At 43.3% G+C, this 121,381-nt stretch overlaps 2 protein-coding genes across 3 annotated transcripts; both read left to right on the top strand.

Moving 5' to 3' along the window:
* The first annotated feature begins 27,183 nt into the window (after nt 1-27,183).
* Kctd14 (potassium channel tetramerization domain containing 14) lies at nt 27,184-31,313 on the top strand. Its single transcript, XM_028877425.2, has 2 exons — nt 27,184-27,394; nt 30,274-31,313. The coding sequence occupies exons 1-2, from the start codon at nt 27,284-27,286 to the stop codon at nt 30,922-30,924; spliced, it is 762 nt and encodes a 253-aa protein (XP_028733258.1). The 5' UTR covers nt 27,184-27,283; the 3' UTR covers nt 30,925-31,313.
* Nucleotides 31,314-41,881: 10,568 nt separating this feature from the next.
* Ints4 (integrator complex subunit 4) lies at nt 41,882-119,975 on the top strand. 2 transcript variants are annotated; one of them, XM_028877447.2, is made up of 23 exons: nt 41,882-42,068; nt 46,474-46,668; nt 49,387-49,504; nt 58,796-58,902; nt 65,535-65,726; nt 67,151-67,201; nt 68,412-68,500; nt 69,556-69,676; nt 74,305-74,376; nt 76,421-76,595; nt 78,257-78,462; nt 85,217-85,359; nt 93,664-93,779; nt 96,297-96,430; nt 97,563-97,720; nt 104,166-104,259; nt 108,219-108,299; nt 109,189-109,319; nt 109,696-109,755; nt 112,566-112,725; nt 113,197-113,340; nt 115,168-115,288; nt 119,599-119,975. In XM_028877447.2, the coding sequence occupies exons 1-23, from the start codon at nt 42,015-42,017 to the stop codon at nt 119,778-119,780; spliced, it is 2,904 nt and encodes a 967-aa protein (XP_028733280.1). In that variant the 5' UTR covers nt 41,882-42,014; the 3' UTR covers nt 119,781-119,975. The 2 variants fall into 2 exon arrangements, with proteins under 2 accessions (XP_028733280.1, XP_028733281.1); XM_028877448.2 differs by having other exon boundaries at nt 41,928-42,068; nt 46,477-46,668.
* Nucleotides 119,976-121,381: the final 1,406 nt, after the last annotated feature.

The following is a 121,381-nucleotide window of genomic DNA, read 5'->3' as shown; positions in this document are numbered from 1 at the left end:
TCCCTTTCTCAGTGAGTTGCACGTATTTAGAACAGTTGATCTTACCCTCCAGGGCCAGCCCCCAAGCTAGGATCTAGCCAGTGTCCGGGAAGTGATTGGGGACCTCTTGCCCGCTCTGGGCAAGTGCTGGCAGGAGTCGCTGCTGGAGATGGAAGAGACCATGATCAAGATCCATAAACTTGCTGGGGGTGGCAGCACACACCTCCCAACACATGAGAGTCAGAGGCAGGAGGATCTGGAGGTCAAAGCCAGCCTGGGCTGCACAAACTATTCTGTCTCAAAATAAAAGTGAAGGGTCCAGGAGCTCCAGAACAAAGCTCGGCCAATAGATGCCATTCTTCCGAACCTTCTCAGACTTCTGGCTCTTGAGCATCTGTAGCAAGAATCTTAAAAGTTCTTATTAATAAAATCAAACCTGAAGCCAAGTATTGGGGTGAACACTGGAAGATCAGAGAGACAGAACAAGCCACAGCTAACCTCACCTGGCCAACTTCTCAGCTGATCTTGTTTCCTCAGACTGGAAGCCTCTGTGTCCTCATATCCGAATGGCTCTCAGCTGAACTGTGCTGCTCAAAACCTGAAAGCTTAACCAGCCAAAAGGTTCTAGTTTCTGGTCCTCACGCCTTATATACCTTTCTGCTTTCTACCACCACTGTCTGGGATTAAAGGCTCGCTTTCTGGGATTAAAGGCGTGAGTCACCACGCTTGGCTGTATCCTTGAACAGATGGATTTCTGACTCTGGAATGCTAGGATTAAAGGCGTGTGCTACCACTGCCCATCCTAAGTATCTAGTGGCTGTTCTGTTCTCTGACCCCAGATAAGTTTATTAGGGTACACAATATTTTGGGGAACACAATACCACCACAAGCATCCTTACCTATCCTTAAAGAGCCTTCTTCCTTTTGGGCCAGAGCTTCGCAGGGCCAGACTCCTGTTGGGGCTTCTGCATGATTCTGTCCCTCACAGTCAGTCTTGCAGCGCAGGAACCCATTCTTCCCTTTGGAACATATTTCCCATGGCCGCTTCTGTTTGTATCTCTGCTGTCACACCTCACCATAAATCTAGTGTCTCCAAGGGACACAGATCTGTTTATGATATTACAGTTTTGGAGGTCTAAGTTCAAGAATGGATCTCACTGACCTAAAATCAAGACGTCAGCAGAGTGCAGACCTCTCTGGTGCTGGGGGAGGGGATTCACTCTTGTGGTCCTTCCCAGCTTCGAGAATCTGTTGTGTTCCTTCGTCGGGCATGCCTTCCTCTTCCTCTCCCATCAAGGCCTCTCTCTCAGCTCCATTGCCTCCTTTCCCTTTCCCCCTTCTGCCCTGCCCTTCTTTCCTACTTACACTAAGCACATGGATAGTCCCAGATGACCCCCAGTCTCAGTGTTTGCTGATTCGTGATCTTAATTCTTCTGCAGCCTTATTCCCTTTTAGCGTGTAAGCCGTCATAGCCACAGGTCCCAGGGGACAAGGGACGGATACCTTTAGGGTCATTATTATGCCTGCCATACTTCTCATCTCTTTGATTTCACAGCCTATGATATTTATTTAAGTGAAATTTTGTGTTGAAGCCCAGCATATAAGAGAGAGAGGAAGCGGGCGGGGTGCACGAGGTGAGGGAGGCTGTGGCTGTAATCCTCTGACGTTAGCTCTTGGGTCACCTGGGAGAACGAACGAGGAGCCGCCACAAAGTCCATCTAGAGACCCACCTGCCTGCCGATTAAAGTTCAAAGCCTAATCCTGGTCTCACTGGCCTTCCTGGCCTTATTCCCTGCCAGCAGTGAACTAACCTGACCTCACCTCCATGCCAAGTTCCAGTCTGAGCACGCACACACACACACACACACACACACACACACACACACACCCCATGTGTTTCCAGACTCAGAAGCATCTGCTTGTTCACCGGTGGCAGGTGGCAGGAGAAAAATCCTCCCATCTTTCCAAGACACTCCCAGCCGGACCCCAGGAAGCTCAGGGTCTGAGGCTGTCAGGGAAGGACAGACAAGCACCAAATGTGCTGGTTCAGCAGAAACGGATGAGCACAAAAGCACAAGCAGATGGAGATAAGAAGTGTTTGGCTTAGCCTGGGAGTCTGGAGAAGTTTCCAGAAGAATTAATCACTTTGTGGGTTTAGCAATGAAGAAAAAGTTGGGAATAATCTCAAATGCAGAATGTTAACTCTTTCTCCCTCCCCCTCTTCCTCCATCCTTCCTTTCTTTTCTCCCGTCCTTCTCTCCATATAAGATACATATCCACACATACACATGCACAGGCAGATACACACTACTGTACTACATGTAGCATATATACATATATTGCATGCCATGAGCTATATATGTGGCATAGTATATAATAAAGGATGCATCATAATTTTTCTGGTTTCATGCATCTTTACATTATGAGTATATAAATATGCAGTAAATGGAAACTTACATAAGGCTACTTCTGGTGTCACAAACTAATCTCAGCACTTGAGAGGCTGAGGCAGGAGGATTGCCTATTGGAGGTCAGCCTGGGCCATGTGGTGAGACCCTATGGCAAAAAAAAGTGTGGGGGAGGGGGCTGGAGAGACAGCTCAGTGGTCAGGAGTATTAACTAGTCTTGTGGAGGACCCAGGTTCAGTTCCCGTCCCCACATGGAGGCTCCCTTCCAGTCATCTGTAACTCCAGTTCCAGGGGATCTGATGTCTTCCTCTGGACTCCGTGCCTGCGAGCACATGGCTCACCCACATACACACAGGCAAAACACCCATACACATAAGAAAAAATAAATAAACTATTTTAATAAAGGGGCAGGGTATAATTCAGTGGTATAGCTCTTGCTTAGTATTAGCATAGGGCTGTGATTCTGTTTCCAGCATTTCAAATGAGAAAAACTTACCACACAATGAAAACCACAAATTTAACAGCCATCACTTGACGGGGGTGGTGGTGGTGGTGGTGGTGGTATAGTTACTTTACATTTGCTGAGTCTTGTTATCAAGCCTAGAAATGAGCATGTTGATATTTATAAATATCTGATATTTTTAACACTACTTAGAAAAAAGCCAGACACAGTGGTGCACATTGCAGTCCCAGCACTCCAGCACTCTGGAGACTGAGGGAAGAAAGTAGTGAGTTCAAGGACAGCCTCGGGTGTTAATGAGACCCTGTTACAGAGTTAGGGAGGGAGCTATATACAGGATTTGGCAAGGCTGTAGCTCTCTCCCAAACTCCAGGTAGCTTTCCTAATCTTTCTTCTTTTTATCTTAACTCCTCAAGTCCAGCCTCACTCCCAGTAGCTGGGTTTCCTGGCAAGATCTCCCCTCTCCCATTGTGGAACTGGCTCTCATGCCGGCTTAAGTAAGAGTCCATCCAGGCTGTCTCTTGTCTAACCACCGGACTGGTCCAAACCCAGGCACAAGGGCGAGAGCCTGCCGCTCTGGTTCCCGCCGACAGAGGGCGCTGCCAGGCAGTCCAGTGGGCTTCCAGACACACGGCTCGTAAAACAGGAGGGAAAACGGCTAAAATCTACCACCACCACCACCACCACCCCCGACCTCAGAGAGCAAATGGAACTCCCTCAGGAACTTGGAGGGGATATTTCCTTGGAGAACCGCCAAAGCTCTCCTGGCTTGTCCCCACAACCTCTATCCAACCAGGAAATAGAAGGAGCTGTCTGTCCCCTTCACCTAACACCAGAAGACAGGCTAGCGGAACCGCCTTCCCATATTCCATGGGGTCTGGAATCCGGCTGGCAGCTAAAAAGGCTGGTCTCATTCTGGAGCTCTGCCTCTCCCGTTGGTGACCACCTTTTGGCATTTGAAGCCAAAATGTCACCTCTTGCAGAGAGTCCCTGCCTGACGTCTTCTAGCTGGTCCAAGTTTTCCCCCTGGCTTCTACACTAAGTATTCTGATATGCTGCCCCAATATAACTGCTCACTTGATTCTGAGATCTATGAAGACAAGGATGGTGGTCTTGTTTAATCTTTTTCAGAGGAAAACACACACATATACACACCACTAAGTGAATAAATTTTTAAAAAATGGGAATCAGCGGGGCGTTGGTGGCACATGCCTTTAATCCCAGCACTCAGGAGGCAGAGTAGGGCAGATCCCTGTGAGTTTGAGGCCAGCCTGGTCTACAGAGTGAGATCCAGGACAGGCACCAAAACTACACAGAGAAACCCTGTCTTAAAAAAACAAAAAACAAACAACAAAAATTCTGATTCACCCATAATCCAGTACTTTTTTTGTTACCATAAAAGACCAAGAATTTCCCCCTTCCTTGCCTGCCTAGCCAATCCCACCTTCATCAACAATTGCTAAGAAAGTGATGTGGTTCCTTTCTGTGAGCACACACAAACACACACTTTACAATTTATACCGTAAAGTCCCAGTTTCCATTTTCATTTCATCTTGAACATCTTCCATGTTAGTGTACATACGAATCTGTAATTTGGTGACAGTGTGTGTGTGTGTGTTTAAGTGTGTGTGTGAGTGTGTGTGTGTGTGTGTGTGTGTGTGTGTATGTGTGTGTGTGTTGGCTACATCAAAATATCAATCAGTGATCCCCAAACAGAAACTCTGCACCAAGCTGGGCCTGGGAATACATGTAATCACATCAAGAAGGAGGCAGAGGCAGGACCAGGACCTCCAGGCCAACTTGGGCTCCATGGAGAACTATCTCAACAAAACACCCTTCTGCATGGATTAAGCAATAATCTCCCATTCTTCTCTCTCACAAGTCTTGGTTATCAATAATCTATGCTTCTATGGATACCTCATTCTCTTTAGAGGATGAGTATTATTCATAATAATTATCCATAATTTGTTTAGCTGTTTTCTGATAACAGGTATTGTATTAAGGTGTGTGCATGCATGCAATCACACACACTCACATGAGCACATATAAAACACAAATAAAAACTTTCCTTAAAGAGGAAATGAAAAACTCTCTTAAAGAGGAAATAAAAACTTCCTTAAAGAGGAAATGAAAAACTCCATTAGAGAGGAAATTAAAAACTCCCTTAAAGAAATGGAAGAAAAAACGAACAAAAAATGGGAAGAAATCAAATCAAGCCAAGAAAAAGCAATTAAACAGATGAAAGAAACATTCCAAGATCTGAAAAATGAATTTGAGACAATAAAGAAAACACATGCTGAGGGAATGCTGGAAATAGAAATCCTGACAAAACGAACAGGAACTACAGAAACGAGCATAACCAACCGATTGCAAGAGATGGAACAGAGAATCTCTGACACTGAAGACACGATAGAGAAAATAGATTCGTCAGTCAAAGAAAACACTAAAGACAAAAAAAGTCATAACACAAAACGTCCAGGAAATCTGGGACACCATGAAAAGACCAAACCTAAGAATAATAGGGATAGAAGAAGGAGAAGAATACCAACTCAAAGGCACAGAAAATATATTCAACAAAATCATAGAAGAAAAACTTTCCTAACTTAAAGAAAGAAATACCTATGAAGATACAAGAAGCTTACAGAACACCGAATAGGCTGGATCCAAAAAAAAAGTCCCCTCGCCACATAATAATCAAAACACTAAACACACAGAACAAAGAAAAAATATTAAGAGCCCAAAGGAAAAGACCAAGTAACATATAAAGGTAAACCCATCAGAATAACACCAGACTACTCAATAGAGACTATGAAAGCTAGAAGATCATGGACAAATCTCATGCAGACACTAAGAGACCACGGATGTAAACCCAAACTATTATACCCAGCAAAACTCTTAATCACCATAGGCGGAGTAAACAAAATATTCCAGGATAAAACCAGATTTAATCAATACCTGTCTACAAACCCAGCCCTACAGAAAGCACTAGAAGGAAAATTCAACCCAAAGAAGCTAAACACATCCATGAAAAATCAAGCAATAGATAATCCCACACCAACATACACCACAGAAGAAACAAGCTGTGTAGCTATCCTAATATCTAGAGAAAAAGGATGTTTCAAAAGAGAAGAAGTCTTGTGGCAATGCCTCAGTGGTCCAGGTAACTACCAGAACTCGGAAAAGTTGGTTGAATTTGGGATTGACTGGGAGGCCAAAGATTTAAAAAGCAGAAGATTCTCTCAAGACACAAGTTGTGTGATAATAGTGTGTTTTGTGTGTGTGAATGAGAATTTGTAAATGTTGAATTCTAGGCTTCAACAATCATTGTCAGTGCAGATTAAGCTGCAAGTATTTATGCTTTAAAACTTAAATTATAAAGCTAGTTACGTCTTTCTAAAAAAAAAAATATCAATCAGTGATCCCCAAACAGAAACTCTGCACCCAAGCTGGGCCTGGGAATACATGTAATCACATCAAGAAGGAGGCAGAGGCAGGACCAGGACCTCCAGGCCAACTTGGGCTCCATGGAGAACTATCTCAATAAAACACCCTTCTGCATGGATTAAGCAATAATCTCCCATTCTTCTCTCTCACAAGTCTTGGTTATCAATAATCTATGCTTCTATGGATACCTCATTCTCTTTAGAGGATGAGTATTATTCATAATAATTATCCATAATTTGTTTAGCTGTTTTCTGATAACAGGTATTGTATTAAGGTGTGTGCATGCATGCAATCACACACACTCACATGAGCACATACACACGCACACGCACAGGCTGGAGAGCACCTTTGGGTGAAAAAAACCGTGCTGTAACACCTATCTGCCCACACAGGACTCCTGGAGATGGTTTGAAAGGAGAACGTCTTGGAAATGGGCCACAGAGACAGAAAAGTGAGCATTTAACAGGAAGAGGACTGACCCCATCTCAGATCCTCTGGTTTTACAGGGATGTCTGGGAGGGTAGGAGTTTGGTTCCTAAAACACACTCATTTTGGCATTGGGATGTGAGGCCACACAGTGGGAAGCATGGTTATGGTGACCTGCTGTGCTGCTGGGCTCCCTGCTTGGAATCCAGCATGTCTGGAGAACATCAAAGTCTGCTCCTCACTGCCTCAGATGAATCATCAGCACAGTGTGATAAAGCCTGGGACGGCAAAGCCTTGGAGGCACGCTCCATGGAATGTGTGACACCCAATCCTGGAAGCTTCAGACGGCTGACACTCGCTGGGTTATCTCCCAGTTCTGTGATCTGTCAGCCTTGCCTTGGGAGAGGCAAGCTCACCTTTGTTCAAATGCAGACCCAGGGCGGAAAAGCCTGGGAGGCTGGTCTCTCTGGGAAATAGTGACTCACACCAAAGTGGTAGGTGGAGGACAGAGAACCACTGGAAAGGGGAAAAAGACGGTGGACTCAGGGAGAAAACCCTGAAATGAGAAGGAAACAAAGAAAGAAGGAAAAGGCAGAAACACAGAGAAAAGAGCCTGACAAAGACCAGAGTTAGAGTAGGAGGAGGAGAAGCCAGTCCTGGTGACATACATTTTTAATGCCACATTTGAGAGGCAGAGGCAGGTGGATCTCTGCAAATTCCAGGCCAGCCAGGGCTACACAGTGAGACCCTGTCTCTCTCTGTCTCTGTCTCTGTCACTCACACTCTCACTCACACACTCTCACACACACACACACACACACCACTCACAAAAACAAAACCACTAAAACAAAAAATCAGAGGGAGAAAGCGGAAAGAGAGAAAAGGGACAGAAAAAGAAAGGAAGTGTGGGGACTGGGGAGGGGGTGGGGCTGGCCTTTGGCATCCTCCAGAAGAATGCTCCTGCATCAGATTCGGCAGGACACAAGACACAGCTGGGGGAAGCCTTGGCTTGCCTGTAGGTCTGGCTGTCAGCCAGCCTGGCTTGCAGTGCGTGCCCTGTGAGAGGGCAGTTTGTAGGGATCAGTTCTTCTGGGTCCTGACCTCACCTGGGCGGACTTGAGGCAAGCATCCTTATCCGCTGAGCCATCCCTTCTGGCCCAGACAAAGGGATTTGAAAACAATTGTCACGCAGCTGGAGGTACCAGACTTGAACATGAGGCAAACACAGAAACAGGGATGCCCACACGCTGGCATCCAGAGGGTGGCATAGTAGCCCTAGTGATTTAGCAACAGGCTAAGGCCCTCCAAAAGGTGCATACTCTTGGCACAAGCGCTTAGACATAAAGAATGCTCATTGCGTTGCTATTTACGATACAGAGAAGGAGAGGGAGAACGGAGGAAGAGATGAAATGTAGCTTCACACACTTAAGACAAACAATATGAATTTGTAGCTACAGTGTGGGCACAGGGCTGGGGATGCGGCTCACGGTAGGTCTCACACTTAGAACAAATGGCTAACTGAGGTGTCCACTAACGTACCAAAGCGGATGCTCACCGCCAGGTCCTCCCTGCATCCCTCACTCCCTACCTATTACAGGGTATGGCTGGCATACACTGCCCCTACCCTAAACTTCTCCAGCCCAAGCACCAGGCTACCCTCCCCCCAGCTGCCCTTCCCTATGTAACCCAACCATTTTTTCATCTGGTCTTTTTCATCTACCCTTGACCCTCCTGGCCTCTTGGTCTGGCTCTCCACTCTTCACCATCCCCTCTCCTCACATGGTTCAGGGGCACAGCCACTCTGAGCTCTCCCAGATGTTCCTGCCTCTGGCTATGCTCTCCCTTTTACCTACAATAAACCTTCTCCCCTACCGTACTTAGGAGCAGTCATGTCCTTCCTTTTTATTTTTTATTTTATTTTTTTCCATTCAGCTCAGTTGGTAGAATGCTTGCCTAGCATGCCTGAAAATCTGGGTTCAATCCCTGGCACCCAGTGGCACATGTCTGCAATGTTGGACTTTGGAAGTGGAGGCAAAAGAATCAGGAGTTCAAGGTCATCCTCAGCTCTGTAATGAATTTAAGGCCAGCCTGAGCTACATGAGACCCTGTCTCAAAACCTAAAAATAAAGGTGGAGAATGATTAGAGGAGGAAACTGACACCCTGCCCTGGCTTCCACCACGTACATGCTCACATAAGTACCATGTGGGCGCGTGCACACACACATCACATACATGTACAGAAATACAAAATTTCTAATTTAAAATGTTTTACTTATTTTTATTATTTAATTTTTTGGAGCTGGGGAGATGGCTCAGTGATAAAGAGCACTGGCTGCTCTTCCAGAGGACCTGGGTTCAATTCCCAGCACCTACATGGCAGCTCACGACTGTCTGTTAACTCAAGTTCCAGTGTATCCAACACCCTCACGAGCACATACATGCAGGCAAAAATAGGAATGCACATGAAATAAAAATAAATAATTAAAAAAGTGTGTGTGTGTGTGGGGGGGGTTATTTACCTGTGAGTACAGTGCCCTAGGAGACCAGAGGTCTCAGCTCCCCTGGAATTGGAGTTATATGTTGTTGTGAATCTCTGATCAAGGTGCTGGGAATCAAACCCAGGTCCGCTGGAAGAACAGTACATGCTCTTAACCAATGATATATTTCTCTAGCCCCAAATAAATATTTTTTAAAATAAAAATAAGGAGGTCAGGCATGGTGGTACACATCTTTAACCCCAGAACTCAGGAGGCAGAAGCAGGTGAATCTCTGAGTCTACAGAGAGTTCCAGGACAGCCAGGGCAATCCTGTCTCAAAAAAAAAAAAAAAAAAAAAGTAAATGAATAAAACCAAAGGTCTGGGGAAATGACTTAGTGGTCAGGAGTTTGCACTGCTCTTACAGAGGACTGGAGTTCAGTTCCCAGCACCCACATCCAGCAGCTCACACCGGTCTGTAACCCCAGCTCCTCAGAGTGCTGACACCTCCGTGGGCGTCTGAAGACACCCACAGACACATGCACATAACTAAAAACAATAAAAATAAAAATGCTGCCGGGTAGTAGTGGCGCACGCCGTGGTGCACGCCTTTAATCCCCGCACTCAGGCGGTAATGGCAGGCAGATCTCTGTGAGTTTGAGGCCAGCCTGGTCTACAGAGCGAGTTCCAGGACAGTCAAGGCTACAGAGAGAAACTCTGTCTCGAAAAAAAGAAAAAAAAAACAAACAAACAAAAATGTTGATACAAGTTTGGCAGGTACTGCACTCAGTACTTAGAGGAAAAGAATAGCCCAGTGCCAGGTGCGGTGGCCCACACCTATAGTCCCAGTACTTGGAAGGCTGGGACAGATGGGTGGGAGTTTGAAGTCAGCCCAGGCTACATAGTAAGGCCCTTTCATAAATATGTAAACAAATGCATAAACAGAAATAAAGAAAAATAAAAGAGAAAGGTCCTTCATAATACGAGAAAATCCCCCATGATACTAGACGGGGGAATAAATGCATGTATGTATGTATGTGTGTGTGGACATGAATATTTAAAACAGTACAATTCAAATTTTCAAAAGGATAAACATGTGACAGAGTGTCACTAACCTCTGTCACCCCACCCTGTTCAGAGTCATCTTGAATTTCAGTTCGGTTCCACCCTTGGTAAACTGTTTTAATCATCTAACATTGGTCCCTCCCTACAAGCCTTGCGCTTTCCCTGGGGAGTGAATCTTCTCAAAGTCTCTGGCGGGAGGCCAATTCCTGCTCTCTGCTCTCACTGTGGAAGCCCAGTAATTGAATTCACCAGAAAACTGCCTGTCGCCATAGCAGCAGGGGTCATCAGCTATGAACCAGGTCAGGGTTCTGCCCCTGGGGCACCCTGGGTTACCATCCTCCATGAAAACAGACAGCTTAAAAATGTCTTTATGACAGTTCCATCCAAGCTTCCAAGGGAGGGAAGCAAGGGCCCTGCCCAGCTGTGGTGTCTAGGCCTTACAAGCAGTGTGGCACAGTATTCCCCAGGGCACAGGAGTGCATCTGTACGTCAGCAGCCGTAGCCAACGGCTCTCTAATTGGGCTGAAGGCCACACAATAAGAGAGAAACCATGTCTGCTACTAGAAACCTAGTTAACCACCCTAGACTAGCCAATCATGGCTCTTGAAGGAGAACCTGCACCTAACCCTTTACTAAACCAGTACAGGCCAGCTGCATACTAAATATTTGTGCTTATAACCCCCAGATAAGTATAGATCTCACCCCCATCAAAGAAACGTCTCCTTGCAGCAGATAGAGACCATTACAAAAAACCCGCACGTGGTCTAAGTGCAGAAAACAAGGGACGGATACAACTGCACTGAAGATGCGGGGATCGGAACAAAGGGGTGACAGAGATTGTAAGAGCCAGAGAAGCAGAAAGCTGGCTGTGAAACTTGGCCTCCTAGAAACGTCAGAGAAGCACACCCATGAAGTCTCATCGACATGACTGTCTAAACATGACCTGAACAAGGACGACACCAATGGCCTTGTGAGTATGCAAGGAAGGGGGTATCTTCTGGGGCAGTGTTCTCAGTCTGTGGGTCATGACCCTTGGGTCATAGGAGCTGCATATCAGATGCCCTGTATGTCAGATATTTACATTACAATTCATAACAGTAACAAAATTACAGTTACGAAGTAGCAATGAAGATAATTGTATGGTTGAGGGTCACCACAGCACGCGCTGTATTAAAGGGACCCAGCATCAGGAAGGTTGAGAACCACTGTCATGGGCCTCAATCATAGACAGAGAACTCCAAAATACTGAGCCATGCTGAGAGCAGGAGAATTGGTTTTCCTCAGGGAACAGCCTCCAAATTGGTTAACCAAGCCAAATGGTCATCCCTGAAAGCATACACATCCAAGTAACTTTATATAGACCAAGCAGACTATATTCATATGTTTAGGAATATATACACACATATATTCATATATGTACAAATAAATTCACATATATATGTATAGTATATGTGTGTGCGTGTGTGCCAATGATTGAAGACAGAGGTCATGAAAACCAGGAGAGCAAGGAGAGTTTGTGGGAGGCTTGGAGGGAGGAAAGGGAAGGGGAAACGATGTAATTATCTTAATTTCAAAAGTACTTTTAAAATCGTATTCCTGGCATGGTGGTAAATGCCTTTAATCTCAACATTCAAGAGGCAGAGGCAGACAGATCTCTGTGAGTTCAAGGCCAGCCTGGTCTACATAACAAGTTCCAGGCTAGCCAGAACTACATAGTAAGACTCTGTCTCAAAAAGCAAAATAAAAAATATATATAGCTATTTGTATTTTATGTTTATGAGTGTTTTGTCTGTCTGTCTGTCTGTGCACCACATCCATGCCTGGTGCCAGGGAGGTTAGAAAAAGTCCCTGGACCTGGAGTTACAGAAAGTTTTAAGTGAAATGATCAAGGAAGGGTCATCTTCTTCTGAGATTCAAAGGCCACAGGAATCCAGGTAGCCATGGCAGCCATTGAGCCCAGGGCCCCACTGAAGTATTTATGTAATCCCAGCACTTGGGAGGCAGAGGCAGGTGGATCTCTGTGAGTTCAAGACCAGCCTGGTCTACAAAGCAAGTTCCAGGACAGGCTCTAAAGCTACACAAAGAAACCCTGTGCTGAAAACCAAAAAAAAAAAAAAAAAAAAAAAAAAAACACCACCAAACCAAATCAAAACAAAACAAAACAAACCTCGGGCATCAGAACCTGGTTGATCAGAGAGATGGCCTCACTGTTCCTAGGACCCCCTTACCCTGTGCCATGGTCTGCCTTTTCTATTCTGCTCCACCAAGCCTGAACACTCTTGCTTTGGTTTCCATTTTTCAGATTTCGGGAAACAAATGCCTTATGGATATAATATTCAATATTCAAAATATATTGTCATGCTGTTTTAGCTCTCTGAAAAGCTCTGGAGATGGGAGCTGGACTTCCTATTTCAGACCCAAGCACGTTTGTCTCAGGGTTTTCTTCAAAGCCCTGTGCTGGCTCAGGCTGGCCCCCTGACTCTGTGGCAGGGAAAAGAAAAACAGCAAATTGCCCTGAAAGAAAGATGTCTCTGTAATTACACGTTTTAGCTCTGACTACTTCTCCCTTTCTTGGTTCTTATTTTTAAAAAATTACTTCCACATACCAGGTCATCCATATCTCTGAAGCTCTTGCTGAAATGTAAACTTTCTCTCTCTCGGGGCCTGTAAGACCATGATGGGGGAGGTTAAAAAGCTCTAAAATTCCAAGCAGAGAAAAAGTTTTCTTAAAACTTGCAATAAAAAAGCCTGGCAAATGTATGTATACAAGTAATCTTAATTTGTTGCATGACATGTGTGTAATTTGGCTTCAATTCTTGTTTAGGGAAATGAAATAAAACGAAACAGTAGGTATGAGAAAAATGTTAAAAATGGTTGTAATGTATGCGGTTCTATTTTTCAGTAAAAGAGGTTGAAGTCTTTTGAATAAGGATGAATTTTGTATGATGGAATGAAATCTTTGTCCTAAGAATGAGAAACAACAGATGGGAACAAAACATGAAAGTTTAAAGCCAAGTCCCCAAGGTCTGAGTACATCAGCAAAGGTTTGAGGAGGACTTATGGATGCGGTGTGTTTGATGAGTGGCATCTGTACATTCCGAAGGTCAGAATGGTCTACTGGCGGTACCAAAACTGACTTGAAAATGTATTCTCATCACTGATGCCCTTGCTAACTCTGTTCAGCTTAACCATTTGGAGAAACTAAGTCATAAGGAAAGCTATGGTAAATTCTTCTAGAAGTCTCCTTACGGGAACCAGGCTTAAGCTGTTCTCTCTGCAACTGTATTCTTTGTGGTAAATTAAGCTTCTTAATAGGAAAAGTCTATTAAGTTAATTAGAGCTTGTGAGAGTACACTCTAAAAAGGATCAAGAGAATAAGTTTCCCAATTTCTCCATGGACTGTATTTGTGATCTAAAGTTTATTTTGATACTTAAAGAGCTTCAATTTCAAAAAAAATTGTAAATTTAGCTGGGTGGTGGTGGCACACGCCTTTCATCCCAGCACTTGGGAGGCAGAGGCAGACGGATCTCTGTGAGTTCAAGGCCAGCCTGGCCTACAGAGCAAGTTCCAGGACAGCTAGGGCTGTTACACAGAGAAACCTTGTCTCGAAAAACCAACTAAAAAGAAAAGAATTTGTGTCATGCTATGTAGAAATGTAATTCATTTCCACAGGGCAAGAGGAATTTATGTTTCCCATTGTATAGTTAAATACATACATATATATATATATATATATTATATTATATATATATATACTGTCAAAGTTAAACCTAAAGCAAGTAACCCAAAGTAAATTTCTAATAAACTTAAATTTTAATGTAAAATAATATTTAAAATTAATTTTTCTTTGCTTCCTGTTTTGGTTTTTTGAAACAGGGTTTCTCTGTGTAGCTTTGGAGCCTTTCCTAGAACTCACTCTGTAGCCCAGGCTGGCCTCGAAATCACAGAGATCTGCCTGCCTCCGCCTCACGAGTGCTGGGATTAAATGCTCTAAAATTAATTTTTAAAACTGTGGAAAATTAAATCCTTAATGATAGGATAAATTCATTCTTGCATAGAACATACCTATGCTCAAGTATTACCCTTTCTTTTGGAAGGGACACAGACCCATCAGAGTAAACTGGGTGCTAGCCTCATTACAGGATAAAGATGCATGGGGGAATAAGACCTGCCAGTCTGCGGCAGCTGCCTCTGGCTGTGCAAGCCAGGTCAGGAAAAACCCTCATTGTCTATAGGGAAGATAAATTGCTCATGTTTTGAGTGACATGCATGTGTGTGTGCGTGCATGTGTGCATGCGTACGTGTGTGTGTGTGTGTGTGTGTGTGTGTGTGTGTGTGTGTGTGTGGCGGGGGAGGGGCATCTTAGAGTCTGGACCCACATCCTAAATGTCCCAAAAAAACACAGAGGCAAATAGCAATTACTCTGCACTCAGCGTCTGAGATGACATATGAGGATACTGTGAACAGGGGACCCTCATACATAAGCCTGCCACCGGATCAGTCTGGGAACTACATGCAATTGGCCACGTCCTATACCTGGCCTCTGAGTCTCCGACCATTAGCAAAATCTAATTCCAGGGCTGAGAGGTCAATACCTGATTCGGTAAAGAGTCCCCCAAAGAGTTTTAAATAATATAAGCATAGGCTCTGCACAAGGCCGGTCGGCATAGCAGGCTAAACTATGGACACTCATTTGATCGCAAAGTGGAAGAGCGTCATCCTGTGGATCCACCACGCCCAGGTAAAGAAAATGATCCTGCCCAAGGAGGGAGGAACTGGACCATGAAAGTCCACCCACACCAGCTTCTCTCAGTCACCTTGCAGAGACAGACATCAGGGACCAGCTCTCCGGCCCTGTTTCGGTCACAAACCTTGAAACCAGGAGGTCTTGCTCAGCCAAAGCTTAAGAGATTCAACAGGGGACATTTGAAGACGGGCATCACCGTGTCCCTTCCCTTTGGACTCCTGGTAATATTAGTCATAATGCTTCCTATAGGGCTAACCCTAATGGCTCCCCCAGGACCGGACCGTGACACAACACACACACACACACACACACACACACACACAAAAAAAAAAAAAAAAAAAAAAAAAAAAAAAAAAAAAAAACAGATTTCTTTAATAAGTTATGCCTGGTTATACATCCAAATAACAAGTAGTCCTTATAAATAATAAAGAAGGTCAAGAACCTCTGTTTCCATAGCTGGTTTGGTGGAGTCATGGCTGACCACCTTACTCACAGCCCCCAAAGGGCCTCTCGTCCTTTCCCTCCTAGGTCTAATGAGTCCTGCATAAGTAACTGATTGTTAGATGTAAAGCAACAGATGGCCACTGTTAAATTAATGACCTTAAGGGTCCAGGGCCTGCCCTGTCATAAAATCAAAGATCTGAAAGTGACTAAAGAAGGGAGGGAGGAAATGGGCAAGAAACACTGTCATGTCCTGACTTCACCCTGACTCCATCTTGTGTCTGCTCAGGAGTTCTCCAGCCCTGGCCCCTCTGAAAAGTCACATTGGCCTTGGCAACACATTGAGACTTTCCACGAACTTGGCCATGCTCAGATGCATAACCAAATATCTGCTGAATATATTACCAGAACACATGTCACCAGGTTCTATTTAACAGTAAGCTGCCATGTAGGTGCTGGGAATCGAACCTGGGTCCTCTGGAAGAGTAACCAATGCTCTTAACCGATGAGCCATCTCCAGCCCCCATAGACAGGTTTCTATGGCAAGGCTTCTTAAATTTAATTCACTTGTGACCCCTTTGTGCCCAAGAAATTTTTACAGGACCCTAGTGTACAAGGATATAAAATAGGCATACAAACGAAACATTTATTACTAACAAACATAAAGAATTATTTTTTAAATGTATTTATTTTGTGTGTTTATGGATATGTGTGTCATAATATGCATGTGGAGGTCAGGACAACTTTTAGGAGTCACTTCTGGAGGTCAAACTCAGGTTATCAGTTTGAAGATAAACACCTTTCTCTACTGAGCCATCTTGCCTGCTCCAAGAAACTTATTTTAAAGCAATTATTTGTCATGCATATAATTTTATTGTTCATTAAAGATAAAAACAGATTTTCAGCCGGGTGGTGGTACTGGTGCATGCCTTTAATCCCAGCACTCAGGAGGCAGAAGCAGACAGATCTCTGTGAGTTCAAGGCCAGCCTGGTCTACAGAGCAAATTTCAGGACAGGCAATAAAGCTACACAAAGAAACCCTGTCAAAACCAAACCAAACCAAACCAAAACAAAACAAAAACAGATTTTCATATCAACGAGATAGATTTCATTGCTTATTTTTTTTTTTTTTTTTTTTTTTTTGTTATTTCGAGACAGGTTCTATGTGTAGCTTGCGGCCTGAAGAGCGCAATCTCATTAGCAGGCTGGCTCGAACTCACAGAGATCCGCCTGGCTCTGCCTCCCGAGTGCTGGGATTAAAGGCGTGTGCCACTACCGCCCGGCTTCATTGCTTATTTTTAATGCCAAGAATTAAATTCTGGTTAAAATTTGATATTGTATGATACAGAACACTGTCAACAGTTTCCAGTTGATTGATATATTGATTTTGCAATTGTTGATGCTGAGATGCCACTCTGCATAAATATATATGTAAAAGTATGTTTAGGGCCATTTCTGAAATTGTTGGAAATCCTTTCTTAATCCTAGAGTTTAAGAGGAGGATTTGAACTTTCTAGCCAGGAGGATTTCAAATTGGAGATTGACCTTGACCACACAGTAAGACCCTGTCTTGAAAACAAACAACCCAGCATTGCTTAACACCCCAGAAACTCACTTGAGAGGCAAAGTTTATTTGTTTGTTTGTTTGTTTGTTTGTTTGTTTGTTTTGAGACCGGATTTCTCTGTGTAGCCCTGGCTGTCCTGGAATTCACTCTGTAGACCAGCTGGTCTTGATCTCACAGAGAGAGATCCACCTGCCTCTGCTTCCCGAGTGCTGGGATTAAAGGTGTGCGCCACCACCACCTGGCCTTCTTAGGCTTTTTAAAGAGGACAGTGCAGGGTCTGAGAAAGAAAAGACCCCCAAGCACCAGCCTGGGCTGATGAACACATCTGGGCACTTAGCAGGAATCCCCCCCACACCCTTATTTTTAAATCATCAGAACTTGGTAAGCTGGCCTGCATGTTGGACTTAGGGTCCCAGGAGCACCATGCACAGTACCTGGGGTTTAGGTCCAGCCTTGGGAACTTGATGAGTAGGTTGCTCATAAATAGCACTGAAAAGAGAGCTGAGAATCCCTACAGGCCACACACCAGTGGACTTGGACCTATAGCCTGAGACCAAACAGGGAAGGGCATGGATCCCTGGCTGGGCTGGAAAGTGTGTGCTTGAGATGCTCTGGGAGTGGCTGGCTACAGAAGAATGTCCACAGGAGACACTATTTGCTCTCCAAGTTTCTATTTGTCCAAGAATGATTCACATGACTTCCATTGGCCAGCCCTTCCTCCTGTATTGTGGTCAACCCTTGTGAGGGACAGAACAATGAAAATGTTTGTGACAATAGATGGGCCAGTATTTGAAATCCAGCTCATAGCTGTGTGACTTTGGGAAACTCACATTCCCTCTCTGGTCTGCTTTTTAGTTAATAAAATGGGATAATGACTATCTTAGTCATTGTTCTATTGCTGTGAAGAGACACCATAACCAAGTCAAGTCTCATAAAAGAAAGCATTTAATGGGGGATTGTTTATAGTTTTAGAGGATTAGTTATCTATTTATCTATTTAATGGGGCATTGTTTATAGTATTTAGAGGGTTAGTCCATTATTATCATGGTGGGGAGCAGACAGACATGGGCTTTTGAAACCTCAAAGCCCACTCCCAGTGACACATCTCCTCCAACAAGGCCACACCCACTCCATCAAGGCCACACCTCCTGATCCTCCCCAAACAATTGCTCCAACTAGAAACAGAGTACTCAAATCTATGAGCCTAGGAGGGACATTCTCATTCAAACCACCACAGTGACATACCATACAGGATAACAACAAGGGGCAAATAGAACAAACTCTGTGAAATGCTTGACATGGACAAGCACTCAATATTTCTTCCCCTTTTTTGCACCTAATAAATATTTCTTCCTTTCCCTTGCCATTTTTAACTTACTGTGGTGGTTTGAATGAGAGTGGACTCCGTAGGCTCACATTTGAATGCCTGGTTCCCAGGTGGTGGAACTGTTTGGAAAGGATTGGAAAGGTGTGACCTTGTTGGAGGAGGTTGGGGGCAGGCTTTGAGGGTTAAAAGACTCACACAGCCAAGGTTACATAGAGAGACCCTGTCTCAGAAAAAAAAAAAATTCCCTAGTACTAAGCCAGGCGTGGTGGCACACTCTTGGGAGGTAAAGGTGGGCAAATCTCTGTGAATTTAAGGCCAGCCTGGTCTACATAGAAAGTTCCAGATGAGAATTACATGGTGAGACTGTGTCTCAAACAGCCATCCCTAGTACCAGAGGCTGGGCAGCTGAGCGGTACACTATCCATCTCCTACCAGCTTTGCTACAGGTAATCCAATGAGTGGTCCTGATGGTTGCCCAGGTAACTCTTCAGGGACTAGAAAGGTGCTTTTTTAAAACATTGACTCTTAACCTGTGATGGGAAACCTTTTGATATCAGGAAGCTGAATCTCAACCTCAGATCACACCAGTTGCTACCCTACCACATCTGAACCTGTATCCTGTGATCAGGAGTGAAAACTGACCACAAATATACAGGTCTCCGACCGCTTCACCCCCAAATCTCACCCTTCCCCACACCTTAATTCACCTATTTGTCTATTCCACAAATATCCCCAAATCATACCCAGAATGTCTCCCTCAGGGAGACAGGTGTGAGTCCTGGTCTCCCGCCCCCATGTCCCCTCATACTGTCTTGCTTACAAATAAACTGTCTTCCAAAGCTCATTCCGGCGACTGCTTGCTTCGTGATGCATAAAATCAGCTAGGATTGTTAACAGGGATGCTTTTCTCTTTAGGCTCTTTTATGGATTTGCTACAAAGGCTAAATCCATGTAAGCAGATAAAACAAAAGATAATGCCTGAGAAACAAAGGGTCTCTTGTCAACACTCAACACTCTGGGCATCTTGAGTCTCCTTGCAAGGGGTGTTCTTGAGGGTAAGGGTCCCTGAGCTGGAGACGGAGGATTGCCCCTGACCTCCCAGCCACATTCTCTGTTTTTCTAGTCAAGGCTAAATTGACCAAGCTATCAATTGCCTTTGACTGAACCCAGGTCTTAGCACATGCTAAATAGGTGCTCTATCACTGAGTTACATCCCTTGCCCAAAGACTCTAGTACCTGCTTCTCCAGAAGGGACCTAGCTAGATCTGCCTATGTGGGTGCCTGCATTGACAGTACATGGTCCCCCAGATTCCTCCCAGAAATTCTATAGGGGTATCACCAAAGAACGTGAGGCTCTCAGAGGTAGGGGTATGTGTGATGTGCTGTGCGTGTGTGTGCGTGCGTGTCGTGCTGTGTGTGTGTGTGTGTGTGTGTGTGTGATTTGTGGGTTGGTGAGTGAACAATGGCTGTTCAGAGGTGAGAGGACAATGTTGGCTCTCTCCTTCCACCCTTATTGGCTTCAGGGCTCGAACTCAGTTCACCAGGCTTGTTAGCAAGTGCCTTTTCCCTCTGAGCCATCTTACCAGCTCAGAGGTGCCCAGAGCTAAAAGGATACGATAAGATAAAGAATTCCCAGGAGGGGTGGTGGGCTTTCCTGGGAGAACAGAGCACACTCTGATGTGGTGACGATTCACAAGGACACTCCATGGTGTGGGTTCACAGATGGTCTTTCCTGATAGAGGACGTCTCAGCCAAAGGCTGACGATCGAAAGAGGGAGCCCGCGTTTCTTCGCCTTCCACCACAGACTTGGTCTTCCTATTCCTTCTGATTTAGCACCTCCCTCCTGCCTTGGGGCTCAGAGCCTTGTGCACCCCCACCCCACTTTTCCGCTTAGGTCCTCTTCCTTTCGGAGACCTCACTTCCCAGAAATCCTCACTGACCTGCCTCGCCCCTAGTCCACCTTTAAAAGAAATCATAGCTTGTGTTCTGAGCTGACTGACAGATTTACAACTCTTAAGGTAAAGCCACAGGCCACAAGGGTTGCACAGGGAAGCTAAAACATGATTGTAAACTGTAGTCTTGTTTGTAAGAGTCTCAGAAAACTGCATTTGGATTTGTATCTGGAAAAGGAGCAGGGCCATGATGGAAGGTCATGTACACAGGCACGGTTCATTGTGGTCTTCACACTATATGATTTGAAATGTCTCCATATAAAAGCAACATTGGCTCTATGTAGGCAAGTTTCACACCGTTTTATTAATTGCGCTTGAATTCTTGATTCCCTGCTGATGTGAGACTTCAACCAGACTCCAGGGTGGGGCCACCTCTCTCTTCCCATGTCTCCTTTGTTTTCCCTGTCCTTCAATTCTGCCTCAGCAGACACTCAGGCATTCTTTTAAAACAGATATACACCTGTAATCTCAGCACTTGGGAGATGAAGGCAGGAGACACAATAGTTCAAGGCCAGCCTGGGCTATATGAAACCCTGTCTCAAAAAAAAAAAAAAAAAAAAAAAAGAAAGAAAGAAAAGAAAAAGAAAAAGTATTCCAACACCCAGAACCCAGGAGACAGAAGCAGGCGGGTGAATCTCTGAGTTTAAGGACAACCTGGTCTACATAGAATGTTCCAGAACACAAGGCTACATTGACTCTGTCTAAAAAGGGGGCATGCAGCCGGGCGGTGGTGGCACACACCTTTAATCCCAGCACTTGGGAGGCAGAGCCAGGAGGATCTCTGTGAGTTCGAGGCCAGCCTGGGCTACCAAGTGAGTCCCAGGAAAGGCACAAAGCTACACAGAGAAACCCTGTCTCGAAAAAACCAAAAAAAAAAAGGGGGGGGGCATGCACTTGCTTAGCTTGTAAGAAGCCTGAGCGTGAGCTCCAGTACCTCATAAGCCGGATGTGGGGGCATATGCCTGTAACCCAAGAGGCAGGAGGATCGGAGGTTCAAGATCATCCTTAGCTATATTGGAAATTCAAGGCCAGCCTGGGCTAAAGACCTTATCACAAAAAGAAAGGGGAAAAAAGAGGAGGAGGAATAACAAGAGGAGGGGAAAGAGGTGGGTGAGGAGGATGGGGGGGGCACAGGAGGGAGAGAGAGAGAGAAAGAGAGAGGGGAGAGGGAGGGAAGAGAGAGATGGCGGCCAGATGTGTGGTACACAGTTTAATCCAAGCACTCAGAAGGTCGAGGAAGGAGACTTGCAAATTTAAGACTAGCCGGGTTACATAACAAGTGAGACCCTGTCTAAAAAAGAAGAAGAAGAAAAAGACAATTCTTGCTCCCAGGGCAGTTCTGAAGATTAAATGGGATAAAACGTTCCAAACTCCCTGGCACAAAGGCAGGACAGCGCGGTCTAAGCCCGAAGCGCTCCCTACGGCCTAGTTCTCCAACTATTATCGCGCAGAGGAAAGGGAAGGGGGTAGCCGTGGGTTGGCAGGGATGCGTCCCTCTGTGGGGCTCACAAAGAGAGCCTTGTGTGGGAACGGTGGACAGGATGCCTCACGGGACATGTGGGCTCAAAGCTGCCAGGCCTGGGCTGGGCATTTTGCCACAGGTAGCTTTCTGAGGGCCCTTTCATCTGAGTCCCAGCTGCCACTTGACTGGCTGGCATGAAGCCCAGCTGCTCGCGGAGTACAGGGGCTGGCAGCTTCTTCTCGGGAGGAAGAACAAAGGGCTGGGGTCGGTGGGAGGAGGGCAGAAGGGAGCAGCAGAACTAGGCCAGAGGGAAAGAAGATCCAGTCACAGGCGGGCGCAAGCAGCATTCTGAATTCTTTTGTGGCCATAGCAGGAACCCAGAGGAGAGTACAAGGACCCTTTTAGATAACGCCTCAGCCTCTACCATGTTACAGGCAGAGAACGAAACCCAGAGACGGACAGGGACTGCCCGAGGAAATACTGGGACCCAGTAGCAGAACCAGAACTAACACTCTGGCCTCTTGTTTGCTTCAGACTCTGAAAGAGGCTCTTAATTCTCTGGGAGCCTAGGGGGTCAATGCAAAGGAGATGCCCTTCCCTTATCAGAACTGTGAGGGTCAAATGTGTTAATGAATAGAGAAGTGTGTGTGTGTGTGTGTGTGTGTGTGTGTTGTGTGTGTGTAGTGTGTGTATGTGTGTGTGTATGTGTGTGTATGTGTGTGTGTGTGTGTGTGTGTGCGCGCGTGTGTATGTGTGTGTGTGTATGTGTGTATGTGTGTGTATGTGTATATGTGTTTGTGTATGTGTGTGTGTATGTGTGTGTGTGTGTATATGTGTGTGTGTGTGTGCATGTGTGTGTGTGTGTATGTGTGTGTATGTGTGTGTATGTGTGTGTGTATGTATGTGTGTGTATGTGTGTGTATGTGTATGTGTGTGTATGTGTGTGTGTGTATGTGTGTGTATGTGTGTGTGTATGTGTATGTGTGTGTATGTGTGTGTGTGTGTATGTGTGTGTGTGTGTGTGTGTGTGTTGGCGGGCGGTGGGATGGGGGAATGGGGTGGGGGCAACTCAATTCATCTTCAAAGCTCAGTCCGAGTTTTCTAGGCAAACTAGGGCAAAGGGCATTCAAAGCAGAGGGGACAGTGCAAACAAAGGCAGGAGTGCAGCCTGTCTCAGGACAGCTGGCCTGGGGGAGACAGGAAGTGGAGCTAAGAGCTGTTCCTCAGAGTGCTGAGCCCTCCGCTCCAGGTTGAAGACCCTTGAGAACTCTGCCTCGCCATGGAGTCTTCCGAGTCTATGCCATATAATATCCCTCTGGGGGTCAAGCTGCTTAAAGCCAAGTGCTTTGTGGAGTGTAAAGCAGGGAAGCATGACTCTGGGAGGTCATAGGCCCCTCTACATGGCTTGGACACTTCTGCAGAATGATGGTGTTCGAGGCACAGACCTTGCCTGTGGCTGTGGTTTGGATATGGTATGAGAATATGCCATTTCATGTGTTGGAAACTTTGTCCTCAGCGTGGTGGTGTTAACAGGTGGCTGAACCTTTAAAAGGTAGGGCCTCCTTGTAGGAGGTTGTTGTTGACCCTTGCCTGGTCTCTCTCTGGGATTTGATTTGAAATGTGTTCTCTCCCTCTCTCCCATGTTTCCTTGATGCCATGCACCATAATGTGATCCAGTCAGGGGAGTTCTCATCAGAGACTGAATCGAAAGGGACTTCTGATCCTTCATCCTCCAAAAACTGTGAGCTGAATAAATCTCTTTCCTTTATAAAACATCTTGCTTCAGAAATTTGGCTGTAGTGACAGAAAATGGACCAATACACTCTGAAACAAAGCAATTAATTCTGCATGGTCAAGAGAGAGGACTGTTGAGAGAGAAAAGTCCTTGTCATAGTAACTTTTCTATTGCTTTAATAAAATTCTCTGGCAAAGGCAAGTTAAAAGAGGAAGTGTTTATTTGGAACACAGTTCAGGTCACAGTCCATAATAGTGGGGAAAGGCACAATGACAGGACACATTTGGGCTAGTGACCAGCTGATTTCTCAATCTTATACAGTTGAAGAACCCTTGCCTAGGGGATGGTGCCACCCATAGTGGGTGGATCTTCTTACTTCAATGTAATCAAAATACTCATCCACAGACATGTCCAGAGGCCCAGTTCCAAGGTCCTCCTAAGGTCTGTCTAGCTGACTATCACAGTCACAGAGTTCAAACTTGGCTCTGAAAATCCAAATGATCTTCATTTAATTTCTTCAAGCTTCAGTTTCCTCGCCTGCAGAATATTTATAGATATTTGTAGGTGTTAAATAAGAGACAGCGTTCAAACTGGGCATGGTAGCACACACCTTTGATCCCAGCACTCGGAAGGCAGAGGCAGGCGGATCTCTGTGAGTTCGAGGCCAGCCTGGTCTACATAGTGAGTTCCAGGACAGCCAGGACTATATAGACATTGTCTAAAAAAAACAACCAAACAAACAAAAACAAAACAAAACTTTCTCTCCTTCGCCACCACAGGAACTCAAGGCAGAAAACTGGAGATAGGAACTGAAACGGAAGCCCTGGAGGAATACTGCTTACGTTCATTTAGTTTAATTGGCTTGCTTTGCTGGGCTTGCCCAATTTGCTTTCTTATACACCCCAGGACCACCTGCCCAGGGATGGCATCACCCATAGTGGGCTAGGTTCTTCCACATCAACCGTCAAGAAAGAAAATCCCTCTCTAGCTTACCCACAGGCCAATCTGACAGTGGCATTTTCTCAGTTAAGTTCCCTCTTCCCATGATGACAAAAATCTAACCAGCATTTGGTGCTTCATATAATGCACCGATACACATAGATACAAACTTACACATGAGATGGTGTGTATGCTTGTTATGGTTTTCACCACAGATTCCCACCACACCACTGCTACAATACTTACTAGTTTATTTTTCATTTGATTTATTTCTTTTTTGTTTGTTTGTTTTTTGAGACAGGGTTTCTCTGTGTAATCCTGGCTGTCCTGTCTCTGTAGACCAGGCTGGCCTCAAATTCACAGAGATCCGCCTGCCTCTGCCTCCTGAGTGCTGGGATTAAAGGCGTGCGCCACCACCGCCCAGCCATTTTATTATTTTCAATTCTGTGTGCATGTTTGTGGAACTGCGTGTATAGGCACATGTGTGGAGGCCAGGGGACAACCTCAGGGGTCACCCTCAGGAACACTGTCTACCTTTACACAGTGTCTCTTTGTTTTGGCAAGCCAGTGAGCCCAGGAATTCTCCTGGATCTGTTTTCCCAGATCTGGGATGACAAACTTGTACCACTGTACTGAGTTGTTGATGTTTGGTTCTTGTTGTTTTGTTTTGTCTTGTGATTTTGCTTTGGAGACAGGGTCTCACTGTAGAGCTTTGCCTGGCCTGGAACTCATTATGCAGACAAGGCTGGCCTCAGTCTCATAGAGATCCCCAGCCTCTGCCTTCTCTGTGCTGGGATTAAAGGCGTGCGCCACCATGTCAAGTCATATTGAATATTTTTAATGGCTTCTAGGGGTGGAAGTAGGGTCTTCGTGTTTGTAAAGCAAGCACTCTATCAACCAAGACATCTCTCCAGGCCTGTTTGGTTTTTCTTGTCTTTTTTCTTTGTTTATTTGTTTGTTTGTTTCAAGACAGGGTTCCATGTACCGCAAACTGGCCTAAAATTTGCTATGTAACTGAGGGCAAGGATGACCTTGAACTTCTGACCATCTATTTGTCCTCTCTCTATCTACCTCCCAAGTACTAGAATCACACACAGGTGCATGCGTGTGTGTGTGTGTGTGTGTGTGTGTGTGTGTGTGTGTGTGTGTGTGTAGACTAGAAGAGGGCATCAGATTTCCTGAAGCTGAAGATAACAGGTAGTTGTGAGCATCCTGATATGGGTGTTGGGAACCAAACACTAGTCCTCCAAAAGAACAGTAAGCAACTCTTAACTGCTGAGCTCATCTCCCGGCCCCTATCCTTTCTTTTTAACAGACACATCTAACACTGCATGGCAAAGACAGACAGTGATTTAGTCAACTATTTATTAACTATGTCTAATTTTGCTAACGCAAACAGATCAGTGGTAAATATATTCATTCACATATCCCTTCAGAATGGTGCTTTTTAAAATTCTGTTAGGTAGATTCCCAAGAGTGGGGTTCTTTTTCTTTTCTTTTGTAGAGACGGCCATATTAATGTCTAAAGATCACACCAGTTCACATTCCAACCAGGAAGAGCACCCCTTTCCTGTCTTCCTACCATCTCAGGCATTTACTCTTCTATTTCCCATATTTATGGGTTAAAAAGAGTACATATCATTGCTCCTTCAACTGTTTGTTTAATTCTTTCTAAACTGCAGTAACGATTTAGTTCAGCTACTTAAGTTTTCACTTTTAGAGGTTCTATTGGGCTAATAAAAAATCTCCCCAGTCTTTAAAAAAAAATATATCTTCTTGTTCTTTACTCATGTTTAGGTTTCTGTTGGGTTTTGGTTTTGTAGATGTGTGGCTAGGACGCAGGTCCTGGTGTGTGCTAGGCAAGGACGCTACCACTTAGCCACGCCCGCAGCCCATGTTTTGATGTCCCCTTTGATTTATTTCATGACAGTCAATACGCTCACACCATATGCCTAGCAATCTCAGGGTCTGAGGGGCTCATGCTCGGCTCTGTTTGACTTTTCCTTGTGATTCTTTGTTTCCTTTCGTGGTTTGTGGTTCGGGACTGTGACCTCTTGCTATCTGTGTACATTCTTTGAAACTTGGTTTGATTATACTTTCACTCCGGGAGGGTTTCACTTTCTCCTTCCTTCCCTCCTTCCTCTCTTCTTTCCTCATGGTGTGTGTGTGTGTGTGTGTGTGTGTGTGTGTGTGTGTGTGTGTGTGTTTCTGGAGGGTCAAACCCAGACTTTATACATGCTAAGCAAATGTGTTACCACTGAGTTACACCCCAGTCTCTCAGGTTTTATTTTCTTTGCTGAGTGTGTGATTGCACTATCTTATCAGTTTCGTTTGAATTAAGTTTATGGTTGTTGTCTCTGTTGATGACCATACTGGGCTCCTGTAGTGTACATATTGGGCTCTTGTAGTGTAAATATGTTTTAGAGAAGACTTTTCTCACTCAGAACTAAGGAACGAAACAGGTAAGTTTCACAGCACTTGCCTTTGAGTGCAGCTTTTTTTTTCTTCTAATTTACCATTTTGTAGTCTCTGGTCTGACACTCTACCCTCTGAGAGCCGGGAGAAGTTACAGGTTACTCGAAGTTGATGACAGCCCACAGAACCCATGGAGTCCACGCTCCACATCTCAGAGCGCTTTTAACCCAGCTAAATAAGCACTACGGGTGTTTTACAAAAGACGGGGGGGGGGGGGGGGGGGGGGGGGCGTAATAGCTGTAGAGTTTCTCAGGGGCGGGGAGTCACGAGCCTCTCCGGCTGGGAAGTTATCGACACGTGGCAGGACCGTGTTTCCCGCCCATAAGTTATCTACCCAAGGCTGTGCTGGGTAGTCAGTGCGAGCTGTCCTTTCCCACCAGGATGAGCCTGCCGGCAAACCAAGCTAAGGAGGCCAGCCAGGAGTCTCTGCCCGCAAACCAACTCAAGGAGCACAGCCCGGAGCCCCGGATCGTGTGCTCCGACCCGGACATTGTAAGTGCGCCCCTGAGCAGTGGCTACTCGGGTGTCCTGGACGCCCCACCCCCAACCCCGGCTGCACGCTTTCCTAACTCCGGTCCATTTTCGTTCGCCCACCCTCCAATAGTCCCTACCTCCGCCCCCGGGGAGCATTTTTTTTTTCCACCTGTCAGTAAACTCCTTTGATACCTGTGCGTCCCCGCCTCCTCTCCACCAAGCTCTGGGCAGTCTTTCATTTGCTTTTTTCTTCCCTGGCTCTCACTTCACTTAGTCTGCTTTAGTTCCTGTGTGTGTCCCCTCTGAGATCCCCCCTCCCCGCTTGGCTTGGCGTTGTCCGGGGGTGGGGTTGGCGTGGGGAGGATACTTCGGTAAGTCCCTTTACTCTGCCACCTGAGAGGAGTAGCCTGACCAGCTCCAGCACGCTGTCTCTGCCCCAAAGAGTGCCCAGCTTGCCTTCTGTTGTGGACTGAGTGAGAGGATTTGCGAGCACAACCCGGGTTTGCTGCGCTGCGCAAAGCCAGGAGGAAAAGAAAGATTAACTGAAGTGAATGAGGCTAACACGGGAGCTATTCTCACAGCTGTAGTAGACCCCAAAAAGGAAGAAGGGTGGGCATTTTATTGAAGACGTCTATATATGTCCATACAGGAAAGCACATACTCAGTTTTAGTTCGTAGATCACATGCTCAACTGTTACAGAGGCCAGTTAGGCCCAGGATGTGGCTCAGTGGTAGAGACAGCTTACTAGGAAGACCAGGACTCAACCCCAGCACTGCCAACAAAACAGCAACAACAAATAATAATAATCATTCTTTAACTGAATTCCACAGCACACACCTACAATCTTTCTGGGGCATCTGGAGACTCTCTTTTAAAAAAGAATGGCCAACATGAACTCTTTTAGGACATGCTCACTCGGTGTCATAGAAGTTGCCTATCAGAAAACCCAATGCATCTCTCCAGAGTTTTAGTTGAAATAAAAGAAAGGACAACTTTGAGGGTGTGTTAAGTAGGGGGTACTCCCGCCCCCCCTCCACCTCCACCCCCTACTCCCCTACCCCCATTTAGTGTAGAAGTTAGCCCCTAAAGGTGCCCACCTCACTTAGCACCTAACAGTAGTAAGTCTGGGTACACGCTAAGAGAATAAAATTCTCATTCTCATCAGGATTGAGTAAGGAGAGAGAGCAGGCCCAGCAGCAGGCAAAGTGGCTCGTTCCAATAGTGTTAGGAGGATGTCATTGTTGGCTGTTTTCAAAGCTACCTGCCTGGTGTCAAGGTGTTCAACATTCAGGGTGTTTCATCTTCCCTGCTCAAGAAGGGCTTGAATGAGTTCCTGGGCGAAGGTCATGCATAGAGCCAGCACTGAACCTGATACCAGGTAGAGCAAGACCTGGGTTTATCAGAATAGCAGGTTCTGCTGTGGATCGGGACATGGTGAACTTCATTCAATATAACAGGCATTCTTGAGTGCCTCTGGTGTGCTGAGGCCTGCTAGTGGGTACTAGTGATGTATATGGAGTAGGAATGTGTCCCCTTTTAAACCTCATGGTCTAATGGAGGATGGACAAACAGGGGATCCCAAGGGAGCAGCTACTGTAACAGTAGCTCTACAAGTCACAATAGGTCATGAGACCACCCTTCCGGAAGGCGCCTGGGGAACTAACTTGAGAGATGGTAGACTTGCCAGGCATGGTGACACATGCGTTTAATCCAGGCACTTGGGAGACAGAGGCACGTGGATCGCTAAGTTCAAGGCCAGCCTGGTCTAACAGCAAGTTGCAGAACAGCCAGGACTACACAGAAACCCTGTCTCAAAAAACCAGAAGGATTAGAAGAAAGGAAGGAAGGAAGGAAGGAAGGAAGGAAGGAAGGAAGGAAGAATAGATGGATAGATGGGTAGACTCGGTGATAGGAAGGTAAGCTGTAAGAGATTGAAGTCCTGCAGCCCTGGGACCCTGCCTGCCGTGGATAAAGGGAGGGAGCAGTGCAGTGGGTGATTTTGTTCTACACTTGCTAGAGGCCGAAGCTTAAGGTAGAGAAAGACAGTGAACTTCCGGGCATGGAGCTAATATTGGCTGCAGTGAGGCAGGAGTTGGGGTGGGCTGGACACCCACCCTAACGTGAGTTAGAGCAACTGATGGGCATGTGATCCTAGCTGCACTCATTGCTTCCCCGTCCTGTGAGTCTTTTTCTCTGGGTTTTCTTCATCTGTAATAGGAGGGCCTGGAGGGGACCCAGGAGCTGAGCTCCTGCGGAACGGATATGCCAACACACTGATTTATTCAAGGTCAGTCTGTGCTCCCTGACTAACTGCCTGCTTCATAGCGGTGACCTCAAGGTTAACCCAACAGCCTTGCCAAGGGGCCTTGAAGTTGAGGGGAGGCCGGAGGACATGGGTCCCTGAGCTTATTTTCCTCAGCTGTACAGTCTGGGTCCCTGAGCTTATTTTCCTCAGCTGTACGGTCTGGGTCCCGCTTCTCCTGTTGTCTCCTCTTTAGACTTCTGAAATGACCCCTGAAGGACTTGTTGCCATGGCAACTCAATGCTTTTTTTTTTCCTCCAGCAACTTGGTTGCCTTTGGCTCTCCTAATTCCAGTACAGTACTTAAATTGTAATAGGCAGTGCAACAGACAGGCTGAGAATGAGGTCATAAACCTGCATCAGACTGAAGGACTGGTCCCATCACTGGCCCCCACCGACTTGCGCTTAGATCCAGGTTGGAAATCCAGCCTGAACCTTTAACACTGCACAGAGGTGGTTTTTTTTGGGGGGTGGGGGGTGGGGGGTGGGTTTTTTTTTTTTGTAGCAGCAGCCAGCACATCCGCTAATAAGTTGTAGTGGTGTGTCTCCTGGACGTGTGTGCATTGTTGGTTCACTCTGCTGTTTGTGTCTGCAGGTCGTGGAGCTGAATGTAGGAGGGCAGTTCTACACCACCACCATGGGCACCCTGATGAAACACCCAGGCTCCAAGTTCCCAGAGATACTATCCAGATCAGCGAGACACTACAAAGACGCACAGGGCCGCTTCTTCATCGATCGTCCCGGCACCTACTTTGGGCCTCTCTTGGACTACCTACGCACCGGGCAGGTGCCCAAAGAGCACATTCCTGAGGTCTACCGTGAGGCTAAGTTCTACCAAATCCATCTTCTGGTCAAGATGCTGGAGGATATGCCACAGATCTTTGGGGAGCAAGTGGCCCGGATGCAGTTCTTGCTGGGAGTGCCAAACTACAGAGAGAACCTGGAGGTCCTGCTGCACCTGGCTCGGGCAGAGGCCGTGGCGATGCGCTCGTCCAAGGTGGTGGTGTGTGTGGTGCACACGGAGGAGGAGGATGCCAAGTGTGCGGAGCCGTTGCATATCTTGGAGGCCAAAAAGACACCCGTTGTCAAATTTGGGCCCTGGAAGGCAGGCCCTGGGACGGAGGACTTTGTGCACTGCCTGGAGAAGGACATTAGAGCCCAGGGGTATAAGGTGTCCCCTCAGAGGTACCATCTGAGTAGGGATCCCTACACATGCTTCTGGATATTCGTCTTCACTTGGTGGTGATCCCTAGGAGGGGGCGCTGTTGGTTAGGGGCCGTGGTGGGACTTGTGAAATCAATTGCCATCAAAAAATCTATGTTCTAAACTTGAGCCTGTAGTTCCAGGCCTTGGGAGGCTGAGATAAGAAGATTCCTATGAGTTCGAGGCCAGCCTTGGATATAGACTGAAACCCCATCGAAATGGCTCAGGAGAGGCCAGGCTACCCTGACTCCACACCTGCTCCCCTCTGGATCCACATCTGCTTGCCAGAATAAAGTAGGGTTCTCCCATCTTCTGAGAAATGAAGCTTGTCAAATGTTTAACAGACAAGTGTAGATGGAAATTTCTCTGGTCCCACCCTGCCCCGAGGTCCCACAACCACTTACAAAATAATCACTCGAGGCTTATATTAATTACAAACTGTATGGCCTATGGCTTCAGCTTCTGGCTAGCTAACTCTTTCATCTTAAATTAACCCATTCCTATTAATCTATATGGTGCCCTGCGGCTGTGGTGCTACCGGTCTGCTGGCATCTTGTTGCTCCTTTGGTGGCAGCTAGTGTCTTTCTTGACTCTGCCCATATCTCTGTATCTCTGCTTGGATTTCCCATCTGGCTGTAAGCTTTCTCGCCATAGGCCAAAACAGCTCAATTTATTGTCCAATGGGGGCCACACATATTCACAGCATACAGAAAGACATCCCACAGTAGACAAAGAGTTCCTCCTTGCTTGCTGGGTAATAACCCTGATGTAAAAACTCCCCTAGCCTGTACCTGGTGTGATGTAATGTGGTTTTGTCTTTATAAACTCTGTGGTACTCAACTTGGGGGCCAAGAGTTCTTTGTGGCACGAGTCTGACATCAGTCACAGATTAATAAAGGACTCTGATCTGGCTTCCTATCTATGGTGGTCTGTAACTTCGTAACAGTATCTTTGAAACAGCAGACTGTGCCTAGTGGCCCACACCTTTAATCCCAGCAGGGAGACAGAAGCAGGTGGATTGCTGAGTTCAAGGCCAACCTGGACTACAGAAGGAGTTCCAGGACAGCTAGAGCTATATAGAGAAACACTGTGTCAAAACCCATAAAGACAGACAAACAAGGCTGTGGGTAAAAACACATTTGCTGTGCAAGCCAAATGCCTTAAGTTGGATCTCTAGAGCCCACAGTGAAAGGACAGAACCAACTTTTAAGAGTTATCCTCTGACCTCCACAGGTATCCCATGGCATATATGCACCCATGTGGGTGTGTGGGTGTGCACACACACACACACACACACACATGCACGCACGCACGCACGCACGCACGCACATGCACGCACACACACACACAATTAAAAGAAACAACATGAGGCTGAAAAAAATGGCTCAGCAGATAAGAGCTTTTGCAGAAGACCTGAGTTTGGTTCCCAGCATCCCGGTGCAGTGGTTTACAACTTAACTACCTATAACTCCAGCTCCAGGGGATCCAATGTCCTCTTCTGGCTTCCATTGGCAACTACATCCTCGTATACATACCTTCACACAGATACACGCAGATAGACATCATTTTTAAAAAGTTTAAATGGGCTGGCAAGATGGCTCACCAGTAAAAGGCATTTGCCAAGCATGGCAACCTGAATTTCATCCCTAGGACCCACACAGAAGAAAAGGGAGAATTGTATCCTTTAAGTTGTCCTTTGGCCTACACAAACAAACAAATACCAAAAACATTTAAGCCATTTTCTAGCCAGGCACAATGGCATATGCTTGTGGGGTAAAGAGTCCAGCGAAAGAAACCCACCCTGTCCCTGAAACCAGAGCCGGGGAAAGAAGCTTGGGAGGTTGAGGCAGGAGGATCACAAACAAAAGGAAACTTTTGGCTACATAATGAAACCCTGTATCAAAATCAGAAATCAGAAACAAAATACTTGCCCAAAGCAACGGGCAGAGATGTCTGAACCTGGCTGGAGCTGCTAAAGGTCTGGGCTGGATCACTTCAGAGGTTCTAAGAGGATTGCTCAGCGTTTGAAGAAACAGGAAGACACAGAAAAACTTAAGCCCCAAGAAGTCTGTTTCTCCAGTGTTCAGATGACAGGCATGTGCTGCTGCACCTGCCTCACTTTAACCCTTCAAAAGAGGAGTAAGTATTATCTGGCATATTAGCTGCTTTCCTGCTCCTATGCTAAAAACACCATGACCAAGGCAACTAATAGAGGAGTTTTTTTTTTTGTTTTGTTTTGTTTTTTTTTGCGGTGGTGGTGGGGATTTGGGGCGGGGGGCTTACAGTTCCAGAGGGATAAGAGTCCATCAGGGCAGGGAACTGTGGTAGGAGGCAGCATACATGGTTGTAGGAACAGCTGAGAGCTGACATCTGGAACCGCAAGCAATACACAGAGTGAACGGGGATGACACATGGCTTTTAAACCTCCCAGTGACGTACTTCCTGCTGTGAGGCCACACATCCTAAGTCTATCCAGAGTGCCAATAACTGGTGAACAAGTATTCAAACATCTGAGCATGTGGGAGGAACATTCTCGTTCAGACCACCACAGCTGGGGAGGACCTCAGTGGTGGAGTACTTGTCCAATATGCACTTGGGATGATCTCCAGTACTAAAAATCTAAAAGAAATCGAAAAAAATCTAAAATACTAAATCTAATGTACCGCCCAGTGAGTACCTGTATTTTATGGACGTATTTTAAAAAAAACAAAACAAAACAAAAAAAACTTTTGAGATCTAATTGAAGTTCATATATCAAACGTGCTTATTAGGAAATTTAATTCAATGGTTCTCACACTGGCTGCATGTTGGAATTAGTCAAGCAGTTTCAAAAAGTATGCCTGGAGCCGGGCAGCACGCCTTTAATCCCAGCACTCAGGAGGCAGAGCCAGGCAGATCTCTGTGAGTTCAAGACCAGCCTGGTCTACAGAGTGAGATCCAGGACAGGCTCCAAAACTACACAGAGAAACCTTGTCTCAAAAAAGCAAAAAAAGCCGGGCGGTGGTGGTGCACGCCTTTAATCCCAGCATTTGGGAGGCAGAGCCAGGCAGATCTTTGTGAGTTCGAGTCCAGCCTGGTCTACAGAGCGAGATCCAGGAAAGGCGCAAAGCTACACAGAGAAACCCTGTCTCGAAAAACCAAAATAAATAAATAATAATAATAATAATAGTATGCCTGGGCCCTATCCCTAGAGATTCTAATTGTGGCGTGTTGTCTAAACACTGGGTTTAAAAAACATCTCCCCTAGATATTTCTTTCTAAAGATATTTTTATTAGATCTATTTTATGTGTGTGTTTTGCTTGCATGTGTGTATGCACATCATGTGTGTGCCTGGTGCCTGTGGAGGTCAGAAAAGGACATAGGGCCCCCTGGAACTGGAGTTATTGATGGTATTGAACCATCATGTGGATGCTAGGAAACAAACCCCAGTTCTTTGCAAAAGCAACAAAGAGCTTTTAAGCACTGAGCTATCTATCTCTCTAGTTCCTCCCCTAGATATTTCTAAAATGTACTAAAGTGAGAGAAAACAGACTTATTCTTTTAGCCACTTCTTAATTGAAAAAGCACTTGTTTATCCTTGCTGGGGATTAGACTCACAGACTTCCACATGCTAAGCAAAGTGTTCCTCCACTGAGCTGTATCTTAGTCTTTGGTTCTCTGAGATCGGATCTTGAGGCTTGTCCTGGGCCGGGGTTATGGGTGTGCACCACAAAGCTGGGCTTTTGTTTTTGTGTTCATTTTTTTGAGACAGGATCTCGTATTACTCTAGCTGACCTAGAGCATGCTATGTATACCAGGTTTGCTGAAAATTTGTGATCCCCCTGTCTCTGCCTCCTGAGAACAAGGATTTCAGTTGCATGCCACTATGCCCAATTTAAAAAAAAAATAGTTTTGATTTTAAATTACATCATGCACTAAGGCCAATAAGGATGTCCCTTCCTTAATCAAAATTCTTTTCAGTTGCTTCTTGAAGCCCTTGAGATTAGTAGCATTGCCTTTTTATTTTACATCATTGCCTTGACCCAGGCTAATTAGTAACTACTTGTATTTGTTGAGTTTCCTGAGCTATGATATTCCTAGGGCCTATGTGAAGCTACAGTTAAGAGACTTTATTGGTGGAGTTTTAATTTATGATGGGAACACCAAGCTAAAACCAGATGTAGTATTTGTCAATATTGAACTAAATGATTGGGCATTATATAAAATTTCCAACTAGCTACTCTATGTGATTGTTCTCTGAGCATGACAACTTTGGAATAGCCTAAGAGAGTCCTATACGAAGCAAGTAGTTAAATGTCCAACTCCTTCCTCCTTCCTGGCTTACTGAAGAGCTACCTCCTTGACTTATGCGGGGTAACCACAATACTCTTGATGTGCCTATATGCTTCCCCCACACACACTCTGCTCCGTGTTAGCACAGCATAGTTCTCCCAGTATTTGCTACTTTTCTGTTGTTGTAATAAGGCATCATGACAAGGCAACTTGTAACAGAGTTTAGTTTGGTTTGATGCTCCAGAAGCTTGAAGTCCATAAGGGTTGGGGGGGGGGAGAGAGAGAGAGAGAGAGAGAGAGAGAGAGAGAGAGAGAGAGAGAGAGAAGGCAGCAGGCCGCAGACATGGCTGTAAGCATGGCTGCAGGAGCAGACAGCTGAGCCCTCACATCTTGAACCATAAGTACAAACCAGAGAGAGTGACCTGGGAACGGCAGGAGGATTTTAACGGTCAGAACCTATCCCCAGCGACACACTTCCTCCAGCGAGGCTGCACCACCCCCTCAGCTTCCTGTGCCACTGAACTGCCAGATCAAAGGTTCAAATGCCTGAGACTGCGGGGTGCATCCCTCATTCCAGCCACCATACTCCTATCATGCCTGCCTTACTGCCTGGAGACAGCGTCTCTCACTGAACTGGAAACTTCCTGTTTAAGCTAGGCTGGCTGGTCAGTGAGCTCCGAGGACCCACCTGATTCTGTCTCCTGAGACTTGAATTTGGGTCCTCACTCTTGCATAGCAAGCATTCCTAACCGCTTAGCCATCTTTCCAGACTCTGCCTTCCCTGTTTCACTTAGATGACAAGAGCCAGATTTACCCCTGTACTTGAAACAATGAAAAAACTGGACAAAATATACGAAACAATGTACAAAAGTGCAGACAGAACAGACAGCAAAGATCTGTCCTTAGTTACACAGCTAGAAACAAACAAACAAACATACTGAGCTGCCGCTGTGTCCTTTAGCTCTTTTTCGAGAGAGGCAGGGGGATCCTGAGGTCAGGAAACATGATAAGATTTCATCTCACAAAAATGAAATAAAAAATACAGACAGTAGTGACCTGCCATGTGGGTGCTGGGAATTGAACCCGGGTCCCCTGGAAGAGCAGTCAGTGCTCTTAACTGCTGAGCCATCTCTCCAGTCCCAGTATGTTCTTTTATGTGTAAGACTTTGCATATCTGCTTGACTAACTGAAGAAAATGGCAGAGCTGGAAGATGAAAACTTCAGACAATGCTAAACACAGCTGCAATACTCCAAAGGAAAAATGCAAAGAGGTAAAAATCTCTGTAGTTTGTCCTCACGGAGACATCCTAGTTCAAAGCACTACACCACATTTTTTGGGTTTTGGTTTTTTTGTTTGTTTGTTTGTTTCCAGATGCACACTGTTAACCTAGGGTAGCCATCCTTTTCACTTCCTGTTTATTTTCTCCGTCCTTCCCTGTCTCCCAGCACTAACTGGCCTCTGCCCTTTCCGCTGTGCAGAGTCCTCTGTAACCCTGGTCCGAAGACACAGCGGACCCAGTCCGTTCCTACCGTTATCTGTCGGTCAGTGTTGGTTCCTTTCCCCATCACTGAAAACAGATACTTGACAAAAAGCAATTTAGGGGAAGAGGGGTTTGTTTTATCTGGTTTGGGAGGTGGAGAGGTTTAGTCCACTAGGGCAGTGAGCCCAGCGGAGGCTGTGGCAGAGGGAGGGTTAGGGATTGATTACAGCAGTCAGGAAACAGAGCCAGGCCACCCAACCTGACTCCCCAGGGATCCATTTCCTCTAACTGGGCCTCCTAAAGGTTCCACAACTTCTCAGATCAGCTCACCAGGTGCTTTATGAACCAAGCGGTCTAACACGTGAGCCTGTGGTGGACATACCACGGCCAAGTCATGGAAGTCAGAATAAGGCAAGAGGAAGAGACTGGTGACAAGTAGGCCTGAGAGACAATACTGCTTTTTAGGTGTGTCCACCAGAGGGCATCCATTCCAGGAGGGGCTCTAAAAACTTAAATGGACACAATGGTCCAACCTATGGGTGTCAGTCAGTCTTTTTGACCAGTTCCTTGCACGCTTGCTTAATGAAGTAATGAATGAGCAAAATGCTACAAAGGCAGGTTGGAGGCTAGGGATGGGTTCTACAGTCCGGACTTCTTCCCATCGAAGCTAATCTTGCCACTGATCCACATCTCACCTGTGCATAGCAAAGACTGATGCTTAGCTCCTGAAAGTGCATCATTTTGCAGGGGACTCTCCTTAAGAAACAAGGTCTCATGTAATGTAGGCTGGCCTCCAAATCGCTATGTAGCTGAGGAGGACCTTGAACTCCTTATTCTCCTGGTTCCACCTCCCAAGCTGGTATTACAGGCAAGTGCCACCACATCTGATTCCTTTGGGGATGCTGTGGATTGAACAGAGGGCTTCACACATGATAGACACACAGCCTACAACGGAGCTACCTCTCTATCCCATGAGCACTCTGTGGTGGCAGATTTATTGCACTGCAAATCAGTTAGCTCTGCTAACTGTGACAAACTGTTGGGAGACAGTCTGTCATTTCTGAGCAAATGGCACGGACAGCTTTGTTTGTGGGTGTTTACAAATCTGCTGAGAGCTAGAAGCAGATTTACTTTACACAATGGGGTAATAAACTAGTATATCCCTCCATTCTTGGAGTTATTTTGGGGTGATATGACTCTCTCCCATGGGTTGGAAGGCAGATTTGTTTTGGGACAGTATAATCAAGTCTTTTTCCAAAGGGCAGGTGCACATTAATGCTTAAGTCAAATCTATTATATTGTTACTTCCGCCATAATCTGCTGGTAATTTTTAATGCCAACCAACATTCAAAGGCTGGGAAGATAGAGTCTACTTTCCTTTCTTTTCTCTTCTTTCTTTCTTTCTTTCTTTTTTTTTTTTAATGATCTGGGTCTTACTTAGTGACCAGAAACTCCCTATATAAACCAGACTGGTCTCGGACTCTCACAGAAATCTGCATACCTCCGCCTCTGGAGTGCTGAGATTAAAGGTGTGTGCCACCACATCCAGATGAGCCTATCTTTTAATGAAAGAAGTCTCAAAGTCACATTGCCAGGATTACACATAGGGCTGGCAGCAGGATTGTTGTGGAGTGCACACATGTAAACACACACACAGTCAAGTCCGAAGGAAACGGTGCTTTTATACTTTTTACACAAAAAACAATAAATTTGTGAAGGAATGATGAGAATTGAAGATATAGACTAGGGTGGCAAGCTCTAGAGACATTCCTCAGAGATCTGTCAGGATAGAAGTGGAAGCTCTCGGAAGAGAAGGGCTACTTCACAGTTTACTCCGATTCACTACAGTTCCAATTGCCAGTCTCTGGTGAGTAAAACTTGGTATGTGAATGACATCCCTCCTATAGTGTTCATTAGCATGGCTTTTTACAAAGGTGTGTGTGTGTGTGTGTGTGTGTGTGTGTGTGTGTGTGTGTGTATTGTGTCCCCTAATAAACTTGCCTGAGGATCAGAGGACAGAGCCAGCCACTAGATTAGACACAGAGGCCAGACAGTGGTGGCACACACCCTTAATCCTATCACTCAAGAGGCCGAGATCTCTGTGAGTTCAAGGCCACACTGGAAACAGAGCCAGGCAGTGGTGGCACACAACTTTAAACCCAGTACTGGGGAGCACACACACCTTTAATCCCAGGACGTGACATGGCTGGGCGGAGAAAGGTATATAAGGCGTGAGGAAACAGGAACTAAAGCGGTTCAGCTGAGACCCTTTAGGGTGAAGACTAAAAGGATTTCAGTCAGAGGATTCGTGGAGTTGGTGAGGTAAGAGGTGGCGGTTGTGGCTTGCTCTGCTTCTCTGATCTTTCAGCTTTCACCTCAATATCTGGTACAGGGTTTTTATTAAAAGACCATCTAAGATTCGAACAGAGTGTATGTGTGTGTGCACTTTTGAGGCAGGGCTTATACGTTGGCTAGGCTGACTGCCCAATAAGCTCTGTTTGTCTTTGACTCCCTAGTACTGAGGATGATCCACACCGCTGTGCCTGGCTTTTATATGGCTGCAGAGATTCCAATGTGCAGCAGGTCCATAACTGATTGAGCCATCTCCTAAGTGTCCTCTACTCAGTTTTACGTGTGTATGCACATGCATGTGGCGGCCCAACGACAATCCTGGGTGTCCTTCCTTCAAATGACCAGGACCTAAATTTAGACCTCCAATACCCAGTGCTGGGTGTAGCAAAGGGTTAAGGACACCACCGGGATTTAGAGTCAGTCTAGCCAAAACTGTAGCGAGAATTCTAATTGGTCTTAAAAAACCTGGAGTCAGATATTGGGGTAGATATCTTCTCTGAAAGATCAGAGAAGTAAAGGAGCAGCCAAAGTCTCCTCTTACCTCCACGACTCCTCAGACCTAAAAGGTGGCAAGCTCCTCTCTCTGCCCAGCCTTATCACTTCCTGTCTCCTGGCTGTGCAGACCTCCAGACCTCTATGGTTAACTAGTGGCTAGCACCACCCTGTGATCTTCAGGCAAGCTTTATTTGTTAGAGCACACAAAGTGTCCCCACACAAACCAGCACTGTCTCAAGAAGTAGGTGGAACTGGCAGAGGAAGACACCCAACATGGACCTTTGGCTTCTACACCTAGTGGTGGACACAGTGCCTACACACACAAGGGTCTCACCTGTTAATTTAGTGTTCGCCACCAATTTGAGGACTGAAACCTCCAAAAACCTTCTGCTTAGGTGCTGCTCTAAAAATATGGGAGGCTTCATGAATTTGAATGGGTCATCTTTGCCCAGAGGCCAGGCTAAGCTCAGGGTCATTCCACTTCTATGATGTTGTTGAAGCAAGTGTTTATTCATTTACTCGTTTTATTTCGAGGCTGTTTTGTTTCCTATCTGTAGGATGGCCTTGAATTCACTATATACTGAGATGGGCTTGAGTTCCAGATTCTCCTATCTCTTCTACCTCCTGGGTGCTGCAATTACAGCTGTAGGTCACCACACATTGTTTTGTTTTTATTTGTGTTTGACAGACCAAAGAATGGGTTTCAGTATGGCATTTTCATAAATATGTCATTATACTTTGACAGTGTATTTATTTCTTGAATCACTACTTTTAGTTTCAGTTTTTCTTTTTCTTTTTTAAAGATTTATTTATTATGTATACAGTGTTCTGCATGCCAGAAGAGGAAGCCAGATCTCATTACAGATGGTTGTGAGCCACCATGTGGTTGCTGGGAACTGAACTCAGGATCTTTGGAAGAACAGCCAGGGCTCTTAACCGCTGAGCCATCTCTCCAGCCCAGTTTCAGTTTTTCTTAATTTAACACATAAAATAATAATTGGCATAGACTTGCTATAAAGCTCAGGCTAGCCCAGAAAAGATCCTCCTACCTCAGTCTCCCTGGGGTTAGGAGGACAGGTATAAACTCATCCAGTTAGTAGTTTTAGAGTTACTAGTGACATGGATTTGACAGGATACCAAATATTGGAATGTTAAGAATATTTATTCAAGGTACTGTTTGCTAATTATTTCCTTTGACACATTGTATACTCTTTGTCTCTGAAGTCTGAGATGCCGTCTTTTTCTCTGGAAAATGTACTCTTTTAAAGTTAGATGAAAAAAAATTCCTAAGGAAAGTTGACCCTTCTAAACCATATTCCTTTATCCAGCACACTTTGGTTGCTCTGTAACCATCTATTTAGGTATCTCTTTCCACTTAGACTATAGGAGAAAGATAATCTTTTGCTGGGCGGTGGTGGTGCATACCTTCTTTAGTCCTCGCACTAGGGAGGCAGAGGCAGGCGGATCTCTGTGAGTTTGAGACCAGCCTGGTCTACAGAGCGATTTCCAGGACAGCCAGAGCTACACAAAGAAACTCTACCTGATCTCGGAAAACAAAAAGAAGGAAAAAAGACAATCTTTTATGTGTTTTGGGTCCTTTATACCTACTAATCTCCTGTCTCCTCCCCTAAATATCCCACATTAACTTTTTTGGGGGGGGGTTGTAAAACTTGACAGTACCACATACATTCACTTACAGGCTGCTCTTGTTTCTGTGTTATTTTATTCCATTCTAAGCATGTTTTTGTCAGGTTAGGTATTATCAATATGTTTTTAGTGGCGGTCACTTGTTCAAGTACCAGAGCCTTACAGGCATTTTTGGCTTCATCCTCCATCTCAAGATTCTTTTCACTCTCCCACAGCTATCAGAGGAAATGTTGGTCTCTTCTCCAGAATTCAGGGAACACTCTGGCAGTTCTGACAGAGGCTTGGTCCCCGGAAGGATCACCAGCATACTTAAATCTTCACTTGTAGAGTAGTATCATTCAGGAAAATGATCTTAAACCTTTCATTAATTCTACAGGAAGCTTTTTGGCTTTATTGTGCGTGTGTGTGTTTTGTTTTGTTTTGTTTTCCTGAGACAGGGTTTCTTCTCTTTGTAACCACTCTGCTTGTCCTACTCACTCTGTAGAGCAGGCTGGTCTCGAACTTCTGAATTACTGGAACTAAGGAAAACGAACTTCAGGGGCAAGTTTGAACTAAGACTCTAGCAGGAGACCTCGGAACGGAACTTCAGCTCCGCCAGAGAACACAGCTCCGGGTTTTGCCTCCAGCTCCGCCCCGCCCCGCCCCGGCCCGCCCCGCCTCAGGCGTTGACTCCGCCCAGCTTTCAGGATGCGCCCAGACTTCCGGCTCCGCCGGAGTCAAGGCAGCCAATCGACTCACAGGGCGGCCGGGCAGTCGAGCTTCCGGAAGCGGCCTCTCTATCCGCGAACCCTACTGCCTTGTGGGATTGCGGCGGAATTCGGTGTGCTAGAGAGGTTTTGCAGGGCTCTTTCAGGAACTACGGAAGCCGAGAGTGCCCGTGCAGCCATGGCGGCGCACCTTAAAAAGCGGGTGTATGAGGAGTTCACTAAAGTGGTTCAGGTAAGCTCTGGCAGGAAGGGTCGTGGACCGGTCGGCGCGGGAAGGTTGTCCTCACCCCACGCTGTTCTCCAGATAGGCGCCTAAGCTTGTGTAAGCGGCTCAGGTTCAGGCTCTCGGACTGCAGGGGGTGTGTTAGGTCGAGGCCGCTGTTCTCATGTGGAGTCTACCTTGGTTTTGGTTTTGGTAGTTCTGGGGATAGAATTCAGGGTCCTAAGCATGCTAAGCAAGCACTTTAACCTCTGAGTCACACTCCCAGCCCACTTTGAAAACAAAACAAAACAACATACAAAATTATCAGGAGAAACAAAGTGCTGTATAATTTTAAAAACTCATCTCCGTTACCTTATTTTAATCTCTCACAGTTTGGTCGTGCCAGATCGGGTTACATTTGCATCCCTCTGTCCTCGGCTCGTGGCAGAATCCCTCCTAACTCTTGTTCCCTACTTTCATAGACAAGGTGGGCTATATGCAAAGCTCCAAGGGGCTGGCCAAGTGGTCTGCAGAATTCAAGCCCCAGACAAAGCAGGTGAGGGTCACAGGACCGCTACACTGTCAGCCTCCTTCGGAGTTTTTTTTTTTGTTTTGTTTTTTGTTTTGGTTTTTTTGAGACAGGGTTTCTCTGTGTAGCTTTGCGCCTTTCCTGGATCTCGCTCTGTAGACCAGGCTGGCCTCGAACTCACAGGGATCTGCCCAACTCTGCCTCCTGAGTGCTGGGATTAAAGGCGTGTGCCACCACCGCCCGGCTTCCTTCGGAGTTTTTTAAGCATAGGTGGACCAAGCTCTGTCAGAACTGTCAGTGTGCTCTATAGTATGTCTGTAGACGAGGCAGATCTTCATTCTGCATCTCACATTTCCTCATGTATACAGATACATATAAAATATGATGCAGAATTTTAAAATTTTATTTTTTATTGTTTGGTAATAGTGGGATTGAACCTAGGACCTCCTCGTGGATGCTGAGGCCCATGTTCTACCACTGAGCTACAGACCCAGCTCACTTGAGGATTTTGTTAAAATGCAGATTCTGTTCAATAGGTTGGTGAGGTGAGGCAAGATATGCATTTCTGACCAGCTCCCAGTTTATGCCAGCGATTCACCAGCATTCTTCGATCTTTAGGCAGAGCAGTACCATTTAGGAAAATTACTCTTTTTTATTTTTTATTTTTTCGAGAGACCAGGCTGTTCTTGAACATGCAAAAATCAGCCTGCCTCTGACTCCCAAGTGCCAGGATTAAAGGCGTGCATCACTATGTCTGTTGGAAAATGATTATTAAACCTTTTATTCATTCATTAATTCAACAGGAGGGATTTTATTTATATTTTTAAATACTTGAGTGATTTCCCGTGTACCATGTATGGTGGGAAGTGTTCGGCTACAAAGTCTAATATGCATCAGAGGGCCTACCTCTTGGGATCACATAGTTGGTGAGCCAGACAGTGCATCTATGTCCCTGGAACTGGAGTTAGCTGTGAGCCACCAGGTGGGTGCTGGGAATTGAACCTGGGTCCTCTGCAAGAACAAGTGCTATTAACCCTCAGCCATCTCTGCAGGCCCAACTATTTTTTTTTAAGACAAGGTCTGAGCCAGGTGGTGGTGGCTCAAGCCTTTAATCCCAGCACACAGGATGCAGAGGCAGGTGGATTTCTGTGAATTTGAAGCCAGCCTGGTCTACAGAGCAAGTTGCAGGACAGCCAGGGCTTCATAGAGAAACTCTGTTTTGAAAAACAAAAAAAACCAACCAACCAAACAAACAAACAAACACAAAGTCTCATAGAGCCCAGGTGCCTCAAACTTGCTATGTATCTGAGGTTGACTTTTAGCTTCTAAACCTGTCTCCACATCCTGGTTTGTGCAAGGCTGGGGATTGAACCTAGGGACCTGAGCATGCTAGGCATTACTCTACAAACTGAGCTACATTCCCAGCAGCCTCTTATAATAGCTTTGAGAGTTGGCGTTAATATTTTGTTGTTCCTTTTCTGTGAAATTAGTTCTGAACTTTGAATGAATCAAGGGTCAGAAAGCTTGTCAGACCTGCATCTGTGGCTCCTTTGGGATTTTCTAGCTCTGTATTCCTCCCTCTTTCCTCCTCCCTCTCTTCCCTTTCGTCATTAAAGATTTATTTTTATTGGTGTCTATGTCTGTGTGAATGTATTCCATGTGTTTGCATGCCTGTGGAAGCCAGAAGAAGGTGTCAGATCACTGGAGCTGGAGTTAGACAGATAGACATATTTGTGAGCCACCTGACCCAGGTGCTGAGAACTGAACTTAGGTCCTCCTAATGAGCGGCTCTTAACCAGTAAACCGTCTCTCTAGCCCCACCATATTTTCTTTCTGTTGTGGTAAATATAGGTATCATAAGCTTGCCAGCTTAGCAGGGTTGGTTGGTTTGTCTGTCTGTTTTGCTTTCTTTTTTTAAGGTAGAGGCATTCAGAGCATTTACATTGTTGTATAGTGTCACTTCTCTCCTACATTCCTTTTGTAGCATGCCGTGTTTCTACACATCTCTGAACTTTTGTAGTTGTCTATTTTACACAAACTGTATGCTATTCTTCATTACTTGTTATCCTATACTGAGTGGCCTTGTGTTTTTGCTTCACGACTTGATTGAAAGTTCAACAAGAGGTTAGTTTCTTCTGCTGCTTCCATGCTACTCTGTTGTGCTATTTGATCTCATCACCCTGCACTGCTGTACTTACCTGTGTGAAGCTCAGTCCTAATAAGTCTTAACAATAGAAAGCCAGAGTCAGTTATCGAGGGTGAAAGCTGAAAGATCAGAGAAGCAGAGCAGCCAGCCCCTAGAGAGTTCTTACCTCTGCCAGTGCTCAGACTGAATCCTGTTTCAGAATGGGGCAGAGATCCTGTCTCCATTTCCCTAGTTCTAGGATTAGAGGTATGAGCCTCCCATGTGCTAGAATCAAAAACTTGATCCTCTCAAGTGCTGGGATCAAAGGCATGATCCCCCAAGTGCTAGAATCAAAGGCATGATCCTCCCTAGTGCTGAGATCAAAAGCTTGATCCTTCCAAGTGCTGGGATCAAAGGCATGATCCCTCCCAAGTGCTGAGATCAAAGTCATGATCCTCCCAAGTGCTGAGATCAGGTGTATGCTACCACTGCCTGGCCTCTATAGTTAACCAGTGGCTAGCTCAGCCCTCTGATCTCCAGGCAAGCTTTATTTGTCAGGACACAAACAAAATACCATACAACACTAGTGTATGTGTCTTGTTCCTTAATGGCAGAAATAATAGGACCTGGCTCCCTAAAATGTTACAATGGCAGATATTATTCCCTTCCTTACATACCCCCAGAGGGTAAAATTCACTCCTCGATTTTGAGCCAACTGCAATCCAGGTAGCACTGAGAACTAAATTTATGTTTTAGAGCCCCTCTTCCATCTCCCGAATGCTGGGGTTGCAGGTGTGTACCCCCAGCTGTCAGAAAAACTCATTTTAAAATTTTGTATGCATAGTTAGAAATAGAGTGATGAAATGAAATCTTTGTGTTCTGGTGTTTTTTTCTTTGTTATGAAAATGAGGAGAGAGGGGAAACTGGTGTGTGTTTAGTGCTTATATGTATGTATAGTAAAAATAGAATAATTTAGGTTTCTCACATAACCCCTTGAAATGGTATTGGGATGCTCTTCCTATAAATGAGAAAGCCTCACCTAGCTAGTAGTGTATAATTCTTTGGACTTCAAAGCCGCTTTTTTTTCCATATTATATAATGTTCCTGACTAGAATTTTCCTGATATAGCAAATTTGAGGGAGATCATTGCCGCCTACACTAAAGTAATACATTAGAGAGTAAAGAAAATGCGTGATTATGACATTTTTCTTTTTCTTTTCTTTTTTTCTTTTTTCTTTTTGGTTTTTTCGAGACAGGGTTTCTCTGTGTAGCTTTGCGCCTTTCCTGGAACTCACTTGGTAGCCCAGGCTGGCCTCGAACTCACAGAGATCCGCCTGGCTCTGCCTCCCAAGTGCTGGGATTAAAGGGATGCACCACCACCACCACCACCACCACCACCACCGCCCAGCGATTATGACATTTTTCTATGCCTGCCTATTTTGTTAGGACTTGAGGAACCTACAGTGATAGGTTGCCTTTTATACAAACTTACACATTTTTTAATACTTACTTATTCTGTGCAGGTGTGTGTGTGTGTGTGTGTGTGTGTGTGTGAAGAGCTGGTTCTTCCCACCACGCGGGGTCTGGTGCTGGGACTCAGGTCATCGTCAGGCTTGGTAGCGAGCACTTTTACCACTGAGCCATCACTGACTCCATGACCCTGCATTCCTAAGTTCTGTTAGCTAAGCTGTGTGTTAGAAAGGAAAGATTATTTCCACCAAATGAACCCAAGTTAAATTTGCAGACTGTTTCCACATCTTACCTTCTTTACTGTCTTACAGCAGCAGCAGGAGGAAATCGCTACTAAGAAGCTCCGGCTAACAAAACCAAGTAAATCTGCTGCTCTCCACATCGATCTGTGTAAAGCCACCTCCCCAGCAGATGCCTTGCAGTACCTACTCCAGTTTGCCAGGAAGCCTGTCGAGGCAGAAAGCGTGGAGGGGGTAGTTAGGATTCTCTTGGAACATTATTATAAGGTAAGAACCTGGGGGATTATTTGTAAGAGCTGTGCTGTGTCTGCCTGCAGAATGAGTTAATGTTGCAGAGAAGCGGGAAGGTGTTCATTCATATTCTAGGCACCATGGATACTGAGATGAAAGTGAGGTATATGCCATCCTCAGGGGCTTGCAGGCTAGTAAGTGGAGACAGGCATGTAAATGACATGCTCAAAAGACTGTGAGTTCTGTGTGTAGAGGAGTGAGAGCACAAAGAGTATCAGCCATGTCTCTTCTGCGTTCACCTCTGGAATGTAGTGTGCCCCCCATCCTGCTGTTCCCTGTTTAAGGCCTTCATGCCTACTGTAATAGTCCTCTTACTTTGTTTTTAAGGTAAAGTGGCATTTTTTCCTTTTTATAGATTGCCTTGCTGTGCAGCCCAGAGTGGCATCAGATCCCCTAGAACTGGAGTTATAAATGGTTGTGAGCTACCATCGGTAATCAAGCCCAGGTCTTCTACGAGAGGAGCAAGTGCTCTTAACCACCTAGCCATCTCTCTAGCTCCTATTTATATTCATTTTTGTAATGAGTTTGTCTTTATACTACCTCTGGCTGGTTTCAAAGCACTTTCACTTTCTCTTCACTTATACCTTAAGATTAACTGTACAAAAATGATGTTCCAAAAGTAATGTGCATACTAAACGGCATAGCAGGCGGGGTTTTAGGTCTTCTGACCATATCTGTTTTCCTTTCCTTTGCTTTAGGCCTGGTTGTGTCTGTTGCTTCCTTAGACAGTAGATGAACTGGTTGTGGTGCATGCCTGTAATTCCAGTGCTGAGAAGGTGGAGACAGGGAGATGGAGATTGCAGCCAGCCTAGCTACACAGTGAGCTTCAGGACATTGTGGGCTGTAGAAGCAGACCTTGTCTCAGAAAACCAAAAACCAGGCCAGGAAGGTTGGCTCAGTGGGGTAAAGGTGCTTGCTATATAAATGTGAATTGAATTCCCAGAACCCACATAAAGAAGCTGGATGCTATCAGGGCAGTGGTAGCGCACACCTTTAATCCCAGCACTCAGGAGGCAGAGAGGCAGGTGGATCTTTGAGTTTGAGGCCATCCTAGTCTACAGAGTGAGTTCCAGGACAGCCGAGGCTACACAGAAAAACCCTGTCTAAAAAACCAAAGCAAACTAACCAGCCAATCAACCAACCACACAGACAAACAGGAAGCTGGATGCTGCAGCACACCTGTAATCCCAGCATTCCTATGGAGAAATGGGAGGCAAAAGCAGGGGAACCGCCTAGCAGTTTGTGGGCCAGCTAGCTTGCGGTATGTAGTAAAACAGAAAGGAGAGACCCAGGCTCAACAAGGTGGAAGCAGTGAACCAGCTCTCGGAAGTTGTCTTCTGACCGCCACCCATGTGCTGTGGTACACGTGTACCTGCATACATGTGTGCACACATAAATAAATAGATGGGAAATAAAAAACAAAACCACAACCAAAAAATACGTAGGTGAGGTGTGGGGTGGTTATGATCACATTTGGATGGCAGTTTGATTTTTCCAACCCAAATTTAAATACTTTTGTCATTGGTATAGAAAGATTACTTAATGTCAGCACTGATAAGGCACCCCTCCTCCAATATATATTCATTTATCATCTTTTCAGCATTGGGTATAGTGCCACATACTTAACTATACAGTATGGGGAAGAAAGGGACATGTTCTTTTGTCTTGCAGAGAAATTTCTTAGCACAGCAATCATCGAGGTTCATCTCCTAATTTTCAAGCTAAAATGACCAGACATCTTTTTTTTTTTCTCCCTTGCAGATCTATCTTCAGTCAGTTGCACTTTTCTATCCCAGCTTTCTCATCTGGGTCTGGTGATCCACAAAAGTTGGTGATGTAGAGTTTCTTCTAGTGACAACTATGGCACCTGTCACTCCCACTCTCCAGCAGTGATGCTGAGTGTCCAGTGCTAGCCCTGTTGGTGGGGAAAGTCTGTGACATCCAACACTGACTGAATAGTGGAGATAAGGCACTTTTAATGTCAAATGCACATTTTTTAGTTTAGAAGTTAACGACATCATGGAAATGTAAAAATTTCCATTCATAGTATTGAGTGTTACATTGGTAGAGTGAAACTCTCTTGAGGTGTATGAGTTAATTTTTCAGAATGAAGCGCTAGAATAGTTGGATCTTTGAATATCCTTTGGGATGTCAGTTTCATGTATACTGTGTGTTTGATAGCTAAGAGTAGATTATCAAATGACTGTAGGCCAATTTCTAAGCGGTCTTATTAAATAAAAAATACGGAGCCAAATATAGGGGTGAAAGCCTTAGAGATCAGGGAAATAGGAATAGCCACCAGCTAACCTTACCTCACCATGCCACAGCTTCCAAGTGCCACGACTTCCTGTCTACCCAGGCTTTTATTGCCTTGTTACTCTGCCCTCTCATTGGCTCTTAGCCCAGCTACCTCACTTCCTTGTCACTGCCTGTCTGTACAGACCTCCAGGTCTCTATGGTTGGTATTGGGATTAAAGGCATGTGTCACCACCTTGACTCTGTTCCCTAATGTGGCCTTGAACACTCAGGGACCCTGCCTGCCAAGTGATTGGATTAAGGGTGTGTGCTGCCACTGCCTGATTTTTATGTTTACTTAAAATGGCTTGCTCTTTCCTCTCATATCCAGGCAAACGTTATTTATTAACATATAAATAAAATATCACCACAAATGACAGTTGCTTTTTTTTCCTCTAGGAAAATGATCCATCTGTGAGACTGAAAATTGCCTCATTGTTGGGATTATTATCAAAGACTGCAGGATTCTCTCCAGACTGCATAATAGATGATGCCATTAACATACTACAGAATGAAAGTAAGTTGCAACTTAAAAGCTGTATAGTCAGAGAAGAACTTTTTAGTTCTTATGTAGAGAATTTACAACAAAGGTTTGTGTTGGTTGTTATTAAAAGGAACATTTTATTTACCTTTTTTTTTAAAGATAGGGTCTCGACTGGGTAGTGTGGTGCACACCTTTAATCCAAGCACTCAGGAGGTAGAGGTAGGAAGATCTCCGTGAGTTTGAGGCCAACCTTGTCTACAGTTCCAGAACAACCAGGGTGGTTACACAGAGAAACCCTGTCTGGAAAAGCCACACCAAAAAAAAAAAAAAAAAAAAAAAAAAAATTGGGTCTAACTCTAGCCCAGGCTGTCCTGCAACTCACTAGGTACCCAAGATGGCCTGAAGCTTGAAATAGTCCTCAATCTGAGTTCCCTGGCATAAGCCACACTCCTTGTTCTTCAAAGGAATTTGAAGATGGTTCAATAGAGATATGTACATGTATTTGTATTAGGGCTACAGTACCACTTTATGGGAGGGCTGTAGCTCAGTTGTGGAGTGCTTACTTCGCATTCATGAAGCTGTGGCTTGGTCTCCATCACTGCATAGGCTGTGCAGGTTACAGCTCAGTTGTGAAGTGCGTGTCTAGAATGTATGAAGTCCTAGCTATGACCCCCTGTGATCATATAAGCTGCACGTGGTGGCTTACCATGTAATCCTAGCACTTGGAGGTAGAGGCGGAAGACTCAAAAGTTTAGGGTCATCCTTGCCTGCATAGGGAGTTCAAGGTCAGACTGGGCTAGAGACTGTCTCAAAAAAAAAGTGTTTCTATTTTCTGTCTATAGCTTTATCTTAATAACTTTCATTTGTGACTTCTACAAAGTGCTGTATATTTATAACAATTTATTTAACATAGAAGATAGATATTACTATCTCTTTAAAAAATAATTCCAAGTTTTTTGTTTTGTTTTTTTGTTTGTTTGCTTGTTTTTGTTCTTTTGTTGTTTTGGTGTTTTTGAGACATGGTCTTACTATGTAGCTCTGGCTGGCCTTGAACTCTCTATATAGACCATATGGGCCTCACACTTACAGAGACCTGCCTGCTTCCTTCTCCAAGTGCTAGGGATTAAAGGTGTACATCACCAAGCCTGGTTCTAAATACAGACAGACAGACAGACAGATATTTTTTTATTTTATTTATTTATTTATTTTTCTTTTTTTATATATATATTTTATTTTACAATACCATTCAGTTCTACATATCAGCCATGGGTTCCCCTATTCTCCCCCCTCCCACTCCCTCCCCTTACCCCCAGCCCACCCCCATTCTCACCTCCTCCAGGACAAGTCCTCCCCGGAGGACTGAGATCAACCTGGTAGACTCAGTCCAGGCAGGTCCAGTCCCTTCCTCCCAGACTGAGCCAAGTGTCCCTGCATAAGCTCCAGGTTTCAAACAGCCAACTCATGCAATGAGCACAGGACTTGGTCCCACTGCCTAGTTGCCTCCCAAACTGATCAAGCCAATCAAATGTCTCACCTATTCAGAGGGCCTGATCCAGCTGGGGGCCCCTCAACCTTTGGTTCATAGTTCATGTGTTTCCATTCATTTGGCTATTTTTTTTTCAATAATTGAGTAAAACTGAAATTTATTATAAGCCACAGTCGTCCTAGGGACCTCCATGCTATATATATAGCCTCTATGGTTCTATGGGTTGTGGTCTGATTGTTCTTTATTTTAGATCTAGAATCCACCTATGAGTGAGTACATACCATGACTATCTTTCTGGGTTTGGGTTATCTCACTCAGGATGATTTTTTCTAGTTCCATCCATTTGCCTGCAAATTTCATGCTTTCATTGTTTTTCTCTGCTGAGTAGTACTCCATTGTGTATATGTACCACATTTTTTTCATCCATTCTTCCGTTGATGGGCATCTAGGTTGTTTCAGGTTCTGGCTATTACAAATAGTGCTGCTATGAACATAGCTGAGCATGTATCTTTATGGTATGAATCAGCATTCCTTGGGTATATGCCCAAGAGTGGGATGGCTGGGTCTTGAGGTAGTTCAATTCCTAATTTTCTGAGAAACTGCCATACTGATTTCCACAGTGGTTGTACAAGTTTACATTCCCACCAACAGTGGAGGAGTGTTCCCTTTGCTCCACATCCTCTCCAACATTGTTTGTCATTGGTGTTTTTGATCGTAGCCATTCTAACAGGTGTAAGGTGGTATCTCAGAGTCGTTTTGATTTGCATTTCTCTAATGATTAAGGATGTTGAGCATTTCTTTAAATGTCTTTCAGCCATTTGTAGTTCTTGTTTTGTGAATTCTCTGTTTAGCTCTTTAGCCCATTTTTTAATTGGACTTTTCAGTACTTTGATGTCTAGTTTCTTGAGTTCTTTATATATTGTGGAGATCAATCCTCTGTCAGATGTGGGGTTGGTGAAGATCTTTTCCCATTCTGTTGGCTGTCTTTTGTCTTATTGACTGTGTCTTTTGCCCTGCAAAAGCTTCTCAGTTTCGAGAGGTCCCATTTATTAATTGTTGTGCTCAGGGTCTGTGCTGTTGGTGTTTTATTTAGGAAATAGTCTCCAGTGCCAATGCATTCAAGAGTGCTTCCTATTTTCTTTTCTATTAAGTTTAGTGTAACTGGATTTATGTTTAGGTCTTTGATCCACTTGGACTTGAGTTTTGTGCATGGTGACAGATATGGATCTATTTGTAATCTTTTACATATTGACATCCAGTTATGCCAGCACCATTTGTTGAAGATACTTTCTTTTTTCCATTGTATAGTTTTGGCTCCTTTGTCAAAAACCAGGTGTTCATATGTGCATGGATTAATGTCAGGGTCTTCAATTCGATTCCATTGGTCCGTATGTCGGTTTTTATACCAGTACCAAGCTGTTTTTATTACTATAGCTCTATAGTTTATTTTATTTTATTTTTGAGACAAGGTTTCACTGTGTAGCTTTGGAGCCTTTCTTGGAACTCACTCTGTAGCTCAGGCTGGCCTCACACTCACAAAGATCCGCTTGCCTCTGCCTCCTGAGTGCTGGGATTAAAGGCGTGCACCACCACTGCTCGGCTCTAAATATATTTAAAAAATGTTTTTTATGTATGTGTTTTTGTGTGTATGTGCACATGTGTGTGTGTGTACCCATGGAGGCCAGAAAATGATATCAGATCCCTGCAGCTGAAGTTACAGATAGTTGTGAGCTGCCTGATGTGTCTGCTGAGAATTGAACTCAGAACCTCTGCAAAAGCAGCAAGCACTCTTAACTACTGAGCTCTCTCTCTAGCTCCTAGTGTCCCTGTTTTACATATAGGTAAAGGAAAGCTCAATGAAGTTAATGTAATTTGTTCAGGGATACATGGTATGTGGCAAAGTTGACTCGTGGTGTTGGCAGAACTGAGAACTCAGTGAAGTGTCCTTTCATTTTTTTTTTTTCCTCCTGTTTTTGGCTTTTTGAGACAGGGTCTCACTATGTAGCCCTGGCTGTCCTAGAACTCACTCTGTAGACCAGCCTGGCCTTGAACTCACAGAGATCCTCCTATCTCTGCCTCCTGAGTGCTGGGATTAAAGGCGTGTGACACCACTTTTTTTTTTTTGGTTTTTCGAGACAGGGTTTCTCTGTGTAGCTTTGCGCCTTTCCTGGAGCTCACTTGGTAGCTCAGGCTGGCCTCGAACTCACAGAGATCCACCTGGCTCTGCCTCCCGAGTGCTGGGATTAAAGGCGTGCGCCACCAACGCCCGGCCCACCACTGCCTTTTTTATATACTAGCTTTAACTGGAAAATTTAAAAGGGTCTTCATCAGTGTACTGTTGCTGTGAAGAGACACCATGACCTCGGCAACTCTCTTTTTTTGACCTCAGCAACTCTTTTAAAGGAAAGCATTTAATTGGAGCTTGATTACAGTTTCAGAGGTTAGTCCATTATCTTCATGGTAGGAAGCATGACAGCAGGCAGACATAGTGCTGGAGAAGTAGCTGAGTGTTCTACATCCAGATCTCCAGACATCTGGAAGAAAGAAAGCCTCTGAACCTGGCTTTGGCTTTTGAAACCTCAAAGTGTATCCCCAGTGATACTTCCTCCATCAAGGCCACACCTACTCCAACAAATAGTATCACTCCCTAAGTGTTAAAATATATGAGCCTACAGGGGCCCTTTTTTTTAATTTTAATATGCCGAATGCCGTTTATTGAAGGAGGGAGGAGATCTTAAATACAGGCTTACAGCACAATGGGAGAACCCCGAGGACAGAAGTTTGCTACCGATGTTTTATAATCTTGCATCTAAGCTGTTAACGCCCATTATGCAGGATACACACACACACACACACACACACACACACACACACACACACAGATCTTCCCTTAAGCATTCAGGAGAGTGGAACCTGGCAGGGAATTAGCATAGGGAGGATATCAAGGTCAAAGTCAGCAAGCAAGGCAACAGTTACCCAAAACGGGGGCCAGGGCCCTACAGGTCCCCCTTTTACTAAGAAATGAGCTTCTGACTTAGGTTGTGTGGAATGTCAGCAGGTCACCTTACCCGTCATGGAGACGCCTGCCCAGACCACACAGGCGCTCTGTCTTAGGTTGGTGAGCGTCCCCCCAGGTATTACCCATCTATGAATACTCATTATCATACAGACTCAATTGTGTGTGAGCTGCAGAGTTAACTGCTGCCAAAGATCTCAAAGTGGCGCTGGGCTTGCAATCTGTGTGTTCGACACAGAAAAGACCAACAGAAGTCCTAACCCACCCATAGCCAGTAGGCTAAAGGCAACTGATCCATTCCCTTCCTTAATGAGCCTTTCTGCAGATTGGAGTCCTTGTAAGATGGTATCCCAAAAGCAAATGGAACTTGAGTTTATAAATTTATAATTTTCAAAGCCAATCGAAATGTATATAATTATTGAATTAAATTTATCATGCCCAATAGAATGAAAGATTAACTAACTGTGGTAGCTACTTTTGCTGCCAGGGTCTCCACTGTGCTAGCTGTAGTAAGCAATTATGAAATGGTAATCCCAGAAACAGTAGCAGTGGTGGCCGCCTCTGCTATAATAGCAACAATGGCAGCAGCGATGTCAAATTCTTTTCTGGAGTGTGTGGACATCCACTGGCATGGATACAACTCCAGGAACATGAACTGCCAAGGCCTGTTTTTCTTGATCCCAGCATGACTTAAGCTGGCAGTTCTGAAAAAAAAAAACAAAAAAACAACAACTAAGAACCATAAAGAAAAAACAGGCAGCTCATAAGGAGCATAACTAATGGTCTTATAATGGCTACATTCAGGCTCATAAATTTTAAGGTATCTTCAAAGGGGGGCTAAATGAATTTCAGGAGGCCAATAAATGTTGCACAGAGCCACTCCTGAAAAGTAGGTACTACACCAGCTTGAAGAGGATTGTGAAAATGAAAAGGCTTAGCTGGCATGCTACTGTTAACAAATGGAGGTCAGTGACCTTCAGGGTTATCCTTAATCTCCAAGGTGTCTGGGTGACATGTTCTCAAACATACTTGAAAAAGCAGTTATATGGGGACCATTCTTATTCCACCACATGCCATTCCCTGGCCCCTGTAGGCTTGTAGCCATAGCAAATGTAAAAACACATTCAGTCCAACTTCAAAAGTCCTCATAGTCTATCTCAGTCTCAATACTGTTTAAAAAGCCAAAAATTCAAAGTCTCTTCTAAGTCTCAAGGCAATCTCTTAACTGTAACCTTCGTAAAATCAAAGTAAAAAAAGTAGGTCACATACTTTCAACATAGAATGGCACAGGATATACATTACCATTCCAAAAGGGAGCATATGAGGAAATACTGGATCAAAGCAAGACTGAAAACCAGCCAGGCAAACTCTAAGCTCTGCATCTCTATGTCTCATGTCCATTTTCAGCTCTCCTTTCAGCGTTGTTGACTATAACACACTTCTTTCTCTTGGGCTGGTTCCACTCCCTGCTAGCTCTCCCTGGCAGGTGTGGTGGTTGAATAGGTATGGCCTCCATAGACTCATGTGTTTGAATGCTTGGCCCAAAGGGAGTGGCACTATTAGGAGGGGTTGTTGGAGGAAGTGTGTCCCTGTGGGGTCAGGCTTTGAAGTCTCATATACTCAAGCTGTGCGATACACATTCTCCTGCTGCTGCCTGAGGATCAAGGTGTAGAACTCTCAGTTCCTTCTCTAGCACCATGTCTGCCTGCATACCACCGTGCTTCATGCCATGATAATAATGGACTAAACCTCTGAAACTGTAAGCCAGCCTCCATTAAATGTTTTCCTTTAGAAGAGTTGCTATGATTATGATGTCTCTTCACAGCAATAGAAATCCTAACTAAGACAGCAGGTACCCCTTGACTCTGCCATCTCTAATATCTTGGGGTCTCCAGGATTTACTTTCACAACTTCAGGCAATGGCCTCTTTTGGGCCTCCATGTAGGGACACCTCAGACACATGCCTGGTCTCAGCAGCATTCCGTAGCCACAGAGGGAGATTCCATAACCTCTCTCTCGTATCCTTGATTCTAAATCCAGAACTACATGGCTGAAGCTGCCAAGTTCTTCTGCTTCCTAAGGCTGGAACTTGGCCCCCTCATTCAAATACCTTTTCACCAGCTTTCTATTTTTGATGATTTCCTTTACTCCTTAAACTTTTCTTTAATTCCTTTTTACAAGTTGGAAGCTTAGCTAGGTGGAGTCTTGCCCTGAGGCCACCATACTCCTTTTATTCCATTTATCATCAGGCTTTTCTTTAAACATTTTATCTCCTTGAGCACTGGACTTAGCTCCATTAAACTTCCTGGTGCTCTTTTTCTCCTTAAACTGTGCGTTTTGTATTTTTCCTTGCTCAGCTTGCTCCTTTTCATTATAGATCTGCAGAAGAATGGCCACTCATAACCACCTGCAATAGTCAGGCTGTCTTGAAATCTCCTCTGCCAATGCCATTAATCCAAAACTCTTCAATTTAGCCTCAGGCAGAATTTTTGGACAAGAGCTGAAAGCAGCCACATTCTTCATTAAAATATCACAAGAATGGGTCTCTAGGCCATTTACTAATATTCATCTCTGAAACCTCTTGAGTCGGGCTGCAGTAATCTACACTGTTCTCAGCACCACTGTTTTCCACCTTCCTACTAGTATGGCCTGTTAAGCTCTGCTTAAAATGTTCAAGTGCTTTCCTAATCCAAAGTCCACATTCCACCAATAGGCAGCATGGTCATGCTTATCACAGCAATACCCTAATCCTGTTATCAACTCTTCAGCTTCTTAGTGGGTTTTTTGTTTTGTTTTGGGTTTTTTGAGATGGGGTTTCTCTGTGTAACAGTCCTGTCTGTTCTGGAACTCACTTTGTAGACTGCCCAGCTTTAGTCTATTTGCTGTGAAGAGGCACCATGACCACAGCATCTCTTATAACAGAAAACATTTGATTGGAACTTGCTTACAGTTTCAGAGGTTTAGTTCATTATCATCATGGTGGGAAGCAGGTGGCATGCAGTTAGACATGGTGCTGGAGAAGTAGAGTTTTACATCCAGATCCACAGGCAACAGGAAGAGAGTCACTGGACTTGGCTTGGGCTTTTAAAACCTCAAAGCCCACCCCCAGTGACACACTTCCTCCAAAAAGGCCATACCTCCTAATCCTTTCAAATAGTCACTCCTTAGGCATTCAAATATATGAGCCTATAGAGACCATTCTTATTCTAACCACCACAGAGAGTTTTGATATTAACCCTATCCTAGCCTTTAAAAGAGACTCTGATTATACAACATCCATGGCTAGTTTATTTATTTATTTATTTTGCTAAGTCTTCTAATCCTGTCTCCTAATCATTTCTTAGAGATTTAACCTATCCTTCTTCTGAGTTCTAAGTTTCTGGCATACCAAGATGTGCAGGGGATAGAACAGGACAGAACCATAGAGATCATGTAGTTAAACTCAGTGAAGTTACTACTAAAGTCAGCTTGATGTTTGTGGACACCGTAGATGAAGAGGCTCCTATAGAGCATACTGTATACGTTGTTCTAAGAGTGTGATTCAGGGGCTGGAGAGATGGCTCAGTGGTTAAGAGCACTAACTGCTCTTTCAGAGGACCTGGGTTCAATTCCCAGCACCTACATGGCAGCTAACAACTGTCTGTAAGTCTAAGATCTGACATCCTCACACACACATACATGCAGACAAAACATCAATGTACATTAAATTAAAAAAAAAATTAAAAAAAAAGAGTGTGATTCATACTCTCTACTAAAAGTTTTTCATTTTAGTTCAGCATATATATATATAAGGGCTATAATTCCTTGGCAAGCACTGAATGAGGACATTGAGATATAGTATATACTTGCTTCTTCAGAGCTTATTGTACCATGCATAATGACACAAAAAGTGTGTTTTAGAGGATTATAGTTAGTGGACTGTGGAAGCTGAGGATGAGATCTATGCTTACTGGGAGGATCTAGAACCACTGAGTGAAGAGGTAGGTTTGTGTACTGCCTGGTTTTGTGTGTCACCCTGACACAGGCTAGAGTCGTCAGAAAGGAAGAAGCCTCAATTGAGGAAATGCCTCCTTGAGATCCAGCTGTAAGGCATCAGTGAGGGAGGGCCTAGTCCAGGGTGGGTCGTACCATGCCTGGGCAGGTGGTCCTGGGTTCTGTAAGAAAGCAGGCTGAGCAAGCCAGGGGAAACAAGCCAGTAAGCAGCACTTCTCCATGGCCTCTACATCAGCTCCTGCCTCCAGGTTTCTGCCCAGTTTGAGTTCCTGTCCTGACTTCCTTCAGTGATGAACAGTGATGTGGAAGTGTAAGCCTAATAAACCCTTTCCTCCTCAACTTGCTTTTTGGTCCTGGTGTTTTCTCGCAGCAATAGAAACCCTAACTAACAGTTTGTAAAGCAGAGATGGAGTCAGGTATGGTGACACATGCTCATAGTCCTGGAAGGGAGGAGGACCTAGAACTCAAGGTTATCCTTAGCTACTTAGTGTGTTCCAGGCCAGCCTGGAATGTGAGAGGTAGAGGAGAGTAATGCAAGGGAGAGGACACGTCAATAAAAAGCAGAGCTGGGAATGCTCGTTCAAGAGATACGTAGGAACTGAATAGTTTTTTGACACCTCAGCAGGGAGCAGTAAGATACTTCAGAGTCAAATTTTCAAGACCAAAGTGCTTTGGATATTTAGCTTTTGGTTCAGGGGATGAAAGATTAGGCAGTAGGATCTATGTGACAAAAATTAATAAATAAGAATCTATGTTCCTTATCAAAGTAAGTTAGTGTTGGCAATGATCTCTTTTGAAGTTTTGTAACTCAGCCTTTTCTCTTTCCTAGAGTCTCATCAAGTCCTAGCTCAACTGTTGGACACGTTGCTTGCAATTGGCAGTAAACTACCAGAAAATCAAGCTACCCAGCTGCAATTAGTGGATGTAGCCTGCAAGGTAAGAGTACAATGCTCTTCATTCTCAAACAAAGAGGCGGCTAGAGCTTTGTGAGATCTGCCCAGTGCAATCTTCAGAGAGAGAAGTACAGGACTCTCAGTGATGGTGAAAGTGCTCTTGGTTCTGGTGTTGGGGAGAAATAAAGCTAAGTGCTGTAGTAATTAATTCTTTAAAACAAACACATTTGTGTGTTTATTGGGTGGGGGACATATTGGAAGTCAGAGGACACCTACCTTGTAGGAGTTGGCTTTCTCCTTTCACTTGTGTGTTTTTGAGATTGGTATTGAACCTGCTCCAGAGCCTCTACTCACCGAGCCAACCTTCTGGTCCTACTGTAATGATTCTTATGAGAAATCCTGGTACCTTGGATTAAAGCAGTGGAAAGATGGAAGATGTGGGTAGATTTTGAGAATTATTTAGAAAGTAGTCTTAAATTGATTGATTTTAGTTTATTTAGTTGTTTATTTTTCCTGACCTGACCAGACTGTCCTGGAACTTGCTCTGTAGACCAGGTTGGCCTCAAACTTCACTGAGTGTCACTTGCCTATGCCTCCTAAGTATTGAGATTAAGTCATGTAACACCACACCGAACCTGTTTTTATTTTTGACATTGACTACTACTGTTACTAAGGATGTGATTTGGTTGCTCACTCTGTTAATGTAAAAAATTTGGCATTTTGTGGCCTGACAAAGTGTTTAACAGACAATTGGCCCCTGGTTCTCTTTTTAAAAATTTGTATGTAGTTGAGGAGGTACATTTGCCTCTGTGTGCACGTGTAAGTAAGAGGTCAATGTCAGGTATCCTGGCTTTGTTGCGCTCTACTTTATTTTTGAGACAAGGTCTTTTACTTGGAGTTGTCTCTTCTGGCCTGTCAGCCCCAGCACCCACCTGTCTCTGCCCCTACTGCACTGGGGTTGAAGGTGCACTGGGATGCCACTTCTGGCGGATTGGAACTCAGGTCCCCATGCTGTGGAACAATCGGTCTGCTCACTGAGCCATCGCCCCAGCTCCACTTGGCAGTTTGTAATGATGTGGCTGTGACGTAAGAAGTGACCTGTAGGGAGGATATCATAACTTGTATTTGTTGCCTGAAGGCAATGATCCAGTGTGCTAAGATTGAGTAATATGTTGGTTATGTGTCATTGTTGCCTAGTTACCTTAATAGAGGCTAGAAGGTTTTAGTTCATTTGGAAATCTCATGAAGTATGTGTAACAGTTGTGACAGACCTTTCAGGGGCTGATTCAATTAGTAGTTTGGTTAGGAAAAATGATGCTTCCATACTAAATATAAGTAAGTCACTTTAAAAAACTAATAATAGTCATTGTCTGCCTCATTTCTGGGTTTTACTTTTCTGTTCCAGTATCATATTTTCATGGATATTTTTAGCACTTATGTGTGAGGCGCTGTGGAGACGTAAGAGTAGGGTTTAACATTTTAAAAAATATTGCTACTGTGTGTGTGTTAGGGCATGTACAGAGGTCAAGATGACAACTTTGTGAGTTGGTTCTCTCCTCCCACCATTATGTGGATTCCAAGGATTGAACTCAGTTGGCTAGGTTTTAAGGCAAGCAAGCGCCTTTAACCTGCTAACCCATCTCACCAGCCCTCCCTCACATTTTTCTTTTCTTAGATAATATGCAGGCAAAGAATTAACTGAAGTAAAATGCTTGATGGAGTATTTCTGGATTTCTTTTTCTGTGCTGAGATTTGAACCCAAGGCTTCAGACATGGCAGGCAAGACTTCTACTAGTGAGTTACATACTCAGCCCTTGAGTGGGCCACGTTTACAAAGGGGTCCCCATGCTACTAGTGAGTTACACACTCAGCCCTTGAGCCATGTTTACAAAGGGGGTCCCCATGCTACTAGTGAGTTGCACACTCAGCCCTTGAGCCACCTTTACAAAGGGGGTCCCCATGCTGAGAGCCCAGGCTCTTGAAAAGGAGCTTCCTCATGGAATTTCCTTTGTCTCTTGCCCATGTTACCTATGGGATTGAAACAAAAGTGAAGTATTCTAAACACTTACTCTGTGTATCAGGTAATACTTCCCTAATATTTATGAAACAAGGTGTTCATTTCTTACTTTGCTTAGAATACTTGATTTTTTTTTTTTTTAAACTCTTAAGTTTGGATCAGGGATAGGGCTTGCCTACCATGCATTGTGCCCTCACATTGATTTCCGACATTGTAAAACAAAACAAAATAAAACCTCAGATTTATAGAATGATTGCAAATATAGTCATTTAATTTTATTTTTTTATTTTTTTGTTTTTTGTTTTTCAAGACAGGGGTTCTCTGTGTAGCTTTGCACCTTTCCTGAAACTCACACTGTAGTCCAGGCTGGCCTCGAACTCACAGAGATCTGCCTGCCTCTGCCTCCTGAGTGCTGGGATTAAAGGCGTGCACCACCACCACCACCACCCAGCTGCAAATATAGTCATAAAAGATTTTTTTTTTTCCTTGAGCCTTTTGAAAGTAAGCTGTCAACTTGATACCTCTTTGATCTAGAATACTTGTAAAGATACTCAATGGTGCCATCAGAATCAGCACTAATCATGGCGTATTGCTAATATGTAACCTCCAGGCACTGGGATTGTACTCCATAATGTCTCTTAGAAAAAAGATTGAGCTGGATGTGGTGGCACACGCCTTTAGTCCCAGCACTCAGGAGGCAGAGGCAGGAGGATCTCTGAGTTCGAGACCAGCCTGGTCTATAGAGCAAGTTCCAGGACAGCTAAGGCTACACAGAGAAACCTGTCTCAAGAAAGAAAAAGGATAGGTTCAGAATAACTTTAACTGCCATATGTTAATAGTTGTCTTGAATTTGGAATAATTCCTGAGTATTTCCTTGATTTTATAACTTTGAAATTTTGATAATTTAGGGATCATTACTTTGTAGAACATCCTTGAATTTGTATTTGCCTGATAACTTCTCTTGATTGTATTAAAACTGCCTTGTCTTTGACAAAACTGTCAGAGCCCCGAAGCAGTTACCACTGCATAGTATTAGCGACACATTACTTTCGTTACTCAGTACCGATAATGTTTACTGACCATTGCTTCACTGGTATCTGCTCGCCTCCTTCACTGTAAAGTTATTCTTTTCCCTTTGAAATTTGTATTTCATGGAGAGATACTTTGAAATTGTGTATTCTGATGCCAAAGTTTCAGTTTATATCAGTTTTGAATTTATTGTTTCTACTCTGGAATGTAATCTCTTACTGTTATTTCTCCAATTTGACTAAGTGGGCCCTCTTCAGGATTGTGTATGTGTCTTTTTGACTGTGTCTCAGTACTGTTCTTTAATAGTTCATTTGGGAATTGATAGAGTAAGATATTCTACATACATCTTGTGCTTTGTCTGCTCTAGCCCTGGTAGCAGCTTCTCTCTAAAGGAAATCCTGATTCCCTCTAGTAGAGAATCATAGTGTCTGGGGATTTGTCTCCTATGTGGTTCTAGATCCTGCCAAATTGCTAGTCAATACTAACTGTTACGGCTGTTTAGCTGTGCCATTCTATTTAATTAATTATGCTTGGTTGGTTACAGTGTTGGAAGGGATTGAACCCGGAGCCCATGCAAAGCTAGCCAAGTATTCTACCACTGAGCTGCAACCCTAGCCTAACCCAGTTCTTCTTTACTTTTGAAACTGGGCTTTGCTGAGGAGAGGAGTAGATGATTTCTGAGAATCCTTGAGAGACTCCGTTCCCACACCAGAGAGAGAGGGAAACTGAGTGACAGAGATATGGGACAGGGGCAGGGGACAAGAAGGAAGGTGAAGGGAAACTAGTAGTGCATATTTCAAATCAGTGATTTTACACATAGAAAACAAGTGTAGACATTTTGGACTTGAAGGAAATAGGTAACCTGTTTGGGCAGTTGTATGTGGGGCTGTTACGTCATGAAACTGTGTGTGTAACTTTTCACCTTCCTTACTGTTTTAGATGATGGAACACTAGCAAATGTGAATACTGTTGTTTAAGGAGTATAGTTATTTTTAATATATTTTCTTTCTAAACTGAGCTTTTTGACAGCTTGTGAGGAAGACAAGTGAGAAGCCTACAGTCTGAGCCAGAACTCGACCAGACTAGCCCGCCAGCTGTCAGAGCTGCAGTCTTTGTAAAGACAGTCTTGCCGTGTGTCCCTGCTAACCTGGATTGCATTATTTTGTCTAGCCTGGTCTCACTATGCAATCTGCCTATCTCAGCTCTGAGTGATAGGATTACGAGCATATGCTGCCATACCCAGGTGCTTTGTCATTTTGACTATATATTTCATAATTAATTTTGTGATCTTTTTCATCCATTCTCTTCTCATTTTTTGTTGTGTGCTATAGTATTTTAATGTGAATCTCTTGACATCATGTTGTATTTCACAAGTACTTCAGTAAATATCTCTAAATGATAAATATATTAAAAAATATTCAGGGTACAGCTGTAAACAGTAACTCCTTAATATAGTATCCATTTGTATTAATATTGCATTAATTGTACTAAATATACCCTTCTTGGTGTTTTCATTTTTGTTTTAGATTAGGATCCAAAAGACCCACATACTACATGTGGACAGTCTTGTATTTCTTTCAGTCTTTAAGATTGTTTTTTTTTTTTTCTTTAAATGTCATTGAATCATTTGCCTTGTGAAAAGCCTACAGTCTATCTGTTTTGATTGCTCTTGTTTGGTGTCATAAAATATTAACAGTATCTTTAGCCCAGGGAGATGGCTCATTGGGTAAGAGTGCTTGTCTTTAACCTGGTAACTTGAGTTCAATCCTCAGAGCCCATAGTGAAGGAAAGAACTGACTTTAAAGTTGTCCTTTTACTTCCACATGCATACTGTGACACATGTACCACACTCACATGTGTATATCGCATATAAGCATAATAGTAATAAATACAAAAAGACAAACAGCAACATCAAAGACGGTATCATCTTTACTTTCTGGTACAAGATATCCCAAGTTCTTCTACAGGGTCTCACTTTGTAGCCCTGCTGGCCTAGAACTTGATATGTGAGACCAAGCTGGCCTCAAATTTAGAGAGATCTGCCTGTCTCTGCCTCCAGAGTATGATTAATGCCTACGGTAGATTAAAAGGCCGTATGCACCCTGACCTCTTGGCTTTCTCTTTTACATTGGTTCTGTGTTTCTTATTTAATAAGGCAGTTGGTTACATCTACACTACCGTGCCTGGACATATAGTTCCATTTCTTTGTCTAGTTCTTAACTTGTGTATGTATTCAATTTGTGAGAGTTTACTGTGCTCTACACTTAAGGCTTTTTTCGTCTTTCTCTCTGGCTGTTAAAAATTTTTAATTGAGATGGGCAGCGGTGGCACACACCTTAATCCCAGCACTTGGGAGGCAGAGCCAGGCGGATCTCTGTGAGTTTGATGCCAGCCTGGTCTACAGAGCGAGATCTAGGACAGGCACCAAAACTACACAGAGAAACCCTGTCTTGAAAAACAAAACAAAAAAGTTTTTAATTGGGTTTGGAGAGATGGCTAAGCAGTTAGGAGTGTATACTACTCTTGTGAAGGACAGGAGTTTGATTCCTAATGCCAGTGTAAGGCAGCCAAAAGCCACACATAACTCCAAGCCTAGGGGATCTGACACCCTCTTCTGGACTCTTTGAGCACCCTCACGCACATGTGCACACATGTGTGTGCACGTACACACTCAGTTTTTAAAAATAAAAATAAATTTAGGAAAGTTCTTAAATAATTCTATTGTATCGTGGTTAGTTTTTAAATTTTTATTTATTTATGTATGGGAGTATTTTGTCTGCATGTATGTCTGAGTGTCTTATGTATGCCTGGTACCTGTGGAGTCCAGAAGAGGGTGTTGGATCCCCTAGGACTGAAGTTAGAGGTGGCTGTGCGGCACCATATGGGTGCTGGGAATTGAACCTGGATCCTCTGGAAGAGCAGCCAGTGCTTTAGCTCTCTCTCCAGCCCTTAAGGTTTTACATTTTTATTTGTATTCAAATTTGATAGTAGAGCTGAGCATTGTGGTGTACTCCTTTAATCCCTGCACCTGGGAGGCAGAGGCCAGCAGATCTCTGTGAGTTCAAGGCTAGCCTGGTCTACATAGCAGTTCCAGATTAGCCATGTCTTTTCATAATGAGACCCTGTCTCCAAAAAAATTGCTAGTAAGTAAAATGTAGAGACAGACTTTAAAGTATCTGTTATGTATAAGGCAAAGTGCTGGCTGTTGGAAATGTAAAGATGCAGGGAGGAGAGAAAACTTTTAGTTTTCTAAAGAAATAGTTTTGGGTAAAAAATGCTTGACATGAAAACCTGACAACCTGAGTTCAATCCCTGAAGCCTACATAAAGTGGAAAGAGAGGACCAACTTGACAGAGTTACCTCTGGCATCCACACATGCACTGTGGCCCCCACTCATGTCCCTCCCACCCCCAATCACACACGCAAATAATATAAAATAATTTAATGAAAAAAACTTTGTTTTAGAAGAAGATGAATCCTTAGGCAATGTGATGCCGCACAGACCACAGAGAATGAGAATGCCAGGATGGTGGTAGTCCCTAGGGTTGATGGAGTGCTTTTCCCCCAGTTTTTTGTTTATTTTTCAAGATATCCTATTCATACTCTTTCTCTTTCTCTCCTTTTTGTAGCACCTGACAGATACATCCCATGGTGTAAGAAATAAGTGCCTGCAGTTGCTTGGCAATCTTGGCTCTTTGGAGAAGAGTGTCACAAAAGATGCTGCTGCTGAAGGGTTAACTGCTAGAGATGTCCAGAAGATTATCGGGGATTACTTTAGTGACCAAGATCCACGTGTCAGAACAGCAGCTATAAAAGCCATGGTAAACATGATAAAAAAGTATCTGGGGATGGTTTCTTTTTGGTTTTGTCTTTGTTGTTTGTTTTTGTTTTTCTGAGAAAGGGTTTCTCTGTGTAGCTCTGGCTGTCCTGGAACTCACAGAGATCCACCTGCCTCTGCCTCCTGAGTGCTAGGATTAAAGGTGTGGGCCACCAAAACCACAGCCTGGCTTTTTTTCTTTTCTTCCTTTTTTTCTTTTCCTTCCTTCCTTCCTTCCTTCCTTCCTTCCTTCCTTCCTTCCTTCCTTCCTTCCTTCCTTCCTTCTTTTTTTCCTTCCTTCCTTCCTTTTTTCCTTCCTTCCTTCTTTCTTTCTCTCTTTCTTGAGATAGGGTCTGGCTGTGTATCCATAACTGGCCTTGAACTTGTGCTGTGGGATGATCTGTATGTCCTGTGGAGCCTTCTTGGTTCTTTGTGCGTTACCCAGGTCCTTATAGAGGATGATTAGGACCATGGGCCTGAGTGCAGATGTTTGAGATGGTCTGCACTTGGCTGTGCTGGGGGATGGTCTGTATGTCAAGTTGTTCTGATTGGTCAATAAATAAAACCTGATCGGCTGTGGCTAGGCAGGAAGGATAGGCGGGACTAACAGAGAGGAGAAATAAAAGGACAGGAAGCAGAAGGACTGGCTGCAGCCGCCGCATGACCAGAGACACTGCAGCGCCGCATGACCAGCAGCATGTGAAATGCGATAAGCACAGCCACGTGGCGAGTATAGATTTGTAGAAATGCGTTACTTTAAGATATAAGAATAGTTAACAAGAAGCCTGCCACGGCCATACAGTTTGTAAGCAATATAAGTCTCTGTGTTTACTTGGTTGGGTCTGAGCGGCTGTGGGACTGGCGGGTGACAGAGATTTGTCCTGACTGTGGGCAAGGCAGAAAAACTCAAGCTACAACTTGGGGGTCCTCTTGCTTTAGCCTCACACCTGGCTCATCTCTTATGATTATGGTGTGTGCTACTTTGGATATATTCTGAAATCCCCTAGTGCACACTGTATTGGTGCTGGCCTCATAGAACTGAAGATACAAGTTCCTGTATGACAAGTATGCTTTTTTTTGGGCTTCTTTGGGACCCTTCATCTTTATCTCTGAAACAAGGAAGATACAATCTGTGTCTGTTCGAATGCCAAGTTAGATCCCTCCTTCAGGTATACTGGTTCCAGCAGGAAAGAGTGTGACTCAGTTTTATGTACAGTAGGCACACCATAGATGGCCCTTCAGAAATGGAAATGGGAGCCATGAGGGAGGTGTCTTTAGGGGAAGTTGTGGTAAATGTTTGTTCCTTGGGCTTCTTTCTTCCTGGACCCAGAACTGGACCCAGGGCTTGGTAAACGCTAGTCAAGTATTCTACCAGTGAGCAGCAAACCTGACCTTCTTTTTCTTTCTTACCATTATTTTATAATCTAGTTGCAGCTCCATGAAAGAGGACTGAAGTTACACCAAACAATTTATAATCAGGTACCTTACAATGATTACTTTCTGGAAGGGGAGGAGGTTCATGAAGCTGGGAGGGTGTTGCACCGCTTCTCAGGATTGGAAATCTTGGAGACTTTAGCTAGCGATCAGTGGCCACACTTATTGGGATGGATGTGAAGCCATATCTAAAACATATACTTTAAACATTTCTTTACTTTGCCTTTCTGAACTCATTTCACTTTGAGAACCAGTGCTGGCCTGAACTACTATAATGTAGTTCGATAGTACTAATGAATGTAAAAAGAATTGTAGTAAGATTTGTGGAGCTCAGTGTACATGAATGCTAAATACATGAAGAAAGTGTGGTTGGAAGTGAAGAAAGTGGACTGGGGATGTAACTCAGTGGGGTCCTAGTACTGAAAAGTAGTAATAATTAGGGCAAGTTATAGTCTTATCTCTCTTTGGCTGGGCCATACTGTAAGCAATTCTGGCACCACATATGGTAAACTGGAATGTTCTGGAGGGTGACCAAGACCACAGATCATATGAGAAGATGGCACATGAATGTGGTATTGGATTAAAAAAAAAGGAAATTGAGCCGGGCGGTGGTGGCGCACGCCTTTAATCCCAGCACTCGGAGCAGAGGCAGCAGATTCTGTGAGTTCGAGGAGTGGATACAAGTGAGTTTCAGGAAAGCGCAAAGCTACACAAGAGAAACCCTGTCTCGAAAAAAAAAAAAAAAAAAAAATTGAGTTGTGGAAAGGCTGTTTGACAGCGTAATCAAATGCCTTATAGAAAAGATGGTGTTGCTGCTGAGGGTGATGGAGTGAGTCTAGGGATAAGCAGTCTAATTCACCCTCAGATCAGGTTTTGTTAGCTTACCATGAATAACTTTATCTCTGGTGGGAATTATAATTAGCCACATGTCTGGGGCTGATATGTAAATATCTTTTGTAGTACTGTGGGCTTTGAGTACTCTGAGTAGACTTTACTAGGTTTGATGTTATTCTAGATATCTGTCACTCTGTATGGGTCTGCTTTTCACATGGGGTATGATGTTACATAGTTAGAGAACAGCCTGAGAAGCATACAAATGCCAAAATTTCTTTGTTTGGCAAAGGTTTAAGAAATTAAAAGCACTCTGAAGTATTTTGGTTGCTATCCTTATCCTGCCATCCTATCTTCATTTTGAAAGTATTTGAACATCATCTTTGAGGACAGAGACTGAGAGACGTGCAATCCTTCTTTGCAGGCCTGTAAATTGCTCTCTGACGACTACGAGCAGGTGCGCAGTGCTGCAGTCCAGCTCATCTGGGTTGTCAGTCAGCTCTATCCTGAGAGGTCAGTAGGTGAGAGTTGACCTTTGCTCATTGCTGTGCCATTTCTTTCTCCTTCCACCGTACAAAAGCCATCTATAGACAGAATTGTTGGGATTTGTGGAACAGTGTGAAATAGAGGGGGGCAGGGTACAGCTTTGATATCAGGCTGCTGTGAACTGTGTGCTTTGGGAAAGATACCTAACACTTTTGGGTCCCAGCGTCCTCACCTGCAATTGAAGAAATTGAACTGTGTCTCTAAAGTACCTTTTTTATTAAGACATGCAGATCTAGATAGAGAATGAGAATAAGAAGTTTAGTGTAGTTTGGTTTAGGTCAAATGTCGTATATAAAAGATACCAGGTGTGTATGCTTGTGGGCATGTGTCACATGCATGTGGAGAGCAGAGGACGTAGTGCAGGAATCATTTCTTCTTCCACCATGTAGATTCTGGAGATAAAGCTCAGGCCATTAGGCTTGGCAACGAGAACCTTACTTTCCGAGCCATCTACTGGCTCTGGCTAAAAATATCCCCATAGCACTTCAATTAGTGATTCACAATGATTCCTTGAGATGGAGATTTATAATATTTATTCTGTTAAATAGAAGGGTGTAAAAAATAGGTGGTGGTTTCCTTTCCATTAAACTGTTATCCAGCATTGGAAAGCAAGAATGGACTGATAAACCTATAGGGATGAGCTTTATGTATAGTTATTTGGAACTTACACACACACTTGTCTAGAACTCGCTTTTTTCAGACTCAGACTGTTTTATATAGGTCTATTTTATATAGGTGCTAGGGATTGAATGAGGGTCAGCATGCACTCTACCACTGAACTAGAAATCTTTCCACCCCCAAGTTCTTGGTTTCTTCATAAATCTTTGAACCTAATACACTGAAAGTTTGCAGTGCAACTAGAAGTCACTGGACAAGTTTCCCCGAGTGATAGGTTGTGCTGAAGTATCTTTCCTTCTAGGATTCACTACATACAGTTTTCATTGATATTCCTCAGTACCAAACCTGTAGGCTCAGGCTCAGGCTTTGTCATATGTGGTTTCTCCCCATTTCTTTTTATTTAGTATCGTCCCAATACCGTCTTCTAATGAAGAAATTCGTTTGGTTGATGATGCATTTGGGAAAATTTGCCACATGGTCAGTGATGGCTCCTGGGTAGTTCGTGTTCAAGCAGCAAAACTATTGGTAAGTTACATACACTTTCTTTAATGAACACAGTGCTTATTAAGTTTTTACAAACATTTTGAGAAACTGTAGATAGGGTCAGATATGTCATATTTTTAGAAATCCCATGATTTCTCCAATAGCTTGCCCCCCTCTTTTATGTTATATGCTTCATTACTGTGTTTATTTGCAAATAGGACTGACTTGAATATAAATGGTTAATAAAGGTAGACATCAGTCCAAACTCTTAAACCTGGAGTGTAATACTACCGTACTTACTTCTGTGCACAAAAGATGGGGAGGCGGAGGGGGAGTGTCAGTGAACAAACACACGTGAAAAGAAAAGGTAGTTAAACCCTTACCACTCAAATTCAACAGCACTCAAGTGTCTTTTACCATGTGGGAGCCAGGGATCAAAGTCAGGACTTCAGGCTTGGTAGCAAATGACCTTACCCAGTGAGCCATCTCATTAGCCCATACATTTTTGTTTTCATGTCTGTAAAATGAAAAATGTAATACCAAATTGAGAATTTAAAAAGATTAAAGTTGCCCACAGAAAGTATACCTATGAGTATACGTGTATATGTATGCATATATTATGTGTGTTTCTAGCTAGGCGGTGGTGGTGCACGCCTTTAATCCCAGCACTCAGGAGGCAGAGACAGGTGGATCTCTGAGTTTGAGGCCAGCCTGATCTACAGAGTGAGTTCTAGGACAGCCAGAGCTACATAGAGGAACCCTGTCTCAGAAAACAAAAACAAACAAATGAATAAATAAATAAATGAAAGTATATTTCTTTATAAGAAAGAGGCATAGCTATATGTAAATATGTGCATATATGTATGCTCATGTATATGACTTAAAGCCTAGCTGGCTAGAAATGTTGTAACTAATAGCATTTGTAATTACCAGCATTATTAGTAAGATTGGATTATTAATCACTCTTTAATACAAACAATTACATAATTTGGAGCTGTGTAGATTTAAAGTTATTAAAGCAGGGCTGTGGAAATGGCTCAGGAAGGTGGATGAGTTTGCTAAGATAGGGGATAGGTATGAACTGTCTAGAGTAGTAGGGAAAGAAGACGAGGTAAGAAGTAGTACAGGAGTGGGTGAGAGGTGTGTGATAGGATAAAACTCACGGAAAAGGAGAAATCAAGTTCCTTCAGAATTTAAAAGGAAATGAGCAGGGGTTCGATTTGTCTGTGCTGCACAAAAAGTGAAAGTTTTCCATTCCTCATTGTAACAAAACAAAAATATTCCACATGTAGGTTGTATTGGAAAATTGAAGACCATTGGAAAGAGATTGGGTTGTTATTATTATTTGTAACTCCTCAAAGAGGTTTTTTTTGTTATTACTATTCATAACTCCTCAAAGAGGTTTTTTTTTTTTTAGTCCCCCAAAGTGTGACTGCCAAGTAAGCAAATCCATACAACAGATAGTTACTGCTTTGAGCTTAGGTCTGTCTGGGATGTGGTTTTTTTGTGTGGAGGCCTCTTCAGAGTATGTTGAATTTTTCTTATCCAGTAAGGATTAAACTACATTGAAGTCTTTGATCTTAGAAGTTGTAACTTTTTTAGACTCTTTGCTATATGCTTCTGTGCGTTTAAGTGTGCCAAGCACAGGTGTTCCCTGAGGCAAATGCTGATGTCCTAGTTAGTGACAGCTTTACATCTGATGTCCTGTCCATCTTGGTTGGTGTTTTGCTGTCTTTTAGTCTCCTAATTAGATAGAAGCATTCAAGCTAGAAAGAAGAATGAGTTAGTACACGGGCCAGAGAAGGCGCAGTGGGTAAAAGTGCTTGTCTGACAAACCCATGACCTGAGTTTGATTCTCGGAACCCATGTAATGGGGGAAAGAGAACTGACTTCCTGATGTGTCCTGACTACCACATGGACATTGTGGTGTTTACGCATACACATACGTACACATACACACAATTCTAATAAAATAAAAATTTTGAAAGCAGTTTTTGCTCTGGAGGCGTGTTTGACACTGTTACCTATCTAGTTTCAGAGACACTTTATAAAGCTCTCCAGTGAAAGGGCTTTCTCAGTTTGCAGTTTAGGTTGGACAGTGGAAGTTGTGCAGTTGGGAGGTGTATTATCTTACCTGAAGATGTCTAATATAGACAAGACTGTATAGTCTTCTGATTAGTGCAATGTATATGAACTCCTCTTTCCCGAAGACTGTTCCTCTTGTGTTTTCCTGAATGAGTCTGCCATCTAAGAAGTCGTGGACTAGAGAAATTCAGGGATTTTAAAAGTTATGGGTGAGTGTATAATGTGTGTACAGGTGTGCGTCCATGGCGGAGGTGAGAGGAGGGACAGCTTTGTGCAACTGGTTCTCTCGCCATCTCTGCAGGAGTCTCAGGGATTGACTCAGGTCATGGGCCTTGTGTGCCAAGGGCTTTTTCCCACCAAGCCATCCTGTTGGCCCAGGAATTCTTTGTTTGGTTTTTGAGACAGAGTTCTTTCCTTCCTTCCTTCCTTCCTTCCTTCCTTCCTTCCTTCCTTCCTTCCTTCCTTCCTTCCTTCCTTCCTTCCTTCCTTCCTTCCTTCCTTCCTTCCTCCTCCCTCCCTCCCTCCCTCCCTCCCTCCCTCCCTTCTTCCCTCTTTCTCTCTCTCTTCTCTCTCTCTCTCTCTCTCTCTCTCTCTCTCTTTCTTTCTTTCTTTCTTTCTTTCTTTCTTTCAACTTATTTATTTTTATGTACATTGGTGTTTTAGTACCCTAGGACTGGAGTTACAGATAGTTCTGAGCAGCCATGTGGGTGCTGGGAATTGAACCCAGGTCCTCTGGAAGACCAGTCAGTACTCTTATCCACTGAGTCATCTCTCCAGCTCCACCCCACCCCACCCCACCCTTTTTTTTTTTTTGTTTGTTTTTTGAGACAAGGTTTCTCTGTGTAACAGAGACAGGGCTGTTTTCTGTGTGGCCCTGGCTGACCTGGAACTATGTAGGCCCTGCTGGCCCAAGCTCAGAGATCTGCCTGCCTCTGCCTCTCGAGTGCTGGGACTAAAGAAAGGCATGCGCCACAATGCCTGGCTAGGAATTCTGTTTTATTTGACCTTTAGCCATCAATTCATCAGTTTATATCAGTTCTGTCCCTATGACATTACTTAAATTCACCCCTTCTCCTTTTCTGCTGGGCCCATACTAATGTAAGTTTCACCATTTTTTTCAATTGAATTACTATGCTCTTGACATTTGTTAATTTAAAATGGAAAGCTTCAGCTATTCTTAGATGACACTGAAAATGTATTGCAAGTGATACAAAATTTCTTGAGGCCTGACATGGCTAAGACCTCTTCTGTGCTACTGTGTTAGGAGAGAGCTCAGCTGAAGGCACTGAAGAGGAGGGCATTGGAAACTGAACAAACAAACTTACTATAAAGTGGTTAGAATGTTTCTTTGTTGGGGAAAAATGCTCTTTAAATCCAAGTAATGCTGGTAATAAAACTATGAAGAAAGTTGGAGATCTCACCAGATTTGATGGCGCATGCTTGTAATCCCAGTACTGGGGAGTCAGAGGCAGGAAGATCACTGCACTTAGAGAGCAGCCTACTCTAGTAAGTTCCAGGCTAGGCAGGGAAGAAAGATCCAAGCCTGTGTAAGCATTTCCATATCTGTTTTTAACTTAGGAATCAAAGGACTTAGATGTCTACCGCTTGTGCCTAGGGCCTGCTCTTACAGCCTCCTAAGCTGGTGGTGTTGCTCTTGTTTTGACCGTGTCTGGTCCATTCACCCCTGCTGCAGGATGAACATTATGAGATAGAGATCTACATTCTCCTTTATTTGAAACAGGCAAACTAGCTAATCTCAGCTTCAATTTTTCACATTAAAAATGGACATTATTGGGGCTAGAGAGATGGCTCAGTGGTTAAAAGCACTTACTGCTGTTTCAAAGGACCCAGCTTTGACTCCCAGAACCCACATAATGATTCACAACTATCTGCATCTCTAGTTCCAGAGGACACACTCTTCTGACCTTCCACAGGGAAAACATCCATGCACATAAAATAAAATTTAAAAATATTTTTTAAAAATATATGAGTGGATAGATAAATAAGTGTATGGAAAGAATAGAGTAAGAAGAGATGGAAGTTAGGCCTGCTGGGAGGTGGAAACAATGAACATCAGGAGTTCAAGACCAGCCTCAGCTAGATAGTGAGTTCCAGCCAGGGCGATATGAGACCTTGACCCCTCCCTACCCCCCCAAAAAAAAGAAGGAAGGAAAGAAGGAATGGGAAAAAATATGATGAGGAAGGATGGCTAAAACAAAGGGTTTCTGGAACCTATGTTTATATTTCAGCTCTGGAATTTCTGACTATGTTACTTACTATTTGTATGCCCCTCCCCCCATGCATAAAATAAGACTAATGATGGTATTTACTTCGTAGCATACTACAGGATTAAATGGGTTGAGATATGTACAAAGCTCTCAGAACAGTATGTGGAATAGAGTAATTTCCAACTCAGTCAGAGGTAGCTTCTATTACTGTTGTCCATATTTTTATTTTAACAGTCTATTCCTGATGTTTAGAACCTATCTTAGCTATCAAGAATAATGTTACCTTTATGAATTTACTTGTAAACTCTGAATGTTAAGATGATGTTTGGAATATGCTTTGGATTCTTTCTTTTACAGGGCTCCATGGAGCAAGTCAGTTCTCATTTCTTGGAGCAGACTCTTGACAAGAAGCTAATGTCAGATTTGAGGGTAACTTGAATTCTTTGTTTAAACTGGGTTTCTGTAATCAATATCAGTGTAGATATATGGTGAGCTGTGTTGATTTAATGTAGCAGTCCATGCAAATGTTACATTAATTTAGGTTACTAGATTACATATTAATTCAAAATCATAGTAACTTGAACCAAATTACAAGCTACATCATGGACTTCATTCTGTAATAAAATATTTTGCAAAGGTTGTGTTAAACAAAAAGAGGTAGGATTTACTTTCTGTTCCTTAGAAACTATGGAGGTCTGATCTTATTTTGTGTGATGTGTGACATGGTGGGACTCCTTTTTAGCAACAGTTCTCACAGAAGGGCGAGTGAATGAATGAATCCTTTCTCTGGACAATAACCAAATGCCTCTGTGGAGTGCCTTAGACATTAACTGTGGTGGTGCTTCTTAACATGGTCAGCTAGATGAAATATGACCTAAAGTAGTATGTGCATTCATTGTCAGTACCTTAATTTTTATTTATAAACTCATAACAGAGTTATAGAATTGTTTATAAATAAATACAAGGGAAAAAAATGGCTTGCTTATATAATCTCAGTACCTTTGACAAATTTGGTTTCTTCTCTAGCTTCTTTTTTTTTTTTTTTTTTTTTTTGATTTTTCGAGACAAGGTTTCTCTGTGTAGTTTTGGTGCCTGTCCTGGATCTCGCTTTGTATACTAGGCTGGCCTCGAACTCACAGAGATTCGCCTGGCTCTGCCTCCCGAGTACTAGGATTAAAGGCGCAGGCCACCACCACCCAGCTTCTCTAGCTTTTTAAATGTGTGTTTAAACACTGAATTGTTATGTAGATAACTTTGTAGCCTCCTTTTTACACTCACCACTATATCACATAACCTTTTTTGAATTGCTGAGTTTATACTTCATGTCTTTAACAGTTGCACACTTTGTTAAGTACGTGGGCCATCTCTCTTTAGCCTTTTCACCATGGTAGGCTCAGATTCTTCTGATTTTTTTACCACTGTAGATCATGTGAAGGATATTATCCTTGTGACCTTAGTGACCCTTTCCTTTTTTTTTTTTTTATTACTCCATAAGCTAAACCTTTCAAAATGGTTCTGGAGTTGATATAGGCATGCCATAAACAGTGCTGTGTAGCTTTCCTTGATTTGAGTTGGTATTTAAGTCTGTTTTTGGTGCACAGGGTAGAAGTGTAAGGAAGGAAGTTCTTGTGGTGAATGAGATGAGATGAGCAATTTGAGGATTTCCAAGACACATAGCGAGGTGCAGGTTGTATTGTGGGATGTGACCCACATTCTTATAGACTCTGATACTTTGACTCATTGATGTTTCTGAAATGACTATCCATGGATTATGGCTCCTTTCTAAGATGTTTAAGAATTATGGTATGAAGCAGAGTGGCAGTTACTATTTATTTTTGATGAGAACCATGCCTGTGAATCACTTTTGCTCATCAGTATGCTCTCCCTTGGTGCTCTTCTAGAAGGTTATTTCGAGAGTACAGTTTTGCTCAACTAGAATATTGTTGCTATAGAGAGACAATGTTTTCTTTTTTGTTGTTGTGTTTTTTGTTTTGTTTTTCCAAGACAAGGGTTTCCCTGTATAACATCTCTGGCTGTCCTGAAACTCACTCTGTAAATCAGGCTGGCCTGAAACACACCGAGATCTACCTGCCTCTGCCTTCCGAGTGCTGGGATTAAAGGTGTGAGCCACCACCACCCCGCAATAGACAGTGTTTGCTAATGAGCCTGACAAATGTTTTTAGAGTGGGTATATTTTCCACTGTGTGATGAGGCACTGCTTTCGTCTGCCTCTCTGGCTCTCCTTTTCTATGTTTAGTGGTAAGTATAGCCATCTCTCCAGTCAACACTTTATCCAGGTTACTGGAAACTATTATAGACTTGTGGATTTCTTGTCTCGTTTTAAGTTGGGTTTGCATTTCTTTACTCTGAACTGTTGAGTCGTCTCCAAGGGCAGTTTTGTTGCCTACATCCTCTTAGTTTTAGGTGCACTTTAGTGTTCTTGGCAAGCAGTAATTGTTGTCATCTTCTTCAGAGGAAACGCACTGCACATGAGCGTGCCAAGGAACTTTACAGTTCAGGGGAGTTCTCCAGCGGCCGGAAATGGGGAGATGATGCTCCCAAGGAAGAAATAGATACGGGTGCCGTGAACTTGATAGAGTCAGGAGCTTGTGGAGCCTTCGTTCATGGGTTGGAAGATGAGATGTATGGTAAGTATGGCTTTGTATTATCAATAGTACCACATGCTTTGCTTTGTGTCATGCATAGGAGAAGGCGATAATAGATGCATCATCTGTCCCTGCCGATGGCTCAGCAGGTAAAGGTGCTTCTCATACAAGTTTGGAGACCTAAGCACGATCTCCAGAACCCACATGAGAGATCTGACTCCATAATTGTTCTTTCACCTCCACACATGTGCCGCAGCCCTCATTGTATCTCTCTTACACACACAGAATTTATAAAGTGCATCTTTTCATTTAGCCTTTTAGTCACTGTGTAAAGAGCCTCTTAGGAAGGAATGGCTAAGGCCCAAGCAGTATGATGCAGTGGTTAAATTCAGATATCTGCATTTCTATAAAATGGGGATGATAATAATAAGCATCTTTCTGAGCTGTAAAAATTAGATGAGATTCTGCACACATAAAGCACTTGGCATGATACATGATCTATTTGTAGTAAACATTTAGTAATAAAAAGTCATATTAATAATAATAATTTAGTTACTCAGACAGCAAGATTTAAATTCAGGTGTTTGTGACCAGAAAGCCTTTCATCTATCTTCCTTTTTGCCTTTGTGAAAATTTTTGTGTCATGTTATCTGTTTGTCTATCTGTCTTGTCTTGTCTCGTCTGTCTGTCTGTCTGTCTGTCTGTCTGTCTGTCTCTCTGTCAACTTACCTACCTACCTACCTATCTATGTAATGGAGCCTTACTGTATAGCCCTGGCTGGCCTGGAACTTGCTATATGGACCAGGCCAGTCTTGAACTCACAGAGATCTTCCTGCCTGTGCCGCCCCGGTGCTGGGGTGGAAGGTGTGCACAGCCATACCTGTCCAGTTATTAGTCCTTTAAAGGTTTTCTGGTTCCACATAGCACTACGGTCCTGAAGTTTCCTACAGTGTCCTTCTGCACCTCTCTTCCCTGTTGTGTTTTACTTGGAGAGGTATCTTCCCATTTCCTGTTTCTCTCCCCTCAACTCCCTTCCTCTGACCCCTTTTCTCCTCCTCTTCCCTTTTTCCTTTCTTCTCTCTTTTTGTTGTTCTCGACATTAGAAAAGTTCAGTTAGAGAGGTGAGGTTGTAGCTTGGTTTGCAGATTACTTTCTAGCAGGCCTGAAATGGTGAAGATCACTCCACACAGTTTGTGCTGAGACCTGTCTTCATAGGAGGAGCATGTCCCTTAACCACATACAGTATGATGCTAGCCTGGATTACAGGTGTGAGTCCTGGTGTTTTCTCTTCCCTCATTGACTTTGTGGCAAGTAAATTCATTTTGCCAATTCTTTGTTCTAAGATGATGATAGCTAGCTTATTTCAACCTTAACAGTAATAAGTTATTTAACATCTGACATTTAAGTATATTTTCATGTAGTTAGAACACTGAGATAAGGCAACACCATTTTCAGGAAATTCAATACTCTTGGGCATTTGTGTTACTTGATCACAGGCACATGGAATAAGATACAGGCCTTAGTCCTTGGTATACAAAGCCCATGCTTGTGCATCATTGTGATGGTGGCAGGAAGAAGATGCTACAGGGAGAATCTGTAGAGTGAAAGAAGAGTAGAGAATAAAAGTGGCCTGTGTGAGAAGGAATCCTTGGTTTTCATGGCTCTTAAATAATGTTCAGTTTAATTTGGTTTTCATTTTTTAGAGGTTCGCATTGCTGCTGTGGAGGCTCTTTGTATGCTGGCCCAGTCTTCACCCTCCTTTGCTGAAAAGTGCCTTGATTTCCTAGTTGACATGTTTAATGATGAAATTGAGGAAGTGCGTCTACAGTCCATACACACGATGAGAAAAATCTCTAACAATATCACCCTCCGAGAAGACCAGCTTGATACTGTCCTGGCTGTGTTAGAGGTGAGTGTTTGTAGCTGTCATTCATTTCCTCATCAGATACCTAGGAGGCCATCCCCCTTTAATCCAGGTATTGTAGGCAGCAAAGTTTTGCCCTCTTACCATATTCCTCCCAAAGTGGAATTTGAATAAGCTTGTTATTGCTATGACCAGGGAAGGGAATAAAAAGAACATCTAACTTGAGCTGGCTGAGTCAAGGAGACCAAAACAAACAAACAAACAAACAAACAAAAATGCTCTGAGGACACTTTAAGTAAGAAAGCATGGGAGGTTTATTTTTAAGGACAAGGTGGTGCCATTGACTAGACAAGGAAAACACTGTGAGTGGTTTCTGAAGGTTAGAAAGGTTCCAGAGGTTAGAAAATCTAACACCCAGGGATTCAAAGCCCTTCACTGCAGTGGTAGCACATGACTGAAGAAGACATGAGAGAGGGCAGAGAAGTACCTGGAAATAAGGCAGGAGACTGTGATAAAGAACTCTTCTTAGCCTCTGGTTTTATTCCATTCAGTTGCTACAGCAGGAAAGGGTCTTAGAGGTCAGTTCTTTCCACTCTATAGTTTTATAGAGAAAAAGTAATTTGTCTGAGGTTACACAGTCAATTAAGTGGTTGCTTTGGGTATACAAAGACTCCCCAGGCTGTAGAACTCGTGTTTTGGGGTTATTTTTCTGAAGTGTCTGGATCTTATTTGCAAGTACTGTAATTGGTTTCTCAGTGTTAACAAACGAGATCTGGCTTTAGCCCCTCACTCATGAAAGGTACCTCACTATTAGCTGCTGTGGGATGTCTTTCTGTATGCTGTGAATATGTGTTGCTCTGATGGGTTGATAAATAAAGCTCTGTGGCCACCTCCTGAGAGGTTTCCAGATGAACCAACATCCAGAACAGCTTCAAGGCAACTGGCTCAGAGAACACAGTATCACAGACTACTCCAGTCAGGACTTGACCATAATCCTAACATTTTCTTTGTGTCCCCATAAGACTACCAGTGCCCTCAATCAGCAGGAAGTAGCCTAGAAACTACGCCAATATTCCCCCAAAATGGATTATGGATGTTTGTCTTTGTTTACATTGTTGATTCCAAATTGTTACTGGTCATAGTCAATCTCTTTCTAAAAGAAGAAAGGGGATATGATATAGAAATGTAGGATATAGATATGATAGGATGAAAGGGTAGATTATTGAATCTATTTTTAAAGAGCAACATCTTGTTTAAAATGTTTTACATTGCTGGGGATTTTAGTTTATTGATACAAATTTAAAGTTAATTTTGTTATTCTGTATGTATATTACTACTCTTGTTTAAGGTATTATGTTTATGCAGCTCATTTGAAATTGTAATATATAATTAAATACAGATTAATAGTCATCTAGGATAATCAAACTTATAATCATGCTAGTTAAGTGTTTTAGGTATATAAAGGTATATTTCAATTAGGTATGTAATCTTCAAACACTTCAAAGACTTACAGAATATGGCATTTAAAATGTTTCAAAAACTTAGACTTTCTGGACAGTGACACACATCTGCTCCTGGCAGCACCGACTTACTTCAAAGAGAAAGATGGGTATCAAAGATAGTCTATATGGAGTTTATCTTCTTCATAGCAAAAATAGCCATTTGGACGAGAAACTGCTCTTGCCTGGACTGCTGATAATATGTTGTATAAACTGGACATACAGGTTCCATAGGAAAATGACCACTGAATTTGCCAAAACAAGGCAGAATGGTCCGTCAGGTTCCTACTTCGCAGAGGAGACTGCCAGACATTCTACAGGGCACAGGGAAAAATGACTGAGAAACTAGGCCTATAGGCTGAAGATGGATGCCCCAACGTTGCAGAGGAACTTTGGGTGACTGTCCAGGCAGCCATCTGTCTCTGTCATTCTAGATTTTTAGAAGTTTCGTACAATGTACTTCCTATTTACTTAGGTAATATTATATCATTCTGGGGTCTTTGATGTAGTTGAAGACTAGCTAGTTATAATTTCCCTTGGTTATGATAAAAGATAAATTAGATATGAAACTTTAGACTCATAAATATAAGATAGATAGAATATTTTCTTTAATTTTGCCAAATACAAATAGACTAGGTATTATAATTGTAATTCTGCTTGATAACTGTTTTGTTATATATAATTTTACTATGTTAAAGTTAAAATCTTCCTTTTTGATTATACAGAAAAGGGGAAGTGCTGTGGGATGTCATTCTGTATGCTGTGAATATGTGTTGCTCTGATTGGTTGATAAATAAAATGCTGATTGGCCAGTAGCCAGGCAGAAAGTATAGGTGGGGTGAGCAGATGAGAAGAATTCTGGGAAGAGGAAGGGCAGAGTCAGGAGTCACTAGCCAGACACAGAAGAGGCAAGATGACAAGGCAGAACTAAGAAAAGATACCAAGCCACGTGGCTAAACATAGATAAGAATTATGGGTTAATTTAAGTGTAAGAGCTAGTCAGTAATAAGCCTGAGCTAATGGCCAAGCAGTTATAATTAATATAAGTTTCTGAGCGATTATTTTATAAGCGGGCCACAGGACTGCAGGGGGCCTGGTAGGACTGGAGAAACCTTCTGACTACAATTAGCATAATTATTTCAGATTTCTGCTGCATTCTTTTTTTTTTTTTTTTTTGGATGATTAGGCTTTTTTTAAAATGACTTATTTAATCTTTATTTTATGTGCATTGGTGTTTTGCCTGCATGTATGTCTGTGTGAGGGTGTCGGATCCCCAGGAACTGGAGTTACAGACAGTTGTGAGCTGCCGTGTGGGTGCTGAAAATTGAACCCAGGTCTTCTGGAAAAACAGCCAATATTCTTATTCTTTTTTTTTTTTTTTTTTTAAAAAAAAACAGTAAAATATTTTCTCTATAGAAAATATTATAAATGATAACATTTCCCAGTAAGCTCTTTTAAGCTGAATGATAGCTGAATTATACATATAAATATTGATTAGATTCTGGGATACAGAAGAGACCTATCTTAATCTGTTCAGAGAGCTATGTTTTACTTAAGTTGTATATGTGAGATTCCTATTCATCTTCCCCTTCACTGTTTGATTTACGGCAGACGTTTTTCTATAGGCTAATCCATAATCTAAAAAGATTTTTAGCCTCCCCTCCTGAAAGTACGGCCAGCATTTTCTTTCATCAGCTTGATACAGTACAAATTCTAATCCTAATAGTGAAATGTTTCACTAAAGCTTGCCCAGTGATTGGGTAAAACCAAAACTTATTATAAGCCATAGTCATCCTAGGGTCCCCCCTGCTAGGTAGCCTCCCTGGATCTATGGGTTGCAGTCTGATTGTCCTTTGCTTTATATCTAGTATCAACTTATGAGTGAGTACATACCATGTTTGTCCTTCTGGGTTTGCATTACCTCACTCAGGATGATTTTTTCTAGTTCCATCCATTTGCCTGCAAATTTCATAATGTCATTGTTTTTCTCTGCTGAGTAGTACTCCATTGTGACTATATACCATATTTTCTTAATCCATTCTTCAGGTGACGGGCATCTAGGTTGTTTCCAGGTTCTCAGCCAGTATTCTTAACTACTGAGCTATATCTCCAGCCCCTTCTGCTGTATTCTCTGTAAAACAGGGTGCTTTTTAAAGAGTGTTATCATTTAAAGAATGTTATCAGCCAGGTGGTAGTGGTGCACACCTTTAATTCCAGCACTCGGGAGGCAGAGCCAGGCGGATCTCTGTGAGTTCGAGGCCAGCCTGGGCTACCAAGTGAGTTCCAGGAAAGGCGCAAAGCTACACAGAGAAACCCTGTCTCGAAAAACCAAAGACAAAAACAAAACAAAACAAAACAAAAGAATGTTATCATTCTCCTACTTCCATAGCACTTCTTTTAAGAATTTTCATGAGTTCACACCTATTTTGTTTTGTTTTGCTGAGACAGGGTTTCTCTGTGTAGCCTTGGCTATCCTGGAACTGTAGGCTGACCTTACACCCAAGGACAGCCTCCTGCCTCCTCAGTGATGGGATTGTAGACTTGAGCCATCTTGCCTGGCTTTTCGTTTTCTGTGTCATCATTTCTGACCTTAAATTTCATACTGTAATCATTTCTGTGTCTTCGTGTCTTTCTTTACTACTTCACCGTAGTTTTCCCCTCTGCCTACAAAACTGCCACTGTTCACTCATTGGGATTCTGTTGATCTCCACAGTGTATAAGCTGCTTGACTCAGAATTTTCCAAGGAGTTAGACATATAAACTATTCTTCCATTGTGCTGGTCATGGCTCCTTTGCATTTACTGTGTTACTATACTTCTTTGCTTTGAGCCTTCCAGCTGGAATTTCTTTTGGGGGCTATGCTAAGATACTGTCCTACCTAGAGAAATTTGTCTATTAATCAAGTACTGTCAATCGATTCAAAATATTTTTGTGTCAAAAACATGTGCTTTGAGCATAATTATAGTCTTAAAAGAAGTAAACAGTTTCAGATGGTGACAGATCGTATACAGAAGATAAACAGTCTAGACATGTGGGAGATTTTATGATACATCTTCAGGTTAGTCAAGCTTCTGAGGAGAGGATACATAAAGGACAGAGCAGCCATTCCTGTGAAGACTGAGGCAAAGACCTGCTCCTGGAAAGGCTAAGGTACAACAGAGTAAGACTTTCAGTCTTCATGGAACATAGTGAGAAAGCAGAGGTCTTAGACGTAGATAGGCAGGGGGCAAGTGACTGTGGAGAGAAGTTGACATGTAGACTTGCCTCTCCTTCAGCATTTCTCGTTCTTAAAACATTTTTGAAATTTATATCAGATACATTGTTAAATTCTGTCAATCATTTGATGCATATTAAATACTGGTCCCATGTGTCTCCTCTTTTTTTTTTTTTTTTTGGTTTTTCGAGACAGGGTTTCTCTGTGTAGCTTTGCGCCTTTCCTGGGGCTCACTTGGTAGCCCAGGCTGACCTCGAACTCACAGAGATCCGCCTGGCTCTGCCTCCCGAGTGCTGGGATTAAAGGCGTGCGCCACCAACGCCCGGCTTTTTTTTTTCTTTTATCATGTCTAGCAGGTTTGTCTGTTTGTTTTATCTCCCTGATGAGATCATTACCTCTGTAAGTAGAGTCGCTAGGTGATGCCTTTTATTATGTTCTTTTCAAGTTCAATCTAGTGACTTAGTCATAGTGAGTGCTTAGCAAATATTTTCTGAAACAAATCTGTACAAGCTAACCACATAACTGGCAATTATATAGTTCTTAAGAAACACATAAATTAAAATTGTTTTTCTTACTAGTTTGAACATTGTTTTTCCAAGGCATCAGTACAGCTTCCTGCTGTCAGCAATGGAGATTTACTTATTTGGGAAGCATTTTCGGATGGTTAAGTTGACAGTGTGTAGAGGCAGACAGATCTGAGTCAGCTCCTCAGTCCCTCCTTTTGGTCTTTACTTTTCCCTGTTGTCTTGGCTATGTCTGTCTGTTGTGTGCCAGGCACTGTTGTAGGGGAAGTTATAATAGTGAGTGAGAGCCATGATCCTGCTCTCATGAACCTTATAATTTAGTGGGAGTCAGAAATACTGATACAAAGGCATAGCAATAAAATGGAATAAGTCCATAGCATGAGTGAGATGCCGTAAGAGTATATCAGGGAATTTGGTTCTTGGGAGTTAGAGGATACAGCAGTCAGGAAAAGGACCGAATGTTGAACTCAGAGAAGGAGGAGCTAGGCACTGACTAGTTTGGCAAGAATTGTCCACAGTGTGAAGTGTAGCAGATGCAGATCTGTGGTGAGTAGGCATGTGGCACAGTTGAAAGACCAAAGAGAGTTGTATGTCAGGAAGAAAAATGACTACAAGTGTGCTGGGACATGGTGCTGGAGGTAGTGGGCCAGCTCATGCAGTCTTACTACTCATTTGTTGATTTGGTCTGGCCACGCAGACTTCCACGCTGTTTTACACATGATACTATGTGGCCTTTATGGGTTTTGTTCCTTTTAATTATAAAATACTCAGACATCCTAGTGCTCTTTCTTTTTTTTAACCTGTTCCCCTATCCTTTGTGTGTTTCCGGGGTGGGGTGGGGGTGGTCTTATTATATAGCTCAGGCTACCTTCAAAGTCATAATCCTACCTCTGATTCCCAAGTGCTGGGGCTGCAAGTGTGTGAAACCATATCCAGCATGGCCTGCTCTTTCATAGTTAGAAGGAGCCTCTTATAACTTGGACACTGAGTTAAAGTTTCAGACAGGGAGAAAAAGGAAGGTTAAAGAGCAAAAAAGGGCTGGGTATAGTGGGTCATGGCTGTAATCTCAGGACTTAGGAAGTAGAGGCAGGAAGATCAAGACTTCAGGGTCATCCTCAGCTACATAGTTCAAGGTGAACCTGGACTGTATGAGACCCTGCCTCAAAACATGAAGAAGCCAGGTGAGATGGTGCATGCTTTTAATTTTAGCACATAGGAGGCTAGGCAGGTGGATCTCCATAATTTGAGGCTAACCTGGTGTACATAATGAGCTCTAGGCCAACCAATACTACATAGTGAATGAAACCCTGTCTTAATAAACAAACAAATAAATACAGGAAGAGAGAAAGAATAGAAGAAAGAAAAGAAAGACTATCCCCTTCTTAGATCAATAAAATGAGGCCTTTCTTGGGAATTTTAGCTAGTAAATTTCTAAATATTTTTTCCTGTGCCCATCCTATATGGAAAGGTAGCTATGGCCAAGGGGATGATAGATGGAACTTGAGTTTGCTAGCAATTACTGTTGTTAATTATTGCTTTTCTTTCTTTCTCTTCTGAAAAAGGATTCCTCCAGGGATATTAGAGAGGCTCTTCATGAACTCTTATGCTGTACTAATGTTTCAACAAAAGAAGGGATTCATCTTGCACTGGTGGAGCTACTAAAAAATTTAACCAAGTACCCTACTGACAGGGACTCCATATGGAAGTAAGGACATTTACCTCATTTACTAAGTCTCGTCATAAGATAACTGTACAACGTACATTATTTGGGGGATATCATAGACTGGGAGTAGCCCTCCCTTTCACCTTTCAGTAGAAACTGGGTTCAACTTTTCCAAACTTTTTTTTGTTTTGTTTTCTGTTTTTCAAGACAGGGTTTCTTTGCATATCCCTGGCTGTCCTGGAACTTACTCTGTAGACCAGGCTAGCCTCAAACTCAAACTCAGATTCACCTGCCTCTACTGGTTGGCATGCCCCACTACCTCCTGGCTATCTTTTCCAAACTGTTAGAAATCTGACTGCTTAAATGAACATCACATATTCGATTAGAGGTTCCCACCCATCCACCTGGTAATATCCTATCTCGATTGTGTATGGACTGTCAAATCTTAGGGTTAGAGAGATGACTCTTAGGTTTCCTTTTTCTCATATAATGTCTTTGTCTGTTTGCACACCATCCAGCATTATAGCCACTATCATTGAGTTTAGAGGCAGGCCTGGCACTTGATCTAAAGATAGAAAGTTTAATCATTTTCCCACTCAGTCGACTTTAGCTTTACTGACTTCAGCCAAACTAGTAATACTGTTTATTAACCTCTATTGGAAGAACTACCTGTATACAGGTAATAACTCCTGGGCTGGAAAGATGACTCAGTGGTTAAGTGTACTAGTTGCTCTTCCAGAGGTTCTGAGTTCCATTCCCAGCAACCACATGGTGGCTCACAGCCATCTGTAATGCATAAAGGCATGACCACAGATAGAGCACTCACATACATAAAATAAATAAACAAATATTTTTAAAAAGGAAAGAAAGAAAAGAAAAACTACTAAGCTGGACGTGGTAGCACACACCTTTAATCCCAGCAGAAGTAAGTGGATCTCTGAGCTCTAGGCTACCCTTGTTTATAGATTGCATTTCAGAACAGTCAGGACTACACAGAGAAACCGTGTCTTGAAAAACCAAAAAAGAAAAGAAAAGAAAAACTATTAGTAAATTACCTGTGGGTTAAGTAAGGTGTTGGAAGATATGTGTACATATACCTATATTGATGTCAGTATTTAGACAGATGATAGAAATCTTGTGCTTTGCCATGTGGTAGGCAAATAGTCTTGTCACCCAGCCAGTCCCCAGCTCCCTGGCAGATGCAAGCTAAAAATGCCTGTGGAGTCTTGTTCTAGATCACATTTTAAAAATTACAGTTTGTTTGTTTGTTTGTTTGTTTGTTTGTTTGTTGTGTGTGTCTGTGTCTGTGTGTCTGTGCCATGGTGAATATGTGGAGGACAAAGGGCAGCTTATGAGAGTCAGTTCTCTTCTTCCACCATGTGGGTCCTGGGGATTGAACTTGGGTTGTCAGTCTTGGCAATAAGTGCTTTAACCCACTGAGCTGTTTCACTGGCTATAGATCACATTTTTGATAGCACTTTTCTGTTTTGCCATTTCCCCATGTTTGTGCAGTCCATTTCAGATCAAGTCAACATATATTTGTTGATTGTCTTCAAGGAACACTCAGTCATTTGGCATGTGGATATATAGTGGTGGTTCACAGCTCTGTCAGTAAGTGTAGAGATGTAGAACAAAGGATTAATTCTACCTGATGATAGGTGTGATTGTGAAACATTTGTATTAAATAAGATTTGTTGAGGCTGGAGAGCTAGCTCAGCAATTTAGAGCACTTGCAATTCTCCATTGGATCTGGCTTCTCGTCCCAGCACCCACATGGTGGCTCACAAATGCCTGTAATCCAGTCCGAGGGCATCTGATGCCCTCTTGTAGCCTCTACGGTCACTGCATGCAAGTGATGCCAGCCATACATGTGATCAAAACACCCTATACACAGGAAACAGTTTAAAAATTGTTGAAGTGGAAATGAAACCTAAACCAAACCAAACCAATATATAAAAATAAAAAAGATTTATGGCCTGGCGATGGTAATGCATGCCCTTTATCCCAGTACATGGGAGGCTGGGAGGCAGAGGCAAGTGGATTTCTGTGAGTTCAGGGTCAGCCTGGTCTACAGAGTAAGTTCCAGGACAGCTAGGGCTATACAGAAAAACCTTGTCTCCAAAAAATAAAAACTAACAAAAAAGATTTGTGGTTGTTTGATCTTCCTGTAATGTGTGTGTATATATACATACATACATGCATACTTACACACTGTTGTCTTGATTGGGAGATTGTGTAAAAGAAAAGAGAAAAAGCCTTATCTTTACAGTGCTTTGAAATATTTTTGAAGTTACTTATTTTAATCATCACTTAAACTTTTTTAATCTCTAGAAATAGTAAAAGAAATATAATAAAAGGAATAAAGGAACAATCAGAGGTGTCTTAAGATGTTACTAACAATAATTGCAAAAGTGCAGAAGAGGTTGTTTGGTTTTGGTTTTGATTTTTTGAGACGTGGTTACTCTATACTGCTTTAGCTGGTGTGGAACTTGCTATGTAGACTAGGCTATCCTCAAACTCATAGAGATACATCTGCCTCTGCCTTCTAAAGGGTAGGATTGGAGGTGTTTCTGTTTCTAGTTCATTCCTGAACGTTTGCTGAGCACTTGTTATTATGCCATCACCACGTTAAATGCTATGGAGGTTTAGAAATGGATTAGCTCTCAGATATCACAGAAAAGAAAGTCAAGAAATAGAAAGGTAGGACAAGATAGTAAAAAATCAATTATAGTAACAAACATTTAGAAATGAAGTCTAGTTTTAGAGAGGCCTGGCTGTGTGGGGATCTCCAGTGGGACCTCCTTAATTCCCTTTCCTACCTGAGTTCTGAATATAAGTAGAGAAAATAAAACTGGCCAAACCACAGCCTTTACAGTATGCCTGGAGGCAGTCTTTACAGAGTGCCTAGAGGGCTGAGAGGTCAGAAAATTAATGAAGGGCTATCTTTCCCAAAATGGGGAATATAAGGTTGGGTGTGGTGGTACACACCTTTAATCCCAGCACTCAGGAGGTAGAGGCAGGTGGATCTCTGTGAGAGTTCAAGACTAGCCTGCTCTACAGATTTGGGTTCCAGGACAGCCAGGGCTATGTAGAAAGATCTTGTCTTAAAACACCAAAAAAGCCAGGCAGTTGTCAGGGACCAAACATGGACCATGGAAAAGTACTAGCTAGGCCAGAGAACAAGCCCCTGCCCTAAACCAGATGCCCCCAAAGATAAAGAACAGGTCAGGTGGGTCAGGTAGCATAGCAACAGAACAATGGGCCCTGACCAGTGACCTTACCACCTAGCAGCCTCACGACTTGCGCGTAGTCCTTCACCTGCACGACCCCCTTCACCTGCACATACATCATGTCGTGCACCCCTTCCCTCCTTCCTGCCCCCTCTCATGCTATATAAGCCTTGCTTAGGAGAATAAAATTTGCAGCTTGATCAGAACACTGTCTTGCTGTCTTCTCTTGTGTCTCCCCGTCCCTTTCATTCTCTCCCGCAGGTGGGTCGCCCCCGTTGACACCCCGCTGGCTGGGGCAGGCAGTGGTGGTGCATGCCCTTAATTCCAGCACTCAGGAGGCAGAGGAAGGCAGATCTCTGTGAGTTCGAGGTCAGCCTGGTCTACAAAGGGAATATAGGACAGCCAGGATACTACACAGAGAAACCCTATCTTGAAAGAACAGAAACCGGGGTTGGGGATTTAGCTCAGTGGGAGAGTGCTTGTCTAGCAAGCACAAGGCCCTGGGTTTGGTCCTCAGCTCTGGGGGGAGGAGAAACTACAGAAACCACTCTGGCTGCCTGTAGAGGACAGAGCCACACTGGCACTACTGCAATTTCTTCCAACAGTGTCGTGGTGGAGCCTGGTGCCAAGATTTTTATTTTTGATACCTTGATGTGAACTGTCAACAAGAGTTCTGGTATGTGTTTCTACAACAGAAATTTAGAGAAGAGTTACAAGAGAGAATGGCTGTATCTCCAGTAAACGTGTCCCAGAGAAATATATGTGGGGGAAATATATGAATGTCTTGGATCAAGGGTCAAAGCTCATTGTCTACCATCCTGTGAATATCCAAGAGAATTCTTACAAATTTAATGAGATTGGCAAGATGGTCCACAAATTCTCCCAATGTACACCTTGTAACACAAGTGATCTTACAAAGAACTGAAGCAAGTGTGGATGTGGTAACCATAGGAATGCCTCTATTGAATCAACAAACCCAAAGAATCATAAAAGTGGGAACACTGAAGAAGAATCTTGCAAATATAAAGACTGTGGAAAACGGTTGAATTTGTATTCCATCATTAGTCAAAGAATTCACATTAGAAAGGAGCTACACAAAACTATAGACTATGATAAATTATTTGATTCTAAACGTAACACTCATGCTGAAATCAATCTCTAGTGTAGATAAACTATACAAATACGGGAAATGTGGAAAATGCTTCAGGTCATACTCGAGTCTCAGCAGACATCATAGACCTCATTCTGGAAAGAAACACTACAAATGTAAAGAATGTGGAAAGTGCTTTTACCTGTTTTATCAGGTTAAAAACCATTATAAAATCCATAGTGGAGAGGGACCTTACAAATGTAGGGAATGTGAAAAATGCTTTATCCAGAAAGACCAACTTGGGACACCCGGGAATTCATATAGGACAGAAACATTTTATATAGTAATTATGAGAAATGCTTTGTATGGGCCTACTAGAGTACATCAGAGAATTCATACAGGAGAGAAACCATTCAAATGTATTGATTGTGGAAATCCTATACATGTGGCTCAAGTCTGAGAGTGCATCAGAGAAGTCATAAAGGAGAGAAACCATTCAAATGTAGTGTTTGTGAGAAATCCTTCACACGTGCCTTACATGTGCCTCTTCTGTTAGAGTTCATCAGATCATTCATACAGGAGAGAAAACTTAGAAATGTAGTGAATGTAAGAAATCCCTTACACAGGGTTCAAGTACTAGACAACATCAGATTATTCATACAGGAGAGAAATCTTAGAAATGTAGTGAATGTGAGAAATCCTTTATACAGGGTTCAAATCTTACACAACATCAGATCATTCATACAAGAGAGAAACCTTATAAATGTGAATGTGAGAAATCCTTTATACAGGGTTCAAGTCTTAGACAACATCAGATCATTGATATAGGAGAGAAAATGTGAGTGTAATGAATGTGACAAAGTCTCTGTGTACCCCTCACTTCTAAGAATACTTGAAAAGCTTCATACTGGAGAGAAAAGTCTCCATAATAAATAATGTGGCATATGATTTATCCAAAGCTCTGTTCCTAGAGGTCATTGCACCTCCATACAAGAAAAACATTATGAACATGAAAAATTTGTGAAAGCCTTTAATGTGCAAGTCTTAAAAAAAAGAGAGAGAGAGAGTTTATACTGAGAAAATGTTATGAAAATGTGACAATGTAGGAAAATTTTTGTTAAAACTTTTATTTTTTCAGACTGGAGAGATGGCTTAGTGGCTAAGATTACTGGCTGTTCTTCCAGAGATCCTGGGTTCGATTCCCATTACCCACATGACAGCTCACAACCATTCCAGGGGATCTGACACCTTCACATCAATACACATAACAAATAAAGTAAAGCAAATCATTTTTTAAAAAAAGTTTAAAAAGAAAAACTTTTACTTTTTCAACCTCAAAAATTACCTAAGAATGAAAACTCAAGAAGTCTACAAAATGTGCTGTGTTATAGCAGTTCCCTGGAGACTAAAACATTCCATCCTGAGTAGAAGCTGATTAATCAGGAAATAAGCCCCTCTACTTCATTTCAGGAAGTCCAAGAAACTGTAGGTTTCAGTATCCTGCACACTCCTGAAGAAATGGAGACCAGTCATGCTGCTTAGAGGAATCACTGATGAACTAATCCTCCAAGAATGGATGCCTTATAACCTGTAGCGATGCCTCCAGGGGTGCAGTACATTCTAGGTATCCAGCAGTCATAAGCCCTAGCCCATGCTGGGTTGGAGTTTCATGATGATATCTATTTTGGTCTGTTTTGCGCCTATAACCAACTTGTTTCCATATTCCTGAAGGCAACCCAAATAGAGCTTATTGATTTCATTTAAAATAAAAAAAGAAAGAAAAAAGATAAAAAAATATGAGGTTGGGAAATTTACTGGGTTTTGTTGTTGTTGTGTTGTGTTTTTTTTTTTTTAAACAAATGTTCACTGAAACCTTTTTGTTTTTTAGAGGGTTTTTTTTTTTTAAATGTGTATGAGGGTTTTGTCTACATGTGTGTATATGCATCACATGTGTCCCTGGTGCCCAAGGAGGTCAGAAGAGAGTGTCAGATCTCCTGGAACTAGAGTTACAGATGGTTGTAAACTTCATTGTGGGTACTAATAATCAAAGCTAGGTCCTCTGTGAGAACAAATGTTCTTAACTAGACCTCTTCCTGGTGTTTTCTCTCTATGCTGATCTATTTGCTCACAGGTCTCTGAAGTCCAATCAGCTATATACTTTATCTGATTCTGATGGTCTTTCCTTCATTGCCTGTTAGAATGTGGAAAGCCTCATTTGACTTATTGTCTTGCAAGGTTGGTTACCTTTGCCCCAGCTGGCTGGAGTATAAATTCAATGAGGACAGACCTTAACACTTATGTTTCTTCTTGTGTGTAGGGAGGTGGGGGGTGTTTGTGTGTGTGTGTGTGTGTGTGTGTGTGTGTGTGTGTGTGTAAGTCAATATTGGATATCTTCCTCAATGTTGCTTCCACTTTATTTAAATTTTTAAAATTGTTTTATGATATGAGTGTTTTGCCTGTGTGTGTGTCTGTGTACCACTTGCATGGCTGGTGCCCTTGGAGTTCAGAAGAGGGTCTTAGAACCCCTGGAACTGGAAGGTGCCCTGTGGGTGCTGGAATCACCCTGAGTTGTCTGGAAGAGAGTCAGTGCTCTTAACCACTGAGTCATCTCTCCAGTCCCCTTCACTTTATTTTTTGAGACAGGGTCTCTTACAGAATCTGGAGCTTGTTACGTGGACTTTCTGGTCAAGAAGCTCTCAGGGATCAGCCAGTTCAATCTAAGTGCTGGGATTACAGGCACAAGCTGTTCAGTTTTGTGTTTTGTTGTTGTTTGCATGGGTGTTCAGGGCATCCGTCCTCAGGCAGCATGCCAGTCTCTTTACCACCTCTTCAGCCCCTCTTTGTAATCCAGTGTAGCCAGACTATTAAACTTCTAACCCAGAACTTACACAAAAATAAAAACACAGTTGCCTCACTCAAAGTGTAGTTTTGTATAGCTTGGGAAAGCCCTTCCCTTCACTATAAGAGCTAGTTTTTACTGAGTTCTTACTGATGACACCCTGCATTTTTGTTTTCTCATTTAAAACCTGTTTTATAAACAGCCTGCCCAAGGCTATGTGGTTTCAGGACATCCCCTGGGAGATCAGTTGTGTTATTTTAAGTACACATAAAAAAAACAAAACAACAACCAAAAAAACCTGGCTCAAAACATCCTAAACAATAAATCTAATTTTTACATAGCAATACATGATAAATTAGTTTCAGGATTGACCATCTTGTCAGAGTGAGAGTTGATGAGTTCACTTGGCATTCTCCTTCACAGTTGCAAGTTGGTTGCTTCATAAAACAGCATCTAAAGACCCAAAGAAAGGAATGTTCCCTCCACGTGTTTCTCTCTATGTGGTTAGAAAGTCATCATTGAGCAGCTCCCCAAGCAAGCAGACTTCTCTTCTTGCTCCGTTGACCAGAATTGAGTTCTTTGACTACTAGCAGACCAGCTACTGGGAAATGTGTGATGTTGTGGTGGGTTGACCGATAGTGGTGCAGCCCTTGGGCTGGACATTCTTTCTCTTAGCATCCTTTTTTTTTTTTTAAAGATTTATTTATTTATTTATTTATTTATTTATTTATTTATTTATTATGTATACAGCATGTATGACTACAGGCCAGAAGAGGGGACCAGATCTCATTATAGATGGTTGTGAGCCACCATGTGATTGCTGGGAATTGAACTCAGGACCTCTGGAAGAGCAGTCAGTGCTCTTAACCTCTGAGCCATCTCTCCAGCCCCTCTCTTAGCATCTTACTATTGTCCTGGTACTTAAGGAGTCAGTTTTCTTGGCAGGAACATGGAGAAACTGGCTATTAAACAACCAGTAATCTGCATTTGAGTTCTTCTATTTCCGTAATAGCCATTTCTGGAAGAATCAGTTAAGTTCCTGAATAATTGGACAATTTACCTGAAGGTGTGGAGTTGTGGAAAGTGGATAATTAAGAGTGTCTGTTTCCAAATCAGGCTTTCTGCTATAGTTCCTGGACCTGTTGAGGCTCTTGTTAATTTACTGATGTCATTCCTATTTGTTTCAGGTGCTTGAAGTTTCTGGGAAGTCGGCACCCAACCCTTGTGCTTCCTTTGGTGCCAGAGCTCTTGAGTACTCATCCATTTTTTGATACAGCTGAGCCAGACATGGATGATCCGGCATGTATCCTCTTGTGCTTAGCTCAGATGGGCCCCTGTCTTAGCAAAGAGCAGTGGATTTTTTCTGCAGTGTTTGCTGGGTAATATAGTATGTCAGAGGGACTCATTCTCAGCTTTCATTGTTTTCATGGTAATTCCTCTTGGCCATTTAATAGCAACAAATATTTTTGCCTTTTATTTACCACTTCTTACATTTCACATATTCATTATATTGTTAGTTCATTTTATCACTAATTTGCCACACAACCTTAGAAGGGAATTTTTATCTTCCTGTTTGTTTGTTTTGTTTTTTTTTTTTTTTTTTTTTTTTTGAGGTGGGTTTCTCTGTGTAGCTTTGGCTGTCCTGGAACTTGATTTGTAACCCAGGCTGGCCTCAAACTCACAGATCCATCTGCCTCTGCCTCCCAAGTGCTGGACTAAAGGTATGTGTGTACCAGCCTTTTTCTTTTGGGCTGCCAACCAGCTCCCAAATCATGACACAGAGACTTACTATTAGTTATGAATGCTCAGCCTAGCTTAGGCTCGTTTCTGGCTAGCTCTTTTAGCTTAAATTAACCTGTTTCTCTTTATCTACCTTTTGCCTTTGGACCTTTTCTCTTTCTTACTCCCTTTCTGTATGTCTTACTTTCCTGCTGTCTGTGGGTGGCTGTTGGCTGCCTGACGGCTTCCTGGCTTCTGCCCAGGGTGTATCCCTCATTCTCTCCTCCTCTTGTTCCTCTCCTGAGCCTAGATTGATCTTTCTATTTATTCTCTCTGCCTGCCACCCTGCCTGTCCTTCTCTGCCTAGCTATTGGCCATTCAGTTTTTCATTAGACCAATCAGGTGCCTTAGGCAGGCAAGGTGAAACAAATTCAACACATCTTTACATAATTAAACACACATCCTTACATCATTAAACAAATACAGCATAAACAAATGTAACACATCTTTACATAGTTAATTTCCACAACAGGTGTGTGCCACCACCGCTCCATGAAAAAACTTGGTTTTTCTTGTTTTTTTTTTAAGATTTATTTATTTTTATATGCATTGGTGTTTCGCCTGCATGTAGGTCCATGTGAGAGTATCAGAATCCCTGGCAGTGGAGTTACAGACAGGTATGAGCTACTATGTGGGTTCTGGGAATTGACCCAGGTCCTGTGGAAGAGCAGCCAGTGCTCTTAACTGCTGAGCCATCTGTCTAGCCCCAAGAAACTGAGTTTTAAGTAACTCAACAAAAATCAGATCTGGGGGGCTGGAGAGATGGCTCAGTGGTTGAGAGCACCAGCTACTCACACTTGTCTGTAACTCAGGTTACAGAGAATCTGGCACACTTGCAGAGACATACATGCAGGGAAAAAAAATTAATGCACATAAAAACAAATAAATCTTTTTTTAAAAAAGCAATTTACCTGTAAAAAAAAAATCAGATCTACAACCAGATATTGAGGTATATACCTGTGGACTGATATAAGACTTTCAAATGAGGCAAGTCTAGCCTATGTCTAAGATACATTGTGAAGCTGTCTTTTCTTTTTTAAGATTGGGGGTTGGGGGAAGAGGCTGGAAATATAGCTCGGTGATAGAGAGCTTGGATAATATGGGCAAGGCTGTCTTCTGCCTCCTGCACCACAACAAAGAAAAAAAAACGAAAACTCACATATCTGCCGTTAGAGCGTGAAATGTCTGATTTTACAGCTTGTGTGCTCTGCTGTATCTCAGTTGAGCTTCCTTTGACCTGCAGCTGGAGGAGGGAGGTGCTACTCTGAGCCAGGCTGCATGCTCACCGGGCTTTGATCTCTCCCTGTAGCACGATGATATGGGATTGGATTGTTTCCTGCAGTGAAAGTGTGTTTACACCAGTGCATCCTCACTCTCCCTAGGTTCCTTTTGCTTTATAGGCATATCAGCTTCACCATGAATTTTAGGGATTGTTGTGAAACCTAAGAAACATCAAAACTAGTGACTACAAGGAAACCATTGCATTCTCCCTTAATTCTGTTTACTTCCACAGTGTATTGGGGTTTTGTTTATTTGTTTAGACAGGCTATTATGAACCCCACTTTGGCCTTGAGCCTGACTATAATCTCAGCTTCCTGATCCTTCTGCCTAGATCCCCATGGGCCTGCATTACCTGAGGTTTCAGGCCTGCCCTAGTGTATCATGTGGTTCTGAGGATGAACCAGAGCTGCTGCCTGTTATGCAAGCACTCCACCAACTGGGCTGCATCTCCAGCCCTGGATTTTCATTGTTTTGATTATCGGGAAATGGTGGTTCCTTAATGGGAACTTTTTTGGTTTTTTTTGAGACAGGGTTTCTCTGTGTAGCTTTGCGCCTTTCCTGAAACTCACTTGGTAGCCCAGGCTGGCCTCGAACTCACAGAGATCCACCCGTTTCTGCCTCCCGAGTGCTGGGATTAAAGGTGTGCGCCACCACTGCCTGGCCAATGGGAACTTTGGAAATGGAAAGTGAGGTGACAGATTATGTGTGGCAGACCTTCACCTTTTATATTCTAAGTTCACTTAACCCACTAATGTATCAGACATTGCAGTTTTAGTTCTCATCTTCAACGCTGCTAAAACCTGCCCAACAATGCCAGCGCTGTTCTCAGATCACACCTTCAGGCATTATGCCTACCTCCGAGACAGTCTTTCTCATCTTGTTCCTGCCTTGAGGGTATGTTGAAAATATTTTGTTTCATTGATTTCTGGTGCCTTGTGGTTGTTAAATAGCAGACTATATAGTCTATGAAAATTCATCCAGCCAGCCATTCTCGTTTTATCTTGGGCTTTCTTGTTCTGTACTTTAAACATTTGTTGAGACAAGAACTCTGTAGTCTAGGCTTGGCTTGAATTTGCGTCCTTCTTCCTCAGTCTTCCCACACTAGGATTTCAGCATGTGCTGCTTGCTTGGCTTCTGTGTTCATAGCCTCCCCTCAGGCTCCTCCTTCCCTCCCTCCCTCTCTCATCTCACTTCTCTCCCCTCCTTCACTTCCTTCTCTCTCTGTGCTGAACATACAATTAAGGACACCCTCCTATCAATTTCTAGTAGTGTCCCTGAGATTTTAGTTACATAATGTTAGGCAAGAAAAAAGGAATATTTAATAATAGATTGTATTTTAGACTAATGGCAACTTGTGATTTTTTTTTTACCTATTTATTTAATTTGTGTACGTGTGTGGAGGGAGTACACATGTGCTGTGGCATACATGTGGAGAGATCAGCTAGTGAGAGTCAGTTCTTTCCACCATGTGATTGTGTCTGTGGGGGGGGGAGGGTAGTGAAAGACACGTTTTGGGAGTTGCCTCTCTTCTACCACATAGGTCTCAGGGACAAATCAAGTCCTCAGGCTTGATGGTCAGTTTCTTTACTTGCCGAGCCATCTCACTGGCCCTCCATCTTTCTTAAATAGTAACTTAACAATTAGAACAGAAATTACAATTACCCTCATAGAAAACATTTTATAGCATGCTTCATAAACTTACTTGGAAATAAATCATCATACTCCAATGAAATGAAACACAAATCTTAAAAATAAATGTTACACGCAGATTAACTTTTAGTTCTGTTCCCAAGCTCAACAACAGACATGTGATACAGTTCTCTTTTCTCCTCCTATGGTATTGGGTAGGCTGGTTAGCACTCTCCTTTTATTTGTGCCTGCCTTCCTAGCCTCTTGCCTTGTCTTTCTCCCCTCCCGCCCTTCCCTCTGTCCCTCTGTCTCTGTCTCTCTTTGTCTCTCTCTGTGTGGCGATACCATAAACCAAGCCACAGAATTTGCTGATACTGTTGTCCCACTAATTTTTTAGTTACCAGGGAGGAAACTAGTGTCGTCAGCCGTCTCCTCTAACATCACCCCTCATGAAGATCCTTCCCAGCAGTTCCTGCAGCAGAGCCTTGACAGAGTGTATAGTATTCAGCACCTCGACCCTCAGGGGGCCCAGGAGCTGCTGGAATTCACCATCAGGTAAGCAATCTTTGTCTGCTTCCTCTGTCCTAGCATTTTTGTCCTGCTTGCCTGATTGCTGTGTATTGCATTGTTAGTTATTCAGCTTCTCTTTCTGACTGTTGGCCTTTACTCTTGAGTTGTTTTGAGATTTTATTTACACTTGATTAGATTGTATAGTTTATTATTTTTTTAATGCTATTTGTGTTCATGAGTCAAAGAGTAGAGCTAATAGAAATAGTTACAAAGAGCTCACACCTTTAATCCCAACCCTTAGGAAGCAGAGGCAGGCCAATCTCTATGAATTTGAGGATAGCCTGGTCTACAGATCAAGTTCTAGGACAGCCAGGGCTACACAGAGAAACCCTCTCTTGGGAAAACAAAAACAAAAAAGGAAAGAAAAATAATAGTTACAAAGATATTTTAAACTTTTTTTGTTTGTTTTGTTTTTCGAGACAGGGTTTCTCTGTGTAGCTCTGCGCCTTTCCTGGATCTTGCTCTATAGACCAGGCTGGCCTCGAACTCACAAAGATCCGCCTACCTCTGCCTCCCAAGTGATGGGATTAAAGGCGTGAGCCACCATTGCCTGGCTTAAACTTTTCTTTCTTGCTAGATGAGTGACAGAAATGCAGAGGAGCGATGGTTTAATAAGACAACAGTTTCACCCTCCCTTAGGCCTGAAGGGCTGAGATTATCATGGGTCCAGGCTCTGATTCCTGACTCATTCCCATCTAACTAAGCATTTAGGGCTTGTCCTTGACGGTTTTAGCCTATTGGAATGAAAACAAATACAGAATGCATAAAAACAAGTCAACTTAGTCTTTAGCTGTGATGCTGACTGTTAGTAGGTTCTCAGTAAACACCTGCTGGGTTGAATTCCCTTCATGATCTGATGTTTTATTTTTTTATTTATTTGTGTTTTTACGTGTGTGTGTGTGTGTGTGCGCGCGCGCGCGCGCGCGCGCATTCGCACTACATCCCACATGTGGAGTGGAGATCAGGCGATGACATGAAGAAGTTGGTTCCTTACTTCTACTCTGTGGGTCCTTGAACTCAGGTCCTCTGGCAGTAGTCCTTATAAGCTTTGAGCTGATTGGATCACTGTTCTGGTGCTGACTAGCCCTGGGCATTATGTTTCTGGCTTGAGTGCATTCTCAGTAGAGTAACCAGACAATGGGAAAACTTGGAAAGGAAAGCAATAGAGCAGTAGCTGCTGAGGGTCCCCTCTGCTCTGCAAACGTTACAGGTGGGATGCAGTTTATGAGACATGTCAGGACAGGACTGTAGCTTTGTCTGACTCTGAAGTTCATGTTGAGAGTTACACAATAGTGAAAGGAATTCCTGTGTCAAATAGAGATTAGATCAGATGATCTCTGGGGTTTGGGCTTCTGGAGACGCCACAGTTGGTTAAGTACTTACAATAGGACCTGAACTCAATGCCCAGAACCAATATGGCAATGCTGGGTGTGTGCATGTAGTCCCAGTGTTGGTGAAGTAGGGCGAATCAGATCCCTGGGTCTGGTTGGTTAGCCAGTCTAACCTAATTGGTGAGCTCCAAGCCAAAGAGAGACTCTGTCTCAAAGGAGGTGAATGGTGCTGAGGATGACACCCAAGGTGGTCCTCTGGCCAATACACACATGTGGACACACACAAACACATGTAATGTATATCTTTTAAAAAATCATGATTTCTAAAATTCTTCAAAAATTACTTTTTTTTGAGACAGAGTCCCTCTACATAGTCGTAGTTGTCATAGAACTTACTTTGTAGTCTAGGCTGGCATCGAACTCACAAGTTTCCCCTGCCTCTGCCTTTGAAGTGCTGGGATTAAAGGCATGCACCACATCCAGCTTCAAAATTACTATTTTTATAGTTGTTAAAAGTCAGTGTTAGTTGGAGTTTTGTACAGAATAGTCTCTGATTACAGCCAGGGCTACGTATTTGTTCCTGTTGATGTGAAACCAACTTTACTCTCGCAGTCCTTGCCCTTTATTGTCATCCACACAGCCATTAGACTTTACCGAGTTCTCCTCTGCATGAATTCTGACGTAGTTGAGGAAGAGCTCGGGGAGATTTCATTTCATTTCATTTTATTGAGCTTTACATAGCTGCTTTGCTTCACCACTGTGTCTGGGATACCTTATAGGAACTCAGATGCTTGTTATAAACAATAGTTGTCATGGCGGAAGCTAGAATGATGTCATTTTTAGAGATGTAATTTACTTCTGGCCATACTTTATATCTAGATATACAGACTGATGGTTTATAAGAGCCTGTATTCCTTGATTATGTGAGCTGTTACCAAAAATGCCCACTGAGTACCTTTGCTTCTCAGAGCTTTAGAGCTCTTATATCTGTTGAGTTGCAGAATATCCTGCTGGGTGTGGTGGCCGCCCCTTTAATCCCAGTACCCAGGAGGTAAGGGCAGATGGATCTCTGTGAGTCTAAGGCCAGGCTGGTCTATATAGCAAGTTGTAGGCCAGTCAAGGCTAGATAGTGAGACCCTGTCTAAGAAACAAATGAAAAAACAAAGAGTTCATGATAATCACTGTATTTACATAAGCATGACAACACTCCTGTAAAAGAGCTAAAAGAGCTGGGGTTCATTCATGCTCACCCTGTATTTTCTGTTGCCAGGCACTGTGCTATCTAGAAGAGGCACAGTGTAAACAGACAGTTCCTGTTGTGAGGGCTTTAGTTTGATGAGAGTTAGTTGGATAAATAGAAAATAGAGAATTGTACTTTACTTACTATAGTAGATAAGCAGGGTCTTTAGAAGAAAAGATTCTCTTAATCCTTCTAAGTAAGGATAGTCTAAGTAAGCAGTTCTCAACCTGTGGGTTGTGACCTCTTTGGAGGTCGAGGGGCCCTTTCACAGGAGTTGCCTAAGACCATCGGAAAACACAGATATTTACATTACAGTTCATAACAGTAGCAAAATTACACTTATGAAGTAGCAATAAAAATAATCTCATGGTTGGGGGTCACCACAGCATGAGGAACTGTATTAAAGAGTCAAAGCATTAGGAAGGTGAACCGGTGATCTACTGATGGCTGAAGCATGAGAAGTTAGTCAAGCGAAGGAGGGAACAGAGTTTATAACCCACTAGGAATAGCAGAGTCTTGGACTAACGCACTGGTCTTTCTAGCTTCTTATCTGGTTAACGGTTTGTCTGGAGTTCAAGCATCTAGCATGAGGTGTGAAATCCAGAGGAGTGGCTCAACTTACAAAGATCTGCTGTAACTTTGATGTTTAGAGCACAGAGGAGGTTGAAAAGAAAGTATAGCCATAAACATTTGATCTGCACATCCAGAGGATTTTGTCTCTGTTACGTAGCCTGGCTATTCTGGAGCTTGCTGTGTAGACCAGGCTGGCCTCACAGATTCGCCTGCCTCTGTCTCCTGAGTGCTGGGGTTAAAGGCGTGTACTACCATGCCCGGCTTAGCTGTAGTATTTGAAAAATGATGTTTGTTGGCTTTATGGACCAAGGATTGCCAATGTGTGTTTCTGAGAGGGGCATTTTTGCCCTACCAGATCATTATAGAAATATGCTTCAATATAGCTGATTTTCAGTTTTTGTCTCATTAGTATTGGATATACTTCATAACTTTAGAAAATTAATAGCAAATAAGTAAATGGAGTTTTATATGGTAGTGGTCAAAAGAAACGAATTTTATTTATTTATTTATTTATTTATTTATTTATTTATTTATTTATTTATTTTTGGTTTTTCAAGACAGGGTTTCTCTGTGTAGCTTCAGTGCCTGTCCTGGATCTCGCTCTGTAGACCAGGTTGGCCTTGAACTCACTGAGATCCGCCTGGCTCTATCTCCCAAGTGCTGGGATTAAGGGCATGCACCACCACCACTGCCCAGCTAGAAATGAATTTTAGACTTATACAGGCCTGGTTTCTGTCCTCTTTTTGCCACTTTCTAATTCTGTGACCTTGGACAAACCACATAATGTTAGTTTTTGGTTTCATGCTCAGTGAAACAGATTAATTACAGTTCATGTTGTGGGGATTAAATGAACTTTAAAAAGTAGAGTTGTACACAGAAGGTGCTCTTTGTACTCTTTTAAAGAGTTCACAATCTAGATGGATGTCTAGACTGCAGCTTCCTGAGGATTGTGGACAAAAAGAGATGTATAGGAACACTGGGAAATAGAGCATTTTGCCCGTGGCTAGCAAGTTTCCACTTTCGCCTGTACCGTAGTTGAGGTTTCTCATGGCTAATTGGGTTGGGTTATATCTTGTTCTGTGAAACTGAGAACCATTGTTACACTGCAGGGACAGTAGACTAACCTAAGACCTGAAGGTACTCAGTGCATGATCAGCTTGGCAGTGTTCTTTTAATAGTAACAGAGGGCAGAATCTTACTGACAGTAATTGCTTCAGAAGTTGAACTGTTTAAACTTCTCTTTGAGAAACATGTTGGAGAAGTGAACTGAATAGACAAGCTGGCCACCAAAATCCTACTTCATAGACATGGATAGTCCAGGGGTTTTCCTTTTATGTGATCGACCTCAGGATGGACCAGGCCACTCAAACACATGAGACACTCATTTCATCAATCACTGCCTGTAAATTGCTCTGTGCTTGGTTGTGGGCATCTCCTTCTTAGTAGCAGGTCTATAGGAGGCAGCATTAAATATCAGGATGTTGCCTGCTGAGCATTAGGTTAAAGAGAGGGGCTAGTTTTGTCCAGCCTACAAAAAAGTCTGCTGTGCCTGAAATGGCTTCTCAAGTGATTCAAACTTTCACCTTTCCTGCAGTTACTGTTTTTATATCAAATTTTTTATGTTGCTATTAAAAAATAATGAGGCATCAGGTGGTGACGCACGCCTTTAATCCCAGCACGTGGGGGGCAGAGGCAGACGGATCTCTGTGAGTTCAAGGCCAACCTGGTCTACAGAGAGTTCCAAGACAACCAGGGCTGTTACATAGAAAAACCCTGTCTCAAAAAACCAAATGAATGAATGAATGAATGAATGAATGCAAGAAAAAGAAAAAGAGTGAGGCAGAAGCTAGGGAGATGGCTTTGTAGGTAAACTACTTTTGGTGCAGGACCTGAGTTTAGATCTCTAGAGGGTTTTTTTGTTTTTGTTCGTTTGTTTTTTTAATTAAAAAAGAAAAGTGTGAGTGGCAGTGCATGTGCCTAGCTCTTAGAAGGAAGACAGGAGCATCCCAGGGACTTGTCAGTTGGGGAGCTCCTGGTACTATGAGAGGCCCTGTCTTTTAACAAAAAAAATGGAGGGACAGAGGAAGACATTTTGCCCTCTGGCCTCCATAGATGAGATGTACTAGTTGGCCTAGTTGGATCCGACTCACTACCTAGAGGTGGGTTTGAGGATATGTTCCCTTGATCAATTAGTAGTGAAGAGGAGAGGGGCTGAGTATATATGCATACTTTTTTTTAGATTTTCTTTTTCATGTGTGAGTGATTTGCCTGCATGTATGTGTGTACACTACTTTTGTGTCGGGTGCCTTCTGAAGGTTACAAGAGGTGTTTGGATCCCTGAACCACAATTACAGATGGTTGTGAACTACCATGTGGGTGCTGGGAGTCATACTTGGATCCTCTGCAACAGCAACAAATGCTTCCACCTGCTGAGCCAGCTGTCCCCTGTATAATATTTGTACCCATAGAGCTTTGAAAATATTTTACTTATATTTACTTATTTATTTTTGTGTATGTGGTGGTCAGAGGATGACTTTTGGGAGTTGATTCTATCCTTCTAAGGATCCAACTCAAGTAGCCAGGCTTGGTGACAAGTGGCTTTAGCCTCCTCACCCATCTCTCTGGCCCTCTCCTAAGGTGCAGTTCTTGCGTAGTTGAACTCATATACTTTATTATCATTTTTGTTTGTTTGTTTTGTCTTTTGAGACAGGGTCTCTCTGTGTAGCCCTGGCTGTCCTAGAACTCACTTTGTAGACCAGGCCAACCTTAAACCAAAGAGATCCGCCTGCCTCTGCCTCCCTAGTGCTGGGATTAAAGGCATGCACCACCACATGAAGCATTATTAATTTGTTTTTTAATAGCTGTAAAATATTTTATTGGATATACCATAATTTACTTAGCAGTGTTTCTGTTATAGATCTTTAGTTAGTCACTGAGCTTTTACTATAATAGTCCACATAGCAATGAATATTATAGAATATAAATCATTTCTGTTGACTATTTCCTTAAGGATTATTTCCCAGCATAAAACCTTTGATAAAAAATATGGCTTTATGACATTAGTTATGTTTTACAAATGAGTGTATCAGCTTGTAGCCAATTTCATTATAACCACTCCAGCATTGGAGTGTTTATGGTGTTAAATGGTGTTGTCATTTGTTACTTGGACTAGCTATAAAATGGTTAAACAATTGTGACTTGATCTTTACATTACTTGAGGCTTTATCCCTCTGCTCTGTCTAATTTGGATTTTTGTCTGTGTGTGTATTGTTTGTTTTTACTGTAGAGACCTGCAGAGACTTGGAGAACTTCAGTCTGAGCTGGCAGGAGTAGCTGACTTCTCTGCCACCTATCTCCAGTGTCAACTGCTCCTTATTAAGGTTTGCTTGGATCCAGTGTGTTTATGAATTTTGATGCTAAGAATGAACTTGAATTGATCCAGCAGTGTTTGAGACCCTAAGTAGAAAAGCTTCTGTGAGACCATTCAGCAATGGGAAAATCACATGCTCTACAGTGATATTTTATTTGTCTCTATTTAAATAAATGTTAACTCATACAGGATCTTAGTTAGGCTTTCTCTTGCTGTGATGAAACATCCTGACCAAAAACAACTTGGGGAGGAAAGGGTTTGTTTGGCTCACACTTCCATATCACTGTTCATCATGGAAGTCAGGACAGGAACTCAAACAGGGAAGGAACTTGGAGGTAGGAGCTGATGCAGAGCCCGTGGAGAAGCTCTGCTTACATGGCTTGCTCAACCTGCTTTCTTATAGAACTCAGGACCACCAGTCCAGGGATGGCCCCACCCACAATGGACTGGGCCCTTCCTCATATATCACTAATTAAGATAATGCATCTTGGCAGTGGGGCGTGTGCCTTTAATCCCAGCACTCAGGAGGCAGAGACAGGCAGATCTCTGTGAGTTCGAGGCCAGCCTGGTCTACAGAGTGAGTTCCAGGACAGCCAGTGCTACACAGAGAAACCCTGTCTCCAAAAACAAAAAGAAAAAAGAAAATGCCCTACAGATTTGCCCACACTCCCAGTCTTACGGAGACATTTTTTCAATCAAGGTTCCCTCCTTTCAGATGACTCTCGCTTGTGTCAAGTTACCATAAAACTAACCAGCACATATGGAAATTTTTTAATTTTAGGAGAATTCTTTAATCATTCTCAAATTAGAAGGCCAGGTGTGATGGTTGCATGCCTCTAATCCCGGCACTTGAGAGGCAGAGGGTGTATCTCTGAATTTGAGGCCAACCTGGTCTACAGAGCAAGTTCCAGGACAGCCAGAGCTACACAGAGGAAACACTGTCTTGAAAAACAAAACAACAAATTAGAGCAGATTTTGTTTAGAATCCTAAAAATTGGAGCAAAGGATATATAGCTTAGTTGGTAGACTACCTGCTTAGCACTCTCAAGCTCCTGGGCTTGACCTTAGCACCATATAAACAGGTATACTATAATCCCAGCATTTGGAAGAATGGGAATTGGAGACACAAGTTCCAGGGCCACATAAGACCCTGTTTCCAAAACAGAAAGGACACTAGGGATTATTAAGTGTTTTATTTAATGGGATTGGCCACAGATTTATATAAACTTGTATACTATTTTCTTTTTTCTTTTTTTTTTGAGACAAGGTTTCCCTGTGTTGCCCTGGCTATCCTGGAATTCTCTCTCTGTAGACCAGGCTGGCTTTGAACTCACAGAGATCCACCTGCTTCTGCCAAGTGCTGGGATTAAAGGCATACACCACCACTGCCTGGCATACTATTTTCCTAAATTGCTTTTGATTTTGTTTGTCAAAGTTGAAAGGTTAATTCATTGCTCTTAAAAGGGCCAGTTCCCCAGGCCTGTGTTGGCACAGGCCTGTAATCTACCTGTTTGGGGGATTAAAGCAGCAGGATTGCAAACTCATGGCCAGCCGAGGCAACTTAGTGAAACTGCCTCCAAACTAAAAACAGCTGGTGATGGAGGTGAGTGGGAGGACATTTGCCCAGCATGTGTGTGGGTCTGGGTTACTTCCCAGTTGGGGACAGGAAAATGGAAATGGGAATAAAGGGCAAGATTGCTGGCATGAGACCCTGTCTTATTGAAAGTAGAAAAACAAAACCCACTTTTCTTAAAGCAAAAGAGGGGAATGAGAAGACATTGCTCAACTATCCGATTATTCATGCCAGCCTAGAACCTGAGCCAGGAGTGCCTTTGCAATAGGGAGGAGTTATATAAATTGTGGCATCTACTCAGCCATATGGTCTGTGGTTTCTATGGGGCATCACACCTCAATCTAACAAAATACAGTGTAATTAATATTATGTACTCCAAAAAAGATACAAAGCCTTCTATTCCAACCACACCTGTGTAAAAGCTTGCACAGGAGAACTGATTAGAAGTATGTAACCATTTTCTGTTATCCATAGTCTCAAACCTGCTGCTGTTGTTCAGTGTGATGCTCCCAGATGTGTGTGGCTCCTGACCACTTGAGTGCTACTAACTCACACTTTTGGATGTGCCGAAAGTGCAAAGTACCAACTGTATTGTTTAGACTCATGACGAAATGTGAAAATGAACCCAGCTTGAAGTAGAATAAGGTAGAAAAGACCAATTCTTAGGGACTGATTTATTGATTTATTTAGCAGTTTACTTAAAGCATTGCTTGTTCTGCCTATTTGCCAAGCATGACTTCACTTGCTACCTGGAACAGAATGACCTAGAGAAATAGCAAAAACAATTCGTCGTTGCTCTTAACAACCTGCTGACTGCCACTTACACGTCTATAAAATTTTACTTGCTGGTCCCAGCTTGTGGTTTTAGAATATAAAATGAAAATACCTACTAGGCCCGGCACTGAAGGCTTTCAGGACCTGTCCTGGCTTCAGTCCACTGAGGACATCTCATCTTCTACTCTCACTGGTGTCAGAGTGCTTATTCACAAAAGATTCCTGCAACAGCCTAGTAATTCAAAACATATTATTTAGGGCTTGGGAGATGGCCAAGCACTTGTTCTTCCAGAGAACCCAGGTTCAATTCCTAGCACCCACAGGTTGTTCCCAACCATCTGGAACTCCTCTAAAGGCACCAGGCATACATGTGGTTCCAGACATTAAAACAGCAATAACAAAACAAAAAAATTTTCCACATTTGCTAAAATGTTAGTATACTGAATTAAATAGACTATATGCATATGTTTAATTTTTGATTTTTTTGAGATAGAGGCTCTCTATGTTGTCTTGCCTATCCTAGAATGCTCTATGTAGACCAGGCTGGCCTTGAACTCATAGAGATGCCCCTGCGTCTTCCTCCTGAGTGTTTGGACTAAAGGTGTGTGCTACACCCCTGACCTATTTTAGTATATGTACTGCCGAAGCAAGCACAACCCCTGACCTAAATAGACTATATTTTAAACATTATTTTCAGTGAGCTGGGCATGGTAGTTCACACCTGCAATCCCAGTATTCAGGAGTCTGAGGTAGGAAAATTGCCAAGTTCAAGGCCAGCTTGGACTGTAGTATGAGACCATGTTCAAATAAACACCCCTAAAATGTAATTTGTCCATTTGTTTTATGGTATAAACATGCCTACTAGAAAATCGAAAGTGATATGCCCTGACTTCCATTATGTTTAGACAGGGTTAGTCTAGGTTTTTTATAATGTCATTCACTATACATGTCAGGAGGTCCTTGAAAGCCAGGCATGATACGCTTACTTGTAATCTTGGCACTGGAGAAGCTGAGACAGGAGGATCATGAGTTTGAGGCCAGCCTGGGTTACATACATAAGGACACCCTTTCTGAAGAACAGGAAAACAAAGGAAGAAGAAACTCCCTGAAAATAATGCTCCACAGCAGAAACAGTTGAAGTCGAGTCCCAGACATGGGTAGGCGAAGAGAGGGGTGGACAGTAGAGTCTGTGGCTATTGGTGGGAGTTTCACTGTAGAGAAACCAAGAGAAGGAAAGCTCTAGGGAAGAAGCTGCCTGACTTGGAGTTTTGCAAGTTGGGTAAGTGATAGGGTGTGTCAGAGGACACCGAACACAAGTGCAAAGGGACTCTTGGGTGTAAGCACGACAGTTTAGGTTTCTCATGTCAATGCAGTGACCCTGTGAACAAGGCCCCAGGCCCAGAGTGCAGGCAGCTGATTGCCTGCCAGTCCTGAGAGGGTTTCACTAGTCCTGTCTCCAAACAGTCGTGTGAGCAGCAGCTGTTGCTCTTCTGTGCAGGAGTAGGACTTGTTTACTCAGCCAGTGCAGTGATGGAGAGAAGCCCTGAGCTGGTACATTCTCAAATCAAGTGTGTCAGCTTTGTGACTGCCATGCCTGTCTCTTCTCTCCCCTGTCTGGATAGGCCTTGCAGGAAAAGCTGTGGAATGTGGCTGCCCCCTTATATCTAAAGCAGAGTGATTTGGCCTCAGCAGCAGCAAAACAGGTACGCCTATGGAGACTCTTGAGACAGATCTGTCTGGGAATTAGCCAGTCTACAGGCCTTCCTGTGGCCATGTGCCCTGGCTTCTGTGATTTCAGGTCCATAGACGTTAGTACTAGGCCTGTGTGATGACTCTGCACAGCACTGTGCACAGCACTGGGCTGCAGAGTCAGGCTAGTTCTGGTCTCAGGTCTCTTCTACCTTACTAGGTGATAAATTGAATAAGTTATTTGAGTCTCTTGGAGTTTCCTCCTCTATAAAACGTGGCAGTTGAATCGCATGATTTCTGAGATTCTTTGGTGGTCTAACTAACCTATTATCAGCTTGTGGGCCATTGAGGAGGCTCAGCAGGTCGAAGTGCTTGCTGTGAAGGCCTGATAACCTGAATTCAGTCCCCAGAACTCACATAAAGTACCCACACTTACATACATCACATACGCACATACACAGTTTATGTTGTACCATTTATATTGGTGTGTTTCAAATATATTAAAACCTAATAAATACAGTTGTGAATCTTATATCTAAAAATGCATGTAAATTGATTTTGAGGTTGTTTAAGTAATTTTATCAATTCTTTGGTACTTTCATACAGTGTATTTTATATTCACCTATACTCTTTATAAGTTCCCAAATTCACTCACACCTCTCTACCTCCCAATTTTGTGTCTTTTTTTTTTTTTTAAATAACTTATTGAACCCAGCTTGTGCTGCGTACATACTCCTGGGTGTAAAACCAACCACTGGAATATGGTTAGCCTACCAGGATCCACACTCGTAAAGAAAATGGAAGCCATCACCTGTCCATAGCTCCTCAGCTAGGGGTAGAAGCTTGTGAAGCCGTTTTCCTTCCATGATATTTTACTGATTGTTAATTGTCTTTTCTTTATAGATCATGGAAGAAACCTACAAAATGGAGTTTATGTATAGCGGTGTGGAGAATAAACAGGTGGTGATCATACACCACATGAGGCTTCAGGCCAAAGCTCTGCAACTTATAGTAACTGCACGAACTACTCGAGGGTAAGATGTCGTGCTGAACAGAATAGGTGGCATTCTCCTTCTGAGGACACCATCGGATACATTCACAGCTCTCTTCAGGCTACTGATGAGTAAGATGTAGGAGGGTCTGCTAATTTCATTTTCAGATATTCATAAGTATACTATGCTTAGGTCAGATTAGATGCATGCCTGAGCTTTCTAACCGAAGGCCCGGCTCCTGGTCCTCTGGTCCTCAGAGAGATCATTGACTTTGCTTGTTGCTCTTGTCTTCAGAGCTCAGTTCTACGGTATAGTATAGTCACTCTCTTCTCACGGATGCTCGGGGTTCTGGGACTTCATGTCCTCACTCCTTCGTTCACAGTCACAAGTCTCTTACACTTTGCTTTTTTTCCTGCAGCGTTGACCCCTTATTTGGAATGTGTGAAAAATTTTTACAGGAAGTGGATTTTTTTCAGAGGTAAGTATTTGGTAATTCTTATGACGGTTTTTTTCATCTTGTATGCAGAAAGTAACCTAACAGGCACCAAACGAGATCACATGTCTTTTCCATGCTGCTGAGCTATCCATCACCTGTTGTTAGTGTGCCCTAACGTGGTATTTTCTTTAATGATGTATAAACATTCCTGAATCTAGAGCTTCAAAAGTAAACATATGACTAAATAATAAAAACATAAGGGGCCATTTGGAATCGGCACTTAGCTGACCTACAGAAAAACAAGTATGAAGGAAATGTATGAACTGTTCAATGAAAAATTATAACTTCTTGGTTTTTTTCCTTGTTATTCTAAAATTTGCATATTTCTCTACAAACAACAACAAACTGTTCTTTAATTCCTTTTATGTTTTTGCTTGAGATAGGATCTTGTTATGTTGCCCAGACTGGCCTTGAATTACTGATCTTCCTGCCTCAGCCTCCTGAATGGTAGGGTTACAGGTGTGCACCAGTGTGCCTGGTGTTGTTCTTTGCCTTTTTGAGACAGAGTCTCATGTAGTTTAGGCAAACCGTGAACTTGCTGTGTAGCTAAAGCTGGTCTTGAACTCCTGATCCTCCTGTCTGTACCTCCCAAGCGCTAGGGACTATTGGCGTCCACCACCATGCCAGCTGTCCTTTAATTCTGAAGTGAAATAGTAGCAAGTGAGGTGTGGTGATACACGAGCAGTCCAGAGTGGTGATTGTTCTCTGAATGAAATGGAGTTTGGTTTCCAGCACCCATATTGAGTGTCTCACAACCACCTATAACTCCAGTTCCAGAGGATTTGAAGCCTTCTTGTGGCTGCTGCCAGTACCTGTACTTACGTGCACATACCCACACACAGTGTTGGCTCCCAGCACTCACATCACAACCGCCTATAACTCTAGTTGCAGGGGATCTGATGCCTTCTTTTGGCCTCCCCTGGCACCAGGCATGCACATAATGCACATACATAAAATTAAGATAAATTCAGGCTGGAGAGATGGCTTAGTGCTTAAGAGCACTGGCTGCCCTTCCATAGGATGTGGGTCCAATTCCCAGCACCCAAAATGGCAGATCATGCTGGGTGGTGGTGGCGCACGCCTTTAATCCTAGCACTGGGAGGCAGAGGCAGGTGGATCTCTGTGAGTTCGAGGCCAGCCTGGTCTACCAAGTGAGTTCCAGGGAAGGCGCAAAGCTACACAAAGAAACCCTGTCTCGAAAAACCAAAAAAAAAAGGCAGATCACAATGTTTATAACTCCAGTCCCAAGGGTCTGACACCTACTTCTGTCCTCCATGGACCAAATATACACTTGGTGTACAGATATACAAAGGCAAAATACCCATACACATAAAAATAAAATTTAAATAATAAAATAAACCTTTTCCTTTCACCATGTAACTGTGGCTGGTACAGAACACTGTGTAGACCAGGCTGACCTCAAACTTACAGATATCTGCCTGCTTCTGACTCCTGAGTGGTAGGATTAAAGGCGTGTGTCACAATAATCTGCCAAAAAGAAACCTTAAACAACAAAAAGTTCTTTCAGGCTTGATGGAGGACACACCCTATAATCTCAGCAGTTGAAAGGCCAAGGTTTCTCTGGGCTATCGTGAGACCCTGTCTCAAACCACAGCAAAAAAAGTTGGGGTTATAGCTCAGAGGGAAAAAGACTTTCATACCATGTGTAAGGCCGAGGGATCAATCCCTGATACTACTGCATATGGGTAGACAAAAAACCCAGTTCTGTGGGCAGGTGGTGGTGGTGGTGGTGGTGGTGGTGGTGGTGGTGGTGGTGGTGGTGGTGGTGCAGCACGCCTTTAATCCCAGCACTCGGGAGACAGAGCCAGGCAGATCTCTGTGAGTTCGAGGCCATCCTGGTCTACAGAGCGAGATCCAGGACAGGCACCAAAACTACACAGAGAAACCCTGTCTCCAAAAACCAAAACCAACCAAACAAACAAAACCAGTTGTGTTTTCTTGCTTATTATTATGTTCCTCAGACCTACAATAGTACCTGGCACTTGATGGGTCCTTCTAAAAAAAAATATTTGTCCAATTAATGAATCTATAAGAAGAAATGATAATCCTAATAGTGGAATGATTAAATATGGCCATGTAAAACACTCAGGTATATGTCTCACATTCATGGTTATTCTTTCTTCTTTCTGTTTGTTTGGAGACAGAGTCTCAAACTATAGCCCAGGCTGGTCTTGAACTCACACAATAACCCTCCTGCTTCAGCCTCCCAAATTCTGAGATTATAGGTATGAGTCATCCACACCCAGTGAAACAGGCTCTGAAAACAAGCAAAACAGCAAAATCTTGTGTGTATGTGTGTGAGAGAGTATGTCTATGTTTACACATGTTTTGTATGTGCCAGATGTAGTGTTTTCATTAAACACTTTCCACCTTATTTATTGAGGCAGGGGCATTGGCTAAACCTGGAGTTTGCTGATGAGTTTGAGCGGCTGGCCAGGAAGCCCCGGGGGCCCTCTGCCTTCCCAGTGCTGGGATGATACAGGCTCATGCTACGGCTCCCAGCTTTTTTCGTGGATGCTGGGGGTTCGATTCAGTCCTCAGGACTGCAAGCAAGGGAGTTATTGACTGAGCTGTCTCTCCGCCTCAGCTGTGGCTCTTCGGCTGATCATGTTGCTGTTCCACACCGATCTGTGTCCCTGTCGATTTCAGACATGATCCCCAAGCTCTTCCCATTTCAGTACTCTGCCTGCTTCCGGGCTTGGCAGAAATACAGGCTTAGCTTAACTGCAGTGAGTGAGTGGATAGTCAGTTGCTTCTGTGTGTGCATGCAGGTGTTTCATTGCCGATCTGCCCCACCTCCAAGACAGCTTTGTGGACAAGCTTCTTGATCTTATGCCCCGACTCATGGCATCTAAACCCGCGGAAGTGATCAAAATTCTACAGACAATGCTGCGGCAGAGCACCTTCCTCCATCTCCCGCTTCCAGAGCAGGTCAGAGTCCATGGCGTCTGTCTGCCAAATCTGTCCAGATACTAAAAACCATTTACTGGGGGCTGGAGACATGGCTCAGTGGATAAGAGCACTGACTGCTCTTCCAGAGGTCCTGAGTTCAATCCCCAGCACCCACATGGTGGCTCACAACCATCTGTAATGAGATCTGGTGCCCTCTTCTGGTGTGCAGGCATACATGCAGGCAGAACACAGTATACATAATAAATAAATAAATCTATTTAAAAAAAAAACACACAACCATTTACTCCAGTGAGCTTCTTTGATCAGGGGATCAAGTAAGCTCGGGTCCTTCCTCTGACTGTTTTTATTACCGGTATTCATGGGGGAGGGGTCCCACAGCATATGGGTGGGTCCAAAGGATCAAACTCGAGTTATCAGCCATGGTGGTAGGGCCCATCCTCACTGAGCTATCTCACTGGCCTAGAAATCAGCATATTTTCTTGTTTATAGATCCACAAAGCCTCAGCCACAATCATTGAGCCAGCAGGCGAGTCGGACAACCCTTTGCGGTTTACGTCTGGGTTGGTGGTAGCCTTGGATGTGGATGCAACCCTGGAACATGTGCAAGACCCTCAGAACAGTGTAAAGGTCCAGGTGTGTTAGGTTTGGGCTGGGGGGGGGGTTAACACTGGTATTGTGTTAAAATACTTAACTTTGGTACTTTCGTAATCTACTTAAGGAACCAAAACTAAAAAGAGATGAAAAGATGCTCCATGGCAAGAGCCTGGGCTTGGAGGCCAACTGTTATTGAGCAAATAAAACTCTAACCTCAGGTTCTACACCTGAAGATAGGAATAGAAGACATTAGCATGGAGTGTATATAATGTCCTCAGAATCCAGGAAGGTTTACTAAGTGGCAGGTTCCTGCCTGTCTACTGTATAATGTAGACTTTAGGTGTAATCCTTTCTCACACCTCATATACCGTTTTCTGCCCTGCCATATTACTTCCTGGGATTAAAGGCATGAGATCTCAAGTGTTGGGATTAAAGGTGTGTGCTACCACTGCCTGGCTGTATGTCTAATCTAGTAGCTGTCTCTGTCCTCTGATCCTCGGGCAAGTTTATTGGGGTACACAATATATCACTACAGTATCTCAAAACATTAACAAAGATAACTTAGTGAGCAAAAAGCTTAAAGTCTATAGAACATAAAAATCTAGGCCACACATTCTTGTAACACGGAGCTTAGGTGGGTGGGTGTGGAGATAGGTGGATTCCTGAGAGCTCATTGTCCATTCAGTCTAGCCAAAATGCCTTAAAAATAAGATGGAGAGCCAGGCAGTGGTGGCACACACCTTTAATCCCAGCACTCTGGAGACAGAGGCAAGTAGATCTCTATGAGTTCAAGGCCAACCTGGTCTACAGAGCCAGTTCTAGGACAGACTCCAAAACTGCACAGAGAAACATTGTCTGGAAAAAAGAAAGAAAAGAAAATAGAGTGTGTCCTCTGACCTCCTGGGGTATTACTACCCCTCTCCCCATACACACACATACCCAAACAGCAAAAAAGAATCAGAGCAGAGAGAGAGAAAGAGAAAAATAAAAATAGATCTGTCAGACCTTGAGAGGACCCAAGATATGTGGAGAGATGAAAGATTTGAGCAAGTGGATAAGAGCCGTCCTTCCCTGAATTTTGGAGTTGAAAGGATGATCTGATTCCTGTAGCTGGTCCAGTCTGCTCCTAGTGTCAGCTTTATTTGTTTCTCCAGTCTGCTTGCACCCTGGTCATGTGATAGGCTCTCTATACAGGTAGCTGGAGGCCCTCAAGTTGTTGAGGAAAGAATTCATTCTGTGCCCATTGGCGAGATGCGAAGACCTGGCTAATGGTGTCAACACACCCTTCTTTGAGTACTCTGTGGAAATAGTCAGATAAATGCTTTCCTATCTGATAGTACACAGTGACTATTACAGAAATTGCTTTCTCACTGTCAGATGAGTGTTAAATGCTGGGCCCTGATATGTTTCAGAACTAAGGAGGGAAGTCATTCTAATGGGGTGCTTGGGAGAGTTTTCCACAGTTAGAATTATTAACTGTTACCTATTAATAGGGACACTATTCCTATCATTTATTTACCAGGGATTTGAGAAATATTTACTGGACACTGTTTCTTCTAGTAGTGTGTGTGTGTGTGTGTGTGTGTGTGTGTGTGTGTGTGTGTGTGTGTGTGTGACTGTTTTTTTCCTTAGGTTTTTTCAAGACAGGGCTTCTCTATCCTGGAATTTACTCTGTAGACCAGGCTGGCCTTGTGCCTCTGCTTCTCAAGTACACCACCCCTGCCTCGTATGTGTTCCCCTTTAAGAAGCAGTTCTTTATGATGGCTAGGGTCACCTTTCTACTACTGACCTGGGGTTCACAGTAAATGTCATCATTATTTTCTTAGCTCCTCCCTCTTCTGTTGCCCCATTTCTGTCATATTTTAGGTCTTGTATCCAGATGGCCAGGCTCAGATGATCCACCCCAAGCCAGCAGATTTTCGGAACCCTGGCCCAGGGCGGCACCGTCTCATCACTCAGGTGTACCTCTCCCATACTGCCTGGACAGGTAAGAGTCAGTGGGTTGGGTGGGCAGGAAAATATCTCCCCATTAATCTCAGTATCTTCTCATTATGATTTCCTTTTTTAGTTTGCTTATTTGTTTGTTTGAGGGCAGCCCTGGCTGGCCTCCAACTCCATCTGCCTCTGCCTCCCGAGCACTGGGATTAAAGGCATGTGCCACCATACCCTGATTGAACTTGATCTCTCTTAAGTAAGGATCTCATAAGCTCAAACATTAATATGTTTGGACTAATTTTCTGTTTGCACACGGAACAAAATTCTGTTAGAGGACACACGGGAGATTATAGAGTGCAAGTCTCCTGGAAATAGACTGGGCTGCACATGAGCAGACTACTTTCTTGTTCTAACTGTGCCTCTGACACACCATTTGTTCTTGGGGAAGTCCCTCTTGAGTCATCTTCTTCACTTCCAAAATGAAGATGATAATTCTCAACCTATAAATGAGTGAGGATTATTCTTGGTATTAAAGTTTCATGTTTCTTAAACAAATATTATAAATCGTTATCTCTTTGTGTATGATCAGTCCATCTTATTCTTTTGAAACAAATTAAATGAAAAGTAACTGTCCCTCCCATAGCCATGAACTGTTTGGGGCTAACGGAGTTTGTTTTATAGACTTAGAACTGAACCTGGATGGCTTAGGTCTGTATGCAAGTGCGCACGCACACATTATATTCACCTGTAAGAATAAAATGGGAGAATACAGATGCGTAAGACTTTACATTTGACGCCCATAGTGCTTCTTAGAAAACTCAAGGAAAACTCAGTCTGCAGATTCTAAGACACCAGACTCCTTTGGCCACAGTGGTGTTTGCTAAATCACTGGGGATGACTTAGGAACATGACTTTTACTAGGAAAGGTGATACTGCCACCAGTTTGGTTTTATGAATAGGGAACTACTCTCTATAGTTTTATTTTATACTGTCTTTGTTTTGAAATACCTGAAAAGGGGCTGGGCACATGGCTCAGTGGGTAAAGTGTTTGCCATGCGAGCAAGAGGACCTGAGTTCAGATCCCCAACACCCAGGTAAAGCCAGGGGCAGCAATAACACCCACAGCCCCAGTGCAAGGGCAGTGAATATGGAGCATCCGTGAGGCTTGTCGGCCAGGCAGTCCAGCCATTTTGGTGAGCTCTGGGTTCAGTGGCTGCAAAAAGTTAGGTGGGGGGCTCAGAGAGATGGCTCAGTGCTTCAGAGCACTGGCTGTTCCTCCAGAGGACCTGGATTAATTCCCAGCACGCACATGGTGGGTCACAGCTGTCTGTAGCTCCAGTTCCAGGAGATGTGGTGCCCTCTTGTAGCTGTGTGTATAGCAGGTGCACAGGTGGTACCCAGACATGCACACAGTCAAAAGTCAGACACTTAGAAAAAAACATTTTTAACTTTGTTTTTCAAGACAGGGTTTCTGTGTGTAGCCCTGGCTGTCCTGGACCTCACTCTGTAGACCAGGCTGGCCTCAAACTCAGAGATCCACCTGCTTCTGCCTCCCAAGTACTGAGATTAAAGGTGTGCGCCACCGTATCCAGCTTAATTTTCTTTTTTAACTCTGAAAGAAAAAAAAGCAAGCAATTGAAGAAGACAATGCTATCAACTTCTGGCTCCCACTTGTGCACATACATGCACATGCACTAGTGCACACACAAAGTACTAACATACATGACAAACTAGTGCCATCAAAGGTTTCCTTCTATCAGACATATTAGATGCATATGATGACTATGAAGTTTTCATAAAGAGGAAGTTAGAGTAGCCCCTTTGGTGTTTTTGTGGCATAGGACCAGGCATCTCAGGGTACCCAGGATCGGCTTCCCTGAGTGTCCTTCATTCTGTATCTTTGTGGCGTGTTTTTGCACTATTTTGTGTGTGTGCATGTATAGCTAAGGATCCAATCCCGAGCTTCTACATACTAGGCGGGCATTCTACCACTGAGCTACACTCCCAACCCACCTAAATGGTTTGATTCAAGGATGACGGACACCAAGAAAGACACACCGTAGTACAGTATCGCTTGGAGAGCTCTAACTCACTGATTTGTCCCCAGAGAACTCAGCCCCTAGTTACTATTGTTCATCTCTAATTCTTTGCTTAGCACTTATTCGTGTCAGATGTTTTCTCACTTAATTGTTTACATGATGTTTTCTCCCATCTGAAATAAGTTTTGTGGTAGGGAACATGCTTGTTTCCACCACTACCACCTGTGTCCACAGTACCTGATACGTGGTAGGCACTAGACAAATAATAACGACAGCATAGGTTATTTTGAGGTTCTGAAATGGACATGAGGCTTTTTTTTTTTTTTTTTTTTTTTGGTGGTGCTAGGAATAGAACCCAGGATCTTGGACAAGCTAGGCAAGTGCTTTGTCACTGAGCCCAGGTCTGGCTCTTAGAAATCTGAATGTCCGGGACCACCTGCCCACCCTTTTTCCCCATTCATGTTCCCCTCTAGTCTGGGACAAGTAAGTAAAATATGGTCTTGATTCTTCTCCCTAACGCAGGAAGTGGGGGCCAGAATTTGTGAGGACCTTAGCTGCTTCGGGAGGCAGGATGCTACCTTATAGAGAGCTAAGTCTCGGCAGTCTGGGTTTTAGATCTTTCCTTTCCTGTGTGATCCTGAAGAACTTACTTAACATCTCCAACTCCTTTTCCTTTAGGATCTTCTAGGCAGAGTGAATGGATATATTGTAGGGTTTGTCTCGGGTGACTTTATCTCCTCCCACCATTGCCTCTCTTTTGCTTCCTCTCCCCTCTCCTCTCCTCTGGCATTAGCTTGAATTGCCATTCCTATCAGACGCTGATGAGGGAAGGCAGAATGACTACATGCTCTCCTCTGACATGCCCAGGATTTGGCTCCTTGAAGTGCTGTGAATATTGACTGGGATGGTCTAGGAGTGTGATGAGAAAGCGGATGCTGCTGGGCTCGCCTGGCTCCACTCCGAGGGGAGATTATTCTGGAAGTCTGGTATTGGAAGAGTGCTTGTGTCATCACTGCACTCAGGACTGTGTCAGGCCTCGTGGTGTGGGTGTGTTTACACTACATGGCTGGAGCTGTGAGGCTGCACTTAGTGCTCATGCTGAACTCAGTGGGCCTGGATGCTCTGGCCTTGGCTGCCTGGAGGAGAGCAATCTAGCCTTTGCTCTGACCCTGAGAGACCAGAAATAGAGTTGGTGATACATTAGGAGTCCTGGAGCCTTTGTCCTATTTGATGTTGAACCATCCAGCTCATTCTTACCCTCTGAACTTTTAGCCAGAAGATGATCTTTAACTCTTGCACCAAAGTAGAGCACACTCAAGCTTGTTCTGTTCTGTGCCTTGCAATTGCTGAATGTCCTTCTGAACTTCTCTCCCTCTCCTTTGTGTGGAAGCCATGTGGTTAACGTGGCTCCGTTTCTCACAGGGTGGATTTGGGCAGCCACTTAGAGCTATCTGAGTGAGCTCCTGGACTTTTTTCAAGATCGTGATTCTTTTTTTCATGGTGTGGCAGGAAAGAACTCGTGGGGTTTTGTGTTTGGCACAGAGTGGGTATTTCATTCCAAAGCCTTCCTGCATTCTTTCCTCAGTACGTTTAGACTCAATTAGAGCATGTCCTATACTCCATTGCAAGTCAACCAAAACAGCCAACAGCTCCTAGGGGGTTTGTTTACTCTCGTTAGGCCTGCCGCAGTCAGGCAGTAGATCTGCAGTGTAATTTATGAAAGAATCAAAGGGATTCTGATAGTTTAGGTCCCTGAAACATGTTCCTTTCCACTGGTAACAGATTTTTGCCAGAACTATTGCCTTGAAGCTTTTGTCTCTACTAAAAAAGTCAAGTCTAAGATGCACACAGCCCAGAGCCTAACACTGAATTGCCAGTCTAGGTTGAGAAAAGGCCACAGCCACTGTGGCTCCCTTCGGGTTTCTCTCAGGTGGCCTCAATTGCTGTGGCCTTGAGCTGCAGGAAACTTGCACATAGCCACGGAGGCAGTGGCATTACATCTGCAGCCTCAGGGTCGGCTCACAGGATTCAGGCTAGAATGCTGTTGTTTGTAGTTGAGGATAAAGAGGGATGCAGACATAGGAAAAGACAGTGTCTCACTATGCATCTCTGGTTGTCCTGGAACTCACTATGTTGATTAGGCTGGCCTCAAAGTCAAGGAGAGATTTGCTGGCCTCTGCCTCCAGGGTGCTGGGATAAAAGGTGTGTGTCACCCCACTTAGCTTCACAGCCCATCTTTGATGGTACTTTATTTACAATTTCATTTGAATTCCTAGAAGTTGCCCAGTGATGGAGGATTTCTTGTCTTGTTTTTGTTTTTCAGAGCCATGCCAGGTGGAAGTGAGGCTGTTGCTGGCCTACAACTCCGGTGCACGCATTCCAAAATCTCCATGGATAGAGGGTGGTGAGATGTCACCACAGCTGGAAACCACCAGCATTGAGGGCACCATTCCCTTCAGTAAGCCTGTGAAAGTTTACATAATGCCCAAGCCTGCAAGACGCTGACCCACAAGCAGTCTTCACAGCCATGGCCTAGAGGCCCTTTCTAGGTACCAGTGAGCAGAAGTGGTGTGTAGGTGTGAACATGTCAACCTTACGATCTCATTTAGTATCCTACACAGGGTCGATCATTTTTGCATTAAAGACAGAAATACTCTGGTTTATCTCCTCCGTTCCATAATAAAGTTGAGAAAACACCTAGCTGTTCTAGTTTCTGGTCCTTAAAAATAAAAAAGACCCATAGCAGTAATAACACATTAATTCTGAGATGTAAAACATATGGTCTGATTTTCCAGGCATTTCCAAGTCCTGGTTATTCAAGCCATAGTCTTGTTTCTTGAAGTAACAGATTGTTTGCCAAAGTCAACTCCAAAGCCATTTTAACAGCTGCATATTAATCACTAAAAGATTCTGAAGGACCTTAGACATCTGTTGTCTTCCTGAGAGACCTTTCCTAACCAGGCGATGGATGGGCCAGGAAATGACAAAATGGCAGGACAATAAGTCCTTCTCATCCTGAGATAAATTCTCGATCTTGCTTGCCATTATCCTCAGAATCTCTTTCCCATTGTGGTTTGTGCCCTTAATCCCAGCACTCGGGAGGCAGAGGTAGGCGGATCTCTGTGAATTTGAGGCCAGCCTGGGCTACAGAGTGAGTTCCAGGACAGGCTCCAAAGCTACACAGAGAAACCCTGTCTTGGAGGGGGAAGGGGGGCGCGACCATATTTTGGGAAAGAAAGCAGTGTTGTGGGAAGATGGTTCCCAGTAGAGGAAAGAAAGTCCTACCTGGCAGCGTCTCTGCTGCACTGGACCTGCCTAAAAGGTCCAGGTGAGACGGACTACGTCAGTGCTGCAGAGAGGCTAACTGGGAAGCAGGCCTGTGCTGTGTGTGCGTGGCATCCACATGAGGCTTAGAGATTAAGTCACAGTTTGAAAAACCGTATTCATTCAAAGGATTCCGAAGGCCCAGGCTATTCTACTACAGGGAAATTATATGGGTGCTCTGGATTGAGTGTGTCTCCTAAAGTTCACACATGGGAACCACATCTATAAGGCCACATTGTGGGAAGCAGGCCTCATAAGGGGTGGTGCAGTTAGTCATGAGAGCCTTGCCTTAGGATTGGGTTAATGTCATTATAATGGGACTGGGTTACTTAGCAAAAACAAGGTTTTTGGGCCAACCATGGTGGTGCACACCTATAATCCCAGCACTCTGCAAGCAGAGGCAAGTTGGATCTCTGAGTTCAAGACCAGCCTGGTTTACACAGTAAGTTTTAGGACAGCCAAAGCTGAGACTCTCTCAAAACAAAAAACAAGATGTGTGGATTTTTTTTTATGTGGGGGTGGGGGTGGGGGTCTCAGTGGCATTTCTGGGAAGAGCTGTGCAAGCATGAGGACCTGATTTGAATTCCCAGCACCCACATAAAAGCTAGACTTGTTGGCATGCATCTGTAACTATAGGATGGAGTTGAGGCAGGAAGATCCCTGAAGTTCATTGGCCAGCCTCCCTAGCCAAATTGATAAATGCAGACTCAGTAAGATTCTGCCTCGAAACTAAGGTAGGTGGGTATGGTGCTGTAAACCTTTATCCCAGCACTCGATTGGCA

The sequence above is a fragment of the Peromyscus leucopus genome, chromosome 1 (assembly GCF_004664715.2).
Source record: "Peromyscus leucopus breed LL Stock chromosome 1, UCI_PerLeu_2.1, whole genome shotgun sequence".
Classification (NCBI taxonomy): domain Eukaryota; kingdom Metazoa; phylum Chordata; class Mammalia; order Rodentia; family Cricetidae; genus Peromyscus; species Peromyscus leucopus.
The sequence above is the reverse complement of the archived record's forward strand: the minus strand, read 5'-3'. Positions and strand labels throughout refer to the sequence as shown.

Excerpts from the sequence above, each read along its gene's own strand:
- Kctd14 (XM_028877425.2), top strand. The coding sequence starts at position 27,284 with ATGAGCCTGCCGGCAAACCAAGCTAAGGAGGCCAGCCAGGAGTCTCTG. Across the intron at positions 27,395-30,273 it reads TGTGCTCCGACCCGGACATT|GTCGTGGAGCTGAATGTAGG; the intron begins GTAAGTGCGCCC and ends TTGTGTCTGCAG.
- Ints4 (XM_028877447.2), top strand. The coding sequence starts at position 42,015 with ATGGCGGCGCACCTTAAAAAGCGGGTGTATGAGGAGTTCACTAAAGTG. Across the intron at positions 58,903-65,534 it reads TAGTGGATGTAGCCTGCAAG|CACCTGACAGATACATCCCA; the intron begins GTAAGAGTACAA and ends TCCTTTTTGTAG. Across the intron at positions 112,726-113,196 it reads ATCTCCCGCTTCCAGAGCAG|ATCCACAAAGCCTCAGCCAC; the intron begins GTCAGAGTCCAT and ends TCTTGTTTATAG.